General features: G+C 40.2%; 2 protein-coding genes across 6 annotated transcripts; both read right to left on the reverse strand.

The window, feature by feature from the left end:
- Positions 1–13,136: 13,136 nt before the first annotated feature.
- Positions 13,137–28,083, reverse strand: LOC128832025 (protein-glutamine gamma-glutamyltransferase 5-like). Its single transcript, XM_054019040.1, has 13 exons — positions 27,995–28,083; positions 26,559–26,738; positions 26,028–26,270; positions 24,709–24,827; positions 23,484–23,612; positions 23,049–23,226; positions 21,929–22,061; positions 21,240–21,343; positions 20,885–21,127; positions 19,607–19,933; positions 18,420–18,580; positions 17,359–17,492; positions 13,137–16,237 (listed from the first exon to the last, which is right to left on the reverse strand). The coding sequence occupies exons 1-13, from the start codon at positions 27,999–28,001 to the stop codon at positions 14,731–14,733; spliced, it is 3,465 nt and encodes a 1,154-aa protein (XP_053875015.1). The 5' UTR covers positions 28,002–28,083; the 3' UTR covers positions 13,137–14,730.
- A 26,829-nt stretch (positions 28,084–54,912) lies between these two features.
- On the reverse strand, positions 54,913–121,015 carry TMX3 (thioredoxin related transmembrane protein 3). Of its 5 annotated transcripts, none has more exons than XM_054018020.1 (16): positions 120,503–120,637; positions 119,416–119,470; positions 113,910–113,949; positions 111,945–112,068; positions 107,801–107,846; positions 103,939–104,019; positions 101,250–101,349; positions 98,329–98,406; positions 95,947–96,013; positions 88,693–88,791; positions 86,069–86,126; positions 84,916–84,969; positions 83,304–83,360; positions 78,085–78,214; positions 76,759–76,827; positions 54,913–55,320 (listed from the first exon to the last, which is right to left on the reverse strand). In XM_054018020.1, exons 1-16 carry the CDS (start codon positions 120,558–120,560, stop codon positions 55,303–55,305), a joined length of 1,134 nt encoding a protein of 377 aa, XP_053873995.1. In that variant the 5' UTR covers positions 120,561–120,637; the 3' UTR covers positions 54,913–55,302. The 5 variants fall into 5 exon arrangements, with proteins under 5 accessions (XP_053873995.1, XP_053873994.1, XP_053873993.1 ...); XM_054018019.1 differs by lacking the exons at positions 54,913–55,320; positions 120,503–120,637 and adding exons at positions 66,411–73,700; positions 120,899–121,015; XM_054018018.1 differs by lacking the exon at positions 54,913–55,320 and adding an exon at positions 66,411–73,700 and having other exon boundaries at positions 120,503–120,633.
- Positions 121,016–133,010: the final 11,995 nt, after the last annotated feature.

The raw sequence follows: 133,010 nt of genomic DNA on the forward strand, positions 1-133,010 counted from the left end.
CAACTTAATGTGCTTGTGAAGACCCTGACACAGAATCCCATGTTCATACTCTTCTCTGTAGGGACTGATTGTCCAGATATACAACATCTAGAAAAGAAGAAGAGACAGAGCTATCAAACCTTAGATTTCCAGTGTTTCTCTCTTGCTAGAAGATTAGAAAATCCCAATTTCAGGGATCTGTTTCCAATATACTAAAATTATAAGGTATACAATTAGGACTGCTCACTACAACAAACTACTTAAACTAGCTGCTACACAATATACCTCTACCCAAATATAACGCAACCCACTATAACAAGAATTCGGATATAACGCTGTAAAGCAGCGCTCGGAGGGGGGCGGGGCGGGGTTGCGCACTCCGGTGGATCAAAGCAAGTTCGATATAACGCGGTTTCATCTATAATGCGGTAAGATTTTTTGGCTCCTGAGGACAGCGTTATATCGAGGTAGAGGTGTATAGTTAAAACAGCTAAATATGCTAACTTTCAAAATCTCATATGCACTTATATAAACCAACAGATAAAATAAACACATTCCATATAATCAAACGGATTAACCATTTCAATTCCATTCTTAAATATATTCTTCCACGCCAATGCATCACACTAATAGAAATCTTGAAAAACTATCACACAACTTTACATACATGTTCTTTAGGAATCTTTAATGCACCATGAAGAAACAAAGGAACAGATTTTCTTGTGTATTACAGACCTTTTGCACCAGCCTGGAATCACAGCAGAGACAGAAATCAGTTCAACTAGCCAGCTGTGAATTCCCCTAATATGTGGGAGATCTCTGGCAGCACTCACATATCCAACCTCCTCACTACCCCTGGAGCCATGGGGGTATGTGGGAAGCGTCTCAGGGAAAAGGCTCAAGAGCACTGCATTCCAGCCAGACCTAGGTACATGTTTTGGATGAATATTTGCTGAAATATGCAGTTTTGGGTCCACCAAAACTATTCACAAATTTGGGTCAAATTCAGGGAATAGTTCTGGCTGGAAATTGTGTTTTTAAGTCAAAACGTTTCATTTTGACATTATCAAAAATAAAATGTTTCAATGTTTCATTATGAAATGACATTGTTTTGCAATTTTACTACATTTATTAACAAAAACAAAAATAAAAAAACACCTTAAGAACAAAACAAAAGGTTTGCTCAACCTGAAATAATTATTATTATTGTTTGCTTTTTCATGCCAGCAAGAAAACTCCCCAAAAATCCATGTCAGGTTGACAAAAAATGGTTGTTTTCCCCCTGATTTTTCAGTTCAGCCACCAGACTCTAAAGAATCCATTATTTGCTCAGCTCCAATTCTGGCTATTCCTACCTGGTATATTGTTCCTTGCAGACACTGTCAGCTGATATAGGTTCCAGCAGTCACCAGGCTGTTCTAAACTATGCTGGGGCTGAGTCAGATCTGCCTGAACAATCAGGAAGGTATCACAGATTTCCTGATGGCATCTACTTTTTCCATTAAACATCCAAAAAAAGAGGGAAATTTTACAGTTTGATGAGTGAATAGTCTCATGACAGTGAGCTCTATGTCTTTGTGTTTGCCCTCTATCCTGATCTCTGGCAGCACAACTCAATGGGAGCATCACTACCAAAGACTCCCCATGGACACAGTTGCCACCAGCACCTAGAAGGTATGTTAGCATTGCGAGCTAAGCTCTGTGAGGCCAGAAGGTGAATGTGGGTCCTTCATAGCTCCACCCTGCCCATTCCTTGGCCCAGCCCACCCCTGTTTTTCCTAAACCCTGGACCTACCAGAATGTTCTCCAAAAGTATCCAGAGGAAGGGTGAAGGGGACATGGGCTGTGAGATCAACTGGCCCCTCTCCTTCCTCAGAGGGAGGAGAGATTCAGAGACAGATTTGAGGAGGGAGGTTGGGAATATTCATAATTCGGAGGTGTATATTGCCATTCTGCAATTTAAGGGCACTTGTCATTTACACACCCAGAAAAACCTCTTTGATCTCAGCCAGTAAAGTTGTATAAACGTATGTTAATGTCAGATTTACACACATCTTTATTAACAAGTAAACTGACAAATTTAATTTGGTGTGTATGTTTCATGAAACTACTTTAGAATCTTGGTTTATACATGTTTAGATTAAACTGATTTATGCATGCAAATCATCCACGATTTAGTATATAAACTTAATTTTTCATGCACTGTGAGAACCAAGCTAATTCCAGAACTCCCAGCTGGGTCCCAGAGCCCCTCAAGCTACCTTGTTAGCAGCCTTCTTGTTGATTCAGTCCCTCACTCTGCATAAGGAGTCTCCGGTCCCTCTATCTCATTACTAAACATTGAGTATTCAAAGAAAACACCTCTTGCCCATTAGGTGGAAACATGGAACACCCTGTATAAATTCTATGCTTTAAATACATCGTTTATTTTATTATTTTCTTCCCCTTCCTGCCCAAGCTGTTTTGTCATCTTTTCTCCATTCTTCCCTGGAGCTTTGGGTTTCATTGTCTCATATCACCCACTCCATGCTTCTCTAATCACTTTGGCTCCAAGGAGTTTACTTCACTCCCACTGTTGCATTAGGTTTAATGACTGTTATGCCACTCCTTGTCCACAATCTCAGTGTATTGGGATTAATCACTATTTTTCAGCCCCCTCTCAATCCATCCCCTGTTGCTCTTTATAATTCTGATTTTTTTAATGAAAAAGATAATTTCAAATATCGGATATATATATTACCGGTATATGCCAGATACTCTCTGTACACCTGTGCCTGTGTAAAGGGGCCTCATAGTGGGTTTAAATCAGGGGTTCTCAACCTTTTCCTTTCTGAGGAACCCCCCCTCCCCCAACATGATATTAAAAACTCTACATCCTACCTGTGCCACAACAACTGGTTTTCTGCATATAAAGACAGGGCCGGCGTTATCAGGTAGCAAAGCAAGGCAATATACCCCTATACCTCAAGACCCCCGCAAAGTTAAGTTGCCCAGGCTTTGGCTTCAACGCCAGGTGGCAGGGCACAGGGCCCTGGGCTTCAGCCTCATGCAGCGGGGCTTTGGCTTTCTGCCCTGGGCCCCAGCGAGTCTAACGCTGGCCCTGCTTGGAGGACCCCCAGAAACCTGCTTGCACCAGACTCCAGGTTGAGAACCACTGATTTAAATTATACTTAAACACACTTTTAGGTCCATTTAAATAGTTTTAACTTAGTGTCTGTGAGAATGAGGCCCTATGCTTTTCTTATGACAAAATATATACAAAATAATGCACAAAAATATATACAAAAAGAAATGCAAGCCTGAAAAATATACATTTTGCCTTGTATAGTAACGCCTCACTTAAAGTCGTCCCAGTTAATGTTGTTTAGTTGTTAGGTTGCTGATCAATTAGGGAACATGCTCGTTTAAAGTTGTGGAATGCTAACGTCGTTTGACAGCCGCCTGCTTTGTCCACTGCTTGCAGGAAGAGCAGCCCGTTGCAGCTAGCTGGTGGGGGCTTGTAACCAGGATGGACCAGCAGCCCCCCATCAGTTCCCCTTATCAGCTCCTCATTCCACTAAGTTCCCTGTGCTGCAGCCTCCCAGCAGGCTAACAATGGCAGTTCAGCTGTCCCTCCCCCCACTGCCATGTGCTCCTCCTGCCCTCTGCCTTGGAGCTGCTCCCAGAGACTCCTGCTTGCTGTGCAGGGGGGAAGGGAGGAGCATAATGTCAGGGTGTCCCCCTCCCCCTTGCTCCTGTACCCCGCTTACCCCTTCTCCATATAGAGTAGGGAGGGGACATGGACGGAGAGAGACACAGAGAGCTTGGGGCAGCGGCTGCTGTCTCAACTTCCTGATCCACTTAAAAAGACAATGCACTTAAGAGTGGGTCAGCTTACTTAAAGGGGCAGTGTGCATCTCTCTCTCTCTCCCACACAAGGTGTGTGTCTGTCTCTGTCTGCTATGCTGTCTCCCCTCCCTCATGTTCGTGCTGCCTTGTGTGAGAGGCTACATTAACAACAATGTATTAACCCTTGAGGGCTCAGCTGAGTGCTAGTTCATCATTTAGCAGCAAGGCATTCCCTGGGAAATATCCCTCCCTCTTCCATCCTCTAACTTCACCACCTCAACCAAGCTTCACAATCATCATCATAGCTGTGAACAGTATTATATTGTTTGTTTAAAATGTATACTGTGTGTATATCTATATAATATATAGTTTTTTGTCTGGTGAAAAAAAATTCCCTGGAACCTAACCCCCCCATTTACATTAATTCTTATGGGGAAATTGGATTCGCTTAACATCGTTTTGCTTAAAGTCACATTTTTCAGGAACATAACTACAACGTTAAGCGAGGAGTTACTGTATTCAGGCAGCAATGTGCATAGATTTTGCTCATATTTTTGACAGATGTTTGACTTTTTTTCCCCCACCTTCCTCTCTCTCCCACCTTCCCATCTTCTGCTTCTAATTCTGTCACATCATCAAATTTCCCAACCATTCACCTTTCATTTGCAGTGCATAGCAGCTCAAAAGTGGATTTGCAACAGGTTCAAGCTGTTTTGTCAGTGAGGATAATGATCTCCCCCCAGGTTTGTTTGATGTCTTCTGAGTCAGCCAAATCTTCTCCTCTTCATAGTATTTATACTTCAAAATAAAAGGCTCTCAAAGCGTATCCTATCCATAAAATGGAAATATTTAGGGTAAGACTTCACCCTAAACACTGATGCTCAGAAATAAGTCAGAGAGAGTAATTTTAATTTCAAACATACCTGGGAGAGTCTTCATGCTGACAAATATCTGATTATTTCACAGGACATTTTGACCTAGTGTGTTTCTTGACTGAATTCTGTAAAAATGGAATGATGGCTGTACTAAAATATAGATCAGATGGTTTTATAGGTTAGCAGCAATCACAGTGTTAAGAGTCTTATGGTCCTGAAATGTTGCACTTATTTCAGATTCTTTCAATTAGCCAATGTCCAGAGTAAGGAATTAACCTGATAAAACCCCCGGAAGTCAGCTGTTCATCTGGCTCATGCAGTGTTCCCAAGCTGTGAGTGCAGGCACAGAGCTTCCTCATGTGGTGTTCCTTAATAGAATGTGGGTTCATAGTATGCAATATGCAGTATTCTAAGCTGGAGAGTGAGTAAATTTGCTGCAATCCATCGTGGTATGCAGACAGAGAATGGTTCATGGATTGCTCTCCAGTGGAAAGCAGACAAAAAGAAAAGCACAGCTAATGTGGGCTTTGTAACAGCAAGTGGGCATAAAGTTGCTCATGTATCCAGAGGAGAGTATCGTGTCTAGAGTATGGCCCAATTTGATATTCTCCAATGGAATGTAGGTAGGTACATGCAGTGTTCCTCAGTAGTGCGTGGACAATGCACTACTCATGCAGTAATGTGTTAGGCACAAAGCATGGTCCACAGGGCATTCTCACCATGAAGACAATGAGCACAATATGTGGCCTGTGCAAATAGTCCTCAGTGAAATGTTCACAAGTACAGAGCCTGTACAAGGTATACACTCTCTTGGGGAGCTGATAGGCATTCAGCATTCCCCAGGTGCTCATTACCCAGTGGAGGACCAGAGAATTGTCTATTTAGAAATGCATGAAACTTTTTCACCCATATATTTCATTCCAAGCGTCATTTCCAAGCTAATCATATGACTATTCATTATTTACAGTGCATGCTGGTCACCTTAATCATACAGTGGTGTTTTTTTTTCTTTCTGAATGGATAATTGAAACTTTTATGAGGGAAAAGAGAGATATTCCAAGATGGCTTTGCAAATGTGTCTGGAGCAAACCCCTACCTGTGTGAATAATCATAAAACTTTCTCTCCCTACAAATGTTACGGTAAACAAAAATATTACTTGTATGATTTTTTACAGAAAAAATGGCTTGTGAATACTATCAAAGTGACTTCACACTTACTATCCAAATAAATATTCACCAATACTTCCCGCTGCCCCCACACCAGTAGTCCCATACCTCTTGTCACAGTAGAGAATGGATTTGGGTTATGCCAACTATTTACCTGTACATTTCAAATCTGAGCATTTCTCAGGCAGATTCTTTAATGTTGCTATATATTTTTCACAATAAAACAAGCAAATGGCTAATTATATGCTCGCATACCCAATGAAAAGTTTTTCTAGTACACCCTTGAAGGAGGGTATAGCTTTCTCCTTGTGATTTAGGTTGCGAAATTCCATAATATCCCAAACTATTCAACTGACAGCTCAGAAAGTGGATCAATCCAAATGGAATGATTAAGGTGTTACAATGGTGAACACACTCATTAAACTTCTCCACAGCACAGAGTAGGACACCATGGAATTTAAGAGCTTTTTAAATAGGGAAAGTTTATAATTCCATATAGATTCTGTTGCAAAGATTAAAGCTCTAACTCTGAATGAAGAGGAATTTTATTGAAGTTCCAGATACAACAGGACAGCTGAAAAATGCAATTTGTGTTAGTCTATTGAGCATTTTATCACACATGTATACACTAATTTACATCTACATATTTATAGAAATATACATGCACACAAACATAAATTTGCTGATAATGACAGCTACAGTTAAGGTTGCATTAAAAATTTCCAAAAAACCTCTGTTTGCACATACTCATACTGTAGGTTTCTGCAAAAATCACAGGACCAGATTCTGATAACCAGATTTAAGCTGAGTAACTCATTAGTCTACAATTATTCCCTTTAAATTCAGTGGGACTATGTAAGGGACTCCATATATAAATAAAAGTATCAGAATCTGGCCCAAAATCTGAGGATATCACAATAAAGTGATAAAAAGAAGTTGATCATATGGGTTATAGGCATTCAGAACACACAAATACAGTTAAATACAATTGTAAAATATACATCTTAGATTAAAAAATGTAAGTCAAACAAGGCAGCTGGAAATCTATAAAATGTTTATATGGGGAAAAGTTAATTAAAGTTGTTGGTAGATAACTCAGCTTCTATTTTCAGCATAAGAAAGAGAGAGAGAGACAAGTATCCAAATCTCTGTCAGATGAGTTATTCTTGAGACTGGTCATTTTTCCTGTGTCTAATTCTTTCCAGATTTTTATATGCCATCTGTCCAGTGCATCAGAACTATCCTTTCTCCAATAAGCAGGAATGGTGACCCAAACTGGCAGTAAAAAAGTAATAGCCTGTTCTGAATAAAGCTAAAATTCTGATCACCACCAAATAATAAAGCCATTGTGGGAGATAATACAAAATGTTAACTGAAGATCAGGTTACTCTGCCTTTCAACCAGAAGCCAAAATCTTTTTATTTTTGAACAGTTGTGCCATCATAAAACCAGATTGTACACAATCTCTACAGTGTAAGTCATTTTCAGAGAAACACTTACTACATATAGGTTACTCTGGATTAGGTTAGTGCCAATATTATATGAATGAGTCTATGGTTAACTGCAAATGAAATTTATTTCATATAGCAATATATCAAGGATCCAATTTATTATAACTATGAATGCTGATGTCTCTGCCAGCCCTCCATGTAATCCCAATTTTCAAGGACTTTGGTCAGCAATTAGAATAATTTTGTGCCCATAAACCTTTTTCATGTCTCAGAGAGACATTGGATTAAAAACTTATGCTGCATGATATATAACTAAAGCAAAAGATACAGAAATGTAGTGAATTAATATCCTACTTTGCATATGCTTTTTCAAGTTTTAACATCTTACAATTATGGATAAGCATCTGCTTCCTACCACATTTAGTCCAATTGCTTAAAAAAAACCAAAAAAAACAGGGACTTCATCATATCCTAATAAACTGAAGGGGAGTTTGGCCATAGACTTCAGTGGGAGCAGGATTGAGCCCTAAATTAGGCAGTGGGGGACAGGATGTATCATGAAAGCCATCCAACATGACTAAACATGTTAGCAATTTGTTCCATACAGTTCCAAGTGTGAAATGTATTGACAAAGAAATATTTTTTTATATCACATTGAGAAGCAAATAGTAGAAATTTTAGATCTTTATTAGAGATTGTTCCTTTCCCCTTTGATTTTTATGTTGGTCCCACATAAACAATAAACGAATAGAACGTACGTGCAAGACCAAATATTCAGCTAACGAAAAAGGTTCCACCAAAGAGGAAAACATATACATTATATAAAATGAATGGATTCTTGAGAAATGTAGGCATGTTTTCAGATCTCTATTGTATAAATCACATTTAAGGTTAGACATTATTTTCAATGGCTAAAACTTCCAGATTATTTTAAGTCACCTGTCAAGTGAAGATGTATTGCTTTTTGCCCCTCCACCCAATCTACATTGACAGTAATGGTCTTATGATGTGCAGTCAGGAGCTTAATGACTCACAGTGTTTTATAATAGACAAACTGCTCAAAGGAAAGAATCAAGGAGTATATAAAGGCCTGGATATTCTCTCCACCATATAATCTTTATGCGTACGCTTTCCTTATTACAGGCTCCAAGATGCCCAGGGAAAGCTGCTGTAGTAACTTTGATGATATTTACATATGAAAAGCTTCCAGCTAATTATATTCTAACTGTTCCACCTGCATAATAAGAGGATCGAGACCAAAAAATAATAATAATAATAATAATAAGGCTTCTAAAGAAAATTAGAAGCTGTGCAAAACATTAAAGAAAGGACCAGATCAAGCTATGCTCAGCAGAGAATCAAGATTGGAATAGCAGTGGCTGGTGCAGGTAAGGGATAAGACACTTTGTTAGAACTATGTCAAGTTCCAGAACCAGCTGCAGATAATGAGTAAGATGTATTAGCAAAAGCTAAATATACTCTAGGTCCCTGAATATACTGTGGGGGAATCTTCATTGGTATATAGAATATAAACATGTCACTATCCATAACAGATTTAGAGACACTCTATGGAATTTTGGACTTTTCTAAAGCCTGATGACTTGGAATTCAGACGAAAAGAAACAATGAAAAGTGACTGGAACACTAAATAACCTCATAAATGAGGAAAGAAAGAAAGAAATTCCAAATAGGATGAAGTAATTTAACATCATTAAGATAGTTAAATTCTTTTCCACATATCATGATGAGAAATTGTTCCTAAATATTATTTCATGATAATAATTCAAGTGCGTGACTAATTCAACATTTTTTGAACAGATGTACATTGTTCAGATTGATTATAGGTGATGGGCCCTGTAGGCATAGCTAAAACAGACAGGCACCTATTAATGGCTACTTCACTCATTATCAGAGAGTCTAAAGACATCCAAACCCAATTTATATAATATTATGGAGGAAATATCTGACTCTGCAGATTTTATGTACAAAAGCCTCGAGGCAGGAATGCAGTAGATCTGCCCCAGTTCTGCTATATGGTGGGAGGAAGTAAATGTGCAGATTATTATACATGGGCAGCACTGCACGCATAATAATTCCACTGAGTTGTCATCAGTCCTCGGGAGTGCAAAGCAGGGAGAGCTGGTGTGTGGTTGGGAAGTTAGTGAGGTGTGGCCAGTTCATTCATGGACTCTATGAATCCAGTGCTTACAAAGTCCAAATGGAGATCACCGTGGATCCTGGTTGCTACAATACTTAATTGGCTGTCGCAGTAGCCCCGATCCAGCTGTGCTTGTGCACCATGCCCAATCTTTGGCTTGGGTGGGGATTATTCATCAGCCATGCACAAAACTTTCACTCTGGCTTTATGCAAAGGATCTGCATGTTACCCTATATGCAAATATTTATTTGTACTATGACAATCTATAACAAGCAACAGAGGGTCCTGTGGCACCTTTAAGACTAACAGATGTATTGGAGCATAAGCTTTCATGGGTGAATATGACAATCTAGTTTGCTGGCAGTTAAAAAGTCTTAGTACTTAACACTGTCATTCAGGATACACATACAAAAATATGTCCGTAGATATGGAATTAATTCCTTATAGCTAAAATAGTGGAAGAAATCAGTGAAGTGGAAAGGACCTGAAACACATGTCTACATTAGAACCTACTATCTAGTTAAAGTATTTTTCTCAAAGCAGGAGTGTCAATATAGTGTTGTTTATTTGGACTCTATAAGATAATCACAAATGCAATTAGAATTAAAATAGTTATCTAGGTAAAGTGGTGTTGAATTATATGAAGAATAATATACAATAAATAACACAGAATTAAGCATAGTAAAAAAAACAGAAATGCAAATAGTATTTTACAATCTGAATATTTTCTGCATCTTTTCCTAGGGTCAGTGTATTTTCATTTAATTTGTTATACACTTCTGTTTCATAGTATGTGGTCCAAAATATTTTTAACCACATTAAATAAAACATACAGTGTTTGGGTAATTTAATCTTCCCACCTAACACAACATATTGCATTTTATTTGACTCTATAACTAATAATCAGTAGGATATTGGTTCATCAAATTACAAAATTCAATATTTTTTCTGGGTAATGGATATATAAAAATAAATGATATTTCACTTAGACACATTGCTTTTTATGGTGTGTCACTTATAAGTGTCATAGGAAGTCCAAAGCCCAAAGCATTTAAGTTGTGAAACAGTCAACCTGCTGTTCGATTTTTATATACTCTCCCTTTCTTTAAAAAAATGGCTTAATTCACAAATGTGCTGTGCGCAGCTAAACATAGTTAAGAACTGAATCAGAAGTATCAGACATAATAATTCATTCTCTCTACTGTAAAATAAATTGCAGCCCTATTTTAATTTTATACTGGGGGAAGCTCAGATATTACTATTTGTTCTGACAAGAAATATAAAAAAATATAGCAAAAATTTGTTAACTAAAAATTGCATGGGAAAATTATCTTTATTTCCCACCTTCACATACCCCAGAAACAAGTAAATATGCTTAAACTAGAAAAAAAAATGAAAAAGCATCTGAGTTGCAGTTGAGTGGAAACAAACTCCTGAAGGACTAAAACTTATTTGTACATGACTGATTTTTCTTGTCTGATTTCTGACAAATAAAACTGTTGTCATGCTCAGGTGACCCTTACGCCTCCAGACTGGAGTCCTTATACCCATCATGGTTGGCTCACAGAAGAGATTAATGTTAATTTTGTAAATAGTTGTTCCACAAGATGCAGTAGAGCTGACTGGAAAAAAATCAAAATGGGAAAAGTCATGACATTTTTTTCTTCTAAATTTCGACCAAAAAAAAGGTGTGTGTGAAATATTATGGGTGTTTTGAACCAGCTCTCACCTGGCATGTCACCAAGACAGAAGATATCTGATCAACACAGTGGGGGACCTTAGGCAGATATATGATTGAAAGGTGACATTTCAAATTCTGGACTTTTCCCTGCACATGGTGGCCCATACTTAGAACCCAGTGAAATTCTTTTATATTATAGATAGATATAGATATAGATATAGATATAGATATAGATATAGAGAGAGGAATTTTGTTTTATTTTATCCTCCCTGGAGGGTGGGAAGCCCTGGGGTTTCCTGCCTGTAGGAGTGGGAGACCACAAGGGGAGGAAGTGGAAAGCAAGCTTTCCCTGTATTCAGCCACCACCAGCCACTCATAGAGGGTTGAATGTGGGCTGGGCCAGGCTCCTCACTGTGTGCATTGCAACTTTGAGTATGCAGGGGCGTCGCAGCTCTATTCACTCAAATTTGGCCCAGCCACCCCTCCATCATCATGATGGAAGGGTGGCCAGGCAAAATCTGAGTGGCATTGTGCCAGAGATTTTTGTTTTGTTTTATTTCATAGTATAGATTGGTTCTCATATTATCTGCCTAAGGTCCCCCACTGTGTTGATCAGATATCTTCTGTCTTGGTGACATTTGAGGTGGAGAGCCAACCAGAGAGAGTGAGGTGTGGTGAAAGGGAAGTCAAGGGGGAATATTTGGGAAGAATTATTGATGCAAATGAAGTGATGCAAATTAAATTATGAAAAGGAGGGCATTGTCTTATTTTCATAAATGCTCCAGATTTCTGGGCCTGCCTCCTCAGCAGGCACAGTGTACCAAACTGGAAATTCTAGTGCAACAGGAACACAGCAGTTAACAGTGTCAACCAGCTGGCTACTGACCAGTTACGTCTGTATTATATTAGATTTCCTTACAACTCATTTCAAGTGGGGACTGGGTAAAGCTTGGAATAAAATATTATGTAATTAAACTGTGATGAAAAATAATGTTTCTAGATATCCTAATGGACAGTGAGGATTGAGGTGGACAGTGCTTAATCAGAAACATCTGTTCAGCAGGTGGCTGTTCAAATCAGAATAACCATGGCGATTGCAGAGGGTAAGTATATTCATAAATATACTTGCATGAATTTGCAAATTGGAGAGTTTTACATACCCTAATATGACTATGTGAGTAGAGGCATGCAAAGGTGATTGTGTTTACCAAGCAGCTTTTATAGATATCTCAAAGCTTACTATTTTACCACTACTTAATAGTTTAATGTTTCTCCTTTTTCTTACATATTGTCACCGTGTTGAAACCTTTTAAATACATAATTAGAACATTAAAATAAACAGCTTTTTTAATTGTATTACTTTACCTTTATTGGTATGGACGTCACGGAAAGAGCAACTTTGTTTCCTAAAGAGATTTCACTTCATGGTACTTATCCCTCATTTGAAGTCCAAATCATCTATTCACAGGATCATAACTGGATGTTATGGAAGTCATGTCAGATAATGATGTAGCTGTCACATCTTTTTAATTAAGAATTGCTCCACCTTAAGTACACAGTGCTGGTATCCTTTAAATCCCTCTTCCTGTTTTTCAGTCAGGCTTTGTTCCAGTAGTGATGTGTTCCATTGATCATGGCACTTGAAGACCATGGAGGCAGAAAAGAATTAGTGTAGTGGCTGAGTGGAGAGATTTACTGTGAAGATAGGATTTGGTTTAATTGCCCATGTAAGAAGCTATCCATTTGATACTGAGGCCAGATTGGGTAATTCAGGGATGGTGGGGGCTGGAGCCTCCAGTGATAGGAAATTAGGATCTTTTATTCAGGAGACATGAGTTCAAATTGGGAGAGAAGATTAGGGGAAAAAATGGAATAAAGGATTGTGGCAGGTGCTGTGAGGGATTAAAAAAAGAATCCACAGTCCAAAGTCTCTGCAGAGTTTTTCCTCCCCCCTTTGAAAAGCTCTGAAAAGAAAGACAATTACTAGTTGTTGGTTTTTAACTTGTATTTTTATAGTCCGTCATGCGAAGAAAATTCCAGTAAAAAAGCCAATGGAGACAATGGAAACTGCATTGGAGACAGTGAATCATGCCTACCACAATACAATATCCAGGCAATGATCTCTTTTTTCCTGGCAAACACAAAATAACCTTTTCCACTCAGTACCATATCCCTGACATTGAAATACTTTACCCTGTTCATACATAGGGGTTGATGGTACAACTTCTCAGATTCCCGTAGTATGACTGAAATCTCAGCATAACACATGAAGAGGTGGGCTATATAGCATAATATTGCAACTAATAGGTGCTCTAGCATCCATGGCACCAGCAACATTGTTTGAGCCCAAATCCCTAGCAAATATTCCATGCTGTACCATCAAGGAGGAAAAGAGGGAAGGTGGGAGGTGTCTCAGCTAATTCAATGATTTGCTAAGAGGAAAATAAATAGAGATGCCACAGTAGCCCTTAGAGGAGTTTTCATCTTAATAATGATAAGCCTTAGATTCCCAAAAGCTGTGGGAAGAGATCCGTGTTGAAATGAGAGATTTAGGTAGTAGTGCTATAAGATTTCCTCAGTTTTTCGGTGGCTGTTTTCTTTCCCCAATTCAAACACTGTGTCAGAAATGTCTTAGCAATAATGTTTTACTCTGTTCTCATGAAATCCATGATGTGGGCCTAGAACGAAGGCCTGAACACCCAAAATATATACAGAAAGGACCATACCGGAATATACTGTACAACAACTATATGGTCACTTGCAAAGACCAAAGCAGTTAAAGTTGCTCACTAAATTTTGCAGCCTCTATAATTGGACTCACTGGATTTTTGACACTGGGAATGGAATCTGGCCAGACCTATGAATCCAAATATATCCCTAGAGTAACTCTTTTAACCCGAGTTTATTTGAAGCAGGGGCAAATTTGGCAAAGAGGGTTTGGGCGTGACCTCCACAATTCTAATTGCCTGATGGCAGCATTTAAAGCTGACCTGTAACATACTAATATCAGCAGCTAAGGGTCCAAAGCCTCTTAAGCAAGACTTAAAAGAGGTGGCAGTCTCTGTTACTGATATACTACCAGAGTTACATTTACTTAAATAATCCTGAGGTTGATATGGAGATGGAGAGATTTAAATCTGGTGTGAGCAGTGAAGCTCAGCAGGACTCACAACTAGGTGAGCAGTGCATACTGCTGAGAAATCAATGGGAGAGAGGATGTCATTTATAAAGTCATTAGGCTGAGAAAGCAACCTGATTGGCCGATGAGGATTCTGAGCTGTGTGATTATGAGACCGAGCGGTCCTGACTGGGAGCATGCTCATTTGTTATAAAGAAAGTATCATATTCCAGGTGGTTCTAACACAGTATTAATTGCACTTCTCTGTTGCTGGGTGCATGCTTAATCCTGGCACTCCTCAGAAGTGTATATAAATGGCCAGAACCACAAATCCTATTCTTTATTATCTTGTCTATTCCTCTCGCCGTAAGAATACAATTACTACTTCAAAATATCTTCCTGTATAACTACATTTAGTTGCTTCAATCTCCATTTGTCTATTTTTGATTATAGATATTTGCATTCAGAACAGCTTAGCGTGCCCTTGTCAGAGCCCAGGCAGAACGGGGCAGAGTGTTATATTTAGAGCGGGGCGCTGAGTGGGACAGGGTGTCATATGTAGAGTGGGGGGCAGGGCGAGAGAGTGTGCCATAGGTAGATGTGGTGGCAGGGCGGGAGAGGGGGCCATATGTAGAGTAAGCATCAGAACGGCACAGAGAGCCATAGGCAGAGAGGGGCACAGAGCGGGACAGAGTGCCATATGCAGCCTGAGGTTCAGTATGAGGCAGAGTACCATATGCAGAGCGCAATGTGGAGCTCCGTGCCGAGTAGGATGCAGGGACCCATGTGGAGTTCCACATAGTATGGGAGGCCAAGCCCCTTGCAGAGCGGGACACTGTGTTGCATGAAGGGCCCCACTTGGAGCCACACACAGAGCGGGCCGTTGGGACACTCACAGAGCGAGCCGCGGGGCGAGACACTGGGGCACACACGGAGCGGGCCGCAAAGCGAGACACTGGGGTGCACACCGAGCGGGCCACTGGGGGGCTCAAAGATTGGGATGCAAAGCGAGACACTGGGGCGCACACAGCGCCAGACACAGATTGAGACACTGGTCCACATGTGGGGTGGGACACTGGAGCGGGCATGGAGCCACACGCAGCTTCAGTCATTGGGACACTCGTGGAGTAGGACGATGGAGTGGGCCCAGAGCTACACACAGCTGAAGGCATTTGGAGACTCATGGCATAAGATGGTGGGGTGGGCACAGAGACACCCATAGCTGAAGGCATTTGGAGACTCATGGCGTAGGATGGGGGAGTGGGCATAGTGCCACACATGCCTTGAACCACTGGGGCACACATGGGGTAGGATGCTGGAGTGGGAAGAGAGCCACACATACCTTGAACCACTTGGGCAGACATGGGATGGGATGCTGGAGCGGACCTGGGATCACTCATAGAGAAAGAAACCGGGACTCCCAAGAGGCGGGACACATTGTCACACACAGAGCGGGACACACTATCACTCATGGAGTAGGGGGCATTGGCAGCCGCAGCACGGTACACAGACTCGCACATGGGGTGGCCAACAGGGAGGCACACATAATCATATACGAGGGGGCCACCAGAGTCACCCGCAGGGCCATACCCAGAGTTGCACACAGGGATGCACACATAGTCGCATGCAGACTGGGGGTTGGAGTCGCACACGACCTGTGGGGCAGAGCCACACTCAATCTGGGGGGCAGAGCCACACACAGTCTGTGGGGCAGAGCCGCACACGACTTGGGGGGCAGAGCCGGACACGACTTGGGGGGCAGAGCCGGACACGACTTGGGGGGCAGAGCCGCACACAACCTGGGGGGCAGAGCCGCACACAACCTGGGGGGCAGAGCCGCACACAACAGCATTGGCATATCCTTTGCAGTAGCCAAACTTGTGGCATCTGAAGTTGGCCAGGAGCTGGTGACAGCCTTCCCTGTAAGGTGTAAACTCCACTATGGTTCGTGCCTGATGATTAGCAGCCAGTGTTCCCAAACTGAATGAAGAGATAGAAAGGAAAGTGTTCTTTGTCACATACATAGCTTATACTTATGCAGCAGTAGAAACTGGCTATATGCCTGTTATGTTTGATCTGTTTTTGTGATAACTCTGCCATATGCCATCTCTATCCTAGACTATAAAATTTTGTGACAGAGGAGGGAGGCAAAAAAAAAAAAATCATATAATGAAATAACATGACTTTTCCTTCTTATTCAGGGGAAGGTTATTACCAGAATTTACCAGTGCCCTTTTATTAATCCCACAGAGTCATCCAAAATTTGTTTCAACAATGCTTTATACTTTTTCACTTCAGCACCATAATTGGAAGCCAATTCCACCTATTCTGAGAAATACCAGCCCCTTGAATTCTTTGTAAAGATAGCATATTCCATTCTAACTTCACTTTAGGTCTTTATCTCTGGTCTGTCTGACTACCTCAAGTTCATTGAGCTTTATTAGATGAGTTGTACATACTTCAATGAGAATGAACCTTAATAGTTTTCTTTCAAGACTAAATAGTCCCAAACTTTGTCAATTTTTCCTCACAACCAGAAATAGCAACAGATACTAACCAGTTGCTAAACTCCTTTTGGGGTAGAATGGCAAACACAGCAGGTACTAGGTGCCATCCTTCCCCAGTGGAGAAACTATGGGCTTGTAAGGTATCCTGGTGACTGACACTGCCTTTTTCTAATTTTGAATGAATTGTAGGTTAAAGAAAAGAATGTTGGGTATAGTGACTGTTTAGCAATGTATATTTAGGGAGATCCTCTTCACAGATTCAAAGGGATTATTGTACTCTCCCCACTAATAGAGGCTCTGCCTAACATATGGGTACCCAATTAGCATTTCTCTCAAAGGAAATAATGTGTTTCCTCCAATGGACAGTAGCTCTTAACTATTTTTAATTTATTTCTTTAAAAAATGAAAGAATATGCATATTCTCCCAGCACTAAATGCTCTATTATTTGCAAGGGCAACTAGACTCTCAATGCAGTCTCACAGCAAAGGCATGGACTGGTGGAGAGACAAAGTCCTATTCAGCAATAGAGCAATTGAAACCTTCCAATGTCATATTCAACCGATGAATTCTGTTTAAATAGTTGTTGAACTTACTCAATAGTTGTTGGCTCTTTGAACAGTCCACAACCTTCCAGGTTCAGTACACAGTTCCTCAGGTTCTCCTGGAGGGGATTGCAGAAGGAGATCTCTGCAGTGCACGTAGCATGCACCCTGGGTTTACCTAGGAGCTGATGAAAGACACAGGAACTCTCTTATGAATCAGCTTCCATACGAGGAGAGCTAAAAAGATTAGGGCTGCTCAGCTTAGAAAAGGGACGAGTAAGGGGGTATGTGATAGAGGTCTATAAAATCATGAATGGTGTGGAAAATGTGAATAGAGAAGTGTAATTCACTCTGACAATACAAAACCCAGAGGTCACCCAATGAAATTAACAGGCAGCAGGATTAAGAGAAATAAGAAGTACTTTTTCACACAACATACAATTAACCTGTGGAACTCATTGACATAAGATGTTGTGAAGTCCAAAAATATAACTGGGTTAAAAAAAAAACAAAAAAAGCCTAGATGAGTTCATGGATGATAGGTCCATCAATGGCTATTAGCCAGTATGATCATGGATGCAACCTCATGCTTGGGGCAACCCTAAAGCTCTGACTACCAGAAGCTGGAAGGGGAAAACAGGAGTGGTTCTCTCCAGAATTGCCCTGTAATGTATCCTGAAGCTCTGGTACTGGCCACTGTCAGAGACAGGATACTGGGATAGATGGATCATCGGTCTGATCCAGAATGGCTGTTCTTACGTTCTTGCATCCCTCCAAAAAATAGCATTTAGACTAAACTAGGATTTTAACAAAGCTGAAATATCAATAAGGAAATAAATGGAGATTTAAAAAGGGAGAGTTATTCACCTAAAAATCCCTCCCTGGTAAAGTTGGCAGACATCTCTCCTATGAGATGAGGTCAATTGTTATTAGATTCAAAATCAAATTCTCTGGTAAAATGAAAAATAAAGGAAGTTCTGTTGCTTCCGATTTTTTCAGCACTGCAATCACGCATGGTGATCTAGGAATAGCCATGTGTGTGTGTGAAAAAGAGTTTCTTAGACCAATGGGTGTCCCATGTGTATGTGGAGCAACTAAGGAATGTGTTTTACCTTAATATCAACAGGAGGCTTGTCAATCACAATATCTCTGTTCACCATCAGGACTTCACCACCACATTCTGATTCTGAGATAGCTACCACTCTCATAATGTTGTAGTCCGAGAGATGAGACCTATACTGGTCAAATGGTATGTGTAGTGGAATTGTTTTCACTGCAAAGTAAAATTATTTTAATCACTAATCTGTTTCTCTCATCTGATATTTCCTGCCATTTCCATCCTGTAATTTGACTGGCACTAAACAGTACGGGTTATACAGTAGCTTGTTGAATGTTATGGTATCCCATTGTCTTTGAGTGCAGACATGACATCTGCACTCAAAGACAATGCAGTTGTCTTGGTTAAAGGAGATGCACTACTATCCTCAGCACTGTGGCCAGTTTCAAGGATCTTTAAGTATATCATTGCATTCCCCAGGAAGTTCCTCCTTAATTAAAACTTTAAAGCAGAACATTTTATTGTGCTGTGTTTCCTAATCCTCAGTGATATCCCAATCTCGAGAATTTAAAGTTAGTATAAATGAATCCAAACACTAAGGAGGTGATGGTTTGATATTCATAGAGTATATGGAGAGAGCTTGTTGTCTCCGGAAAGCAAAATGATATTAATCACAAGCTAAGTGTTTGTGATGTGACATCCCTTCTGTCTTCTTTATTCCATGGCTTATCTAGTAGTAATGCTTGGAATGTTCAAGGCATCCCATTTCCCTTGAGACATATCATAATCTCCTCTAGTCAAAGATATACACACCTTTCCTCAAACCTTTGGCTGCTATCATAGCTTTCGGAGAACTGTAGCTACATCAGTGTATTTAACATAAAACTGTTCCTTAGTTAAAACCCGGACCTGAAGATTTAATGGTAATGAACTTCTGAATGCTCACCAATATCCCTAACCTTTGGAATTTAGCTCTGGTAGAAATTAAACCAAATACCAAGCAGGGCCTACAAGCCACCCAGAAGTATACAAGCCGCGCAGTGAATTTGCTGATCTTTGGAGGATCAGACCAAAAGCAAGCCAACTATCAATATTAAAGGAAAGAGATCCCCATTAATTTAATCTCCTGGGGCTGTTAATAGGCCTCTGACTAATCCTGATCACAAGTATTGACCTATCTCCTGAGGATAGTGTTGACTTTGGACCAACAAGAGTGAATTATACAGCTCCAATGTTTCTTACCTTCCCTTGGACCCAGAATGACATTCATATTGTCCTTCCAGAACTGATCCAATGGACATCCATTGCATGTCATCACCTGAGCACACAAGTTGAAATTCAGGTTCTTGGGCTCCTTACGTAAATTTTCAAGCACCCATTGCAGACAGACATCTTGGCCATATACAGGGCAATTAGCCATCTTAAGCCTCATAGCAATACCAGCATCACTTAGGAATGGGCTTCGGAGAGATGCTAACTCTCTGTCTATATCTGAATTGGGAGCATTACAGTATCCAGAATGGATTTTTCTATAAGCTCTGTAAAATGCTTCTTTGTCTTTCAGAGAACCTGTTGAAGAAGATATGGGACATTTAACCTGTTGGAGATGCAAGAGATCATAATAACTCCCTCAGTCCCAAAAGTGATTAAATTCCTTCTTCTTCTCTCCCCTCCTTAGAGCTTAATCTGGCACATTCAAGTGTAGAACGTAAAGAAAATGCACCTCCTCTCCAAGACATGGCAGTTCAAGGAGACGGGAATGCTGAAAGAAAATCACTTGGAAAACATGCTTAGTTGCAGTTTGTTACCTTATTTTATATCTGTAGAGTAAATAAATAATAAAATAGGCATTCAGTGTAAGTCTCAGAACCAGCTTTACAAGGACCAGAATGTGTACAATAGACCACATTACATATATCTGTCTAAACACTAGAAATATCCATATGAAGACACTCTCGTAAATGTCCAGCTTCTTAACTTTGCGCCTGTTGTCCTTCAGACAGTCAGCCGGGGTTTCATTTTTACAGTTAGCGCCTACCCATTTCACACTCCTGTAAGTGTTGTGCTGTATAATCCCTTAAATACTGTTGGATGGAGAATATATCCCAGTAATAACTTATACTGACAAAAAAATGAATATGAGGGTATACTAGATATGTCAGGTAGCTAACTAATGAGCATGTGAGAATGAAGCGGTTAACTCTTGCTTGAAGAATGATTTAGGGCCTTTCAGAGGTCCTAAGAAACCTAATCCTGATCTCTATTACCCAATTAAGGAACAGGCAGGGCCAGAATATGAATGGAAATAGTGGGAGTGAATGACTTTAAGCACAATCTTTAAAAAAATCAATTATATTTAGAAGCCTTTGGAATAAGGTTACTTTCCAAAAACTAGATCAGTCTGGAGAAGTTTTACTTTAAAACTGGGAACTTTCACAATGAACAGAATGTGTTTGTTTATATTTCTTATGATCAGCATTTCAAACTCCTGTGAATCCAAGTAAAGTCTTTGGTCCATACCTAATTCATACTTGTAAGCTCTGGTGATATCCTCACGTAGGTCACTACCAATGCACTTGGTGCTGATGTATTGCCCACAAGGCCAAGTGTCACAGTATAGTTTTGTCTTTGAGACAGAGCCTTGGGAAAGCCAGCCGACACAGCTTGCATTCAGCCGAGAGAATATATGATGGCCGTCATAGTCCAAGTCCAGATCTCCATCTTTGATGCTTCTGACCCAAGTAGGACCACAGCATATTGAACCTAACACAGATCAAGTCAACCATATTACTACATTATGTAACATAGCATGCCTACTATACAACCTGTGGAATAGGACAGTAATGACATTTACAGAAACATAAGGTTCATTTACCTCTACCAGTCTCCAGGGGTGTTGGATCCAGACACTGCCAATCACCACAACATTGATTTAGATCTCTGCGGGCCATCCAAGATTCATTCCAGCAGTGGTAGCTCCTGTAGCATGTAAAAGTTCAGAGACTTTGTAAAGAACTCTCAGGGGCCAGTCTTTGGTACAAGTCAAAATTCTAGACCAATCAGACTAGGAACGGGGTAGGGTGGGAATATGAAAACTACCATTGGTGTGTGATAGTGATCTAGCTGCGTGAATGCTGTATTGGGACCAGACACTATAACTATAGTGCTCTACACCAATGAAAAGGAGCCTCAAGAAGTCAGCTATCAAAGAAACAATTATCAACTAGGTGATCATGATGGAAGATGATGGTCCTGATCCCTGATGGATTTGTTTCACATGATCCAGTCAGTATTTTTGGAGCCACTCCAAGACAGATGGCCTCATTTGCAGGTAGTATTAAGTACTTACAAATCTGGTGAATGTTTTATAAGTATCTGATTCTCATGTAGATTCAGCAGTCAAGCAAGTACTACTAGTGTATAATTATATCTTCTTGCAATGTGTCATCATGAAACTGAATGATTGCAACAGTCTTGCAACACTAAAGAAATGGTCCATGATCAGCTTATGTGAGTTCTTGTACATCAGTAATAGCATTCACTCATTGTTGATTTCACACTTACCAAAGACTGTCTTTGCCACGCAGGGTTTTGCCAGTACAGTCAAAAAGTTCATTGACAACAAGAGGGTTCTCAGCACGTTGAGGAGAATAGAAGTTTGTGACAACACGGCTTGGGATTCCCAAACACCTCATCACTGTAAGGGAAAAAGTGCTCCAGAGTCCAGAACACTTATTCAAAAGTCCCTATAAAGAATGCTTTCCTGGAATAAGTTAGCCAACTCCTTTCCTTCCTATTTTTCAAGTAATTTCTCCTATAATTGACACATAGCATGTAAATAGTTTGAGCTAAAATCTCCAACAACAAACACTGAGTGCACATAACACTAATGGTGCAAAGTCAGCTTCTCTAGGGGACTTCATTTCGGTGTTGGGAAAGTAGCAAAGGGGGACCTAGTAGTATGAAATAGAATGTTAGGCTTTCTTCCTGGGTCCTTTAGTAGGCTCAACAATAATGGTCTCTGACTAACATCAAACATCTTGAAAATGTCAAGAGTCCTCTATTATATTAATTGCAAATGAAGCACAGATTCAATTTCACTATGTTACAAAACATCCCCATCAACCAACTTAGAAACGGATTTACCTCAGTAAGTAATCACTTATAACCATGGCAATGGATATTTAGCTCACTAAAATATCCTCTCTTTCCAGAGGAAAGGATAGTACTGTAGTTTGCAGCTCATTGCTTTGCCTCCCAGATTTTAGGAAGAGATACAGACAAGCATTTTATTGCAATTGTCACTGCTTGTTCTTCTGATTCATCATCCAACCTTGTGCTAGAAGGCTATACTACCACATACCGAACACTGTTCTTACTCTGCCTTTTATCACTGGAGAAAAATGCTCAGCAAGTGCTGGAGCATATAGTACTGACTGGAGTCAGGGCCAGAAGGGCGAGTACTGCTTTTCTTCCTGCTCTGATCACTGCTGAGACAAAGCTGGATCTCACCCTAGTCAGCCACTTTATAGTGAATTTATTTTGGTAACAAAAAATAGATCCACTTTTTTTCTGGTGATATGCAGATCAGTTGAGCTGCTTGCTATAGGCTTTTGGGGGAGGGTTGTTTTCCTTGACAGGTGTGGATATATTATTCCCCACCAACTTGGGGGGGCTAGCTTACCTGTGCACATTACTGATGCAAGAGATGCAGAGTCTCCATATCTGACTGGCCTGCATCTCCCTTTATACCACTGCTGAAGGATGGGAACACTTCCATTCCATGACAGTGGTTTAGCCCCCTGCAGGTAATCATTGTTCTGTGGGAGCTTCATGATGCTGTTACTGCTATGGCCACAGATCTGGAAAACAGACAAGAATAAATCTAAATACCTGATCACTTCTCTACATCCTAAGACTTTTCCAAGATAGAAATTCTGCACTGAGCTATTGAAACTGTGGAAATTCTGATTTACATGGTTAGTTAAATTCCTCCCTGTTTAACTCCATACGCGGTATATGTGTGTGTGTGGTTCCTGTGTGTTTCACTCTTCTCCTACAACATAGCTCACTGCTGCTGATGCATTCAGAGGTCATATGTGATTAACCATTCACTTACCATGTGGTTTACCACCATGCTGACATGCACAGGATCATTGCGCCAACTACTTTCTCGGTCAGAGTCATGATGGTAATTTGCACCCATATCCAGGAGTTTCAGGCAGATATCCAAAATGCCATCTTCAAACTATGTGCACAAGGAAAGAAGGCTGTTACAGACACTATGGAATGCTGGCTTTGATAAGTTTCCTTTTGTTTTCCTTTTATTGCTGTGATCTCTTCATGCAAGTGAGCAGACCCCTTTTTCTAAAGGCCAGTGCCCATGGCTTTGCATTGTATCTCATATCTACTGGCAGAAAGGAAAGGATTCCTGTTAGAACGTGTAAGGGTAACTCCTTGCTTGGCCAATGGAATCATTTCCACCTTTCATTCAGAGGCTTAATATGAGGTACTTCCCCCCCACTTCTTCCAGGGAAGTCTCTACAACCTTCCCAACCCCTGTAGGGTGAAAGTGAAGTTAAGTCACCTTTTCCCCAGAGTTGAGTGTCTATCCTGTAGTCCTCGCTAGGGCTGGGTGGGAAGTGGTTTTCCCATCCTGTGAAAACTTTTGAGATTTCAAAAGGTTTCTTGTTCTGTAGCTATTTCCTTTTAAATTTGTTTTGTGAAAATCAGAGAGAGAAAGAGACACCCACCCAGAGTAGCCAGATGGTTAGGGCTCGCACCTGGGATGTGAAAGGTTCAAATTCTTGATCTGAATGAGGCAAAGCAGTGACTTTAACTTGGATCTCCCACATACTAGATAAGTGTGCTAACCTCCAGGCCTTGGAGTCATTTTCTCTCCCTGACCCAATGAATATTGATATAAAGTGTAACAGGTCCAATAGGAGAGATTGACAGATTGACTGTATAGCCCAGTGGTTAGGACACTCCCTGTGATGTGGGGGAGACAGATTCTGAATCAGGCAGAGTCTGGGTTTTCTAGGTGAACGCCTGGCCCCTCACCACTGGGCTATCAGGTCTCTCTGCTCTAGTGGTTTCATGGTGGATTTATTTATTTATTTATTTATTACTTGTATGTTAAAGTATTGAGACTGGAGCATGGTCTGGATTGGCACAAGAAAAACTCATGAAATTCTGTAATATACCAGATATTTATGTAAATCTTGGATTGCACCTGTGCTATAGAAAGGCAAGATCAGTCTGGCTAGGCTCTGTCAACATCATCTTTTGAATTATTGTTGGGTTCTACAAGTTCTGAACAAGTCTCACCGTGTGACATTTACCTGTCCAAAGTGCCACGGTCTAGAAGTAATGTGCTTGTGAACTCCCTGGTACAGCATTCCTTGTTCATTCAGGACATATTCTTTTCTGTGGGCCTCATTGTACATATACACAGCATCATCTGGAAAAGAAGCAGAGACAGAACTATCACTCTAATTTCTCTACCACTCACTTTCTCTTTCCCTTCTCTCTTCCTTTACAAATCTGCTGCTTTTTCTGTCTTTTTTAACTTAAACTTAAGCAACATTTTTAAGTGTGTCATCTTCTTGGAAATATTGTTAGAGTTTTGGATAAATTGTTTAATAACTCACTGTATATTTAGAAGCTTGATTTTTGTCAAATCGTTTTTCCTTTAACAGGTCTCACCCAACTTTAAATATTTACAACCTGAATTTCAGAGATCCTGAGAACCTCTGACTTCCACTGACATTGCAGTTACTAAGCACATCTGAAATTCAAACAGTGTGTGTTTAAATTTGGCACCTAAAAACCAAGGTACGCAAAATTACAGACTGTTTTTGAATACTTGGCACTTACTGACTCACTTAAGGTCATACAGGGTACGTCTACACAGCCTAGCTGTGACTGGTCTGTGTCAACTGACTCAGGTTCATGGGGCTCAGGTTGTGGGGTTAAAAATTGCTGTGTTGACATTCGGGCTCAGGTTGGACCCCAGGATCTAGGACCCTCCCCCCATCATGGGGTCCCAGGGCTTGGGATCCAGTCTGAGCCTGAAAGTCTACACTGCAATTTTACAGCCCTGCAAAGCCAAGCCCCATGAGCCCAAGTCAATTGATATGGGCTAGCCATGGGTGTTTAATTGTTGTGCAGGTGTACCCACAGAGTCAGTAGTAACAGCCAGGAACATTACCCAAACCTACTGACTCCTGTCCTGTGCTCTATCCACAGGATAGTGGCCTCCCAGCTCAGACTAATTTATTTCACAGTGGTATCATGAGGCGCTTTAATATTCTGATGAAAAGTGCTGTAGAAGTGGCGGGGGGGAAACATCATATTTTAAAACTAATGGCATTAAGTGACCAAATGAAAAAATGAGCTCCTAACTTCTCTGGATTTTGTAGTCTTCAATATCTAGATTGGGAGATCCCAGCACTTGCAGGAGAGAAAATGAACATGCACAATCTGAACCTGAATTGTGCATCTCAAGTCCATCTCTTCTGAGAATATTTTTTACTATCCCAAACACCCTCTCCCTTGAGGCAACTGTTCCTTATAATTTTATTAATTTCAAACTCCTATAAGCAAAATAATAAATATCTCCAGCATTTCTCTTACCACAGATTTCCTATGGGTTTCTTACCAGCACACCAAGGATTAAAGAGGATGTAAAAGTCTCCTAGGCACCGGTCATATGTGCGATTACAAGATGTGACGTGCATGTTGAGAATATGGCGGCCAATACAGGCATTGGTTGGTGGAAACAGGGTGATGTTCATGCACCTTTTTTGATGAGGTTTGTAGCAAGCACTCCAGCAGCTGTGATCTATACATTTGCCTAAAGAGAAGTTGCACTTCGTCCCATTTGACTCACAGGGTCTGAGGCCTTTTCAGGAAAGGAAAAATACAAGTCTGAATAAAAATGGACAAATCATATTCAACAGACACATACTTTGTCGAAATGACATTTGCAATGTAAAGCTTCTAAGATATAAGGTCTCTTATTTATGTGAATAATGCACAGCATGGTTGGGGGGAAATTAAAACTCCACATGAAATGCAAGGGGGCTTGGAGAAGGTATCTATCGGCACAGGTGGTGAATGGGGAAAGATTATTTATTAGTAGAGGACTGGGAGAAGACCACACATCTTCATGCAGTTTGGAAGTGATTACCTGTCTCCACAGTGAAGGAAATGGTGTCCCTGGAGTCATCCCATTCCCGATTTTGGAAGTTCACATAAAAGTTGAAGGCCTGGCCTCTCCTCACTATTTGTTTGTCAGTGCCAAAGAAATGAGTGTTATGGTTGTTGCAGTTGTGAGGACAGTTCAGGTCTACATCTCCCGTTGCAATAGCTGCAGGAAAAGAGAGGAATGAACCCAATGAGGAAAAAAAAATATATCATTGAGGACTCATTATTTAACAGCTGTTGCCAAGGCTTCCTGCGGGAGGGGGAAAAGAGGACAGACAAATAGAGAGCATAGCAATTAATCAAAGCAATATATTTTAATTCTGAAGAACTAGTTAAGGAACAAGAAATATTTCAAATCTTCAAAAGCATTGAGGAACTGGTCAGTAGAAGGAGATAGGGCATATGCCCATATGAAGTTAGTTCCCTTTGTGGGATATACAGAGCCCACCTCTGCTCCTAAAAGCATCACATGTTGAACTTAAGAAGATGACAGAATTGAACTCTATGGAAAGCTTTACAGCTATTGTCAACCCTAACCAAAAGCATCTCTCATTGAGAAAAGACTAGAGCCATGTAAACCCCTCCTAGGGGTTGTAGATGAATCTATAACTCATAGTCAGCAGTATCAAAGTCAACTAATAGATCTTCATCTATCAACTGGAGGAGACTGACAACCCACACGCAACCAGCACATCTACACGACGTTGAGACATAAACCCAATTTAATTGGGGACACAGAAACCAGGATAATCCAGATGCCATTTAAGCTGCCTTGCCAAAACCTTCTCGGTGAACTCCCTAAAAGTAGGAGATTCTAAACAGGGCAATAACTGGAGTTAATCAGCATAGCCAGATAACATTTTTGGAGCAATGATCTAACAATTGTTTCTTTAAAGGAAGCTAGTATCTTGCTGTCAGCTAAGAGAGCCACTGATAATCAACTCTAATACCTCCCATTGGTTTTCTCCAGCCAATGGGAATTTAGCTCTAAATCATGGGAACACAGAACATTAATTATTTTTACTTTATGCTTTACATTTAGTTTATTTTGTAATTTGCCTTTTCATTCCTCTCAGAAATGGCCTTCACACCATCTCCTCATCATATTCCCCATCATTCTCAAGGTTTAAAATCACTTTTGATATCTGTAGGGGGTGGGCTGTTTTTTGTTACTGTTTTTTAAAGGGGAAAAACTGAGTTCAAATATAAAGTAATTATCACAGAAAATATTATCGTCTTATGACAATATTCACAACAAAGAGTATCTAAACCACAAAAATGATCTCTTGGCTTGAATTTACGCAGTAGTTTACACAGATTTTGTCCATGTTTCTGGCAGGTTCATTAGTCTGCTTGCCTTGTCTGCCACCTCTACTTTCAGATGTTAGTCACCTGATAACAAAGCTCCAAGGCACTCACCTTCCATTTTCCTTGCACACAGACCAGTTTCTTAAGCAGACTAGCGCCCAGTCCAATTGCTCCTTAGCGAGTTCGATGCTATACACCAAGATCTGGTTGAGTTCATCTGTGACTGTAAACCTCCTCTCCTGTCAGTAGTATTTATACTCAGAACTACAATACGCGTATGCATATTGCAGCAACAAAATGCCAATTAACTAGAACATGTTTAGGGTGAGGCCTCACCCACATATTCACTGATGCTCATAAACATCTCAGAGTAATATTCACTTCAAGCATTACCAGAGTGAGTCCTGCTGAAGGCAGGGAGGAATTTTGGTTCTTTGCCAATAGCATAGATGTCTCCAGTGGCCCAGGTCTCTGGGATACTTCAGTGCAATGATGAATCTGAAAACCTGAGCGTAGAAAATCATGTGGTGATCTAAGTCACACAAGTTGAGAACACTTTGTGCCCACCTTTACTTATAACAAAGAATTTACTTGACAGAAATTGGAATGAATCAGCATAGCCAGATAACATCAAGAATTTCCTGTGGAATGTAGGCACACAGTATAGCCTACTATGTGGCATTACTTGCCAGAGTGGAGGCTCAGAGTGCAATATACCCCAGTGGAAACTTTCTTATCATAAACCATAATATAACTGCTTTTGGAAATGAGAGTAAATTTCTACCTGGAAACTACACTGTTCCTTCAAAGATGGCTGTGTGTGTGTGCATATATTTAAATTGTGCAGGTATAATTTAAAGAACTCAACCCTTCACTATTCAAATACAGGGAGCAAAAATTGAGAATATGTTAATACTAGGGCTTCACTTTGATATAGCTATATTTGAGCCCAATAGAATATTTAGAGGTTCACAAAGTTCCAGAAGCGGTCTGGATTCACGTATGTGACACTGAACGCTTACATATATTTGTGATAAAATACATATATTCAACACTGAATATACGTATCTGAGCTGCTAGTGCCAAAGCTCCACCCTCCAACCTGGACATATTAGGGCTTTTGTCACATAGCAATAGGTGGAGGGTAAGGAAGTTAGGTAAGCACAAGTATTGATCATCTTCATCAGATACTTTGCAATTGATGCATAGACTTGTATTTGTTTGCATTCTATACTAGTCAAATATCTTCAAACACTTAATAGATACACTATTAAGGAAGCTGGTTTGTGAATGCTTCACAAATCTCCTGCCTGTCCACCCACGATATGTTGCATTTAGTAGTTATGCAATCTGACTCAACTAGGTCTAACAGATATTCTAGTGGAACTATTTAAAATAAAATGATTCCATATATCACTTTTTTGTACAAGCTTATCTTAACAGAATAGTCGCAATAAACCACATCGGTCTTGAAGTAACTAAACTTTCTAATTAAATAAAACGCTTTGATTTTTTTCCTCTTTGGACTATATCCTTAATTACATTTAAATTGTAAGTTACATGCTGATTTTTTGACAAAATATCTTTAGTAACCATTCGCTGAGAGCAAAAGAAAGCTTATAAAAACTGTTAATGAGACAAAAATCAAATCTGGTGTAATCTACAGCAATCATCCACTGACACCAACTTACACCCGTTTTTAATTTTAAGGCCTATATATTTTTTTCTTTTCATCTAGTGAATCATTTAAGCAACATGATTCTTCAATTCATCTAACTTCATGATGTGACTTTAGAGCATTATGTTTTAATTTTTCAGAAAAGGAAGGAAGAAAGCCAATGAAGATTAGCGCTGCCTATTCCTGCCATGTTCTGTAGGCAATTCAACACCACCTCATGGTCAATGATATAAATGGCTGATTACTCATTTAATGCAAATTGAACATGCACTCCTAAGTTTTGCAGATAGTTTGGACCTTGTTGGATATATCCATATGGTTTCTGTGCTATAACAGGATCTGGAAACAGACTGATAGAAGCTAAAAAATCCTATATATAGTCCTGCATTTAGCCCACCAGAATCTATTGTAGAGCCTTCAGAAAAGAGGGATGCAGTCATTGTTTCAACAAAGGCCCAACTACTGTTTGTCCTGCCATAGAGAGCGACAATTGTCATCTAAATTTGGTACAAGGATTCCCTGCTAGCTCTCACCAATGCAAAGATTTAGCCTCAGGTCCCCAGCAAATTTGTAGAACTTCAGTAAGGCCAAATCCAAGGCCCATTGAAATCACTGGAAAGACTCCAATTGACTTCAGTGGGATTTGAATTAGATGCTAAGACTATTTCTATACTGCACAGAAAAACCCACAACACCAAGTCTCAGAGCCTAATGAACTGACTCGGGCTCACAGGGCTTGGGCTGCGAGGCTAAAAATTAGCAGTGTGTAGCTGTTGAGGCTTAGACTGGAGCCTGAGCTCCGAACCCTGGCAAGGGGGCAGGGTCTTGGACTCCGGGCTCCAGCCCAAGCTGGAACATCTATGCTATTATTTTTAGCACCACAGCTCAAGCCCAAGACAATTGACCCAGACTCTTGAGACTCCATGCTGTGAATATTTCTTTGCAGTATTAGCATACCCTAAGAGACTGAAGAAAACTCAGCCCTCAGTGGCTAATCCTGCTCTGACACCCTTCCCGGTCAAACCGATCTAAATCTGATCAATCTTATCAGTGAACAATAAGTTCAACATAAAGAGAAATACTCTGAGGAGTGTTGCCCTTGTTGTTGATGATACTGAATGGAAGCAGCTTGTATTTAGCAGGCTGCTCAGAACAGCTCTGCTGGTCCAGTTTTCATAGATTTCATGACAAAGCAAAAGAAAGATTTCTTCATCTGCACCACAACTATGATTTAGCACCAGTGTGTGTCAATAAGAACAGAGAAATTGACAATTTCACAGGTAGAAGTGGATCTTATTTGTGGGGTAATATTTATTGTTCACAAGCATTTGGATGGCCACTGGGCATTTGTGAAAATGTATGTGAATCCCAAATGTTTCATTAATTGTAGCATGAATAATCAGTCATCTGAAGACTCAGACGAATTTTGCAATGTAAGCTGTCTTCTATTTATTATTCGTTATTCTTCTATTTAAAAACTTGTAGTCATTTAACCAGAGGGCAGAAATAATATCATGTGAATTAGGTGGCCATTCAAACACCACAAACAAGTGGCAATTAGTAAAGCGTCCAAGTGTACAATTCACAGACAATCCAGAGGCTAATATCCCAGGTAGCTGACAAGCCATTTTTTTCTCTGCCAAAAAAAAAATTCAGTGAAAATGTTGTTTGATATTTTTTCTACTTTTGGAAATGAAACTAAATTGGAAATTTTAATCTCAATTTGATTTGAATATTTTTTTCATTTCTATTCAACTTTTCATTACAGTTTTGAAAATGAAATATTTTTTGAAAACTTCAAATTTTTGTTTTTCCCCCTTCCTTTTTTTGCAACAGAACAAAAACCATTTACATTTCACCCTCCAACTTTCCCCTTTCTTTTTTTTCATTTCCCTTGTACTACTCTGTGATAGTTTGGGAAGTCTGTAATTTGTTTTCATTTTTCCTTTTGCCACTCCATAACCTTTCCAAATTTTGAGAACTTTGAAAAGTTATAAGAAAAAAAATGTAGATAGCCTTCATTATGTTGAATTCAGCAGCAAAAAGGAACAATGGAAAGAGGAAGAGAGGAAAACAACAAAAATCTAAAATCTGACATTCTGAATGTATAAAAATTGGTTTTCAAAAAACACACCAGAACTAAAATTCGTATTCATAACAAATTTTGAAATTTCCTTTAAAAATCAAAAATTCTTTATAATCTACATTTTCCCACATAAGGTCTTGTTTCTGATGAAGTCCCATTTTTTGGTAGGAAAATATCTTGACCAAAAATATTTCAACCACCTCTAGCTAATGTGATTTCATATAAATGATTAAATTAGTACTTAAAAATGATTTAAGTCACCAAAATGAGAACTGATTTAAAACCATTCAGTGAACAGGGGAAAAGAGGGCTACATTTGCAATGGATGACCAGACCAATTTAGGAACATTAAAATTGACTATCGGTGGCATACTCAGATTCAAAGTAGCATGATTGACACTGGCCTTCTACCAGCAAATCTGGCATTGGTGGGATTCCCCAGCAATGAAGTGATAGCCAGAGTCTTGTAAATAGATGGAAATATTCTGATTTGCAACAAAGTTTTGTTTTTTGTCACCACAAAATTAACGACTGAAGAGCACTATAAAAAAAATCATACAGCTGCGTGCAGTCCTAAAGAACAGACTAATTAAAGTCCCCACAATACCTCTACTCACTTGCCTAAATAAAATAAAAATAAATACATAAATACATAAAAGAAAGCTTTGACAAATAGAAGAAAATAAATAAGCAGCAGGAAATGGCTGGACTGCTCAGGTTCAAAGAGTGTTAGTTATAACTGAAGAACGGCAGCGGATTATCAGTCTGATCCTGTCAGGTGCAGAGCATCTCCAGCATGGATGTGAGTCACTGACTTCTGCTGGAACTGAGACCACTGGAATCTATGTCACAAAATAGTGAAGAGGCTTTATGGCTCGCTATCATGGCCTTGCTATTAAAAATATTGTTGCCTAGGCAAAAAGACACATCCAGTCTACCTTTGCCCATTAAAAGATATTTGTATAACAATTATTTTTGGAAACTCCCAGGATTTTGATAATGTGGCATTTTAGACTGACTGATACATACTGAGCTTTGGGTAAGTCAAGTAGTGTTCCTGCTAGAGTCCAGAAAACTTTCATAGCTCTCAATTGCCCGTTACAACATTAAGATCGGCCAAGGATTGAAGAATAGGACAGTGCAATCACAGCAAGAATACCTGTGGAGTGCATTTAGGCAATTCCATAGTATCTCTAAGGTATTCAGGAACAATAGAAAAGTCAGAGTAATCAAGAATCCAACGAAGCCTTTCAAGAGAAATACAAAATGACAGCTCAACGTGGGATATTAAAGGAGGCGTCGGACTATACCTGGGTTGTGATTTTAATGTGTTTCGTTGAAAGTGTCATCTAGTGGCTTGTTTCAGTAAATGCAACTGTTTTGCACTATGCCTTGCATTCTAGAAGCTGCAAGTTGTGTAGAGTGGTGCAGCATGGCTGTGACTGGCAACAAAACATTTCACTTCCTTTAACTGACAACTACATAAATTCCATATCAAGAAGATATATTGGAAGAAGTTGTCAGCTGGCATCCCCATCCACTCCAATAGCCCAGTAGGATTCATGTGTAGCCATTAAAGGTTATAGAGCAAATATGAAAAGCTACAAGGAAATCTAAGATTAGTGCAACTCTGCAGAGAGTTACTTGATCTGAAACTCCAAATATGCTGGGATGAGTATTCATCCAATATGTCAGCAGGGCCGGCTCCAGGGTTTTGGCCGCCCCAAGCAGCCAAAACAAACAAACAAGAAAAGCCGCAACGCGATCTGCGGCAGCAATTTGGTGGAAGGTCCTTCGCTCCCAGGCAGAGTGAGGGACCGTCCACCGAATTGCTGCCGAATAGCTAGACGTGCCGCCCTCTCTGGAGCGGCCACCCCAAGCACCTGCTTGACAAGCTGGTGCCTGGAGCCGGCCCTGCATGTCAGACATTCAGCATTCCCAAATTACAGCAGTGAGTCACTGTGGACTGACTTACTTGAAAAACTGCTGCAGAACACACCCAAAAGTTTCTAATTAAAAAAAATGAATTTGTATTGACAGCATCTTTCATCTGAGGAGCTGAAAGCACTGAGGACTATTACATTGGGAGTGGGCAATTATTAAACCCAATTTACAAATAAACCAAGGCAAAGAAACAGGTATGCTCAAATGAGGGCTTAAACATGAAACAAAATCAAATATATGTGTTAAATAAGGGTGTGGGTAGATGGCTCTTACAGCCTGAGTGAAAACCTGTCTTTCCAGAAGCTGGAGAGAAACAGTAGAAAACTTGGAATAGGATCATTCTGTGAAGCTCCTCTTATGTTCTTTCTTTAGAGGCCCTTTCCTCCCTGTACCAAGCCTGTTAGACAGTCCTGATTCAGGGTGCCATGTTAACCTCTCTTGTTCCTGGCCATTGTTTGAAATCTCTACCTCTTGGCAATATGTGCCTTTAAGTGTCATAGAGAAAAAGCACTTAGACATGTTCTGGGACTCAACGGCCTTAGGACCTGATGCACTGGAGAGGCGTGGTCTGATTTTTAACAAGAGTGTTTCCCATAGGCACCGACTTCACCAGCAGCCAAGCTCCCTCCCTCTCCCAGCACCTCTCGCCCACCGGCAGCCCCGCTGATCAATTCCTCCCCCTCCCTCCCAGAGCCTCCTGGAGTGGAGGACAGGGCGTGCTCAGGGGAAGAGGCAGAAAGAGCCAGGGAAGGAGTAGGGCAGGAGTGGGGGTTTGGGGAAAAGGATGGAGTGGGGATGAGGCCTGGGGCGGGGGGTGGGGGTCAACCACCCCCCGGTAGAGAGGAAGACGGCGCCTATACTGTTTTCTAGCATTCCCTCCCCCCCCCCCAAATTATTTCTGGTTTATGGGCTACATTTTATTATATTATACACCTCCTAAAAAAGACTTTATAAAAGCTGCTTAAGAGTTATTATCTCCATAATAACCAGATTGGTGACAGTAATGGGGTTCAGGTGCCTAAGTAGGCCTATTAACTCCACAGGTTACACCTGGAGATAGAGTCAGGTTCAGCTGTGCAGGAGTAGGTGGGGCCAGGAAGCTGGCAACAGACAAGGGCTGCTGCTGGGAAAGAGCAGTCATTCCCTGGAAAGAGGGAGGAGGATTTGGAGCTTGTACACCCAGAGTAAGGAGGAGAACCAGAAGAGTAGGAAGTAGGCCAGGGAAGGAGCAGTGAGGCCTTGGAGAGGAAAGCTCAGAACTGCTAGTTATAGGGTTCCCTGGACTGGAACCCGGAGTAAAGGGCGGGCCCAGGTTCCCCTACCAGTCACTGAAGGAGTGGCACCTCAGGCAGTGAAAGGGAAGACTGGCTAGTATTACTGAAGAAAAGGCTGTGATATACCCCAGAAGGGGGAAAACGCTGAGTGACCTAACCAGAAGGCTGAGTCATTAAGAGGATGCTGCCATTCCTGGGATGAGAGAGGAGCTGCAGACCTGAGAGAGAGACAGAGTACAATTATGGGAAGGGGCATCAGCCTTGAGAGCTAATCCCCAGAGTGACCAGGAGGCAGCACCAGACAAGTGATGAATGGTGCATCCGTCCCAGTGACCAATAAGACAGAAAAAGCACTACCTCTGTTTAACTCTAAGTAGAGTTTTTATCTGATATAAATAGTATAACTCAGTTTTGGTTTAGCAATGGGATTTAAATTAGCTTGGAGAGGTTATTTCTGAATCAACATTGACTTTAGACAGAAGGCTTATAGAGCACTGGGATGACTATCATGCTGACCAATATTGTCTCACTGTTTCCTTGTACTCCTTGTCTGTCTGTATCCACCTATTGTCTCTTGTCTTGTACTTGGATTGTCAGCCCTTTGGGGCAGGGACTCTTTTTTGTTCTGTCTTTGTACAGAATTTAGCACAATAGGGTCCTGATCCATGTCTGGGGCTTCTAAGCACTGCAGTGATAGCCAATATTATCGGCTAACCTGCAAAACCCTACTCCACAAGTTCTCCCATTGAAGTCCAGTGGGACTGCTTGTCATGTAAGGTACTATTCAGTCTGAGTAAAGGTATTACAACCTGGTCCTATATGTGTAAAGTTCAGTCCTACTTGAAAAGTGATTCTAAAAATGGTATCATGGGTTTATTGATGCTCAAGAAGGAATAACATCTAACTCACATACCTCCTATTAGCACTTCAGAGCCAGTACAGTGCCTAAAATGCAATGGAAACTTTATTTTGTCATTAAATAAGCAGGAAACAATCTACATATACACAAAGAGCACATCTTCGATATGTGTAGGTTCCAGTTTCTCCAGACACTTTTCTGACTAGAGCTACATTTTAAGACCACATAAAAGTGGCCCATTTTTGTTTTCACTCTGACTGTATAAAAGCTTGGGTGCTTTTTTTAAAAAGGAACATTGTTAAATTACATTATGTATAATCTTGGTTCTCTCTCTCAAAAAGTTATTTTAAATTGCATAACCTACTAATATTGACTTTATTCAGATTTTAACTTGATCCTACTTTTGGATCAATTTAATTTTAAAACTGATTGTGGTGTCATCTTTACAAAGCATGGCAGTTACACACAATGTCTTGTAGACTTATAGAGGAATCATTTGAACTCATTGGTGACCAAAGGGAAAACATCAAAAAGAGAGCTGCAAACAGTGTGAACCCATCAGCCCCGTGCACGACATTGAAATTTTTCTAGCTTCCTTGGAGGAAAAAAACCCAAGATAACTTAGCTGCAATTTTTCCTCACCAGTGGTGATATTTGTATTAGAGCCACATCCCCCACCACCTGCTCTCCCTTGATTGAGCTGGGAAATCATTGTGTTCTTCATATTGGATTACCACAGTATTTCTTAAGGTGGGGACCAAGGAAGTCAGACAACAATTTACATGAGTGGTGGCCAAGAGGCTACAACAGTGATACTCACAGCAAGGTTTGGGAGCCGCAAGTGGCTCTTTAATGTGGCTCCTGTGGCTCTTTGCAGCCCATATTAAAACAGTGTGATTGAATTATTACCAATCAGGATGCTTTTACTATGTTATCAAGTATTCTACAATTGGTTAGTCAGTCATTTTGCTGTGAGAATAACATATACAAATAGTAAATGAAATAATGAATTCACACTACTGTGGCTCTTTTGGGTTATTGTGATCACTAATTTGGCTCCTGAACCACTGAGGTCTGCGTATCACTGGACTACAATTTTATTTCAATAACTTAAGACAACAGCAAAAGGAAACACGACTTTGTACAGTAGAATCATCCCCAAACTTCTCGCTCTCCATCCCAGACCACCACCTTTCCATATTCAAATATTAGTGTATACCAACTGGCCACAGACATAAATAAGACCATTTGCATCTCATTAGCATTCAGTGGTAGTGGAACAGCAGAAGCAGCCCTCTTGGCTGTCGTGTTACCTACAGCTGTTTGAATGCAGCAAGGTCTTAAAGAACAAGCAACAAAAGCACGAGTTACTTTATCTTTAATGCCCTGTTACCACAAAGGTGCCTGACTAGAGCTGTTGTCAGTGGCATTTTATTTGGAACACATCCCCACACTCTGATATATACTCACATACAGGCACATGCCAAATTCTGCAAGCACATGTGCTTAACTTTATGTGGGATTACTGGGACTACTCACATGTGTAAAGTTAAGCACGACATGGTGGGTTTATATATAATCTCTAGTCACATCAAATATGCTGGCAAATTTCCAAGGTCAGTTTATGAGATTTTTTTTATGTGAAGAACATGCAAGAATCATGCCTAGTTAAGGACAACGTTATATATTCCATGCTGGATCTCTGAATCACTCTTGTATGATCGCTGTAGGATTATGGTAAACATAGATGATGCAAGTATTTTCTAGAGCTGATTGGAACATTTTATATTGAAACAACATTAATACAGAAAGGGAGAAAAAACTGAAAACATGTTTGTGAAAACCTTTTCCTCTTTTCCAGCTAGCTCGGTTATTTTCTCCTGCAGGTAATATTTGATAACTGTATGAGACTTAACCTTTCAAACTGGGTTTCTTTTTAATCCAAATACTTCTTTTTTTTCATGCAACAAAACACTTGAGTTTTTGCATTTGACAGCCAGTCTACAACATACACACTAGGGGCATGTTAAGACACAAAGCTGCACATCTTACCTCACCACACGCATAGTGATGAGGCTGAACACACGCCCGTGGAGCATATTGTTGCTTACTTATAAAACTGACTGGAGACATTTCATTAGTGTGACTGGCTGCTTCCCAAGCTGACAGGGTAAAAAGAGTTTTAATTTAAACAGATAGTACCCCAAAGCAAGCACTGAGAATCTGTGTTTACAAGTCATTTTTAGCTCTGCTATATTTTATTTTATACAAAATCTTATCATCATGAAACATTACACAAGACTAAAATTACAACATGACAAGGCATGTATACAAGTTTTAGCAACACCTTAGAGTCATAATCAGTTCCAAGTACAACAAACAGGTTAATAAAAGTGAGTTAACACTCAGAATATTTTGTGCCAGGAAAGTATGTGATGTTTGAAATGCAAGAAATATGTAATTATAGAGGAATTCCTATCTAGCAGGGCTGTCACCAGGGCAGGGCAAGCAGGGCAGCTGCCCAAGATGCAAAGCCGCTCTGTCGGGCCAGCCCTGCACGATGGCGATCAGGAAAGAAGCACCACCACCTCCACCCCTAACTCACCTCAGCCAGTCACCCAGCTTATCTGGGTTGGTGGGGCACAACCAAAAAATCCGGACAAGGGGGAGGCACGTTATCCAGGGTGCCAGACCATGTCTCCTCTGGGTGGAAAAATGATGAAAAAATGATAGAGGGTGCAAATATGCTTGCTCGCCCTAAGGTGCTAAATGTCTATTTACAGCTCTGCTATTTAGTTAGGTTTAAAGCAAGAGAGAACACATTATAAAAAACACAGGAAGAGGGCACTCTATCTGTAGAGATATGCCTATGAAATATTATGATTTAGAGATGCTCCCTTATAAGGAACAGTGTTATGCCTGTGGGAATTTGGAGATGTGCCCTGGAGGCCCGGGTTGGAAACACTGCCTGGGTGTGTGCAGCATCTCACTACAGAAGCTCTCCCATTTGTTTTATTACAGTTTTATTCCTTTCTCATTCACTGGTTTGTTATTTAGTGAACCCTAAGATCGTTACACTATCAAGCACCTCAAAGGGCACACCTAATTATCATTTGCTATTTGCTGTAATCGACACATTAACCTTGCAAAACAGGTTTCTGACAAAATTTCATTGCTTTCATGGTAGTATCAATGGAGTTTGCCACTTACTTAAGTAAAGCAATCTGGGAAAACATTTTTAATATGACTTGCCAAGGAAAATCTAAATCTTAAAATTGGTTGACCATCATGACAATATGTTTGAACCAATTTATTTTTCTTCCTTGTGTCCAAAGTGATGATATAAATTGTGTGGTGTATGTTCTAATCAGATAGATACACACAAATAGTTAATCTATTCTGATACTGATTATATACATTTCTTTGTCCAATGTCTATTTATATGGGGGGAGGAGGCATTGCTACAGAGAATGTTTTTCCAATAAGTTTTCTTTGATGTCTGTTCCACCATGATTTCTTTTTCTTTTCTTTTTTTTAATTCAAAGATCCAGTGAGAAATAAGTCAAATCACATCCATAAACTTTTGCCTTTTCCTCCTGACCAAAATGTTGTGATCTTTCTACAATTCCAAATCACATGCATAAAACCAAAGTTCCCTATATTACATTTAGTAAACAGCTGCAAAACAGAATTCTGCATCATGTTCTTAAATTTTATAATTTATAGTTTATAAAGCAATTTATAATCTCTACTGAAAATTAAATAATATGCTCTGGTGTTTTAGTATTTATTCATACGCATTTAACCTGCGTATATATCAATCACTGATTATCCTCTGAATAATTTGTATTTAATTCTGCATTCCACCATTTTAATGACCTTTGAAAATATCCCTCGTAACTACCAATCAAAAAACAATATAAATTAGAAATGTTTAGATCTTGTTGGCATATTAATCATTTCACTTTCCAAAACACTCAGTTGAAGCTCTTTCAGTTCAGGTCTAAAAATTCATTCAGATATTCTCAAACTAATGAGAGTCAGTAAAATAGGACTAGCTGGAATGTGACAGAAAAATAATATGCCCTTACCAGACATATTATTTACCTAATTGTGACTTTTTTTGGTCACACAGTTTATAAAAAGCTAAGCAATCTAGTTTATACCAGGACACGAAGCCTTCAGCCATTAAGAAACACCAACTAGTACAGAACACTGCTGTGCATCTCCACAGCAACACAGGCTACCACGAGCATATCAAACCTGTCTTCCTCTCTCTATGTTGGCTTCCCATAGACTGTTAAGTCAAATTCCATGGCTCAGTCCTTATCTTCAAAGCACCCTGGGCTGAAGCTACAGCGCTTCTACGGGCTTATCTACGCTATCTGCCAGATCGGCGGGCAGTGATCGATCCAACAGGGGTCAATTTATCACATCTAGTCTAGATGCAATAAATCAACTGCCGAGCGCTCTCCCATCGACTCCGGTACTCCACCAGGGCGAGAGGCGCAGGAGGAGTCGACAGGAGAGCGTCAGCCGTCGACTTACCACAGTGAAGACACCACGGTAAGTAGATCTAAGTACGTCGACTTCAGCTACGTTATTCACGTAGATGAAGTTGCATAACTTAGATCAATCCCCCACCCCACTGTAGACCAGGCCTAAGAGACCATCTAAAGCTCTGGGATGAGGTCGTGGTCAGCAATTATGCTCCTCAGGCACAATGGAACTATATAGAGTAACAGTAAAGCTCGTCTGTGTGGCGGAAGAACTTTCTCAGTGGCCGGTCTGAGCATCACCAACCTCACTGACTTTCACTCCAAGTCCAAGGTACATTTTTTGACCTGCCTTCTTTAACATAATGTGTATATTTAAAATCAAAGCATACAAACAAAAAAACATAACAAAACACTGGGATGAGAAGGAGAGAACAGACAACATATGGAGAAGTTAGTAACTTTAGTAACATTAGTACTGGAAGGTGCTCAGTGACAATCATGTATAGTAAAGTAGTTATATCAAATATACATAAGGAAGATCTATTTTGATTTATTTCTACATTACACTGATGTGAAATGAGAGCAATATCATGTAAATGCTACTGAAACTTCAACCCTAATATGGCCCTAAACTATTTTGTTCCTCATTTATATTAAGGCCCCTTTACACTCCTCTGGCTTTAAAGTTGACATAAATATACTTCCAGAGTAATATGGCCTTAGTGTGAACCAGAATCAGGCCACTTGTATTTAGGAAAGGGGATTGCCAAACCCAAAGGTGCTGCCAGAGCCAGACAAAAGTACCCATTATACTCAAAATGTGCAGAAATAAGTTTTTTTGTGATGGCTTTGATCTTCTAGTGACTGGTGTATCCAGCTTGCTTGTTCTTCAGATACTGACTTCAAAAGACAGTGGCACTAATTTGGAATAGTAATGATACCACTGCAGTGCTCCATCCAAGCCTTGGTTTCAAACATTAGTGCAAATCCTGAAATAATAAGGCTTCTCTCTGGAAACAGTCATCATAAACAGAAAAGTTAACAAATGCGAAAGAAAAATTACTCAAGAGATTTTCATGGTACGTGGCTACCTTTTTACCAGTTCACAGAAAAAAAATCATAACCAGCTTGTGGTCAGACCGTAGAAGTATATAATCTTTATATGTTATAAGCATGACACTTCTATATAAAAGATAAGCACTGAAGCATAAGGTATGACCACCTGAACAATTCAGATTTTTGGCTATCTTGATGTGTGACCTTCCTTTTTTGTAATGAATCTTTAGCTCAAACCCATCCTATGATGGATGTGTTGTACTGAATCCTGTGAAAAGGAAATATTAAAGCTACTGTTAGAAAAGGGGGCAAAATATCACAAGTGAAACATTCTCTTTAAGAATGTACATGTCAATTATAATAGAAAGATTTCATCCCAGATACCATTTTAGTACAAAAAAACCTGAGTAATGACTGAGTTTACAAAAGTCTCAAATCATCAAGTGAAAATCATTTGACAGATCACATTTCTATGTTGCCTGTTTTTAACTTGTAAATAACTCATTTTTTCTAGTTAATAAATCCTTAATTAGTGCACTATTTCAGTGTTTCCCAAACTTGGGACTCCGCTTGTGTAGAGAAAGCCCCTGGCGGGCCGGGTCAGTTTGTTTACCTGCTGTGTCCGCAGGTCTGGCCGATCGCAGCTCCCACTGGCCGCGGTTCGCTGCCCAGGCCAATGGGAGCTGCTGGAAGCGGCGCAGGCTGAGGGACGTACTGGCCGCCGCTTCCCGCAGTTCCCATTGGTCTGGAGCAGCAAACCGCGGCCACTGGGAGCCGCGATCGGCCAAACCTGCGGACGCGGCAGGTAAACAAACTGGCCCGACCTGCCAGGGGCTTTCCCTACAGAAGTGGCGTCCCAAGTTTGGGAAACACTGCACTATTTGATTAGTTACCAGTGTTGTCTTTGGTGTGAAATCTAAGGCGCAAATTGATCTGGAGTAAGTGACTGGTCTCTTGGGACTGGGAGAAAACTGAATATTTTGTAATTTTTGGTGTAAGTGTACATTTATCACTAACTCCAGCTCGCCTGGGTGGCAAGATAGACTGCAGTGCCCAAGGGGACTGTCTGTGATTCCATGGTCAGACTGTTACAGTGATCCAGGAGTTCACATTTGTTACTGGGTTGGTGAAATTTAATTAAAGAACAAACCACCAGTTTGGGGTGTCTGTCCTGCTTATGACAGTCTGCTTCGAGGTTGGCACGCATGGTCATAAACCACTCCAGATAGCGATATAGTCAGTTTTTGATTATTCTGAAAAAATATCAATGTTCCTTCTCCAGGGGCTCATTTCTAAATAAGTAATTCTGTTATACAACCCCTCTAGACAAGGCCCTTAAGACAGGCTAACCCTAACACTACAGGTTCAGAAACTTCAGAATTTAACGTCAGTGTTATCTGTAGAGCTATACTAGTTTAGGCTCGAAAAAACTGGTTAAACTCCATAGATAGCCTCAACCAGGAAATTTCCAGGAAGATTTTAGTTCCCATTTTAACATGCACATAGTTGCTTCCCAGTGCATTTTTATTTTCTTGTGGGTCTATAGAGTATTACATTTTCAATAAAATAAAAGCAGACTCCACTGTATTAGGAGCATTGTATGAGAGGTGGGGAGGGAAATCAATAGACCACCTGTGGTATTGTAATTCTATTTCCCAGTCTGTAAAATGAATCTACATTTTCCCTATCCTGTTCCCAAGAACTGAGTCACAGACCTGTCAAAAATCTACTTGCTTATTTTGTAGGAGAAATAGGTCAAATTAAACTATTTTGAATGGATCTTAAAGAATGAAGCAAACAATGAAAAATCATTTTTAACTTGTATTTTCTCTTTAATTACCATCTGTCAAGATTACTATTTTTATCTCTTATCAGATGACTTAAAGAAAGGGTAGATGGCAAACCTTTTAAATGAATATTAATAGCTTTTCAGTTTCATACATTCATGCATTGAAGACAATGTTAAGGAAGCATACTTAGCATAGCAGTTTAATAGGAAAACTTATGTTTTATTCATGTGATCTAGACATGAAATTTTCCATTATTAACTACAAGAAATTATTTTAACTTTTAGCCCTGGCATCTCATCAGGCTTCTCAATCACAGAAACAGTTCAGTAGGTTCTATATTTACACACTTTACATTTAAAGAACTCGGCGCTGCCTGTGAAGCTGATGAGTAGCATCTATAAAATTAGATGTAGATTGATTACTATCACTAAGGGCTTGTTCCTGCAAGCTGCAGAGCAATAATGGAAAGGTGCTGAACAGCCTCAATTAACACTGATACTGGAGTCGTGGCAGCTCAGCATCTCCCAGGAGAATTTAACATCTAGCAGGAGTGAGCCCAAGGAGAAATAAAGTTACCTGAGATTTCTGTGTTGATTAGAGCTCACTTTTATGCTGCAAACCTTTATAATAGAGGCTTTATAATAGAGGTTATTTTGATTTGAACACGGCTCTTGCTGAATTGAAGCCTATTATAGAGAGATGGCTCAGTAGGTTATTACATTAACTTTTCATCTCTGGAGACCAGAGTCCAAATATTCAAATTCACCATAATCAGGAAAATCTGTACTACAGAAGCCCAGGACTAGGAGACCATGTATTTTTCCCCATCAAAACTAAAATTCATTGTCAGAGCTCCATGATGAAGCTTTCACAGCATCTATTCATCAGCAAATGTGAAATTAATAGATGATCTCCATCCACTTCCTAGTGGTCACTGGTATTCACTACAAAAAATCCCCACCAGAACTGGTACTCAGGCAAGTAGTCTCAGTGCAAATGCTAAGGCTTGTATAATCAGGACTAAACTACCTTCTCACTCCTAAAAAATGTCCCTCTATGCTGGGATTGAATCAAATGATCATGGGCAGCTGGGGAAGCTTGCAAAGGTATCAACTTTTCTGTTCCATTGTTATACCAATAGAATAAAAACCAGCAGGATCTTATTAAGAGGGATAAGGCAAAGATGCCACATTTATTGTAAATATACTGATAAAGCAAAAGATAAAAGTAAACAATGTTGTTTGACTACTTATTTTTTATACATACACACATACATATATATATAGAGAGAGAGAGATTCATTCACACAATCATTCATTCAAGTTCTGTATAGGTGTTATAGTTACCAGCCTAGAAGTTGCTCATGCCAAGTTACTGGCCAGGTATCTTGGTCATGAGGATGGAGCCGAGTCTGTGTCAGGTGCACCTGATGCTCCTGGAGGTTGGCAGCAGAACCAGAGACTCCAAGTCATCAGTCTTTAGAGTCCATTCTTATAGGAATTGGTTCCTATGTTAGTCTATGGGAGCTGTTTCATCCTGCTGTTGCTGACTCAATCAGCAGATGGCACATTCCTGTCCAAAGTGGCACATTCCTGGTGGCTCCACACTGTCCAAAGTTTGTGTTTCTCATCCTTCCAGGTGATGGGGTGGATCCCAGTTTACCCTCCGGGGGTTTCTGGTCATCCACTTGACACATTCTTCGGCCGATGGATACTCCTCTTCTAGGCTGGCACCTCCCTAACCATCCATGTATATCACGCATTCATCAGCATACATTCCATCCCTTAACCATATTTTAATTTACTATCTCCACCACTTTCAGAGTGTGTGCTAATTCATTTGAGACTCCCGGCCCTTTAATCACAGAGGGTGGGGGTCTGTCCTAGGAGCAGCTGAATGAAGTGAAAGTCACTTAACAGCTTATAGTGTTTGTTTACATTGTATCAATTACTTCAAGAACAAAGTCAGTTAACTTGTTTGTAAGTTTTACATAGTAGTAAAATATCTTTCACAGGATAGATATAATCAATGGTTTCTACAGACAGTAGCTTACAAGTTTTAACAGAAGACCCAAGAGATTTTTGTACTTGGTGAAACTGTTGGATTTTAAAGTGTGGGGGCCAAATTATGAGGGGGTCACTGTCTCTTGGGGGAATCACTGTTAGTACCTTCTTTAATATCAGCATACATAGGGGAAGCAAAAGTGGATGGGAACCTGGGAGGCAGTGACCATGAGATGGTCGAGTTCAGGATCCTGACACAAGGAAGAAAGGAGAGCAGCAGAATACGGACCCTGGACTTCAGAAAAGCAGACTTTGACTCCCTCAGGGAACAGATGGGCAGGATCCCCTGGAAGAATAACATGAAGGGCAAAGGGGTCCAGGAGAGCTGGCTGTATTTTAAAGAATCCTTATTGAGGTTGCAGGAACAAACCATCCCGATGTGTAGAAAGAATAGTAAATATGGCAGGCGACCAGCTTGGCTAAACAGTGAAATCCTTGCTGATCTTAAACGCAAAAAAGAAGCTTACTAGAAGTGGAAGATTGGACAAATGACCAGGGAGGAGTATAAAAATATTGCTCAGGCGTGCAGGAGTGAAATCAGGAAGGACAAATCACACTTGGAGTTGCAGTTAGCAAGAGATGTTAAGAGTAACAAGAAGGGTTTCTTCAGGTATGTTAGCAACAAGAAGAAAATCAAGGAAAGTGTGGGCCCCTTACTGAATAAGGGAGGCAACCTAGTGACCGAGGATGTGGAAAAAGCTAATGTACTCAATGATTTTTTTGCCTCTGTCTTCACGCACAAGGTCAGCTCCCAGATTGCTGCACTGGGCAGTACAGCATGGGGAGAAGGTGACCAACCCTCTGTGGAGAAAGAAGTGGTTCGGGACTATTTAGAAAAACTGGATGTGCACAAGTCCATGGGGCCAGATGCGCTGCATCCAAGGGTGCTAAAGGAATTGGCGGGTGAGATTGCAGAGCCATTAGCCATTATTTTTGAAAACTCATGGCGATTGGGGGAGGTCCCAGATGACTGGAAAAAGGCTAATGTAGTGCCCATCTTTAAAAAAGGGAAGAAGGAGGATCCGGGGAACTACAGGCCAGTCAGCCTCACCTCAGTCCCTGGAAAAATCATGGAGCAGGTCCTCAAGGAATCAATTATGAAACATTTAGAGGAGAGGAAAGTGATCAGGAACAGTCAGCATGGATTCACGAAGGGGACGCCGTTCCTGACTAACCTAATTGCCTTCTATGATGAGATAACTGGCTCTGTGGATGAGAGGAAAGCAGTGGATGTGTTATTCCTTGACTTTAGCAAAGCTTTTGATACAGTCTCCCACAGTATTCTTGCCACCACGTTAAAGAAGTATGGGCTGGATGAATGGACTGTAAGGTGGATAGAAAGCTGGCTAGATCGTCGGGCTCAACTGGTAGTGATCAATGGCTCCATGTCTAGTTGGCAGCCGGTTTCAAGCGGAGTGCCCCAAGGGTCGGTCCTGGGGCCAGTTTTGTTTAATATCTTTATTAATGATCTGGAGGATGGTGTGGACTGCACTCTCAGCAAGTTTGCAGATGACACTAAACTAGGAGGCGTGGTAGATACACTAGAGGGTAGGGATCGGATACAGAGGGACCTAGACAAATTAGAGGATTGGGCCAAAAAAAACCTGATGAGGTTCAGCAAGGACAAGTGCAGAGTCCTGCACTTAGGACGGAAGAATCCCATGCACTGCTACAGACTAGGGACCGAATGGCTAGGTAGCAGTTCTGCAGAAAAGGACCTAGGGGTCACAGTGGACGAGAAGCTGGATATGAGTCAACAGTGTGCTCTTGTTGCCAAGAAGGCTAATGGCATTTTGGGCTGTATAAGTAGGGGCATTGCCAGCAGATCGAGGAATGTGATCGTTCCCCTTTATTTGACATTGGTGAGGCCTCATCTGGAATACTGTGTCCAGTTTTGGGCCCCACACTACAAGAAGGATGTGGAAAAATTGGAAAGAGTCCAGCGGAGGGCAACAAAAATGATTAGGGGTCTGGAGCACATGACTTATGAGGAGAGGCTGAGGGAACTGGGATTGTTTAGTCTCCAGAAGAGAAGAATGAGGAGGGATTTGATAGCAGCCTTCAACTACCTGAAGGGGGGTTCCAAAGAGGATGGAGCTCGGCTATTCTCAGTGGTGGCAGATGACAGAACAAGGAGCAATGGTCTAAAGTTGCAGTGGGGGAGGTCCAGGTTGGATATCAGGAAAAACTATTTCACTAGGAGGGTGGTGAAACACTGGAATGCGTTACCTAGGGAGGTGGTGGAGTCTCCTTCCTTAGCGGTTTTTAAGGCCCGGCTTGACAAAGCCCTGGCTGGGATGATTTAGCTGGGAATTGGTCCTGCTTTGAGCAGGGGGTTGGACTAGATGACCTCTTGAGGTCCCTTCCAACTCTGATATTCTATGATTCTATGATCCCTATACCATGAATAATAGGATTTCAGAACTGCCACAACTGGAAGGTTGTCAATCTGGTGGCATTCACAAGCAGGCAATTCACAGAAAAAATTAAGTGGTAAGGCTGCTTAGAACATGTGGAATAGTGTCAAGACTTTTGCTGCATCATTGTCAAGCATTAGTGTCTTAGGTCAATGTTTATTTTTTGTTTGATTATATTTTCACATCACATTTCTAACCTGGGATTATCACTTGTCCATATTACACAAACATCTTTAACACTAAATGGGTTTTTTTTGTTTACACCTGAAACTACAAAATGAAATATTTTCATAATATAAATTGTCCAGATTGCGTTATCTTTGCACAAGGGCTCTCCTAGCTAATATTTTCTGTTGATATTGTTATTGACACTGGTCAGAGGAAGAGAGAGGATTTTTTCCCTAAGAATAAATTTTAGCAGATAGACAAGTATACAGCAAATTGGCATTTGGGGTAAGTGTTGGGAAGTAACAAGAGCATTGGTTGTATTCAGTTAAAAGAATTTTGCCAAAGGCAAGAATATAAACTGCACATTGCATGGGACTACTACGTTTTCTACTCACAATTGAGTCAAGTAGTATCCCGTGCTACCACTACAACAAAGTGACTTGCTTCTATATCTTATTAACATTTGCTGTCTCTAGACTTCACCCAAAACTAAAGAAGGAAACCAGTTTAAGAGGGGAGGTCAAAAAAGGAAAAGAATAAAGAAAAACACCCTAAAAGAATCACTGCTTTACCTCTCTGAAAACTATATGCTTTGCATATATGTTCTAATCAACTAAACAACAACTGAAGATCTAAAGATTGTATATATGATCAGCATGAGTGGCAAATGATAAATCTGTCTACAATATTTTAATCAGAGAAATTAACAATTGGCTAGAGGGAAAGAAGTAATTTGCTAGATGTGTTTATCACCTAAGGTCAAGACAAAATTAATCAGCAATTGCTTATCAGCATGGTCTGCATCAAAAGGAGGTCTTAATTCATTCTTCATTAACTGGAGCACAGATTCTAAAAGGCAAATCTATAATTCCTCTGTCAACTCAGGTTTTTTCAATATGAAAGAGTGGCATATCACACCACCGCAGAGTAAGGCTCAAAAAACCAGCCATTACAAGTACTGCATATAAATATTTTTAATCCTTCAGCTGATCATTTAAATAGCCTTGAATAACCTCCCATCCTTCCTCTTTTAATATGAAAATATCCTATCAGTTTCATTTCAGTCATCCAGATAATAAACAAACCTCTGAAGGACAGTAGAGGAGTCAGTGCATCCGTCAGCAGATTGCGTCACTAAGGAAACAGTACCATTAAGTGAAGCCTGATATATAGGGCAGACTGTAGCCTGAATGCAGCGTTTTTGAAGGTGATGATCTTTCACTATCCTCACATATTTCTGTGCATTTTAAGACTAAGATGACTAATTCTGATCAAAATACATTTTGGTTAACAAAATGTATGCTCCCTTTACTAGAGGGGCCTCTGAATTTTATTGGGAGTGTTCCAGTTGGGAAGATCCTGTGTGCTGCAATCAAGCCTTAGTGATCACAACTCCCATGATGCCTTGGGAAAAGAGTGAGAGACTTCCTCTCCCAGGGAGTGGGGAGAGAGCAGGCGGTGGGCTCCATTTCGGGTGAGGAGCTGAGCTTGCTTGTGTGGCTCTCTGTCCGTACCAGGAGCTGCTGCTGCTGGGAGCCTCAGAGGTGGTTGGTGGCTTCACTGGGCCAGGGAAGAGACTATTGTTGTGCCTAGAGCTGACTGAGGTGGGCCTGCATTGAAGAAACTGAGAGTAACCCCTACCCCTATTTGGGAAAGTATTTGCAAGGGAAGAGGCATAGCAAAAAAAACGCTAAAAGGTTGTCTGAGGAGAGGCAAAGTGGTCTTCCCATCAAACCAGAACCCAGGGTTGTTGACATTTGGTTCAATCTTCAGCAGGGTTATGCAGCTTGTTGACTGACACACAGAACCAGCAGAGTGCTCCCTCCAGCTTCAGATCTTCAAGTGCACCCATGCAAGTGCCTAGGTCTATGAAATCCCAAGGAGTGTACACTATGGGGTGGGATAAACGGTGGCAGTGTAAAGACAATTAGATAAGTTTAACTTATTACTGTATACTATATTTGTTAATTGATTTTATTCAACTGTCCCCTGTGGATTTAAATTAGTAGTGACATTTAATTGTAGTCTGTTATACTCAGTTTCCTTAAGTTGTTAAGTAAAGGTGTGTTAACTCTAATTTAAGTATATTGGATGTATATTATTTATAATTATATATAATGTATATTAAAATTTATAATTTTGAGTTAGACCCGTGTCACAGATGATGATGATTGGAATAGGTTTATTCCTGGAGGGTCCCAAGGCACACCACTGAGTGTGTACAGGGGCTAGCCAGGTGGAAGAACCGCCAATTTTAAATTCCTTTAGGAGTAAAGGGACTGCAGCAGGGGTGGATAGAAGATTCCCACCTATCCAACGTCACCACTGGGATACTCAGGATCTCCTTTGCTGTGAGAGACATCAGGTGTCCAGGCACACAGGTAAGTGTTGCCTGCTCTCAAGTAGCCCAGGGAGGAAAGGATGTGGCGGAGGGGGACGGGGAGTTTACAAAAATATTCCTGTAATTCATTTTGGTACACACAAGAACATGGAAATTACCATATCACATTGAGCATTGATCCATCTAGTCCACTATTCTGATGGCAGCAAGCACCAGATGCTTCAGAGGAAGGTTCAAAAAATTCTGCAGCAGGCATATTTTGGTCTCCTGTTTATATTACCAACTAGTTTCACACCAATATTAGTGCAGCAATGATACAATGAATTATGTTCACATTTATATGCAATCATGTTTCTTTCTGAGGCCACCATAGTTGCATAGATCGGTGGTTTTCAACCTTTTTTTTTTTCCCCCATTTGCGGGCCCCTAAAATATTTTGACTGGAGACACGGTCCCCTTTGAAAATCTTAGACACAGACATTCGTAAATCTTATATTGCCTTTGTAAACTAACCTCAGCTTCTGATGTCCGAGAACCAAATAGATATGATAGGAGCTGGGGAAGTGGGGGAAATTATTCACTTTCCCACGTTTAGCCTTTCCTTTAGCCTAAGTTTAAACTTAAGTTTCCCCAGTGCTCCAGGTTACTTCCCAGTTCATCCAGAAGCAGTTCCCACAAGAATGTGCTGCAGAGATTTGTCTGAAATACAGTCCCCATATTTCCACAGATTGCAACTTCGGGTTCTCTTCAAGTCTCTCTCACTTGATTATCATGCAAATGAAAATGATTGCTCAGCTTTGACTCAGATGTCAAGGATTTTGAGGTTGTCAGTACACCTTAGAAAACTATAAAGCAGAACTTATCTAGAAATGTGTAGCACACTGACTCATCCTATCAACATGACAAGGACTGCTTATAGTTCCATCCTAAGTAGTGTAACCATCCCATCCTTATCTAGCTATGTTCTGTGCAGCAATATAAAAACTTTATTTTGTTTAACATTTCAAGGTTCACAGATTACTCCTCATCCATTTTAATGTATATATTAACATGGAGAGGTTAAGAGCTGTTACTACTGCAGTACTGCATTACAAAAAAGGAAAAATAAATAAATAAATAGCAGCTACAGATAAAGCTTATTTAGCCCAGAATCTCAAAAGCATTTTACTAATATTTTTTTTAAGCGTCACAACTCCCATGATGAGTATGTAAATACTAGTCGTATTTTAGAGGTGGGTAAACTGATGCCCAAAGGATCTAAGTGACTTGCCTAAAGTCACAATGCAAGTCAGAAGTAGAGCTGGGAACAAAACCCAGGAGTCTCAGGTCAATGTATTCTATTCTAACCACTAGCTTCCATTGCCTTGGAAATAACATCCATATTTGACTTGATTCATAGCTTCCTTTGTATGGCACTCAGGCCAGATTCTGTGATTAGACACTGATGACAGAGAGCCGTGTGTGCATCTGGGGACAGAATTTGTTCTGTAAGGAGAGTGAAGAAAAATGGCACAAAACGCAGTTTCACTCAGTTATCTAGGTTAGCTTAAACTATATTTCCCAACTTTTCTAACGTCAAATCTCACAGGTCATTAAAGTACTGAAGTTGTTGGTAACAGAGATACACAACTGGATTGTCAAAGGAAGTTTCTATTAAGGTATGCCGACATAATTGATTTGCTAGGCTATTTTGAAGAGAAGAGGAATGAGAGAAAATCATAAAGAACATGACTTGATCAATATTGGGACGGGTTGCTCTCTAGCTCTGCCAATAAAGCACCTGTGGGTTGTCATACACCAAGGTTATCTTGAGGTAGATAGTTGCTCTGTAATCATTCTCTTAGGTGTATTTTCTGTTTGCTGAGCAAGGGTGGCACTTTATTTGGAAGGTTCTTAAGAAAACTGTGTTTTTCTGTCCACACGAATAGATCAGTTCTCAATTTTTTTCCACATGGTGATCCTGTGTCTGAACAGAAAAAGTTTCTGGTCCCCCCTTAGCCATAAAGTGGTCATGACTCTCTAAAACATGTTTGCCACCGCCAGGGGAGGACCCATGGAATACATGCATGACCTGATGTAGCCTTAGTCCCCTAAATATTCAATTGACAAGACTAGCAAAACAGATAACAATGGATTAACCTGGCATTAACCTGTAACCTGATTGTTACAGCCTTCCTTACCATAAGCTCTACAACCAGAGCTTCCCCCACATACTTCTGAATATTAATTCATTACAAGGAGTGTCACTAAGTTTAGAACCCAGTTTCTCTCAGTCTGACCTATGTGATATCTATACAATTGTTGTAACAAGCTAGGTGCAAACAGTTACACAGTTTGTGTTTTTTCCTAGGTGGTTCCTGCAGCCTTGGGTCCAGAAACTACAATTCCAAGGATGTACCACATAGTCAAGGGGCAGGCACGAAGAAGAGATGGAGAAAAAGGAATAAGAAAGGGAACTCTCAGAAGGAGCGAGGGGAATAAGCCTTACCTTTGCTGTTATCTAGCTTCCAACTCTTCCTCACAGGGGTTCAGGTATAAAAAACTATGAATTAATGACATCAGATATGGAAAATCTCAAAATGAGATTGTAGAACATTTTGTGCACATGGGAAAATAAATCCTCTCTCATTTCAAGCTGCCACCTTTGTTTATTTTATTTGTTGTTGTGAACCTCATCCTTAAATGAGGCCTGCCACATATTAATAGGCCAGGGTCACACTTTCTGGGTTTGGAGAGCTGTGAATTTTCCTGAGAGATGGAGCAATGGGGTTATCAAACTGCAGTGGGGTGACAGATGGCACACACATCTAGGGTGACCAGATGTCCTGATTTTATAGGCACAGTCCTGATTTTTGGGTCTTTTTCTTATACAGGCTCCTATGACCTCCCACCCTCGTCTTGGTTTTTCACATTTGCTGTCTGGTCACCTTACACATATCCCTATTTTGGCACCAAGCCACCTTGCCACAGAATACATCAACAGAAAGGGTTACTCTCCTATAGCATTACAAGCACTGGTGAATCACCGGGGACACTTTACCGACAGCAGTGTGGGCTGGTCAAAGAAGGTGCATTGTGACAGATTTTCGTTACCAATCTGCCTGAGGCCACAGTTGATCAGGCTGGGGCCACAGGATCTTTTTTTGGGGAGATGGCGAGGCACACCAAGTGTCTAAATTTTAAAGCTTTATTGATAAAATAATAAAACAGCAGCAGAGAGTGTGCTGGGAACGTTCCCACGTCACTCAGGGGAAGAAAGAAAGCGTTAATGCCCCAAGCCCTAACCCACTTTCATACTCAGACACGCACGACCCAGACTGGCCAAGTCTGGGTGTAACGTCAGAAGAAGAGGGGTGGGGACGGAAGGTGGACGGGAGTGCTGTCCTGGGCCCAGGCTGTCCAGGTCTGCTGTTCCTCTCCAAATTGCTCCAGCTCTCAGGAGGGTTTTAAGTCCTGGCTCCTCGAGGTGGGGGGGGAAGGGAAGGGTGCGCCGTTCAGGGACCTCTGCTCTTGGTGCCCTCTGTGCCAGTCCACACCGTCTTTCTGTGGTCTCTTCAACATTCCCAAAACACCCCGGTTCCAGGGACACGAGGCTCAGCTCCTCCTTTCGCTATCTCGTCTGTGTTTTCCATCTCTGCAGCCCCTAGACTTTGTTTTCCTTCCTGCTGGCCTTGCTGTTTTGCAGGTCTGTGCAGCTGGAGTTCTCTCTCTCATGGCCACTCGGGCACATTCAAGCCCGTCTTTCTCGGCTGTCAGCCAAGTCTCGGCTGTGAGCAGTGTCCTTGGGTGGGAGCCAGCATCTTATCTTCGCACTGAGCTAGCTCCAGGGTTGAGTTAACTCGGTCTCTGCTCTTTTCTTCTTCTTCCCACCTTCCTCCCCCCACTCCTCACTCACACCTTTAACCCTTCCCAGCATGCTTTGCGATGCTTGCAACAGTGTTAGCCACATACAATGCTGATTTGCCCTCCCCGGGGACCTACAGGAGGGAGGGGATTGTTGAGATGTGACAGAACGACGCTACATCTTAAAGAACACAAAGCTGTTCGGAAAGCTGCAAGCAGGGACTCTCTTTGCAGAGCAACAGATTACCATTCTGGATATTGAAATGCCAGTAGTGATCCTGGGAGACCAAGTCTACCCCCCACCCCCCAAGGCTCCTGAAGCTGTACACCGTTCACCTCGACAGCAACAAGGAGCACTTCAACTACAGGCTTAGCAGGTGCAGAACGACAATTGAAAGTGCTTTTAGCCATTTGAAAGGTCACTGGCATGGTCTACTCACAAGATTGGACCTCAGTGAAAAACACATCTCAATGGTTATTGCTGCCTCCTGTGTCCTGTGTAATATCTGTGAAGCAAAGGAGGAAAAGTTTCTGCCAGGGTGCAGGGGAGAGTTGGAACGTCTGTCTGCTGATTTTGAGCAACTGCATACCAGGGCTATAAGAAGGAGCTCAATGTGCAGCAATTCCGCTCAGAGAGGCTTTGAAAGACCATTTCAATAGTGAGCCATAGTAACGTTTGTTGCTGTAGTGTGCTCTACCTGGCATTGCTCTTTTGCACACTGGTCTGAACCTTGCAATGAGTGCTGTGTGTGTGGTAATATAACATTGAAAATTCATCTATTACTATTATGGATCTGTGAAGGATGTCAGTCCCAGCCAGCATACTTTGTGAACTAATAAAGATGAATTAAGTTTTCAGAAATAGACTTTTATTCCATACCCAGGCGAACAGACATTTATAACAGTTAAAAAAAACCTTAATAAAGGGATAAACTTTTGAAAGGGAAAGAACAGTCATTTCCATTTCACAAACACATACACCAACCGTGTCTTTCACAGGTCACTGTATGTGCAGCTGTGATTGCCTGTATTCTGCCTCAGGGTCGAGTGGTAGGGGTAGTGCAGTGCAGAATGTGGTGAGGGGAGGTGTGGAAAGGCGCCGAAATTCAATTCTCTACAGGCTGCCAAGGGAGGTGAGCACAGGACTGTTCAACCTGAAGATCAGCAAGAGTCTACAGCATATCTGTTTGCTGCTTGAGAAGTGCTAGCATCTCCTGCTGCACGTCTCTTTCCTTTTCTTGCGCCTTTCTACCCTCCGCTCTATCGCTGGCCATGCTGTCTGCGAGGGTGATCCTCCAAGCAGCAGAGGCTTGAAGGATCTCTTGAACAGGTTATCCCACATCCTCTTCCTTCACCTCCTTATCTGACTGAGCCACTCCGCTAGTGTGGATGGAGAGACCCTTAAGGCCACATTTCCAGCTGCAAAAGATACAATGCATAGAGGCACTATTGCAAGTATATTCATGAGAGAAATGGAAGCTTGGTATACTAAACTCCCTTTGATCCACAAACCGTGCAAGCACTGCATTCTCATTCCTCCCTGGGAAAGTGGAAACTAGGTCAAATTACGAAGGATGAATATAAACAAACAACACAAGCATGTAGGGACAAAATTAGAAAGGCCAAGGCACAAAATGATATTAAACTAGCTAGAGACATAAAGAGTAACAAGAAAACATTCTATAAATACATTAGAAGCAAGAGGAAAACCCAGGACAAGGCAGGCCCATTACTCAATGAGGGGAGAAAGAATAAAAGAAAGTATGGAAGTGGCAGAAGTGATAAATGACTTTTTTGTTAGGTTTTCACCAAAAAGTTTAGTAGCAATTCGACATCTCACAAAGTAAAGGTGAAAATGAGGTAGGATCTGAGCTTAAAATAGGGAAAGAACAAGTTAAAAATTACTTAGACAAGTTAGATGTTTTCAAGTCACCAGGGCCTGATGAAATATATCCTAGAATACTCACGCAGCTGACTGAGGAGATATCTGAGCCATTAGTAGTTATCTTTGAAATCTCATGGAAGAAGGGAGAGATCCCAAAGGGCTGAAAAAGGGAAATATACCACCAATCTATAAAAAATGGGAATAAGGACAACCCGGGGAATTACAGACTAGTCAGCTTAATTTCAGTATCTGGAAAGCTAATGGAGCAAATAATCAAGCAATCCATTTGCAAACACTTAGAAGATAATAAGGTGATAAGTAACAGTCAACATGGATTTCTCAAGAACAAATCATGTCAAAGCAACCTAATAGCTTTCTTTGACAAGGTAAAAAGCCTTGTGGATATGGAGGAAGTGGTAGATGAGATGTATCTTGACTTCAGTAATGCTTTTGGTATGGTCTTGCATGACCTTCTCATAAACAAACTAGGGAAATACAACGTAAATGGAGCTACTATAAAGTGGATGCATAACTGGTTGGAAAACCATTCCCAGAGTGTAGTTATCAGTGGTTCATAGACTAGCTGGAAGGGCATATCGAGTGCAGTCCTACAGGGATTGGTCCTGGTTCTGTTCAATATCTTCACCAATGATTTAGATAATGGCACAGAGAGTACACTTATAAAGTTTATGTACGATACCAAGCTGGGAGGGATTGCAAGTGCTAGGATTAAAATTCAAAATGATCTGGACAAACTGGAGAAATGGTCTTGTTAGGTCCAAGGAAAATGGAGTATAGAACAGGTTGTTTGGCCAGCTTAGCCAAAGTTAGGCTAACTGTAGTTGCTGGGCCATTCCTGTCTCTCTGTGAAACATGAGGACATGCTTGCTTGGGCTTCAAAGAATGAGATAAAGGGGGGGGGGCGTATTCTTGTACCAAATGTACTAGAAACGGTTTGTTTGGACATATGGAGACTTGCAGTCTTCACTCCCTGTTTCTGTTCTTAACTCCCTCCTTTCTCCTAGTTTCTGGTGCATGACGAAAAAGCTGATAAAAAGCTGCTGAGGCATCATGAACTGTTTGTACTGTCAAAGAACATAGATATGCATGAATATTAGAAGCTTTTAACTAGTAAAGAGGGGATTTAACTATGACGCGACGGAACTGTCTATATAATCTCACTAGTTATTGTAATCGTGGCTGGTTCTCTCTGGAGACGGGCCGCTCTCTATTGTTTTGTGCACTCTTCAATAAAGAGCTTGTGTTTGGACCTTGCTGGTGTTGCCTGTCTCTCTGCGGTCAGACAACGAACCGTGCCATCTGGGTTCGAGTCCCCGACAGTCTGATGTAAATAAGATGATATTCAATAAGGACAAATGCAAAGTACTCCACTTAGGAAGGAACAATCAGTTGCACACATACAAAATGGGAAATGACTGTGTAGGAAGGAGTACTGAGGAAAGGGATCCAGGGGTCATAGTGGATCACAAACTAAATATGAGTCAACAGTGTAACACTGTTGCAAAAAAAGCAAACATCATTCTGGGATGAATTAGCAGGAGTGTTATAAGTTACAAGTAATCCTTCTATTCTGCTCTGCACTTATAAGCCCTCAGCTGGAGTATTTTATCCAGTTTTGGGTGCCACATTGCAAGAAAATTGTGGTCAAATTAGAGAATGTCCAGAGAAGAGCAACAAAAATGATTAAAGGTCTAGAAAACATGACCTATTAGGAAAAACTGAAGAAAATTGGATTTGTTTAGTCTGCAGAAGATGAGGGAGGACATAACAGTTTTCAAGCACATAAAAGGTTTTTACAAGGAGGAGAGTGAAAAATTGTGCTTATTAACCTCCGAGGAGAGGACAAGAAGCCATATGCTTAAATTGCAGCAAGGGATGTTTAGGATGGACATTAGGAAAAAAATTCTGTCAGGCTAGTTAAACACCGGAACAAATTGCCTAGGGAGATTGTGGAATCTCCATCATTGGAGGTTTTTCAGAACAGGTTAAACAAACATCTGCCAAGAATGATCTAGTTATTACGTAGTCCTGCCTTGAGTGCAGGGAACTGGACTAGGGTTGGATTGCACAGAAGTCAAAAATAGGTCCTGGCTTACTGCGCAGCAGAATCCCTCTCCTGGTTGCCTTCCCCCATACTCTGCCTCCTCGCTGTTTGTGGTGGGGACCTATGACTCATGCTTCCCCAAAGTATCCACTGGGCTCTGGGGGGTGGTAGTGAGGTCTCATCTGAGGATGGCATGCAACTCTTTGTAAAAGTGGCACGTCTGCGGCTCCACACCTGAGCGATTCTTGGCCTCCCTCAGCTTCTGGTACGCCTGCTGCAGCTCCTTGGCTTCCACATGGCACTGCAGCTGGTCCCTCTTCTAGCCCTTCTCCTCCATGCCCCAAGTCATCTGCTCATAGATGTCCATGTTTCTACAGCTGGATCAGAGCTGTGCCTTCACAGCCTCTTCTCTCCACAGATCCAGGAGATCCAACACTTCCTGAGTAATCCAGGCAAGAGCACATCTGCAATGTGTAGCCAGCATGGTCAGCTGGGCAGTTGTTAGGTGTGCTCTCCAAGCTGGGCAACCTGAAAATTGAATTTCAAAAATTCACGGGGCTTTAAAGGGGAGGGGCGTGTGTCTGTGTACCTGGCCGCTAGGCAGCAGAGTTCAAAACGGTGACAGAGCAGTCAAGATGGGGCATTGTGGGACACCCTCTGGAGGTCACTAAAGTCAAGCTAAGTAATGCAGTGTCTACACTGGTGCTGTGTCGGCCTAAATGCTACACCTCTCATGGAGGTGGAATTATTAAATCAGCATAGCAGGTGAGTTACGTTGGTGGGAGTGAAGATTTAGTGTAGACACTTACAGAGTTAGGTTGACATAAGCTGCCTTGTTTCAGCCTAACTCTGTAGTGTAGACCAGGCCCAAGACTATACCCACTTATTCAGCTTGAAACTGGAGGTACAATATGTAATTGTCCACCTCCATTTTACAGCACAAGCCAATTCAAACCAATCAAAACCCTCTCATCTCCGGGACTAACTATATATTGTGATAGACTCAGACCAGTTGGGTACAGCAAAGTAGTAGACGGCAGATATACTGGCCACTGGATAAGCAGTTTTCTGTTCCCTGACTGACGAGAGTGGGGGCTGCTCCATGCTAGAGTGGACACATGACTCCAATTAGCCTGCAAAGAGTCAGGTGAGGCTGTTAAGCTAATGTGAACACCTGACTAATTAAGGCCCCTCTGATACTGTAAAAGGGCTCACTCTGGTCAGACCAGGGAGAGCCAAAGAGCCTGAGGAGAGGAAGTGCAGCTGAAGGGCTGGGTAATGAAGACACCCTCAAGCCACTGGAGAGGGAGCCCCAAGGTAAGGGTGAAGAAGGCGTTAAGAGAGAGAAGCGGGAGTGCTGTGGGGAAGTGGCCCAGGAAAGTGTAGCAGTTCTGGTGGTGCCAACAGCTGCTGCCACTAGGGTCCCTGGGCTGGAACCTGGAGTAGAGGGCGGAAGAGTAGAGTAGTGGAACCCGCCACTACAGAAACACGTCCTGGGAGGGGAAGACAGGCATCTGTCAGGACAGGAGGCTAAACTGTTCTTGAATAAGACTATAGGGACAGAGTCCGTGGGAGTTCTCTCACCAACCTCCTTGCTGGCTTATGATGAAAAGGGCTCAATAGACTGTAACCCTGGCCCTAGAGAGAGAAGGGCTACATGGAGGATCGCAATGAGCATAAACCGCCTGGAAGCGTGGGACCCACAGGGACAAGGTCGGAGCTCTGCCACAATATATATAATAAAACAGTGAAGTAAATAAACTCAGCTAGATGTAAACTACTTACTTGTTTAGAAAGCTAAAAGTCTAGGTGAACAATTTGAGGTCTTGCATCTGAGGTGTCCTAACATTGACCTTTCTGACAACTGTTGTGCTAACAGGTTTGCTCTCCGCTGGTTGGGGCTGACACATAATTATGGTTCACTGAAAGAATACTATGTTTCTGCACAGTACCTGGACTTCTGGGTGCTCAGTGGGAAGTTACAAAAAACATGGTTCTACTCAATAGCACTGATAGCTTTCCTCTTGATTATAATCACTTAAAATAGATAAAAACAAAAGCATGCTGTGTAGTGTAAAATCTAAAACCTACACTATTGCTGGAGTAGATCTATATTTAAGACAGGGTTATTTTTTTTTCTCTATTAAATGTTACCCATTCACCCTCTGCTGGAAATTTGCATTCTTTTAAAGTCTAAGATGGAATTATCTAAGAGCTTTCCAGCCACTTAGAGATAAGTTGAAAAAATTAAACACGCAAACAAAAATTGGTTAAGCAAAGATTTCAGTGCCAAATCTCTCAACTCAGCACCAAAATACTTTCCATCTTTGGTACTTATATAGCTCCAATCACCATAGTACCTGAGACCTCACTATCTTTAATAGTGTTTAACCCCAGAACAGCCCCGAGAGATAGGGAAGTAAGATTATCCATATTTTACAGATGGGGAACTGAAGCACAGGAAGGTTAAACAACTTTCCTAAGGTCACACAGGATGTTTGTGGCAGAACAGGGACTTAAACCCAGATCTCCCAAGTCCTAGGCTAGTGCCCTAATCCTTGGTCCATTCTTAAATACTTCTGCTGCTTTCCCAACCCATCATGAAATCCTCTTGGTATTTCTTAGTTCACAAAATATTTCAGAATAAGACAAAAATGATAACCTCACAAGCCATTACATTATACAACTTGTGGTAGCTGGGATGCAAATTAATGTTATTTCAGTCTAATGAGTGGTGATATTTGTCATATTACATATGGGTTAAACGCTACTCTCATTTTTGCTTTGCAGTTACCTTTTCATGCATAACTTAATTTATAAATTATTTTCTATTGAAGTATAACTCGGACATTTATGATAAACTTATTTTTGAATTATTTTTTTAAAAGTAAATATATCCATTTTGTTGACAAAAACAAAAAAAAATTTTGACTACTCCAAAGCTAAAATATCAGAGAGATTTTAATTTCATGCATTCTAAATATTATTTTGCATTTATATACAATCGTTATGGCAGATTTCAATATGTTTTTCAAAAAAATTGATGTGTACCACGAGGAGTCACTTCAAACCCCGCTGCAGTGCAGCCACCTCTAGTATGAAGTGTTGCAATGACGAAACAGTATACAGCAATACCACACAACTGTTTAGGAGCAAAACGAAGGAGGATACCATATTTATTTTAAATTGCAGGGACCATATAGATAGACAAAATGTAATTATACAGCTGTAATTTAGACAGGATATTGGGTTTAATATTCTGCCCTTAAATTTTAAAAAATATTGTGGGATATTTAATGGACCCCAGTTTTATGTTTCAATCAAAAGACAACACATGCAACATCATAGTACTCCTCTAGCACTATGTTAGAACTGACTCAGCACTGACTTGAAGGAAAGAAACCCCTTTCCGCACCATGATAGAATGATCCATGCTGAGATCCCCAGAGAGTTTTCTCACAAGCTCCTTCCCATGGATAATTCAGGAAGAGGGAGTAATCCAGGCCTTTTAATTCTTTTCCCGTAAGTCTAAAATCCATCAGATATTCATGTTTTTTTAAGGCAGAAGGGACTATTATGACCATTTAGTCTGTCCTCCTGCATAATATAAGCCACAGAATTTCACTATGTGATTCTTGCAATAACCCGTTAACTTCTGATTGAGATATAGAACATCTCTTTTAGGAAGACATCCTAACTTGATTTAAAGACTTCAAGTGATGGAGAATCCCCCTCATCCCGTAGTAAGTTGTACTTATGGGTAGATGTTACAGCCATACCAGCATCTTTACTAGCCTATATAGATACAGCATGTCTTCTCAATCAGTAGAAATCAAAACCATTTACATGATTGTCTCCTTGCACACTAGTGAGTCCCTGCTACGTATGATGGCATTTGGGTTTTTACAACATTGATTTTAATTAACTTACATGACAGAGCCATGTCCTGAAAGCACACTCTGGCATTAAAAGGCTGGCACACTCCAAATGGCCACTCAGAGAGAAAAAGTGGGTGAGGTACTTTCTTTTACTGGAACAACTTCTGTTGGTGAAAGAAAAGCTTTCAAGCTTACAGAGAGCTCTTTTTCATGTCAAACAGAGGCATGGATTCACTGTTCCTGATGAGCTGTGCTCCGCACAGGAAGGAGGCTGTCTTTACCATTATTTGTATTATGATAGCGCCTAGGAACCCCAATCAAGAATCAAGCCCCCATTTCACCTATGGTAAGCCAGCTTTCCTCTTCCCCTGTGATGGGAGCTGCTTGGGCCCGGCATCCAGTCTAAGAAAGCAGCCTCAAGGCTGCTGCTGCAACTCACAGTTGGCGGTGTATGATCCCAAAGAGCTTTTTGAGAAAGCTGTAGTGCAGTCACCCTCCAAGCACTTTCTGCCCTTCGCCCACGCATGATGTGTCAGAGGATGATGGCAAAAAGCCATTATATCAGCTCTTTGTTGCAAGGGGGATCCGTATATTCCCTGGCAGCCAGATCCACGGCCTTCACATTGCTGGAGAATCTACCCCAGAACACTGCATGCATGTCAGCATCCCCCAAAGGATTCACACCCTGCAAAATATCATCTAAATGCATTAAACACAGCCCTGGATTCTAGATGATAGTACAGGAAAGTTCTGCCCAGAGCCATTGCAGGCATAGTGAAAGCAAGCAGCACAGAATGTCATTTGGATGTGTGGAGAGGGGAAGAAAGGAACAGGCAACTGAAGAAAACAGCAAGCTGAGATGGGGCAGAAGGTGAACAGAATTAGCCAATAGTGAGGCACATCATAGACTACATTATAATTTTGAGCTACGGTATTCTGCCATATTCTACAATTCAATTATCATAGGCATCAAAGACAGACATGGGTAGTTGTGCCCAGTGGTTGGAGCCAAGGGTCAGAGCCAGAGTCAAATGCCAGAGCCAAGGGTCAGAGCCTAAATCAGAAATATGAGGCAAATGTCAGTGTAGGGTTACCTGCAATCAGGCAAGGCAGGGGCAAGGCTGGAATAAGGTAAGAGCCAGGCTAGAAACTATCTCAGCTGTGGGCGAATGCTTTGAGCAGCCTCTGAACTGCTGCTGGGCCCAAGAGATGGTCTGCTGAGCCTTTCCACAAATCAGGCAGTGTAGCCAATCAGGCAGAGCCTATTACAGACCAGCTGTGCTTGTTAGGTTGCCTGGAGACTGGCTCTGCTGTTTGACAATAAAGAATTTTTAGATCAGAGTCCTTCCACCACATCCCTCCCCCCCCCCCCCCCCCAAAAAAAAAAACCCCAGTCATTCAAGTTCTGTTACTGGAGGGCAGAGGGTACAGGCAGATCTTATTTTTGTTGACCAACTCATATATGAATCCTTCCTAAACCAATTTATTTTTCTTCTACCTCTCTTTATAGTTTATTAGTCTTATGATTTGCCTGCTCAAATTTAAGATCTAATTCACCATCTAGATAATAACTGTTGACACTGGTATCATCCCTCAAAACAGAAGGAAAATATTTCTTCCAGCTTTAGGTGGATATTGTAAAGCCCAGAGTTCATTTTAAGATTGGTAATTTTGTCAGACAACTTACTATATTACCTAACACCTATCTTTGGTTGAATGCATGTTGCGTGTCAAACACTCAAAACACTCAAAATTGTCATTAATTTAAACATTAACCATTCGGCATGAGTACATTTTATTTGTTAAATATGGTAACCCTAATACAGAGTATGTTGAAAACATTGCAAATATACTAACTAGGTTGTAAGATTGGGGCAGAGACTGTCATTGTTTTGCATTTGTACAGAGCCTAGCACAATGGGATCTTAGGTCATGATTGCGGGTGCTAGGTGTCACAGTAATACAAATAAATAATTATAATATTTATATAACTGGAAGGATTTTACTACTCATTGGTAAACAGCAGCCACAATCAATCTGCTTTTAAGTACTCCATCATGCTTTGAATATACTGGTATGTAAAAGTGGTATTCAGGAGGAAAAATGAATAGTTTTGCTTAGAGATGGGCATAGTACAGTACAGGTGTTTGCTTTCACATCCAAGCTTGCTAAAAAGTAGCACAAGTGGATCACTCCCACACCATGTGCTGAAGCTGGCAGTGGAGAAATTTGTAGGCAACAGGAAACCTGGGAGCTAGAACCAAATAGGTGCTCCAGAACACCAACGGTATCAAAATAAAGAAAAGTAGCAGTAAAACTAAACTTAAAAAGTGTGTGTGTGGAGGGAAACCCAAAGAATAAGAACCTGGGGGTGGAACAGAGAAGAGATAAATAACAGAAAGGGGGACAAAAGTGGAGACACACAAGTGACTTTTTGTTACAGAAACAGAAAGAACAAGAATAATGATTGTGCTCTGCTGGAACACATCACCCCTCCCCACCATGGGAATTTCATTGGTTTCAATACAAGGAGGGACGATCATGAATTCAACATTTTGATAAGCTGCTAGCCTATCATGCAATAAATTGCTTCACCTCAAATAGCCAAAGAAATGTTTTGACATGAAGGCAGCAAAATGTTTTCAACAAAGGGAAATTCATAAAGTTAGTGCCTGAGTCATAGATGGAAGGTGCTAGAGAAGAGCAAAAGATGATTCTCTTTTACTCAGTGTACTTTGTGCTTGGAAAACCCAAACCCTAGCTGTTTGGTATGTTTACACTGGCCAACAGACCATATTATGAACCATAGGATTTGGAAAACACTTAAGAATTTAACAAAGTTCCACAGCCCGGGCAAAAGCCCACTCTAGACAAGGTTTTGGATTTCAGTCAGTATTTACAACCACATTTTAAAAGATTATCCAATAGATATAGGCTGTCAATTAATCGCAGTTAACTCATGCAATTAACTCAAAAAATTAATCATGATTAAAAAAATTAATCGCGATTAATCACAATTTTAATCACATTGTTCAACAATACAATACCAATTGAAATTTATGAAATATTTTGGATTTTTTTTTACATTTTCAAATATATTGATTTTAATTACAACACTGAATACAAAGGCTGCCCACTTCTTATTTAGTGTGTCACCAGAAAGTGAGAAAAGGTGTTTGCATGGGACTTTTATAGACGGCATTGCAAGATATTTATGTGCCAGATATGCTAAACATTCTTATTCCCCTTCATTCTTTGGCCACCATTCCAGAGGCCATGCTTCCATGTTGATTACATTTGTTAAAAAAATAATGTGTTATTTAAATTTGTGACTGAACTCCTGGGAGGGGGGTGGGGGGTAAAATTGTATGTCTCTGGCTACATTTTACCCACATTCTGCTATATATTTCATGTTATAATAGTTTCGGATAATGACTCAGTACATGTTCATTTAAAAAAAAACACTTTTGCTGCCCATTTGACAAAATGCAAAGAAGGAACCAACGTGAGATTTCTAAAGATAGCTACAGCACTTGACCCAAAGTTTAAGAATCTGAAGTGCCTGCCAAAATTTGAGAAGGATCAGCATGGATGCATGTCATCTGGAATGATGGTTGAAGCATGAAGGGACATACGAATCCTTAGCGCACCTGGCATCTAAATATGTTGCAATGCCGGCTACAACAGTACCATGAGAACACCTGTTCTCACTTTCAGGTGACATTGTGAACAAGAAGCAGGCAGCATTATCTCCTGCAAATGTAAACCAACTTGTTTGTGTGAGCAATTGGCTGAACAAAAAATAGGACTGAGTGGACTTGTAGGCTCTAAAATTTTACATTGTTTTATTTTTGAATGCAGGTTTTTTTTTGTACATAATTCTACATTTGTAAGTTCAACTTTCATGATAAAGAGATTTCACTACAGTACTTGTATTAGGTGAATTGAAAAATACTCGTTTTTTACAGTGCAAAAATTTGTAATAAAAATATAAAGTGAGCACTGTACACTTTGTATTCTGTGTTATAATTGAAATCAATATATTTGAAAATGTAGAAAACATCCAAATGGTATATTACTGTTTAACAGTGTGATTTATCACAATTAGTTGTTTAATTGCTTGATAGCTCTATAATAGATATACAAAAGATAGTTAATGCCTGATGTGCTTTAAAATGTTGGGAGAAGCTGTGTTTTTTTGTGTAAGAGTTGTTAGATAATAATTAGCACTCCAAAAACATGGGATGTATAACTTCTTTCAGAACTGGTTTTAGAAAAAAAAGTTTCAAAATGTTATTTTAAAAGAGGATTAAATTAAAGCACTTCTGCTTCCTTTGGCTGAAGAAACACCTGTATGAGTTTGAGGAAAGCCGCGGACCATAAATTTAATATTTCATTTCCTAAGTGCATTTTTATACTGTTAGTTATATTGAATAACTCAAGAAGAGAAATAAGGAAGATGTCAATGGAAATAATTTAACGAGGAAGTTCAAAATGCAGGAGTAAGGTATCAGATTGGATCAAGCCAGTGTTCTCTTTGAGAGCAACCATGTAGATTTTCACAACAAGATAAGCACATTAGACACAGAATAAGGAATTTTATAGGAAATGCTGGCCCTTCAAAAATAATTTGTCCAACCATATACAATGCAGCATGACCAAAGAATAAAAGCCAGCAAAATCTTTTCAATTTCTTTATTGTAGGAAAACAAAGGCTTACACTTGACCTCAAAGGCAGCATTATTTCATTAATTCAAGAAGTTAGTACATTAAGTTATCTTCAGAAACCTTTAGAGAATGCATTCATTCAAGATAAAATAGCAAACCCTCTCCCCCTCTGAGTTTACTAAGTTCTTTACATGATCAAACGAAAATCCTTTCATTTTACACCACAAGCCTGTCTTTACCCATGTTTCAAGCTAAAAAGGGAATTTTAAATAGAAGAAGATTGTGTGTGGTTTTCCACATCCTAGGCGGACACAGCTGGGAGCACAGCCTGATGAAAATAGCAGTGCATTTAAAGCTTGGATTTCTGTAGGTTAGTACACATCTGGTTATCCTGACAATTCATAAAGTGACTGACAGACACATGCCCTTCTATTAACTCCAACTGATCAAACCACCAGAAATTTGGCAGTTTAATGTTACTTCCATACCAGGCACTAGTGAGTCCTATCCCTCATGGTGCATGTAGGTATCATCCCCAGGTTCCATCTCTCACTGGACCATTTCTCAACAAAGTGTTTGGCTACTATTGTAGCAACAGAAACTATTGATAAAAGACGACTATGGAAAATTAAGTCATATGGGGGTGGTGGTTAAAACTGAATTCTATGTAACAGCATTCTGGGGGAAGGGAGGGAGATTTTAAAAAATTCTAGATTTTTCTAAACACAACACAATGACCAGTGAAGTCCCAAAAAAGCCACTTTAATTTTTGACCTTGTACAAAATTATACATTCAGGCTCAAATAACTAACTGAAAAGACTGATATCTTAACTGAAACCTCCACAGCGGAATAAAAAGGCAGAATCACAAATAATGGATAAAGCAGCAAGATATTCCTCACTGCTCAGACTCATTCTGATTATTTAGCACTGAGTTGTGCCGGCATTGAAAGTTACTGGAAGCTCAAGTGGCCTGCTATTAAGTGAAATGTTTTGTAACATAACACAACTGCACCTGCACTATGTTTAAAGAAGTTTTGAAACAAAATATAAAGTAACTACAAGCATCTCACTCTTCAAATATAAGACAACTAAGACTAAAAGGTCTGGAAAGTCTTCCACAGCTTAAAAAAAAAGTGTTTAGAAAGATAACTCAATTTTCTATTTACAACCAAACTACCCAAATTTAAAATATATTTATTCTATTATAAATAGAAAGAGGAAATTCACATGGGGCAGGCCAAAAAAGCCATACTACACGCCTGCAATTTTTATATTTGATAAGTAAAAGTACTCATGTTTCTCTGTTCTACAGGAAGATATTCATTTCAAGCACGGACAGTAGGAGAATCTCTTTCCTAAAGAAAATGAAAATGCAGGATTCTAAATTTGTCAATTAGCACAGCTCAACGAAAACCAATGAGCTTTCTGAAAATAAGTTATTAATCTCCATGATGTACTCATCTTCCACTGCAAAGTCTCTCAAGTCAGGCATTTAGTTTGTTGTGTTCTGCACTGCAGCTTATGTACAAAGCCAGGTGTTACTAAACTATTTTAAAAGAAGAACCAACTTTCTTTTACAACAGAGAAAAGAATGCAGCAGTTGCTATCTCAAATTCAATTTACCTGCAGACTAATTCCAACACAAAATCTTCTATTTAAGATTATTCATATTTATATTTAGAAATATTTCTCTTAATTCAGTGTTATAGCATATAATATATTAAGTGATTAAATTGCCTTATACAGAAAACATTACTATATGTATTATATTATAATATGTCCTTTAAAAACATCAAAGCTAGAAAAGCTCATGGCTCACTATCCAACTGAATCTTATATAGCTTCAGTACTGAGAGAAAGAGCAGCATAAGTTTGGTGGCTATGGTAATCTCCATGGCATCAATGCCAACCAAAAAAACCAAAGGTTGTTCTGTGGCTTATCCCTTGAGATCTCAACTCTGGAGAAAATTTAGTCCCATTCGGTGTCATGGGGTTGTATTAAAAATGACTTTCATGGTTAAATAGCTCACGAAAATGCATTCCACTGACAAATATCCCTCTATCAGTGCTAACAATGGCTCCATTAACTTTCCTTCCACAGTCTACAACTTGTAGTCAAATGCTATTTCAAATGTAAGTATCAACACCAATCCGTGTTCAAAAATGTGTGTTTAAATAAAAATGTTTTTCTCTTTAAAAATAAGTCACAATCTACACTTAAGGCCTGGTCTACACTGGCAAGTTTTTTCACCAAAAGGCAGCTTTTGGCAACAAAACAGCAGAGGCGTACATACTGTAAAGCCACTTCTTGCCCCGAAACTCCTCAGTTGCAACGCTGATATAAAACCACCCCAATGAGAGTTTTAGGCCTTTTTGCGCTGAGACTTTAGCCCCTTCGTGCCAGTGTAGACACGGTGCTTGATTTTAGCGCTGTTACTGGCCTCCGGACGGTGTCCTACAATGCTCATCCTGACCACTCTGGTCGGCAGTTTCAACTCTGCTGCCCTGATGCCAGGTAAACAACATTCTGCTCCTCCCCCTTTAAAGCCCAGGGGATTTTGAAATTCCCCTTCCTGTTTGCTCGGCATGCAGAGCTCACATTGCATTTTCCCAGCTGACCATGGTGGCCCCACACAGAAAACCATCTCCTGCTTGGGCCACTGCAAAGCTACTGGATCTGATAAGTGTTTGGGGGGAGGAGGAGGCTGTCCAGTCCCAGCTGGGCCCCATCTGTAGCAATTTCGATACCTATGGTCAGATTGCACGCAGCTTGCATGAAAAGGGATATGACCAGGACACACTACAGGGTAGAGCAAAGGTGAAGGAGCGGAGGAACGCGTACCACAAGACAAGGGAGGCAAACTGTCGCTCCGTGCTGTGCTCCAGACCTGTCGTTTTTATAAGGTGTTGGACGTTATCCTAGGAGGCAAGCCCACCTCCACCACAAAAAACACCGTGGATACTTTGGCGGGTCTTGAGCCAGTGGGAAATGGACCTAACCCAGAGGAGGAGGTCATTGATGAAGTGGTGAAGGCTGAAGATGTGGAGCCAAATGATACGTCCAGTCAGGAGTTGTCCTCCACTCCAGTTGCTCTCTGGTGAGCCAGAAGTGGGAGAGAAGACCCCTGGTAAGTGGTTTTGCTTTGTGAAGTTCTGAAGTGGGTTGAGAGCAGAAAACTGGCTTTGCTTCTGTGTGCCGGGCATTTCCCCGCACAGTTAGGCAGTACGGTGGAACAGGGAGTTGATGCATGCCAAGATTTCATGGGAAACCTCCAGAGAGATCTCTAGGAAACTTTCCTGGAGGTACTCAGCAATCCTCTGCCGGAGGTTCCTTGGCAGAGCTGCTTTGTTCCTTCTCCCATTGAGAGAGACTTTCCCTCGCCACTCTGCAATTACTTGGACAGGAAGCGCCCAGGCAAGCAACACAGGGAACAGGGCGGAATCCGCATGCATGTAGCAGATCCACCCTTGCTTCCCTGCTTCCCCTCAGGAGTGAGATATCCATAGTGACCACCGCCTACGGAAAATGGTGGGAAAGTTTAGAGTGTTGCCCCCTATAAGTGCCCACGACATTTTCAGATTGCTTTTCTGCAATAAAAAAGGCCCCTGCCCCTGGGTTCACTCACCATTCATGGGGTCTTCTGCCTCATGTGTGCTTCCTAGGATCACTGAGAAAGTGATAGGTATGTTACCTGCAGTGTATTAATATTACTGTTTCAATGCTTTGTGTGTAGTTGACAATAGTGCTTCTGTTTATTGTTAATTATGCCTATCCAGACTTGACCTTGAGAACCAACCCCCCCTGCCCGCCCTCCCCCAACAGCAGCAGAGCATCTGCGCAAGATAAGGAAATGGCCGAGACGGACTAAGGAAGATATGTTCGAGGTGGTGCTGCAGCAGTCAGAGGCAGAAAACACTGAACGCAAGAAGTGGAGGGAAAGCGAAAAGCAGGAAAGACAAGAGAGGGATTCTTACAATAGGGATGCCACAGAGAGGCTGGAGTTCTGGACCGTCAAACGAACATGCTCCAGACTCTTGTAACACTGCAGACTGAGCAGATGCGTGGCCGCCTTCCCCTTTATCACATTCAGAACTCTTTCTCACGCACTCCCCAAACTATCTCTACACATTCCTTTGCACTTTCCTCAACACGCCACCCTCGCACACAGCTTTTCAAATGAAAGCTGGACCTATACTCAGCTATGAAAATCAGCCCCCTTCCTCTCCCCCCCTTGCCCAACAGCGTGCCTGTGTATGTGTGTCCATATGGTGTTGTGGTTTATTTGGCAATAAAAGCAAAGGTTTTGAATTATGAGCACTCTTTATTTGTTTCCATGCCAGGTATGATACCTCATGGCACCTGCAAGTCAACAAGCACTTTTATTAGTTCCTTACTAACTACAGGGGATTGGTCCTGCTTTGAGCAGGGGGTTGGACTAGATGACCTCCTGAGGTCCCTTCCAACCCTGATATTCTATGATTCTTACATTGAATCCTAGGTCTTAATCACAACTGCTTGCTAGCATATGAAATGTAATTAATCATTGCAGTCCCAAGCATAGCAACAAAATTACTGTTTTTCATCTTCGAAGTGTTGCCTCAAGGCATCCCTGATTCTTGTTACACCCCATAACAGCGCTGGTATCTGGCTGCTCAAAATCAGCAGTCAGGCATTCTGCCTTGGCAGTTCACCCCTGAGTAAACCATTCGCCCTTCCCAAATATTATGCAGCGAACAACAAGCAGCAATAACCATGGGAATATTTTCCTCATTCAAGTCTAACCTGCCATATAGGCATCACCAGTGCGTCTTTAATCGGCCAAACACACATTTAACAGTCATTCTGCCCCTACTCAGCCTGTTGAACTGCTCCTCACTGCTATCTAGGTTTCCCGTGTATGGCTTCATAAGCCATGGCATTAAGGGGTACGCTGGGTCTTCCAGGATCACTAAGGGCATTCTGACTTCCCCTACGGTGATATTCTGGTCTGGAAAGTAAGTCCCTGCTTGCAGCTTTTTGTACAGGCCAGTGTTCTTAAATATACATGCGCCGGGCATCTTTCTGGATCACTCCACGTTAATGTCAGTGAAACGCCAACAGTGATCCACAAGTGCCTGAAAAACCATGGAGAAGTATCCCTTCTGATTGATCACAAAGTGGTCTGGTGCCCGAATTGGAATATGCGTGCCATCTATCTTCCCTCAACGGTTAGAGAAACCCATTTCTGCAACACCATCCACAATTTCACACACACTGCCAAGAGTCACGGTCTTTCACAGCAGGATGCAATTAATGGCCTTGCACACTTGCATTAACACAGGCACAACAGTCGAGTTCCCCATTCCAAACTGGTTTCCGAGTCACCAGTTTCCACACTGCGATTGCCACGCGCTTCTCCACTGAGAGGGCAGCTCTCACTCGGGAGTCCTTGCGCGGCAGGGCTGGGGCGAGCTCAGCCCACAGTTCCAGGGCATCTGAAAGTTCTGCAGCCACTGTGCGTAATCTCAGACTTGCATAACGATGCAATCCCACCACTCTGTGCTAGTTGCCCGAGCCCAAAAGTGATGTTCCACTGTGTTCAGTTCCTCTGTGAATGTCAGAAACAATCTAATGTTGCTGCTTTGCATGTCGGACACCACGTCAGGCAATTGTGACTGCCACTGCCGTTATAACGCCACTGCCACTCGCGACGTGCTAATGAGAGCTAGCAGAGCAGTGGAGAGCAGTGCAGAATCCATTCCTGCAGATAGATGTGGCGGGGAAAGCAGAAAACAAGGGACATTGAAAAATGCCATGAACTGAAGACCGAATCACATGGAATACTGGGACAGAAAGCAGTACATCACGAGGCATTGAACCCTGACCCATATTGCGCCACGATCCCCTCCGCCTTCCCACAAGACCTAGCGGCAGAAGGGGGAGAGCTGCACTGTGGGATAGCTACCAACACTGCACTGCTCTCACTGGCGATGCAAGTGCCGCAAGAGTGAGCATGCTATCCCACCAGTGGAAGACAAGGTGAACACACAACAGCGGTTTTCTTTAAGGTCTTGGTGAAAAAATTCTTCCAGCGTAGACATAGCCTAAGATTATTGTGAATCATAAACCATTCAAAAAAAGTTTTGAAAAGGTATTTGGGTTAAAGACTGTCATTACAGATCTGTATGAGAGGATTAGCTGTCTGAGGATGCTTATATTTATTCTTCCACCATCAAGCTTCACCCAGATTTTTCAGAATCTGTAGATAATTTACACTAGGAAAAAAATAGTAAGTTTTACTTGTAAAGCCCAATCAGGACTGACTTTCCCATGACAAAACTTCTTTATAATGCAGTCCCCAAACAATATTTTCTTGTTTAAAATATTAGTTAGTAAGGAACTATTATAATAAATAACTCTCTCTTAGGTCTTGCATTTAACACAAGTTCTGTGGAAAACTGCCAGTAATTGATTTTAGTACTGCCATATAACAAAGCATTTCTGTAATTAATAACAAATTATCTTTAACTTTAAAACATAAAAAAGGTATTTCTTTCAAAATAATGTGCAGAAGCTAATATAAAAGTGTCTTTATGGAAAGCCCAAGCCATCTTTAGCCATCATAATTTCAAAGGGTCTGTAAGATTTACCTATTTCATTCTAAGCTTTCCTGCAATTTTTCCACTTCTGGAAAAGATGATCATATAAAAAGATGATCCTGATATATGTCAGCCACAACATTACTAGATCATCATGTGTAGCAAGGCCTATAGCATATTTTACCTGATTGTTGCCTGTGAACAAACAGTTTAGGAGCATTAATCTTCAGAGACAACACTCAGAATAATAAAATGTTAATCAAAAATAATTAAGAAAGCGTTCAGGTCCCCACCCTCCCCCCGACCGTATTTGATAAGAAGATTTGAATACATGCAAGTCAAAACTAGCAAAATACAGACAAAAGGTCCTCTTCTGTGAAGATCATCATTAAATGACTGACTTCAATAAATAAGGCTATTTTGAAATTCTACAGAATCCTTTAAACTAGGCAACTTAGTCTTGTTTCTTATCAAATATATGTTTCTGTCCATGTTCTCCATCTGAAATTTCTGCAGATTTTTCTTTGTTTTCCTGCTCTTGTTCTTCCTCACTGCCTTCATCTGTAAGTTCCCTATCTCCAGTTTCTTTTTTAGATGTCTCATTTTCCTCTACACCTCCAAAGCTGTCAACTGTGCAGATTCCATAACACATGATGCTGATGACACCCAGTGGCAGACCAAAGAGAAAGCAGCCCAGAAGTGGAGAACTCTTGAATACAGACTGTTGAAATATAATTTGAAGTCAAAAGCACTTTAGGGGATATTTAAGATACCTTACAGCATTTCTTACAAGTTTCACTGTATTTATTTCTAAAAACCCTAATAGATGAAATCAGTTTTCTTGGAAAAGGTGTAAGAGCCATTATGCCAATGCTGTTTTTAACTTGTGAAAATCTTTGAACCTGAAGAGAAACGGTTTCGCTGGGAAGCTGAAAAGTAGTATAAGAACTATGTATTTTGTAATTTGAAAAGAGGCATGAGAAATTGCTGAGTTAAATATTGAGACCTTAAAAACACACTGAAGTTTGAAACGTACCAGTAGTAGCACCTAATACTAAAGTTGCCTGACACTTCCCATTAAATGACCCTGTCTTTATTTACTTTGCCAAACTTTAATTGTTTGGGGCTGAAATTTTCAAAGCCAGGTGTATGCTGATTTTTATATATTACTTTTACACACACACACACACACACACACACACACACACACAATCAGCCTGAGACAGACACTTGGCATTGAAAATATATACATTATATATAAAGAGATATAGATATATAAATTTTATCCAAAACAGTTCAGATATTTCTGAGAATGAGGCTAGGGAAAGTAACATTTTTATGTGTTAAAAGAATTCTGGCAATCTTTTCTTTGGAAAGCTCTAGTGCCCCAGGCTTTAGAGCAGGGACTAGATACTTGGCAAGAAGGTGGCCTTTGTGCAGAGATGGTCTTTTAACATAGCCAGGAAAATCTGTCCACATTTGGCCAAGTTGTAAGCCTACCTCAGTTAGTACAAGCTCAGTAGAGACTTGCTAGAGTTTACCAACTAAAATCTCAAAGATTCCATCCTCACTAAGCATGCTCGAGCATGCTCCCAGTTAGTTTTTTTCCCAACGTTGGAAGTTATGCAGTAAATGAAGCAGGGGAGAGGAAGAAAAAGGATGGTCTCATGGTTTAGGCCATTGAATGTTGCTTTTGAGAACTGGATTCTATCCCTGCCTCTGACACAGACTTCCTATTTTATGCTAGGCAAGTCATTTAAACCAACTTTTCATGGGTGGGCACTAATTGAGTGTTTCTAATTTTAGAGATATCGGACTTGAAATGTTTGGTATGATTTGAAAAAGTGCGGAGCACTCTCAGCTGCAACTGAACTTAGAGAAGGCTGTGTTTGGAACATATGAAGTGCTACATAATTTTAAATACTCTGGAAATCAGGTCCCAGGTGTCTTAAATCAGGCACTCTAAACTAGTGGATAGCTTTGACCTTAATCTCTCTGTGCCATCTGTAAAACGGTGAGAGGAGTTATTTAAGTTAAGAGCCAATGTGGGCACAAGAACAAATGGATATAAAATGGCTATCAACAAGTTTAGGCTTGAAATTAGATGAAGGTTTCAAAACATCAGAGGAGTGAAGATCTGGAACAGCAATCAAAGAGCAGGGGAGGAAGCAAAAAACCTAACTGGCTTCAAGACTGAGCTTGATAAGTTTATGGACAGATTCGTATGATGAGACTGCCTACGATAACAAGTGACCCATCTCAGGCTGTTAGTAAATATGTCCAACTGCCAGAGATGGGACACTAAAGGAGGGCTCTGAATTATTACCGTGAATTCTTTCACAGGTGTCTGGGTGGTGGATCTCGCTGACATGCTCAGGGTTTAACTGATCACCATATTTGGGGTCGGGAAGGAATCCTCCCCTCCCCGCACCCACAGGTCAGATTGGCAGAGACCCTTTGGGGTTTTTGCTTTCCTCTGCAGCATGGGGCACAGGTCAATAGAGTAAATGGTGGATTCTCCGTAACTTGAAGTCTTTAAATAGTGATTTAAAGACATCAATAACTCAGCGGTTATGGTCTATTACAGCAGTGGGTGGCTGAGTCAGATGACGTGCAAGAAGTCAGACGATGATCATGATCTTCCCTTCTTATCTTAAAGTCTGAGAGTATCTCACAGGGGAGTTGGGAAGACAGAGTAATTAAAGTTTGTGAAACACGCAAAAACTGTAGTGATGAGCACCATATAAAAGCCTATGCAAAAATTAATAATTTGTCTTCAGAGCAGGGAGCAAATAATATGCAGTAAATATGGTCGGGGGGGAGGGGGAGGAAGGGGAGACACTGAACAGGAAAAAAAACAAACAAAATACTGAATAGCTGCTAATTAAGTGAGCGCAGTCCATGCTGTGAACTGAATCAGGGTTCCTCTGGGGAAAAAAAATAGTTTGTGATTATGTAATTAAAGACAGTATCCTGAGGTGTACGCATAAGGGGGATAAATTAAAGTCTCTCAGAGGCAACTTTAATACTGATATTTCCTAACTTTTAAGTGCTTAACTTTGCAACCTTAATATGTTCTTTTAATGTAGTTTTTTGTGTTTAATTTATTATAAGATATTCTTGCTTGTCTGTAGTGGGGGGAAAATGGTTTTAGCCAATTTTTTCCACCAAGGTCTGTTAACCTTAATTGACCTATAAAAAGAAGGGAAACCTCTCCCAACATGCATACATTTACACAACAGATATTCAGTACCTCAACTGGACCTTTTCTAAGCAAAAAATAAGACTAGTAACCTAAAATACACCTTTAAAACGTCACTAAGTATAGTATTTTCTCCCATTATGCCTTAACTGAATGGACTGACAGTAACATTTTTCAGTGTAGGTAGGTTCCATAACTGTCAGTAAATGGGTTCCAGAAGTGTCAGAAACAAAGCTTTTGAACAGCTTTTGAATCCTCCAGTGCTATGCCTTTTAACTTGACCTTATTCATTTTAATTAACAAAAAGGAAACTGTCCATCATATTTCTGATACCAAATATTCAACATTTCAGTACTCTGTAAAATATATTTCAAAACCATTTATAGAATTTTCTTTTATCGTTTGAAGGTATTTTTTTTTTAAATCCAGAATGTGTATAATTACTGGGAATATATTCAGTGACTTAAGTACAGGTATTTTTGACTCTCTTTTTTTAAAAGGCACACAAGTCTTTTTGAACTTGAAAATATGATGCTATTCTACTTTGTATTCCAACTGCATGTGAGGTTTTACTTACCATTACAGTAGACTTGGCATCATAAATTATTCTCTTGATTCGTTGCAGAAACCCATCACCACCTTGTGCCTAAAATTTCGAAGGAAACAGGTATCAAAATAATCAGTGCTGTTCAGTAAAATTTTATAATAAGTTCACATTTTATGTTTCATTTGCCTCCCTAATTTATGCAGCCTTTAGTCACTCCAAAAGGCTTTCGCAGTACCTGTTTTTCCTCGGGAAAAGAACAGATATTAGGGGTTGACATTCTTGTACCTCATGATGCTCAGTCATTTTTCAAATTCTTCCAAAAGTAGATGTTTCAATAATCTCTTGAAAGACTGACATTCTCACTTCACTCAAAGATCATTTTGCTTTAACTTAACGGGGTCAACTGCTGCAGCAGTACTGGTATTCTTCACCATCTCCTCTACCACATACTGATATTGATTACTTACCAGTTCAACTAACTTATCAATACAGAGCCACTCACTTTTCATTCCCCCTCTGGAAGATTGATCATCGTTCATGCTTATGGGCCATATGCATGCTTCCTCAAGGATTTAAACCTTGAGGATAACGTTATAAGAAGTTGAGATGCCCAGACTTCACTCCCTGGTTCCTTCCACTAAATCAATTTGCAAAAGAAACTCTGAAGAAGTGGAAAGGAAGGTAGAAAGCATGAATCTATGTGTAGCAGTCTAAGAAGTAACCTCTTCTTCCTCTGAGTATTTTCAGTGAATTTCACAAGAGTGGAAACTAACATTAACAACTATTGAACAAGCTGGGTCTGATGACAGCTATTTAAATAGAGATTGGCAGTCTGCTCTCCTGAACTCAGCATCTGATAGCCACCAAGATAGGGCCTGTAATTAGAGCTGGTCAGAAATTTTCTGTTGGAATGATTTTCTGATGGAAAATACAGTTTCCACAAAATTGAAATTTTCCATGGGAGTGGAGTCTAAGAATTACATATTTCGAATTAGAAAACATTAAACTACAATTCTAAGTAAACATGACACAGGAAAGTAAGGATGACCTAGAGAGAAGTAGTGGCCACAGCTTATTAAATAAACATACGCCTAAAGTTCAGATCTGGGAGAGAATATATGTAAATCCAACAGTAACTGCTTTTTCAGGGGTATACAAAGCAGTGCCAAGGACACATGCACAATTTAGGAATGTGGATATATAATGAGAATACACTAAGGAGAACCAAACAGGTAATGCACACTTATCTGCATTACAATTAAAAGTGGCCAAATGAATTTTTCTGCTTTTAACTGTACAGGGAATAAAAGCTAACAGTTGATTAAAAAAAAAAACAGATCAAAGTGGGAGACTTACTTCGACTGTACCATCTAAGATGTTATTAATGAACTGAACCAGGTCTTCGGTACTCTCAATGCGTCTATCTGGTAGAAAATACTGTTGGTTGGAAGTGTTCAATACGACAACAGTGGGGATTGTCAAGTCACTGAAAATGTTAAGTCAAACAGATAAACTCAAAGAAACAATATAAACTAAGAATTTTCAGAGCATTTAACAGGAAGTGCAATATTAAATGTTCTGCTAAAGAACTATACAGACAAAAGGAAAGTAAATTTTATGTGCCCATCTTGAGATATCCACCTCAAGTCATTCAGACAAAACCACCACTATCTTTATGGTACAGGTGAAAGAGTTGTTTCACTGACCCAATTTAAAAATAATGTACTCCTTAGCATCAATATTTTGATGAGGCTATTGAAGTCTATGCTATTCTATATGTGTTCTTATACTGCATGCATGACCTGACTCCATGAATGCCGTACTGGAAAAAATCAGATTTTTGAACCAAATACATACAATATAAACAAAAAGGGGAAAAGCTTACTTTTAATTCCACAGATCTGATGTGTGTTTCAATACTTGTATACCTCATGAGTTTAGGACATTCTTGTGTTAAGCAGTTAAGCAGTAGCTATTCTGCAAAATGCTATAGCAGACATAACCAATTAGTTGAGCTCTGATATAGTAGACAGCCTTGTGTTTCAAAAGCATATGGCCCCAATTCAAAAAAGCACTTAACTATATGCATGACTAAGTGTTCTTTAACTGGGGGCACACAATTTAAACCCATATACATGAGCTTTTGCTTGACCAGGAGAGTAGGAGCTCTGTTAAACTTCTTAAAAGTCACATATCAACAATGTAATTATATTTATCCTAGACACAAGAGGTGAGCTACAGATGCCTGTTAAAGGCTTCAAACTATTCATGTTACTTTGTCATTATGATTTAACAAATACACAGAACCTTTAATTAGAGACATTTATTGTTACACCAAAACACACCTCAACTCAAAACTTGAAAAGCAAAAAAATAGTAAGTTAAGGAAAAAGTCTCCTACTTCCTTGCCTCTCTTATATTGACTATAAACACTGTCAATAACACTCATGTTATAAGGCTTTCACTCCAATCTCCAAAAGACTCTGAAAAGCAATACATATTCCGATTTCATCAAACTCATACTGTAGCACAAAATCTTAACGGCAACCTCAGATGCTCCTTGTATCAACAGGTTGGCATAGCTGACACATTCCACACATTTGGGACATATTCTACTTTAACACTGATGAGGTCAACCTTCACTATGGAGTTGTAATTAGTGATTCTACAATAAGACTAAAAAATTAGTTAAAAGAGCAAATGCTAATTCAATACTTTCCTTTAAAAAAACTAGGAAGGAAGCAATTATAAATTCTCTCCAATATAAAGAGATTCCCTGAATATTATAAATTTACATTTTGACATATGAGTGTTTTGGGCATGACAGTAGAATAATTATAAAATTTTGGAGGTTAATCAAAAATGTTAACTAGAAGTTTAAAAGTTCAACCCTAAAACAGTGGAATTTTCTGGACGGCCAGCAAACTGAATTCCACAGAAGGCATATGGTATGTGTCCATGCTCTTCCAACTTTCAAGTGTAAAGCATGGTGATATGCTAAAAAGCTAAAACCTGTTACAAAAATGCCAATGAAGAAGACATATATAGCAGGAATTTGAAGTATTTCAACTCTTGGAGAACTCTCCTGCTTGCAGCATGTGATAATTTCTAAATATGGCTTTCCCCAGAGATTCCTTTTCTCCACTGGGTACTCTTTTTGTTTGTTAAGTGCATCAAGAGGTGTACGCAACAGGAGCCCAGCAACAAAATATAATGTAGTTAGTTGTGTAGAGTGCCAAGTTGCAAATTATCCCCACACAAAGAATTGTGAAGGAAAAAACAAAAACAGAATTAAAAAAAAAAAAAAGAAAGTCTGCTTTCTACCCACACAACAGTGACAACTCTTGCTACTGTTACACTGAAGCTTAAAATTGTACTTTAGACTAGGAACATCTAATTTTCTCTTTAACTGATTTATTTATTTATTTTACCGGTACTCCTTTTTATACTGTCTTTTGAAAAAAAAAATCTACAAAAGTCTGTCCCCGTCAGGAAAAAAAGCTGGAGGAAAGACCTAATATACCCACCACTCCCCCACCTCTTTTTTCGGGGGGGGGTTGGGGGGGGGGAAGAATAATTTTTTAAGAGTGATCTATTGCTCCCCTGCTCCATCAGGTTTTTAAGGCCTCCCAACAAACCCTTTCCAATTTTTCCTTGTTTTAGTACTTCTCTATTCCAAAACCTGATGTGTCAAACAACATGTTGGCAGAAGAACTGGATTACACTCCCTTTAAATCATGACATTGTGGTTAGCCAGCCAGGGTGTGGGGAAGCAATTAACATTAAGCAATTTAAGTGTAGTACTACAGGACTGATTGAGATACTTATACAGCATATAAGCCATCCAGGGACTAAAAATATCTTGTCCAAAAAAACTCAATTGTATGTACTGCAGTAAAAAGCCACCTTTTACATATAAAAATATACAAATATATAAATAACCAGATAGACTCTCATTTTGCCAAAAGCTGAGCACTTAAAAAAAAAGGGTACTCTAAAAGATGTTTTGACTTTCAGTGTTGTTGAGCACTTAGAGCACCCACTGAAGTCAATGGAAACTCTCAGAGGTGTTGAACACCCACAATCAGCACACTAAGTAGTATTCTTCCTACTCAAAAAAAAAAAAAAAAAAAAAAAAAAAAAAAATGATATCGTCCCAAGTTGGTAACATTCTGACAAAAATCAATCCAGCCATCTTTTAAAGGAGACAGACTGCTAACCAGTATAACTCCCTAACGATCATAGTGCAATTCAAGTTGATACACCTATCCTAACATAAAGCATAAAAATACTATAACAATCTCCCACCCCTGGAAAAAAAGTGATTTTTCAAGCATTATACAAATATGCTATCCTTTATGAAGGATGTAAAGATGTTTCTAAATGTTTCCACAGTAGTATAAAACAGCAGGTTACGTGGACCGGAAAGTAGTATCTTACAGTTTTACATTGTTCTACTGACTTTCAGTTGCTGCCATCTGGTGGAAAACAGATGGAACTAAAAGTACAGTGTCCTGGTGCCAGTTCTTAAAGTGTCATAAATATTCTATCTTTATTACTTATATAATGCAGAAAAACATTGTAGTTTATGAGATTCACAACTTTGAAATATATACATATTTCAGTGTAAAAAAGTCTCAAACATAGTTTGGTCATAAAAACTTTCCATACTGGAACTTATAAAGATAGGGCACTTTTACAGGACAGTTGCAATTAACTTTCCCCATCCTCGACTACAAAAGTGAGGGCCTTAATAATTACCCATTATTAGAGTAACTAAAAAAGTGCTGGTTATTTTTAGTGTTATGGGGGCAGAGGGAGGGAAAGGTGCAGTAAAGGTCATAGTGGGGGAGGGGGATCCACAAACAGAGTAAACTGTGAAGGAGAGCCTGCAGGACACACAATAGACAGCAACAAAAGGTGGGCAGCAGAAGTTAGTGTGGTGACTACCACTGTAGGGTGAGGGAGCCCTGCCATCGTTTCCCACAGCTAGTGGAAGTCAGAGGGCATGCCTAAATTCTGCATTAACATGGGTCATGCTACTCCATCCCTTGGAAATACTTAGGAAGGAAGAAGGATCAGATGTCCCTAGAGATTGGCAGGCACAATTACACATGAACCTGTCTCAGGACAGCACTGGGCACTAACACTCAACCAAATAATACAGATACTTGAAAAGAACATTCAGGGGAGCAGAGAAAGGTTGATAGGGCTCTTGATCTCTTTCTTCCCTCTTGCTGCAGCTGACTGACCTTACTTCCCTCCCAAGTGCATGAAAAACACTCCAGGAAGAAATGTGCACTGTAGTCAGTTATGTTTGCCCAGCACAACAGCCCCTCCTGCCCCAGACACCCCATGTTGATCCCTCCCGCCTTAATATTCTTTTACCCCCCAATAATCAATCAATCAATCAATCAATTAATCTATCAATCGGTACCACAGTAAGGAGAGTTGTAAGGGTGGACATCAGAAAAACTGCATTAATTTTAATTCCTGAATTCAAATAGTGAACAATATTTATTATATCCCAGTAACTGAAGCCTGCTATGTAATATTTCATTTTATCTCAATCCCTAACTCCTATAATGCTGGTTGTTATTTAAACTCAGCTTTATGTCTCCTGGCCCACACCACAGACATACTTTAAAATTAAAAAAAAAAAAGCTGTAGCCTGAATTATGTAAAAGGCACTATTTATCAGAACTGTGCCAAATTCACCAAAGGTCTACCTTGGCTGAGGTTCTTGAGGTTGATGGAATCTTCACCAGGGTACCAACATGCCTTGATGCAAAGCAGCTATAATCTCCATCGGGGCTCCACTGAGAATTAAGGGTGCTCCCACTCTATAATCCTAAATTAACATTAAGTCTAAAAATGAGAGCATGGAGAGCCTTGGCTAACCATATGCCTCACATTTCAGGCAATGATGTACAATCATTTTATTTTGCTAGTCACTTCTTTTCCAGAAGAGAGACAAACATGAAATTCAAGTCACCCAAAGAAAGCAACAACCATAAAAAGTGCATCAGTACAGAGAAAAAAAAAATCATAAATTCGCACTCATACATATACCTTCTAATGAAATGACCAATGGACATAAATAGATCATGTCAATTCAGCTATCTTTCTTGTCAATGACTTGAATTATTTCTATTATTTCACTGTTTCTTTTGAACTGCATAACATTTGGGAAATATATTAACTTCTAATAAAATTTGTAGTAGTACAACAAAATGATTTTTAAAAAGTAAGCCTCACCAGGCAGCACTGTGCTTATGGTATATTTGCTACTTAAAGATATACATAAGGTTTTAATTTACTGTAGTTGTAGTAAAATAGGCAGAAGAGGACTTGGAATTCAAGACTAGAAGTTGGCTAAGAGAAAAATGTTGATGCTTCTCTTCTAGTAAGTTATAAATACATGAGAGAAAATAAATCTCTTCAAATCTTTTTAGTCTGATAGCTTGAGTGACTGAGGAGTGCAGAAGTGGCATCAGCAGAGGGCTTCTTCAAACCAGTACCATAACTAGTACAAGCACAGAGAATGGAGAATATTAAAGTCAGAATTTACTTACTCCATTAGTAAGCTATTAATATAGTCGTTACCATCCATATGGCCAAACTGGAAGTTCCTACGGAAGATACAAAGAAACAAGTAGTAAAGCCAATCAATTGTACATTAAAGAAATGAAAATTATAGACTACATCAGTCAAAAATATTCTTCATAAAATATTTCTCTAATAAATATTGAAAAACTACGTAGGGGAGCAGCAACTGCTACAGTCTTCACATTCATGTATTACTATAAAGATGTAAAAGTATGGAATGGCTGCCATATGAGGAGAGATTAATAAGACTGGGACTTTTCAGCTTGGAAAAAAGACAACTGGGGGGGGGGGATATGATAGAGGTCTATAAAATCATGACTGGTGTGACAAAAGTAAATAAGGAAGTGTTATGTACTCCTTCTCAAAACACAAGAACCTAGGGGTCACCAAATGAAATTAATAGGCAGCAGGTTTAAAACAAACAAAAGGAAGCATTTTTTTCACACAACACACAGTCAACCTGTGGAACTCCTTGCCAGAGGATGTTGTGAAGGCCAAGACTGTAATAGGGTTCAAAAAAGAACTAGATAAATTCATGGAGGATAAGTCTATCAATGGCTATTAGCCAGGATGGGCAAGGATGGTGTCCCTAGCCTCTGTTTGCCAGACAGGGGATGGATCGTTTGACGATTACCTGTTCTGTTCATTCCCTCTGGGGCACTTGGCATTGGCCACTGTCGGAAGACAGGATACTGGGCTAGATGAACCTCTGGTCTGATCCAGTATGGTCGTTCTTATGACTAACTTCCTAACTTACAAAAGAGCCCACACACATCATGATCCTCAGTCACTACTCTTTGTACCTTATTTTTTTGTCTGATACACTCACTACATGTTCACTTGGCTTAAAAAAAATTTAAGTCTGCCAATGGGAGAAAAGAACAGAATAGAAGTGAACAAGCACATTCTTTGTTTCTGGATTACATAGGCTATGGTTTCACATAGACACCCGTGGAACCATCATGGCAGCAGGAAGATCAGATAGGGAGAAAAAGTGGTGCAATCAAATTTAGTAACTAAAAAATAATTTATTTATAAATAAATGCTTGCAAGGAGGTCTCTTTTTCCCTTAAGGCTTTCAAAAAAATCTCAAACTAAGTTTCAGTTGACTGACAACAAGAATCATACTTGATTTTGGCAAACTAATAGGTTAATTATGGTGAAAGTATTGCCAGGAAAACATTGCAGTTCATAACATTTATGTTGCATAGTTTGCACTCCTGAGATGAGAATGCAATGATTAACGATCCATTAAATCAGTATTTCTCAATTAGGGGGTGACAAAACGCAATTAGGGCAATTACAATCTAAAGCAAAGAAAATCTTGCTCCCCTACCCCTCACACACCTTTACTCTTCAAGGTGAAGTATTCTGTCAACCTCTCAAAAGACAAACAAATAAATTATACAGGCTTATCCCTGTTATAGTTAATATTTTTATTGTAAATGTAAGATGATAAAATTTTTGACTTCAATATAAGGGACTGCCAACCTCAAAAGGTGAGAAACACGACATTAAATGAAGGGCATACAGGGCAGGGAATAAAAGCTATGCTACCATAGTACCGTATACACATACCTGTGAAAATGGTCTCTGTAATCTTTAGCGACTTCTTGAATAACAGACTTTAGCCTATTAAAAAAAAAAAAACTGTTACAACTATAATAGAGTAAACTTTGCATTTACAAGGTTCAAATAAATAATCATTTCGCTCTTTGAATAAGGAGTGAATGCTCTCTACACAGCAAAGGAAAAGAGTGACTCTCCTTTCTCACTAAGAAAATTCACCTTCCTCACAAACTGAATAAAGTACCTGTTAAAACGCTATCTTCATTGGACAAGACAAAATTAAATTATCTCTACTGCCACCAGCAAATGTACCATAACAACCTCCAAGAAAATCCCAATAAATGTTACAATTTAGCACAAAAAGAATGTAAGAACATAATCATTTTTAATAAATGAGTGACTCCTGAAAAAGTCATGGTTGCCTAAAGGGTGACGAGTCCTCAATTTCCTTAGCAAATTATTACCCAGCTGGATAAAAGGCATTGTCTCAAATGGATCACCAACACTTTATTTTGATGGTACAAATGACTAAACTTACTGATCTCTTTTTAAATATGTGACTATCAGTACAGAGTTGAAGATCAATCTTTAAAAACATTTTTAAAAATCCAAATCAACATCATAATTGAGTGACCTCTAGCTTTCTTTTCTAACTTTTAGATATTTAAAATTTAATTTAATACAATCTTAACATCTTATTTGCATGAAGATCACAGGATCCTGGACTCTGTACTGCCAAGATACTTCTTATAAAAGGCCCAATTTTCACCTGCAGTTGAACCTGCAAAATCCTATATTTGCATTTCAAATCTACATAAATGAATGCACAATTCACCTTTTTTAATTGCCTGTGCACAATTGGGGAGGATTATGGTATTTCCTGTAGCTCTTAATGAATCAAGTAGTCATATATGCCTCAGTGGGGCCACTCATTGAGTAAGATCTACAGAATCAGGTCTTCGGTTAGTCTAGCACTTTCAGAAAATGTGCAAATATCAGAGCAGTTCAACTCTCATTTTGTGAACATTTAAAACAGCTTCAAGAATTTGAATATTCCTTTCCAATATGAGATAAACTAGTAAAGATAAAGCTTGTTGCCATTCTAATATCCAAACCAGCACAAATTCTTTACTTTTCACAGTGAGTGTCAATAATACTGTACCTGGTATGCTCAGCTGAAGAGTTTTTGTCATCAATAATCGCAATAGCCACAAGTTTTCCTAAAATACGGAATAAGATATCTAAATTCATCATATTGCTCTTGCAAGGGAATCTTCTTATTTTGTTTTATTATTATTACCACCTCACATTCTCCAACTCTCAGATCATAGAGCCATTCAGTTTTGAAAACAATTACCCAAATTTGGGGGTGTACAAAGATCCCTTCTCAACTGTCCCAAAGAAGCTATACAAACATCTGATTACATACATCAGTTTGTACTAATCTATTGAAAATAAATTAAATGTGTCTAAATGCCAGATTAACATGACTATGGGAAAAAATAAAGAGGGGAAATTAAGTTTGTTCCAGTTTGTCTGTTCACAACTCACAAAGTTAGTATACATGGGTATTGCAATCACCAGAGCTCTGCCATTTTAAAAGTTCAAAACGTTATTTGTATCAATTCATTAACCACTGTTGTGACTTGATTTGTTTAATTAAAAACTTTGAGTATTATTCTTTACAACTTACATGAAGAAATGTTAGAATTTTATTTGAATTCTTGGCTGTGCCACCAGGTCAGAAAAATAGCTTCTTATATGGTTCGTAGTCCACTGTCAGAAGAACTTCACTTTCAAATGACCCTGCGCACAGATTTATTCAATAATCATGTAGAATGTAATGGAGACCAAATATCTGAATGTACCGGTCTTTGCTCGGATTAGTTCGTGTAAGTTTTGAAGCACCATTGGATTGTTTATATTTAGGTCAAATTATCTGCTATGTTGGGCAAACTCAGCAAACGGAGTAAGAAATGCCTCAAATTTTGACTGAATTTTCTTCAAATCACTCCTCCCCCTGTGTTAGGAAAGTAGAGTTTTCCCACAGTGGAATGAGCAGTGGATTGGCCACCTAAAATCTCAAGATCTAGGCAAACAACATAGTGCTGCTTATCAACCCCAGCCTCCAAAGGTCCAATACGTCCCTACTGATTGCTGCTGCCCCTGAACTGCACCCCAGGCAAGGAGATTCATGTAGAGGGAGAACCCACATAAGATGGATAATATTGACAATGTCAATATTCTCTTGTTCAGGGAATCCTTGAAGGGTTCTGAGAATGAGGAAAGAGATAATGCAACTTTCACAGCTCCTCCCCATTCCATTTCTCCATGGTGCAGTTGAAGAGGGATTTCTCTGAGGTTGGGAGAAGGACTAAAAATGTGATGGGAGTCGGGACTATCTCCCATCACCTTCCATGCTCCCACCCCAAACCCGCTTGCCCTTGTTCCCTTTAGACCTTAACATATTAACATCTCAAAGCCTCTTTATTAGAGAACACTTCTCTCAAGTGCTTTTGAGGTTTCTAGAGAAGTGTGGATGAATTCACAAGTCTCATTGTGGGCAAGATATTCCTTCATAAAAATATTGGACACAACTTGTAGATATGTATTCTTTATTGCATTGACAAAGTCAACTAATGTCTTTTACTATTTCCCAAAATAATCACTGTTATAACCAATAGCATTTGCTAATACTGATGATGGAACTGAAACTATACTTAAAAGATGTGCCGGCACTTTTATACATTTCTATTTATATACAGAAACTGCTATACACATTCATAATGATCTAAATTAGTGGACATTTTACCTTCTTGAATTTGAAAAAAGTCAGTGTTTTGGTGTATAAAGGAGATGCCTAAATTTTCAGAGGAAGATAGTGATTTTGGATGTTCAACTTGAGAGATCTTAAAAGGGGGTTGATTTTCACTTTCTGAAAATCAGGCTCCTTCAAGCCATCTTAAGTTTGGTATCTACAGTTACCACTGAAAATGTACACTGTAGATGTTAAACTACACTCATGTATCTATTTTAAACACTAGCTGTAATCCTGCACCTCTCAGATGTATAGGATAACAGATTATTCTTCTCAACTGAAATTTCACAAACCAAATACATTTTTATTTGAAAAAAGTACCTCCATGAATACCCATTATTTTTTCTCCTATCTGACCCCCACACAATTCAACGCAATTGAGCTAATCTAGGTTTGTAATGCTCCTTAAATATACATCACAAAACTCTCATACATACATTACATACATGTTCACAAGGCTCTTGAAGGGTAATCTACACAACACTAATGAAACAGTTTAGTCTAATCTCAACCTTGTAGTCTACTCAGTTTCGCTGAACAGTACAGAATTGGCAACACTGTACTGTGTGTATTTTGGAGCTAAAAATAAGCGCTTCATCCAAAGTCCATTGAAGACAAAGGAAAGACTTACACTTTATTCAATGGGTTTGGATTAGTTCCTAAATGCAGTTTTCCCTAAAATAAAGAGCAAATCCAGATTTCCTGCAGAGTTTAGTCAGGAATCATGCATGCTTTCTATGATCTTTCTAGAGGGATGAAATTTGATTTAACTCAGTCCAAATGTGATTAGATATTACAGTATATGTACTGAGGTCCACATGAAATTTTTAGTATACTAAATCAACTGGGAAGTATGAGCCTTAAATCTGAATGTAACTTCTTTTGGAGGCTTAAAAATCATTTTTTATTCCATTTTGTTTGTGGCTTCAGTAAATATTGTAAATAACTTGAAGGTGGGAGCATCTTACCTGTATCTCCAAGTTCATAGAGTGTAAACCCATCTACATTAAGATACCCTTGGAATCTCTCTCGGTTTATCCAAGATGATAGATCACCATCTTCATATTCTACAAAGTGAGAGAATTGAGAAAAACGGAGAACATTAACACCAACAATGCAGTAAGAAAATTGCTAAATGGTTAGGATGGACAGTAAGAGCAGAAATATATGGCTGTATAAGGTAATACTCTACCTTCCACTTCTGGAGATATGGGTTAAAATCTTAAGTGGAAAAAAAAGTTTGGTGATTTCATACATTCCTCAAATGTTTAGAAAGGGCATGACTGACAGCATATTCTTCAGAAAAGCCCAGAGGGAGAGTAAAAGGAAAGCAACACAGTTCTAGCAAAAGGCAGACCACTGATTGTGTATATTAAATTGTAAGTATGGAATTTCCTTCACTCCAATGTTTTGAGTACTTTAGCTGCAAATAAAACTGGCAATTTTTGGTGACTTTTAAAGACTTTGTTTTCTCAAATCACAAAATCTATTTTTTATATATCCACAATACTGTTGATTTCAAAAGACAATTATGATGCAACAAGTTGGCAAAAAAGAATGGTTAACATCCTCTAAAATTTAGAAATGAAATTACAGAATAAAGCAGTAAGGACACAAAAGGAAACAAAGCTGTTAACCTAATATGGACTTAAAATACAATAAAATATGTCCTGTATGCTGGCAGATGCAACCACCACCACACATTGAGCTGATAGACAGATGTTTGGATACAATCACATAGAATGAGTCATATTGGGAAATTCTAATGTCAACTATTAAGAGGTTAATGCTTCCAGATATGACTAATCAAATATTTGTTATAGCGTGAAAGGTACACCTAACTTGAAATTTTAAAAATAGTCCGTTCTTGAGTTAATGAAGCACCCTTCATTTCCTATATCAACTCTCAAAAGTTCTTTATGCTGAAACATGCTTCCCTCCTTTCTCGTTTGTTCAGATAACAAAACAGAACAATGGCATAACAGTATTATAACAAACTTTTAAAGTGAATTTATTATGGAAAATGAATTTCTTTACTAGCAAATAGTTGCTCTTGAGACTTTGAATTTTTTTTTAAGCTTAAATAGTATTAATGTAAGGGTTTTAAACATTGAAACAGGTTTTAATTCATAAAACAATAGCAAGTAAACATTAGCCCTTCTAGGACTGTCATTTTCCAGAGGACCCAATAAATGAATAGCTATGAGGATATATGATACTTTTATGCCCACTATCTCACTCAAATGGGTTTAAAGCAGAAGTACAAATTCATTGAGGGGGTAGTGTGGTCTAGTGATCAGGATGCTAAACTAGGACTTAGGAGGTATGGGTTTATTCCTGGCCCAGACATTAACCCATTATGTCACCCTGGACAATTCACTTTACTACAGTAGAACCCCGTTTATCCAACCCTTCGTTATCCAGCTCTCTGTATTAACTAAAAACCAGCGCACACAGGTCCAGAAGCAGGCAATATCTCTGTTGGCTTTATTCCATTTATTCCATCTAGATAGAGCTGCTGCCTTGCACTTTTCCATTCTCTGGATTATCTGAATTTTTGATGATCTGATCTGGCCCTGGTCCCAGTTAGATTGGATAAATAGGTTTCTGCTGTACTTTGTGAGTGTTTCCCCTCTCATCCTTTATCACCTCTATTTAGATTATGAGCTCTTTGGGGCAAGGACTATTTCTTAATGTTTGTATAACACCTAGCACAATGGTACCCTGATCTCATCTGAGGTCTATAGGTGTAAATGTAATACAAATAAATCATAATCATTAATTATTTAGGCACATTTATCAATCAATAAATCAGATTTAAATGAAGTGATAGTCCTATTGCACAACTTTCTGGCCTCTATATTAAAACTGCTTTTATTATATCAATGTATTTTCTTTAAGAAACATGAGACGACATGGCTTGAGTAAAATTTACTAAGACCGTCAAGTGTGACAGAAGTTCCATGCAGATGGACCCTAGCACCTATGCAGAGACCCACTGATGTTTGGCACAAATATCTGCATGAAACTCCTTGAACAGTTGGGTTTAACTGTAGACATTAAGTAACTAGTACTTTTTAGCTTTGCTTTTATTTCTGTTCTTGTGATTCTAAAGTTTTTCTTTTGCTTTGTGGCAAAAGGCACACCAGAGTCTATTTTTAACTAAATGGGACAAGGAACAAAAATCATTTTATGAATAGGCCCCTACAACAAATGATATTTTATTTACACTAGATTAAGGTAAAATATAGCCTAATAGGGAGGGCATTTTAGGAGTATTTTGTTTGTTTTCCTATCTTGTTATTCTATGAAGTAGGAGGACTCAAAGAATTGCATAAGGAATTGAAGAAAATCTACCCCCTGATACTTATTGTTTAGATTTTTTTTGAGAATACCTACTGGATAATGAAAAATGACACTTTAAAGCAGATACAAAATGCGTATGTTGCTAACCTATCTAGAATTCAATAATGAGAATGTATTGTAAAGTAATTAAAAGTAAACCTGTCACAAGACAGAAATCTATTTTTTAAAGAAGTTGATTTTGGATTTCTTTAACCATTCACACTTTTGTCTAAACATTCTTTTTATCCAAATCAAAAGTTGTTTTTGAAAATACTTCACTGCTATATTTCCACGTGGCCATTCATCTGGTCTACACTGTGTTCTGGTGCTTTATCAACACACATTGAAAAAAGGCATCTTAGTACTAAAATTATATGTTTCAACAATTTTTTATTTCTGTTCTGACAGCAGCAAATGATAAGATTAACCCAGTGCAGTTTAAACTTGTAAAGTTTCGGTTTTGGTTTCCATTCTCAAGCAGGTTTCTGGGGAAATCCAACCTCCAAGTCTAAGACAAAACAAGAATACATAGACAGACTATTTCATTTGGGAGAAAGAACAAAGAGGCAAAGCATCGAGGCAAGCAAAAGATTTTCATTATCCTCATCAGAAATGTCTCATTTCAGTCTACTATTAATCTTATGGTAAGTGAATATTTAAATTTTTACTTTGCCAGTATGAGATAGTGAAATAAAAAAAAAAAAAAAAAAAAGATAAAATTTTATGTTTCTGATTAAAATGAAAAAAGATAAGTGTGCTCCTTTCTATGTGTCAGTCTAGGTATCTAACTTTAAAAAAACTGTAGGTAATATTTTTCCATTTAAAATTTCAAAATTAAGTTGACAGTTGTCAAGACCATCTGCTAAAAACAATTAACACATTTTAAGCAACCGAGTAAGGAAAAATGTTTTCTGATTTTTGTTTGTTTGATTTAAATAAACCCGAGCGCTATTAGGAAAAATGTCAGGTTAAGTGGATGCACAAATGTCATACAATCCACTTGTTTTATTCATAATTTTATGATTTTTTAGGCTAACTTCTCAAATGCCTAACAGAAAAAGCATGGATATAACTATTAAATTCAAGCTGCAAAGTCAAATAATGGAAATACAGCTCAAGAGTGAAGATCAACAATTAATAAACACTTTGAAGAGGATTCACTTTAGTCTTCCTTGTGGTATCCAACAAAGGGAGACCACAGTCACTGATAGAAGACTGCTGTCATATATATTTTTAATCAACAGAGTGACTAGAGTGGATATATGGACATCTGCTCATTTAGTCAAAATAATTTTCCTGCAGATATCAGAGGCATTACGGTCTTCCACCACTCGAAACAAGTCTATGAAACAAACCATTATTAACCACCACACTAGGCCATGCACTTTTCAAAAAGTGATAAAATACACTGGCACAGTGGCAAGAAAAGCAGTGAAATAAAAACAGGATACAGGAAACAGGGCAAGTATGCAAATTAAGTTTTAGGAGTTGGGACTTGAACTAGTTATCACATACCCTTTCCAAAATTCAGACAACCATAGTTAATACCATTGAGGATGGCAACAACTTTATCTAGAACAATCTGGAGGAAACGTTCATGGAAACTAGCAGTGGCAATGTCTCTTGAATAAAAGCCTAAAGAATTCTGAATAAAATCTGTGTGCAGACACCCTCAAATTATTTAATGTATATTATAAAACACTTTCCATTTCATAGAATTTCTGCTCCTTCCTATTGTTTTTATGTAAATAACTGACATTATTTTGTAATGTGAAATTTCTAACTTTTTTCTAATGTTTACAAAAATAAATGTTTTTAAAAATATAGCTAAAAAGTGTAAATCTGTTCTCTTTCCTGTATATTTTTTTTAATTTATTAAAGAAATGTTACCATACTAGTTGTTTTGCAACACAAGTTGGTCTCACATATGAAAACTATTTACTTTTCACAACCCCCCACAATTGTAGAATATGTCATTAAGTCTAGTGGCTTGTCACAGAAAGTTATAGATGTCAGTCTGGCCATGGTGGGGGAGCAGGGGGACTAACATATTTTACAGAAAGACATTCCAAGTCACTGTTTAACACCATTTACGTGTACAGAAAGACATTAATATTGATATAAATAGAAATATAATTGATTCTTCTAATTATAGGTTATTACAATCATTTGACTTTGCTGAATTTACAAAGATTCATATATGTGAAAATAATTGTTACTAGTAGAATATGATTGCTCACATGCTTTCTTTTGATTACTTAATTAAATGAAAATTTCAAGCTAATTAAGGAAAATCCTAAAACTCTTTCTGTGAACCAGTGACAGGCACCAAGTGTCGAATAGGATGACACTTCCTTAGCCATAAAACCATATTTATTACCTCCAAGCATGTTTATACAGAGTACATGATGCAGCTTGAAAACTCCTATTTTGCTTTAACATTCTAAAGTATTTTCTTAAATACATCTTTAAAAACATAGTAAATAAGTGTCAGTTATTTCAGCTAGTTCTTTGTATAGAATATTTGATAGGAGTCTTAAATTACAAACATATACAAATGGAAGGTGGTAAATCTAGAAACCATGTCATCTCAAAGAACAGAACACCTCCACCTTGTGCAAGACATCAATGTAGTACAGACATGATTGTTATCTCAAGAAAACAAACTTTGTAAGATGTTTACATTTTAGAGAGATACCTAATTGTGTAAAAGAACGTGGGGATGTTCTTTATTTAGGATATTCAAAAGATGAGAGATCCTTAGGATGTGTTTTCAGAGCTATAACCTACCCCCCTCACCCCTTGCAAAGAAAAATCTTTAGTTTAAACCCACACGAAGAATTCTAGAAATATCCTTGTTGAAACTGATTTATTTAATAAACACTCTGAAGTCTTCATTCTTCAAAAGTTAAGGAAAACATTTATTGATTGGAAGTATTTTGCAGAATATATTGGTTCCTTCAACGGAGATTAAAGCCTTTGTTTTCCCTCAAATGATTCAGATGGCAAAAGCTTCATCTGAGATGTATATCTGTGAATATTTTGTATCTACAGTAGAATCTCAGATTTACGAACATGAGAGTTATGAACTGACCAGTCAACCATACACCTCATTTGGAGCCGGAGGTATGCAATCAGGCAGCAGAGCCGAAAAAGAAAAGAAAAAGAAAAAAGCAAATACTGTACAGTACAGTACTATGTTAAATGTAAACTACTAAAAAAAAATAAAGGGAAAGTTTAAAAAAAGATTTGACAAAATAAGGAAATCATTTATGTACTTGTTTCGTTTAAATTAAGATGTTAAAAATCAGCATTTTCTTCTGCATAGTAAAATTTCAAAGCTGTATTAAGTATTAAGTCAATGTTCAGTTGCAAACTTTTGAAAGAACAACCATAACGTTTGTTCTTAGTTATAAACATTTCAGAGTTATGAACAACCTCCATTCCTGAGGTTCTACTGCAAATGCAAGGGGAGAGCGGTGGGGGGAGGGGGTCCACGCCCCCCTGCCCCACACAGCCCCCCCGCCCACTGCTCTCCCCTGCGGGGACAGGAAGCAGAAGCTTGGTCCTGTGGCAGCCAAGCTTCCCCCCTTCCCCCACTTCTTCCCCCAGCATGGTGCATTCCGGCCCCTCCTCCTCCCTTTCCCTCTCCCTGCCAGCAATGGCTCTTGCGAGAGGGAGGGGGAGCGGAGCAGAGCCGAGCGTGCTCCCTGCTCCGTAGAGGAGGCAGAGAGAGGTAGGGACGGGCCTTGGGGAAGGGGGTGGAACAGGGCATATCCCTCCCAGTCCCCTGCCATGAGCCGCTCAGGGAAGGGGGCTGGGAGCACCCCCACAAGCCGAGCACCCCAGCCTTCTGCCCTGCACCTCCACACCACCCCCAGCCCTCTGCCCTGACCTTGAGTCACCCCCAACACCCAGCTTTCTGCCCTGCACCCCCACCCTCCTAGCCCTCTGCCCTGACCTTCCCCCAACACCCAGCCTTCTGCCCTGCACCTCCACACACTCCCCAGACTTATAGAGAGAGACCTTCTAAAAAACGTTAACATGTATTACCGGCACGTGAAACCTTAAATTAAAGTGAATAAATGAAAACTCGGCACACCACTTCTGAAAGGTTGCCTACCCCTGCTGTAACCTTTGGCATAGATAGATGTTCTAACAGTTATCCTCAGAGTTTGGGGAACTCAGACTAGCTTACTCAATGGTAAAAGTTGGAGCTTAACAGTAAATACCTGCAGAAACATAGAAACAATAACCGTAAACCAGCTTAAGCAAGAAGTGATGGGTATGATAATGAGTTAAAGTGGTATTGATATGTATTAATAGGTTAACCTCAGGATAAGTACACCTCAATATTATGTAAGTGAAAAGAATAAATTTGGGCATGGAGGAATGAGCAATAGTATAAAATATTCAATATGGTACTCAGGCCCTATAATAGGGCCTACCACCATGTGGAGAGGAGTCTTTTAGCTTTTGGCTGCTTTCCATCATTCAACCCTTCAGCTCTACTATTAATCTTGGGTAGTGAGTAACCGGAATCATTGGCATGCCAGTAATCTACCTGTAACATGCAAGAGTACATTCAAGCAAAAAATGCAAAGCCAAATTTCAGTTGCTTCCATCTTTACTTCATTTATTGCAGCTAAACAATATTCTCACTCTTGTTCCATAAAAAAAAAAAAAAAGAAAAAATCAGAGAGAACTAACAACAGCAATTCTCCCTTTCTCTCCTTCACAAAAGAAAAGATTATCCAATATAAACCTGGTCAATCTTTTTAAAAATTTTCCTTCAAAAAGAATGCCTGTGTTTTGATTTCCCTCAAATATACTTTGAGTATTTTGCCTGTAGGTGAACAGAGCACACTTGTACTTACCATCATATACAAAGTAAGTCCCATCTTTGAAGACCACAACAGCAGGCAATTCAGGAAGTGTCACATACTAAAAGAGTGAGAGATGACTTTTAATCATCCCATAGATGATTAAGACAAGCATTTTAACTGCACAAACCTTAAACTCACCAGTCTGAAGTAAAAAAAACCTCAAATAATTAAACAGGACACTTAAATATTCTCTCAGCTTTGTTTCTAACACAGAAGCTTAGAAACATACTCCTTCACTTCCTCTTTTAACAATTTTATCTTTTTTCAATTCCAACTTTAAAAAAAAAAAACACTAATTTTATGTGGATATTACATTTTTGTTTAGATTTCCAATCTCCTAATTTATATTAGTAGTTTCTCCAGCACTAGGAACTATATTTCTTACCCAAAAGCTGATGCATTCAGTGAAGAGAAAACAAAAGGCTTTTGTATATCACATTAAAAAAAAGTTTTAGGAGGACGAGGTTAGTTTCTTGACAACTAAAGTTGTGGATTTTTAACAAGACAAGTATTTTAAATCTCTATCTCCCCCACACACAGGTGGCAATTTTAAAACAAGAAACATTTTCAGAATAAAAATGATGATATTCTTCTATCATACCTGAGAATGTTAGAAACCTGATTCTTTTTTGGTTTGTTTTACACTTCTTGGCTCCATTCTCTGCCCCCCAGGAAGCTCCACAAAGGGTAGAGGTGACTAAGGCTGTCTGGGGGCTGGTTTGGTCTCTGGCATAAATTACATCAGACTCATAAATCAGAGCGACCAGCTTTAACTCTACCTTCACTACCCTGCTCTAGAGCAGAGGTGGGAGTTGTGAAATAAAATAACGTACAATAATGAATTAGTGCCAGTGGGCAGGGTTAAAGTTTGTGTGAGCACTTTAAGTGAGAATTACATAAAATTTACACTGACTTGTTTTACAATTTGCTTATTTTCCTGTAGGATATTTTAAAAATACTATAGCTACTTAACTCTTCTGCAGTATACTCGTGATCAAAATATCTCATAGGGCTTGGCTTTGCAAATGTTAAACCTCGAAGCACTTGTGACTATACTGTGAAGTACGTACAACTACAGCAAAAGAAGGTTAGGCTCCTAACTAAACCTAATTTTCGGAAGTGCCATCCACCAATAAATTCTACTGAGGCTGATAAAAACTGCAGATGCTCAGCACCTCCAAAATTCAAGCAATAGGTAAATATATATAGATTTAGAAACCTAACTTTAAAGAACATTTTTTGAAAATCTTGGACAAATGACTTATCAAAGTTGTTACAGCGAGTCAGTGAAAGAACCGATAATATATACACAGTCTCCGGACTCTAGCCTCTAGAGGACGCCACCCTTATAACGTTAGGAAAATAGTGATGTAATGTGTTTTTTCTAGCTACAATAATTGTAAAAACAAGATGCAATAGGCTCAGTAGGCTTTAAATAGCTGTTTTATGAAAAATAATGCATTTATTAAAGTTACAGGATATTTCAAGTCATGAATCTCAAGTCATTTAGCATTGCAGACATAACCCCTTGACAAAACCACACCATTAAACAGATATGTTTTTTATACACTTCTCTATGCTAGTAAAGTAGTATAACATTCAAACCCCATTCCCTAGTATCAAGGGCATAAAACTGTCCTTTCCCAGCTACAAATGCATGAGACTTCCCATGTCTCAACTCCACCTTGGGAAATCTGATTAGCACATTTTGGCTTCCTTGAAGATTCTGGGGTTTGTCACTGGGACTAAGACAGCTCAGTTAATGAGGGACAACTGGGTATGAGAATTGGGCTTTTGCACCTGTTTCTTGGAAAAGTCTGGAAAAGTTCAGTTTTGGGTCCAAAATCAGTTTTGATAAATTAGATGATCTTGAAACTAGGATTATAACAAACTGTGTCCTGCAATCCTACTTATTCTATTTAAGTTCCTATTGCACGTCAATGCCCTCTCTGAAAAAATCATGTGGTCAATGCAAAACAGGACTGCCTAATCAACCTAACAAATATTGAAATAACAAAAAAAGTTAGTGAAACTTTTCAACTGAATTTCAAGCTATTATAAATGAATAACTTTATAGGATTTTTTCCCTCTTTTAAAGACAAGAGGTTTTAATATTGCTGGTGATCAATATGCTAACACGTAAATAGAAGGTAACAGAGTATTTTGTAACTGTAACTCAATTCCAAATCCATGTTTTCTCTATTAGATTCTTTATGTAGAAATAGTTATTCATTAGAGTGATTATTATTACTGACCAGTTTCCTGTAGTGTTTGATGTCAGAAACTGCAAGAATTAAAAGGCTATGGTTGTGCTAAATACAATTTAAATAAGAAGAGGAAGTAGAGTTGAAGTATCTGATAAAGTGAATTTACCTCAGGTAGCACCTCTTCTGAGGCAGAAAAAAAGTATGTATAGACAATTAGTTCTGAAGCAACTTCTATGTATTTCTCCTGCAAAAATAGAAACAAAGACATTTTTAAAAATTTCTTAAATCTTGGTACACACATTAACAGAAAAAAAGTATATCAAAACACAAACATTTTCCGTCTACTTTTTAAAAGTAAACTATAAAAAGACAATGTAACAAAATTAGAACAGAAAGCTTACCTGGGGCCCATCTGAATTGCATGTCTAAACATGCCAGTGTAAAATGATGTAGTTATGTTAGGGGCATCCCTTTTATAAAATACCTCCCCAGTGGGGACAGAACAAAAACTAGACGAGTAATACTGTTCCGTACCGTGATTCGGTGCCCGCATTGCTCTATTCAAACAAAGGAAAAAAACTTGACAGACCTCAGCATATCTAACTGGCTTATTTGGACTTGTATTACAGGAATAGTCTTAGACAAAGACAGTTTGAATTTTTCTGTATTATGTTCATTTTATTTTAAAACACCAAATTCAATTTTATTTTGGCAGTACGTAGATCTTAAACCACAAATGTCTACTAATAAGTAGGGCTGTCGATTAATTGCAGTTAATTCACGCAATTAACTGAAAAAAAAATTAACCGTGATTAAAAGAATTTATCGTGATTAATTGCACTGTTAAACAGAATACCAATTGAAATTTAATAAATATTTTGGATGTTTTTCTACATTTTCAAATATATTGATTTCTATTACAACACAGAATACAAAGTGTGCCCTGCTCATTTTATATTATTTTTATTACAAATATTTGCACGGTAAAAATGATAAAAAAATAGGATTTTTCAATTCACTTCATAAAAGTACTGTAGTGCAATCTCTTTATCGTGAATGTGTAACTTACAAATGTAGATTTTTTTGTTACATAACTGCACTCAAAAACAAAACAGTGTAAAACTTTAGAGCCTACAAGTCCACTCAGTCCTACTTCTTGCTCAGCCAATCGTTAAGACAAACAAGTTTGTTTACATTTACGGGAGATACTGCTGACTGCTTCTTATTTTACGTCACCTGAAAATGAGAATAGGCATTTGCACGGCACTTTTGTAGCTGGCGTTGCAAGATATTTACGTGCCAGACACATTCATATGCCCCTTCATGCTTCGGCCACCATTCCAGAGGACATGCTTCCATGCTGATGATGCTCATTAAAAAAATACGTTAATTAAATTTGTGACTGAACTCCTTGGGGGGAGAATTGTATGTCTCCTGTTCTGTTTTACCCACATTCTGCCATAGCAGCGTCGGATGATGACCCAGCACATGTTTGTTTTAAGAACACTTTCACAGCAGATTTGACAAAACACAAAGAAGGTAACAATGTGAGATGTCTAAGGATAGATACGGCACTCGACCCAAGGTTTAAGAATCTGAAGTGCTTTCCAAAATCTGAGAGGGATGAGGTGTGGAGCATGCTTTCAGATGTCTTCAGAGAGCAACACTCCGATGCAGAAACTACAGAACTTGAATCACCAAAAAAGAAAATCAACCTTCTGCTGGTGGCATCTGACTCACATGATGAAAATGAACATGCGTCGGTCCGTTCTGCTTTGGATCGTTATCGAGATGAACCCGTCATCAGCATTGACGCATGTTTTCTGGAATGGTGGTTGAAGCATGAAGAGACATATGAATCTTTAGGGCATCTGGCACGTAATTATCTTGCAATGCCGACTACAACAGTGCCATGAGAACACCTGTTCTCATTTTCAGGTGACATTGTGAACAAGAAGCAGGCAGCATTATCTCCTGCAATGTAAAATAACTTGTTTGTCTGAGAAATTGGCTGAACAAGCAATAGGACTGAGTGGACTTGTAGGCTCTAAAGTTTTACATTGTTTTATTTTTGAATGCAGTTATTTTTTGTATATAATTCTATGCTGGTAAGTGCAACTTTCATGATAAAGAGATTGCACTTCAGTACTTGTATTAGGTGAATTGAAATATACTATTTCTTTTGTCTTTTACCGTGCAAATATTTGTAATAAAAAATAAATATAAAGTGAGCATTGTACACTTTGTATTCTGTGATGAAATTGAAATCAATATATTTGAAAATACAGAAAACATCCAAAAATATTTAAATAAATGGTATTCTATTACTGTTTAACAGTGCATTTAATTGCACGATTAATTTTTTTTAATCGCGCAATTTATTTTTTTTTAATAACTTGACGGCCCTACTACTAAGTATTAGAGCAAAAAGGACACACACCATAAAGGTACACATGCACATTATGTTAGCATAATGGAAGTGATACAGTCAACAACAGTAAGAGTTTTAGAAATTTTCTGAGGATTTTGTTAAAATGAAGACCAAACACACAGTTTCTTTCCACCTAACTAAAGTGAAACTTATTAAGATGTAGCACAGAGCTTCAGTATTTAAAAAAAAATAAAAATGAAAAAAAAACCATAAAACCTATCCAATTAACAAAAAAATTCTCCCTTCAGTATAACTGTGCCCCACAGTAAATGCTACATTAAATAACTTTTAAGTTTAACTATTTTGAATGCATGGATTAAGTATGATTTTAAAATAATGTTTTACATTATTAGGACTGCAGAGTCCCACTACATAATGATTACAAGATGAGAGAGAGCACTCAGACCCCAGAGATTACCAGCATGTTTGGTAAACGTCCATAAATACATACATTAAGATAAAAAAAAGTGTGTATATTATGCCATTATCAAAGTAGTTCTAAAATTAGAACATATTCAGCTTCTTACTTACAATTACAATCTCTTTAAAATATACAATTACTTTTTTGCTTTTTTAGAAGAAATATGTACAAGTCACTTTAGACTACCTCTATAAAGATAAAGATAAAAAAAAATGAATTTAATGAAGTTTCAAACCTTTAAAGGAGATTCCCCACCAACATACAAAAAAAGTACACGATGCCTCTTGTGCACATGTTCAAACATTTGCTGGCTAGGAAGTGGCCGGATAAGAGGCCTGGGGAAAAAGGGAAAGGTGAAGAAACATTCGTTTTTTTTGAAAATTTAAAGAAAATATATAAGCTCATCTAAATTGTACAATTCTGACCACCCATTCCACAAGTCTAAATTTGAAAATGCTAGAACTCTGTATTTAAGAATAGCATATAGTGACCAGTGCTACAGTGCGATGGAATTTACCAATTATACCAACTCTTAGTAAGAAGTATTAAACAGTAATCCTGACACTATATGCAAGCCATCTGACATATGGTGTAATTATTTCTGAAAAAGGCAGATAAACGTGGGCATAGCAACTCGGGAATAGGGGTTTTGTAAGTGATTCTAGTTTGGAGATTACCAGTATTCATAGACTACTGGAAAGTACGGAAAAGTAGTTTAGGTCCTTGTCCCTATTTTTATGCTCTAAACCCCAGGTAAGTGAGAAGAGAGGAAATTTGAATAGTCCCAAGCAGAAACTTCTCTAGAAGATTCTGAGCTTGTGTGCCAAGGTTGCAATTATCCCTATGGGGGGAAATTCTTGTTGGCAATTTTGAAAAAAAAGAAAAAAAACCAACAACAACAACAACTATTTCCTTTGCTAGACTGCTAATAGTCCCAATAAAACTTCATATAAAATCCCCCTCACCTCCACTTTTTTTTTTTTTTTTTTGGGGGGGGGGGGGGGGGGGAATTGTGAAATCCTTGTTAATGCTGTATTTAAAATTTTACAATACAGGCTGTGCATTAGTTAATAATTTATACAACCCACAGAATTCATTTGCTGCTATTTCTCCATCTTCCTGTAAGTAATAGAACAGATAAATACTGCATCATCCCAGGAGAGCTGACGTGTGACAGTTAAAGAGAAAAAATAATTTTCTCAATAGCTCAGTTTAATACCAGTGACTCTTACACTATTCAAAAACATTTCATTTTATAATTAAAAAATAAAACTGAGTGGCAGAATATGAGCTTCTACCTGGCATAGCCCATATGATTAGATTTAGTGAAAGACCACTAACATCCTAACTAAACATACTTTTTTCAGAACTGCAGACGTAAATCTGCAAACTGTATGTGGTGGGGCATTTTTAAGTCTCTCTCTGACACCTTAAGTAATGTCCATTTCAAAAAACAAGTGCAGTCTCAAGGATCTATTAACAGGCATTGCATCATTCTGTTCAGTGTAACTTGTTCAGTAATTAACTGCTAATGTTGCATCATTACTGAAATCAATGTCGAAACACTTTACAAAATGTAACTACGGAGTTTAAGAGCAATTGCATCAGAAAAACTCATGTTACATTATTATCACCCTATAAAATCTCTTACAACCAGGTCAGTATGGCCAAAATATAAATGAAAATAACTACAAATGTATTCCTGTCTTATCACACTTAATTGTTTGAGAAATAATCACCCCAAGTTCACCTGAACTCTTTCAAGCCTTTACTAATGGAGTGATTTACAGTAACTCCTTGCTTTAAGTGGCTACTGAGAAAAGATAACGTCAGCAAAGATATGAACAAATGAAGGAATCCTAGGAATTTGCTATGGTGTTCATCACCATCCTATCTATTCCAGGGGTCGGCAACCTCTGGCACGCGGCTGGCCAGGGTAAGCACCCTGGCGGGCCGGGCCAGTTTATTTACCTGCTGATGCGGCAGGTTCGGCCGATCACGGCTCCTACTGGCCGCGGTTTGCCGTCCCAGGACAATGGGGGTGGCAGGAAGGCACGGCCAGCACATCCCTCACCTGTGCTGCTTCCTGACGCCCCCATTGGCCTGGGACTGCAAACCACGGCCAGTAGGAGCCGCGATCGGCCGAACCTGCTGACGCGGCAGGTAAACAAACTGGCCCAGCCCGCCAGGATGCTTACCCTGGCGAGCCGCGTGCCAGAGGTTGCCGACCCCTGGGTTAACACATTTTTGTTAATATACCTTCACACTCTACAAGGCAGCACAAATGGAGGGAGGAGACACAACAAAAAAGAACTAGATAAATTCATGGAGGATAGGTCCATCAATGGCTATTAACCAGGATGGGCAGGGATGGTGTCCCTAGCCTCTGTTTGGAAAAAGTTGGGAATGGGTGACAGGGGATGATTTCCTGTTCTGTTCATTCCCTCTGGGGCACCTGGTATTGGCCACTGTTGGAACTATTAAATCAGATGGGGTAAAGATTAGGTCTCCACTAACTGGGTCGTAGGAGCCAGCCAATACAAAAGAGTTTTGCAGAAATACATGCAGAAAGATTGGCTTACTACAGTCTTTACTGAGGAGTCCACTCACTGTTTAATACGTATTCCATTACTGAATGACCCCCAACTCACCTCCACTGGTTAGTGGAGGTATTTAATCTATTTCTGGGCTTAACTCAATTTTCTTTACAGTTCACATCTAATTCAAACTATAATAAATGAACAAGATTGATGCCACTGATTCTAGCAAAGTAATTGTAAGAATAAAAGACTACATTAATAGGTCTAGCATCTTTCTATCAAAGAAGCCCATCTTTTGGCTCTCCTTTGAAAAAATCAAATGGGGCAAACTCAACAAAACTATGTAAGTCACTGGTATCTTCAAAGAAGATTATAAATACTTACCCTGCTACTCTGTTAGCAAATTCAATTATATCCTCTTTGGTTCTAGGTCCTCTATAGTTGTATGCCAAATCACCTTTTAAGCTGGAGGGGGAAAAAACCCAAAATCCTGAGGCATTGCCATTTGTTTCATCATCTTTGTTCATAACTAAAATAAATCAGTTAGCTGCGTATGCAAAATCATAGCATCCCCATATTTCTAATATTCAATCATTAGTAAGTAAGTGCTGAGCAACTTTATTTTTCAATGCATTAGCCAAAAGAATCAAATCTTTAAATAGAAAAAGTATAGTTCAGTGGCACAGTAAAATATAATTAGAATGAGGGAGGAAAAAAAAAAAAATCACTCCGCACTGTTTGCCATCTGAAAATAAGTTCTGCTGTATATGTTGGCTACCAGGTGCTTTCTAATGACAATATATTAGAAATACAAAAACTAGAGAAGATTTGCTCTCAGACTATGAAAAAGAACTCAGCATTTAGACCCCATTATTAAATATTAAAAATTTCCATTTATTACTCCTTATCAAAAAAGCCTTAGGATATCCTTTTACTATTTGAAAAAAGCAAAATAGAAAGGCCAAATGGATAATCTGCAAAGGTTTTTTAAACCTGAACGCTCAGTTAATCCTCCCTCCAGTGAGGCAGACAAGAAACAAATATGTTACTGTATGTAACTGATGGGGGAGGATCTAACTTGCTTTTATTATCAGAAAAAATATTCAAGTAAGATTTAAGACAGTGAAGAATAATAGGATTTCCTTTAAAAAAAGAATCCATCTGGGTCAGTTACATTATTTTTTGGTGTCCTTAAGATCAATTTTCTGAGCCTGAATATGTCATGACGACAAAGTTTTTCACCTGCAGCCTGTAGCAAGCTACAATATTTCAATGGCACAACCCTTGGGAAATATAACTAAAGAAAACCAAAAAGCAACAATGGGATCTTTATGACAACCAAACATCCTTTGATAAGTCCAACACACATGGGGAAACAAAGAATTGTAAGTCCGACCATTTCCCAAATTTTCATTTTTAATAACTGCACTTGAAAAATTAGAGAAAAATACAGTTTTCTGTTTTTACTTTATACCTTTAATAGCACTGTGTGTACAGTCACTTTCACAGCAGTTCGTTTCCCTGGCTGTATGGGTCTTTTCACACATAGCTAGGGCCCTACCAAATTCATGGTCCATTTTGGTCAATTTCACGATCATAGGATTTTAAAAATTGTAAATGTCATGATTTCAGCTATTTAAATCCGAAATTTTACAGTGTTGTAATTGTAGGGGTCCTGACCCAAAAAAATGAGTTGTGGGGGAATTGCAAGGTTATTGTAGGGGGGTTGCAGTACTGCTACCCTTACTTCTGTGCTGCTGCTGGTAGCAGTGCTGCCTTCAGAGCTGGGCCGCTGGAGAGTGGGGACTGCTGGCTGGAAGCCCAGCTCTGAAGGGAGAGCCGCTGTCAGCAGCAGCGGAGAAGTAATGATGGCACGGTATGGTACTGCCATCCTTACTTCTGTGCTGCTGCAGGTGGGGCACTGCCATCAGAGCTGGGCATCTGGCCAGCAGCCCCTGCTCTCCAGCTGCCCAGCTCTGAAGACAGCGCAGAAGGGTGGCAATATTGTGACCCCCATAAAATAACCATGCGACCCCCTGAAACTCCCTTTTGGTCAGGACCCCCACATTGAGAAACGCTGGTCTGCCCTGTGAAATCTATATAGTATAGGGTAAAAGCACACAAAAGACCAGATTTCACGGGGGGAGACCAGATTTCACGGTCCGTGACACATTTTTCAGTCCCTACACAGCAATATGGGACTGAAAAGTCATTAAAAATGGGGAAATGCAATCAGAAAGTCAAACACTGGCAGGGTGACTCATATATAGGTTTCATACCTGAAACTGTGTTTAATTTGTCAATGGGAATTTACTGGATTTCAAGTTCATGATGTCCCTTTAAACAATATTTTATGAGACTATGGATTATTTATACTATTATACAAGCTTGTTTCAGCTTAATTAATACTCAACTTACTTATACCACCACTTTGTTTAACAGCTTAGTATTACAGAGAACCTTAAATGTAAATGAAAAATAATTAAAAAAAAATATTATCCAGTTCAGCATTGACTGATTCAAAACTGGCTCCAAAGTGAATTGTCATTTTCTTTTCCTGCTTCTTACTGGTATCAGCTGTTAAGATTTTTTTTGTATGTTTGTTTGTTTTCCTTTACAAAGGAAAGTGAGTGGTAGTGAGGATTGATATATAAAAATAAAATACAGGAAAGGTCAACATACAGCTTAATTGTTGGATAACCTCGAACTCTTTTGTGACGTTGCACTCCATAACGTTTTATGGAAACATGCTTATGAATGTGAATATGACTTAACTGGAATATGCTTTATGCAAAAGGTCTCTTTTAAGGTATTACTGCAAAGCTTATAATCTACTGCAGGGGTCGGCAACGTTCGGCATGTGGCTTGCCAGGGTAAGCACCCTGGCAGGCCGGGCCAGTTTTATTTACCTGCTGACGTGGCAGGTTCGGCCGATCGCGGCCCCCACTGGCCGCAGTTCGCTGTTCCGGGCCAATGGGGGCGGCAAGAAGCCGCGGCCAGCACATCGCTCGCCTGCGCCGCTTCTTGCCAGTGGGGGCCGCGATCGGCCGAAACTGCCGCGTCAGCAGGTAAATAAAACTGGCCCGGCCCGCCAGGGTGCTTACCCTGGCGAGCCACGTGCCGAACGTTGCCGACCCCTGATCTACTGAGTATGGTCATCCTATTTGTATGCATGTATCATTCCTGTATCTGAAGCTAAAAATATGAAGTATAACTCTGAGGTTCTATTGTAATTATGCAAAGCGTGGGCCATTATTGGTGGGTTAGAATCTTGATGGCTCCCACTGACTAGGACAACTGGTTGTGGAAGGTTTATTTACCTGCAAGTCTTCCTGTGTGCGTGTGGGCCAACCCATGGGTAATGAAGAACGAGGTCTTACAGTGACATGTGACCACGTCACCTGATAAGAAGATCCATCTCAAATCTGGTACTTTTCTATTTAGAAGGAGGGGTGGGGACCCAGAGACACACAAGATTCCTGCCTTGTGCCAAAGCTATGAAAGGGGGTGGAAGAGAACAAAGGAGGCTTCCAGTTATGAGAAAACCCCTAGTTTCCACCTAAGATGTTTGCTAGAATTAACAAGAACTGTATCGGGGAAAGGATTGGGCCCAGACTAGGAAGAAGTCTAATCTGTGAAAGAAGCTTATTGGAACATCTCTGAGGGTGAGATTTTACCTGTAAACAGTTTCTTAATGTATTAGGCTTAGACTTGCGTGTTTTTGTTTTATTTCGTTTGGTGACTTATTTTTTTCTGTCTGTTATCACTTGAAACCACTTAAATCCTACTTTTTGTACTTAATAAAATCACTTTTGTTTATTAGTAAAATCAGAGTAAGAGATTAATACCTGGGGGGAGCAAACAGCTGTGCATCTCTCTCTATCGGTGTTATAGAAGGCGGACAATTTATGAGTTTACCCTGTAAAAGCTTTATACAGTGTAAAACAGATTTATTTGGGGTTTGGATCCCATTGGGAACTGGGTGTCTGGGTGCTGGAGATAGGTGACCTGCTGAGCAGTTTTTGGTTAAAGTCTGCAGCATTGGGGGCGTGGACCAGACCTGGATCTGTGTTGCAGCAGGCTAGCGTGTCTGGCTCAACAAGGTAGGGTTCTGGAGTCCTAAACTGGCAGGGAAAACGGACTCAGAGGTAATCTCAGCACGCCAGGTAACAGTCCCAAAGGGGTCTCTGTGACCAAACCCGTCACAGTGATATATAAAAATATAATACAGGAAAGGTCAACTTACAGCTTAATTGTTGGATAACCTCGAACTCCGAATTCAGAGGCAATGCCTGAAAGACACATTTGGTTATGTTTCTGTTTTCCTCTCATATATGCAAAAGAGGAATTACATGGTTTGTATAATAAATGCTGTTTAAACAAAAAGCGGATTGTTTATTTTAAACATGCATATGTTATTTTTCTAACCTCAAAATCAGTTCCAATGATTATTCAAAATTAATTGAATTAGTCATTTTATTCATTAAGTAGAAACATGTTAGAGACTCCATGTCATGAAAATGTAGCATACATGCATACTAGTAGTACGTATACATGTCAGCTAACACACAAAATACTAAAAAAAGTAGTAGTGAGACTAATATTTCCTCTGTAATCTCTATAAACCAACAGCAACTAGTTAGTGATACACAGTCCGACACAACTGTTGGGACTCAATGAACTAGAGTCCTGATTTGGATTTCAGGCAGACTGAGAAAGTGGTAGATTTTTTTAGGAAGGGGAAGGTCTGATGTCCTCTGGGCATCCTGTGGAGACAGATTTAAGGCTGTGTATTTGTTTTGTGAAGCACGTGTCACCTTAACTCAGCATTTCCTGTTTTTTTGTACTGCCAGTGTCATTTTTGTCACAAATGAGATAAGTCAAATTCACAGCTACATACATGTGGCTAAATTTATGTATACAATGTACAGGACAATTGAGTAGCAGTACTACTACTACTACTACTACGAGTAGTGGTTCAAGTCCCCAAAACTGATGTGGTCATTGCACATAATCTTATTTGGGACAGTGTCAGCTACAGCAAAAGACAGAAAACAGACAAGTTTTTCTTGACCCTGAGAGAGGCTCTGGGTGGTATCCACCAACATCAACACATCTGGACCACGGCTGTCCAGAATGTATGACACTCTGCAACACGTTTTGGCATGTGCTCAACTGGGTTTCCTCTTCCCCCCCAAGCATATGGTATTGCTAATGTCATGCATTCAAAAATCATGAATTTTGCATAAACCATAAATCATGAGATTTTTAAAAACATGTATATTTCCATTCTTTTTATTTGCTTATTTGGTTCTAAGCCTTTAGAGTTCACATTTTTAAGCTTCTCTCTTCAAGTCTGGAAGCTAGAAACTTATTTCTTTTTAAATGAAAGCTAGGATTCTCCCATAATTACAGGACTCCACAAACCAGAGCTTAATTTAAAATACACCAAATAAACTGGCAACACTAGCATTGTACTTGCTTTTTGCTCCAGTGTCCATACTTCAGTGGCTTTTTTGTACTATATTTTATGGGATTGGTTAAAGCCTAGGGGAAGAGGGTACCACTGAATGTGACCTATTAAGGAAGCCAGATCTCCACGTCCACCCCCACCTCCAACCCTTCATCTCACCATTTTAAATTAGGACTAATTCAATAGTTGTGAGATTTAGGGATGTAAATACAATTTAAAAAATTAACCGTTTAAATGATTAAAAATATGTTGTTTAAACTGTTAACTAATTAAGCAGCTGGGGCCAATCCCACTAGCTGGCGGGGCTGGGGCCAATCCAGCTGGTGCAGGGCCACTGGGATCAGCCGGTCAGCCTGGGGGTAAGAGTTAAGGTGGGTTAACCAGTAAGACTAATGTTTACCAGTTAATCAGTTGACCGGTTAACCTTTTACATCCCTAGTGAGATTTACTGCTACCTATGTTTTTTGTGCATCTTTCAGGACATGCAAGTTTGCAATACTACTCTGCCATTAGAAGGTAGTTAAAATGCCATTTTTCCAGGCCTACTTTACTGTCAACATGGCCACTATGTATTAATAAAAATGTCTTGCTGTCAACAATACGCTGGTACACTTATTTCTGAAGCTCTTAGCTTAACCTCAAGCAATCTGGGCTGCTTCATGTACTTCTAAATAGCTTGTTGAGTTTTAGTGAATGCCATATCCGTCACTACCACCTAATTCCAGGATATTTCCCCAAAACTAAATGGCCATACCTCCAGTCTGCTCATTTTGTGTGGGATTTTACTCTAAAGGATGCTTGCCACAGCCTATCATGCTAACCAATAGTGTGTTATTGTTTCCTTGTACTCCCCCCATATGTCTGCACCTGTTGGGTCCTGTCTTATACTTTAAACTCTTTGGAGTAGGGACTGTTCTGTGTTTGTACATTTAACACAATGGGGTCCTGACTGATGACGGAGGCTTCTAGAAGCTACGATAATGCAAATATCTGCTGACTCACACGGGACAGTCGGGGCACCACAATTTTCCATACAAACAATGTTACCTCAAGAAATTAGCAAATCAGCAGCAAAAACAACATTATCAAAAGTGCTGGTGTTAACTCGGCTCCTAAGTCCCATCTTCAAAAGAGACTTAGGCCCCAAGGAACAGAATTGCCATGGTATCTAGACACCTAAAGATGCAGGTAGGGTCTGGGTGGGACCTATAAAAGCACCCAAGACCAAGTAAACAGGAGTTAGGCATGTGCAGTCATGAAGTTTAAGGCCAGAAGGAACCACCAGATCATCTAGTCTGACCTCCTGTGTATCACAGACCACCAACACCCCCAGCACCCACGCCTTAAACCCAACAACAAAAATTAGGCAAATTATAACAGCCTGCAGGAGACTAGACTATTATGTGCCAGAGGGAGAGAACAGGAGGGACCAATGTGCCACAAAGGCCGAGGCCTCTGCAATGGCAGGGAAATGATTGAGATATACCCACATAAAACAACACATGCTACAGAGGAAGGGACCTATCTGAGCTGGTAGGAAATTCCTTCCCAAGCTCACATAGGGCAATAAGTTAGACCTTGAGCATGTGAGCAAGTCAGCCAAGCACCTAAGGGATTAAATGCTCAGTGCCACTTCAGAGCCCTGGCCCTCTCACCCTCAACATCCCATCTAAATTGCTTAGGCATACTTGAAAAATCTAGGCTTTTGCTTGGCGCCTATCTGCATTTTCAGGCACCTAAATATCTTGGTAAATCCTGACATTTCAGCCTAAATTTCCTTTGAAAACAGGACTTAGGAGCTCAAGGCACATAGGCACTCTTGAAAATGTTACCCCAAATCCCTATTCATGTGTGAAAATATTGCAGCTGGCAAACCCAGAAGTCTTTCAGAATCTAAACAGAGGTTTACTTCAATCTGGGACAGTCAGAGATGATTCCTGCAAAGTATCTGCTTGTGGCAGGGCTGTTATTTCAAGACCTCTTTCACCATAAGGATAATGAGTTGTTGAGAGGTGAAACTGAACATTGTAGTCCTCTGTCCCGTTACCCAAACTGTAAAAACTGCAAAATGAATTGTGGTTCTACAAGCAAGGTAGGATAGTCATCGCAAAGTCAAAGTTTTTGAGATACTGGTTGTAAGGAGTGTTTTGTTTAAGTGTGCATAGCAGTTAATTTGTGTAACACTTTATGCTGTTGGCGTGCTTACCAAAACTGCATTAATTGATCAAGAGCAATATACTTGTAAAATGAATGAATAAAGCCAGAAGCTCTTGACTAAGAGGTTTCTCACTAGTTTTCCGCTGATCCCCAATCCCCCTCTTCCCGCAAGATTGATTTTCAATTTCTACACACAACGGTGGAGACATACAGCAATGAGAAGGTGGACAGAAATCTGCTGTCTAGTGAGGCAAGGATTTCAACAAGATGTGTATAATAGCTTAAGGATTGACCATGCGAAAGCACTTTACAGTTCTGAAAGTGCAAGTAGATCTACCTGGCCTAGTAGTAATCAAGTAAGGAACCTAAAACAGACAAGTTGTACCTTATTATGGTGGGCTCCGTAAATCAGATCAAGCACCTTATAAAGAAATTAAAGAAACTTATACCAAAGATAGCACTTTTCAGGGTCCTACCTTCTATGAGGTTACTCCTCTTTTCTTATTTGTTTTAAGTGTATAAGGATCTGAGGCTTTGGTTGAAGGGGGTAAACCACAGCAGCATGAGTTGAAAAGTCACTAACAGTGGGATATGATACATTCACGTCTTGGTTACTTACTGCTATACTTAGCCAGCAGATCCTTCAAGACAAGTGCATTTGTTTATACGATACAGTCTTTTTTTTAATAGTAATTCTTCTGGTTGTTTCATTTTCAAAACTAGTTGACAACAAAACTATGCCTACACAACACATACTTACTAGAATAGGAAGTCGCATCCATCTTCCCAACTTTTACTGGAGAACCACTGCTTCTCATCTCTATACCAACTTCATTCCACACAGGCTCCAATTTCTTGCAATGGCCACACCAAGGTGCATAGAACTGAGAACAAGTCAGAAGTGTGGCATTAAACAGAATCAGTGAACTCTGTATAAAAATGGAACTCTCAAGCCACACATTTGGAAAACCAATAAATGTTGCCAAACAGATAATCCTCTCTTGGTTTATAAGGACTTCTTCAAATTCAAGTTTTTCACTCCAGTTTTATGAGCAAACTGAACTTTCATGATTTAACAGTGCAGAACCAAAATGAGTACTTCTAGATGCTATATTAATGTAGCAATTCCTGTCCTGAAGGATATGTAGGAAGATTTTCTAAAAAAGAGACCTACTAATAATTTATATTTCCCTTCAATGCAGTGCTCCTGTCTATGAAAAGTCACAGGACAGAAGCAGACTATGTAATCTTATCTTCTAAAAAAGTGTACCTGGAGGGGGGGAAAAAAGCATCACCTGGATATAGTGTCTGATGGGTGACTAGATTGATATCTGTATAAAGGAATTTGAGCTTATAATATCTCTATTGCCTGCCAGAAAAGCCTATCTGTTTGGTGGAAGTCTCAAAACAAGAAGCAGATTACCATGACTTCAGATTTCCAAAGGAAGCAGAGTATTGAACACAAGGAGCAAATATCTTGTAACCATAAACATTTATGTCATAATATTTGTATTTAGTAATGTGTAGTAGATGGGGATTTGGCAGAGCACCTGCCCTTTGAAAGCACAGTCCAGTCCTTCTGTGTTCCTGCCCCAAGGGTTTCCAGTCCTTCCCTTTAGCACAGAAACTTCGTTGTGGTTGGGTCTTTGAATAGGTAAGGTCTTTTCCAGAAGGTGTCTCATCCAGGTGAAGACTCCTGGGATGGTAATGTCCTTTCAACGTGGGTAGAAGAGCCCAGGTCCATCTCTCCACTGGGCTGTTCCAGGGCACAGTGGTGGGCAGCTACACTTGACACCTTGGAGTGCTAAGCCACTGCCCTCCCCTGGACCACTTCCTACCAAGTCTCCTTTTGTTTCCTGAATAACTCACTATAATCAAGTCTCTGGCCTGCAAACTCAGTCGCTTTCCTCTCCTCCGTGAGTTTGCACAGGCCTGTGTTGCCAGATTCCAGGGAATGAGCTCCTGGGCATTATTTTCCTTTCAGAGCAGCCCTCTGCTCCCTCTGAACTGCTCTGCTCTCCTTTTTAGAGCACTGCCTCCAGCTTGTACAAGCTTAGCAGGTGTAGCCTGGGCCCAGAGCTGTTCCTTAACCCCGTGTTCTCTAGTGTGGGGTTTGTATATCCCATCACATAGTGTGAACCAACTCCTATTTCCTTCAGAGCCAGGATGCAGCTGGGAGAATTCCTTCCATCCTTCTATCTACCAAGGACTTAATCCTACACTCACTGAAGTCAGTGTTGAAGGATCACGGGCCCAGGAAATCGATTTCCCAGTTGAGAAGGGGGTTGGTTTTGCCTTTGTGGAAATTACTGATTCAGAAGATACTATATATAATTTGCCACTTATTTCTCAACAAATATGGTTAATATGAGCTATTTGGCAACTGTATTCAGCTTGTATAAACCTTACTTTGAATTCAACTTTTGGTTCTACACCTAGTCTTATGTTCAGTATTCTCTAGTTCTAACACTTTCCAAGTATATTAGACAGTAAAATAAATGATTTTGAACAATGAACATGATACAAGAGCTAAAATCTGAAGTACACGCATTAGCACGTACAGCTATGGGATAGTGGTTTTTTGTTTTGTTTTTTAAAGAGGAAAATGAGTTCTTCCAATATCAATTGTGTAGTATATTGTGGTTCTTTTATTTTTTAAACAAAATTAATGGAAAGCTGTTAAGTTTCAACAAAGTGTGAATCTTAATACTTCTCACATACTCACATCTACAAGCCAAATGTCATCTTTACGATTGTCTTTAAATCTAGAAAAGAAAAGCACAGATTGTAACACGTATATACACAAGCACACAAATACACTATTTGTTTCTGAAGGAGGGGGACAAAGGGACCTGGTTTAAAAAAAAAAAAAGAAAAAGGAAGAGACGATCAAAGCAAAATATGGCAGGCATATTAAGCCCATCAGTTTTTTTACTATTAAAATTCCTTGTGTATTTCACACTGCAGTGTATAGTATAGTATTAGTCCATCAACACCCTTTGCCACCAATGAAAAAGAAAAAAAAAAAAAAATCCCAGAACTACTGAAGTAAGGGTAAATGACTATAGGAAGAAATGGTTTGCCAATATGCAGATTTACACTATATAACAGGTTCAATGGTACAGTGGACTGGAGTCTGTTTTCAATCACTATAACATAACTTTTTACTGCACACACTACATTTAGCCTAATGCATTTCCCCAAAATACTACTTCAAATTAAACTGTAATTCAGCTCTTCCTCTTTTCCGGAGAGCTATACATGCTAAGTAACATACACAACCAACAATAATGTATACACTAAAATATCCTAGATTAACTTTCTAACTAGTTTTCAAACTCAGAGTGACCTTTATATTTGTTTGCTCAATACTGTAAAAATCTTGCAGCTAGCCTAGTTCCATGTTGAAGTTATCAGTCATTTTAACATAACCTCAACATTTACTTTACCAAGACTTTAACATCAAAGAACACAAAGTTAAGATAGTGAACAATACTAATCTATATTTTCTGGCCTTTATTTAATGTTAGAGTAATGACTGACAAGATAACAAATTGACTAGTTTTAACAGTATTGTAGAGTTTGCATTAAGTTGAATGTGAACTGGAAGTCTATTACATGGCTACCAGGGAAGTCCTTATGAAATACACATTTTAATGATAATTGTAATCATTATAATAGGTTTAAAGTAGTACCTAACAAGATGAATTTTGTATGTATTTATGAGTCTATTTTTCTTGTCATTACAATTAGATGACAATGAGAGCACTTACTCAAAAGTTATTTGTGAACTGAACTACAGTTTATGATAGTGAGGACCTAACAGCATTCAGATCCAAAGGTAACACATTCATGCATTGCATAGTTTCCTTATTGAAGTCTGCCAACACATCTCAGTTTTGGTTGGCAATGCCCTTGCTACCACAGCTCCAAGCTTCTCCCAAGGAAAGATCACTAAATGCATCTAGTTGTGTAAAACACATTTGTTCTATGGCTTGTGTTAGGCAGAAGGTCAGACCAGATGACTGTAAAATCTGAGTCATAATGGTCTAGGGGACAGATCACAAGTCTGGAAGCTACAAATTTAGGACCAAACTAGTGCAAGAAGAAAACCAGGGATGAACTTGGTCTGTGAAATGCAAGTAAGTTGAGATTTTGTGATGGCTGTAGGCAAGCAATATGAGACCACCATAGTCACATACGACCTAGAACATGGTTTCATCTCATACACCTACGGAGAAGGAGGCTGAGTTACCTAACTCACTATACCACCTAGTTTTCCCTCCTTTCACCTTTTAATTTTAAATAATCAAAAGAAACCTTAAAAGCAAGTTTTAAGAAGCTGACTAAATGCTTGGGGAGGGAAAGAAAAGATTCACCATTTGCTTGCTGAAGTGCTATCTTTTAACTATATTTATCACAGCCATAATGTTATGGCTGAAACACTTTATTTAGCCCACTGCTCTGAGGTATTGAAGCAAATGCATGTTCAAATGTCTGGAGGAGGCTGGGGGAATTTAGTACAACCTGATCAGACAGTTTATTGAAAGAATCAAACATGAAACAAAGATGCTGACTGAGGATTTGAAATATCTGATTATGTTAAAGAAGCTATATAAAATGTGTGCAGTTTTTTTTTAGCCACACATGCCTCATTTACTCATTTTACTGAAAATCAATTTTACTATTGTTTGCACTGTAGAGCTAATGAAAGATATACGGTAGGTGGATTCTATTGTCCCTTGTGCATTAAAAATATGTTGGCAACCTCTAATTATGAAATCTGAAACATTGGTGATGATGCAAGAAGCAGAAAGCAACAGTTTGATTTTCAGAGCCCAGGTTCTGTTTGCAATTAGAATACATCTTCTACAACTTGTAATCTGAGAATTTGATATAGAACCCACTCCTGCCCCCTCCAAAGCAGCTACAGACATTTTTCATATATATTTTACTTCATGCAACCAAAGCATATGGTTCTATTCTACTCATATGGAATATTAAGGCACATGGTCAAAGATGTGAATAAAAAACAGCGGATGGCAGGCCACAAAAATCAAGCAAGTGAACAGGAAGAGGATGCAATGCAATAAGCAAGTTTAATTTCCCATTCAGACCTTGGACTGCTACCCTCACACACTTTTTTTTTCTTTTTTAAGTACTGAATAACATCTTCACAAGAGGCTAAAGAGACAAGAAATTTCAAAAATATATTATAGATCATTTTAACCTATGTTACGAGTAGCACTATTTATGCCATATTACTTTTTTCATTTCTCTCAGGTTGACCTGAAAAGAGCTCTGTGTAAGCTCAAAACCTTGTCTCTCTCTCACCAACAGAAGAAGCTGGTCCAAAAAAGGTATTGCCTTACCCACCTCCTCACTCTAAAGAAAGTCAAGTCAGTTTCTCATTCAAGCCCTTAATTCTACACTATCTGAAGGGAAGTGTTTGTTGAGAAACAATTGATACCAATGGAATCTAAACAACTATGTCAAATCAAGTTCTACAAAGCTTGTTTGCACAAAATTTAAGTTTTGAACCATATTTAAGTGTCCTTTTTACAAAGAGATGGACTGGCAAAAATATAAGAGCTGAAGTCTTATATTTTGATATTCTTATCTTTGTCAGTTTTACATTATTTAAACTTAATTTAGTTTAAATTTCTAAGAAAGAATCACATTATATAAACTCCCCCTTGCCAAAAATACCTTTCATAAATGTGTATGAAATTTGAAAATGCATTTTATAGAGTCCTTGGTAGAAATTACGGTAGATATTTAAAATTCATATTGTTACTTGTGTTAGACTAAATTCCTGTGAGATCGTGCACATTCTCTATAGCAGGTAGCAACTTTTCAACATTAGTATTATTGACTGTTACTTCCAACACTAAACTTTATAAATCCCTAGTAAATACTATTACAAGCAGTGAGTGCTTGAATTAGGCAAAAGCAAAATATTATTTTAACCCAATGTAAAAAGTGTTTCAAACTTTTTTAAAAGCCTTAATTATGAAGCATCTACATAGTTGTTCCTGACCTGACACATAATAAACCAAATTTCAGCCCAGAGAGAATTTTTACAACTAAATTATAATACTGTATTTTCAGGACCATGTAAATATCAACATAGCATTATATAGTCATGAATAACTCCATAATACCCAATTACAGTTGTCATAGGACAGACAGTAAATCAAGCAGCAAGAGTAGCATGTGCTACAGCCTGGTAATTTATTAATCTACAGCGGGGCGGAGAAACTTTTTGGCCTGAGGGCCACATCTGGGTATGGAAATTGTATGACGGGCAATGAATGCTCATGAAATTAGGGGCTGGGGGGGGGGGGGGGGTGTGAAGGATTGGGGGGAGGGCGTCTGGGGTGGGGCTGGGGATGAGGAGTTTGGGGTGTAGAAAGGCACTCTGGGCTGGGACTGAGGGGTTCAGAGGGGGATCACAGGTTTGGGGTGCAGGAAGGGGCGCATGCTCCGGCTCAGGGTGCGGGCTCTAGGGTGGGGCTGGAGATGAGGGGTTTGGGGTGCAGGAGGGTGCTCCAGGCTGGGACCGAGGGGTTCGGAGGGCAGGAGGGGGATGGGGCACGGGAGAAGATAAGGAGTGCAGGCTCCAAGCAGCTCTTATCTCAAGCAGCTCCTGGAAGCAGTGGCATGTCCCCCCTCCGGCTCCTATGCACAGGTGCAGCCAGGTGGCTCTACGCACTACCCCATCCACAGGCACCGCCTCTGCCGCTCCCATTGGCCGCGTTTCCTGGCCAATGGGAGCTGCAGAACCAGCATTTGAGATAGGGGCAGCGTGCGGAACCCCCTGACTGCCCCTAAGCATAGGAGCTGGAGGGGAGACATGCCGCTGCTTCCGGGAGCCATGGCACGTGCGGAGAGGGGCAAGCCTCCAACCCCGCTCACCAGCGGGAGCTCAAGAGCCCGATTAAAAGGCCTGACAGGCAGGATGCAACCCCCGGGCCATAGTTTGCCCACCCTGATCTACAACCATTCGATAAATGTGTATGATAGAGAATCTAATATAGATAACAGGGATTGGGGAAATGGAGGTTACTGACACACACATTCAGAGAACTTCCTACAGATGCTGTTTTTAGGCCACACGTACCAATTTTTTAATACAAAATTCTTCTTTTTTCAGCTAAGTAGTTTATCAGCAGATACCCCTTTTTAAAGAAACTAGTACACTGAAGCAAAGTGATCTAATAGACTGGGAGTCTAGAGACCTAGTTTCTATTCCCATGTGTGCCACTGGCCTGCTGTGTCATTTCACCTGTTACCCCTACCATCCTTTTTCTCTCTCACATAATGAGGATGTAAGCTCTTTGGGATAAGGACCATTTATTACCAATGTCTTTGTATACTACCTAGCTACCACAATGGGACCGCTATGAAGTACTATAATTCAAATAAATAAAAACAATGCAAAGCTTTCACCAATATTCTACTTTCGTAAACCTTTGCTGTATATGCACTAGTACCTGCGGTTGGACTTTTGACAGAAACTAAAAATGTTTACCCTTCATACCTTCCAGTTATTTATAAGAAGATATGGCACAGATTTGTGGCCCTATACCAGCACTTGTTTGATAAAGAGCCATAACATACACATTTGGACAACTCATGGCTTATTAAAATAAGTTTCCCCAGGCTCTGAACTAGAAGTTGTCAACACTTTCAAATACAGATATTTGCACAATCCACTAAAGGCTAGCAGATACTGTAGGAAACTTCTACTAAAAACATAGAAATCAAGCAGTGCTTTCTTTTAGGAGCTGTTTCACAAAAATTCTCTAGCTATGAAAATGTGCTTCTTCCTCACTCCAACCCTTGACCAGATTTGAACGTACTACCATAGTTAGAAACATGGGAGGAAAAAAGCATGTTTATTACTGTGTCTGTTTATTCTTATTCTTCAGTCTTCCAAACTGATGATCCCTATTCACAGCCTCTGAAAACAACACGCAGCCTTTGCAAACTAAGCCATGCTCACTGTGCTTCAACTTACTAGTTATGAGGTGATATTTATACAAACCACATCCTTTTCTTTCATGCATTTCATGGTTGCTACTAGAGAAAGAAACAAGACTTATTTAGCATTTTCGGCTGAGTAATACCACAGAGCACCAAAGCAACAAAGGAGCAGCACCTCCATGAAAACAAACAAAGAAATACCTAGACAACATTTCATGTGACAATAAAATAGGAGTACTTACGAGTCATCCAAGTCTTCCACAAAAGCTGCATCTAAAGTCAAGACAAGTGCAGCAGCTGTCAGGAAAAGGGGAGGGGGGAGGAAAGGTAGTAAGTAGGTTGCAGGACAAGGTAATGGCATTTACCCTGATTAATTCATTGCCACTACTGTCCCCTCCAATCGCTCCCCTCACCCATTACCCTCTATCATAGGGACGCGCTGCAGGCACCTCTAATATGCCCCATACTTATGAAAATAATCTAGTGCCGTTTTTTTCAAAGTTCAGGTCATGACCCAGTAATGGGTCGCGACATTTAAGGCACTGGGTCGCCTTGCTCGATACTCAGGGATCCATGCGGTTCTGGTCTCCATCGTCAACCAGGACATTAAAAGTACTGTCGGCAGTGCTGCCCAGTTAAGGGAGGCTAGTGCCTTCCTGTTCCGACACCGTGCTGTGCCCTGCAGCGGGTCCAGCTTCTAGGTAGGGGGGCCACGGGGCTCTGCATGCTGCCCCTGCCCCGATCACCGACTCCGTGTTCCCACTGATCGGGAACCAGCCAATGGGAGCTGGAGGGTTGCCTGCGGGCAAGAGCCTAGGAGCCGAACCTGCTGCTGGCCGCTTCAAGGGCTCAGTGCGGTCCCCAGTGCCAGGACACGCGGAAAGCCTGCCTCTATATCCCTACTGTGCCATTGACCAGGAGCCGCCGCAACCCCCTGCCCCAGCCCTGTGACCCACCCCCAACCCAGAACCCCTTCCTGCACCCCAAACTCCTCATCCCTGCCCCATCCCAGAGTCTGCACCCCTATCCCAGAGCTCTGACCCCCTACCCCAGCCCTAAAGCCCCCCAAAACCCAGAGCTCCTCCTGCACCGCAACCCCCTGCCCCACCCCTGAACTCCCCCAAACCCAGAGCCCTTCCTGCACCCCAAACCCCTCATCCCCAGCCCAGAGCCCCCACACACTCTGAACCCCTCATTCCTGATCCCACGCCGCAGTCCTCACGCCCACACCCCAACCCTCTGCCCCAGTCCTGAGCCCTCCCACACCCCAAACCCCTCATCCCCAGCTCCATTGGGTCGCAGGCATCAACAATTTTCTTCAGTCCTCACCCCAAACAAGTTTGAAATCCACTGCTCTAGTGAATTTAGCCAGTCTGCTTTGCATCATGCTTGGTCCGACCACTTTTATTTGGAGGGTCTTTGCCCCGTCTCCTCCGCAACCCGATTCTCTTCCCTTTCATCCCTCAGCCTTCCCGCCTGCAAGAAGCTTTGGGGCAATGACTCCTCCCCCCAAACAATCCTCCCTCCCCCCCCTTTCCTAACATCCGCTCCCGCAAAGACCCCTCCCCTACATTTCCTTCCCCCATCACTCTCTCGACTCCCCATCTCGCCCCCCCAGGCCCAGCCACGAGCTCTCCCCACCCCCCCACCCCGCGCGCACGCGCCCCCTGTCCCTCCCCCCGCTGGGGGGTCGCGGAGTGGGGAATGACGCGCCCCCGGGTTTACCTGCTGCCCACATGAGCCGGCACCGCCCGCTCGCCGAAGCCATGTTGACAGGAGGACTCGGGAAAGCAACACAACTTCCGGCCGGCGGGGGAAACCAAACCGCACGCGGCGCCCCGCAAGACGCCCCGCGCGCAAGCGCAGAGAGGACGGGGGGCGGGCGCCGCTGGAGGGTTAGGCCACGCCCCCTCAGAGCCTGTTCCACTCCGAACGCCCGGCGCGAGCTGGACCTGCTGGCGGCTGCGCCTTCCTTCCCGTCCCCGTTCTCAGTGCGCGGGCTCCCCGCCAGCCCCCCCGGGGAGCAGAGCGGAGAATCCCCCCTCCCCCCAGGCGTTGGTACCGCCTAATGGCAGTGGGCGTTAGTCCCCAAAATCACACGCACGCCGCTAACGTGAGGACCGCCTGCGGCAAAGCATGCAGCCGAGAGCTGACTCCTCGGCCCCTGCATACCCGCGCTCCAGATCAGAAAGAACCAAACCATCCCTTCCCCGTATTGCTGCTCTTGAGCTCTCCCCTTTCTGCATTGCGATCAGAGTCACACACGCTCTGGGTTCTCACTGCATTCACCTGTGCAAATTGTTCCAAAGGCAGCATTGTTCTCTGCTGTGATGGTTTGGTTTCAGACACCACAGTGGAGTTTGTCTTAATTAAAAAAAAAAAAAACTTTTCACTGAGACTTCTTTAAAAAGAAAAGTCAGAACCCATGATGGGTAGGCCAGTTGGAGAAAGGAGATTAAACATTTCTGTCCGAGAGAGCAAGGGTGCCCAACTTTACAGGGCAAAGTAGGCTCCAGCAAAAAGGGGACGCTGCAGCAGTTCTCAAACTGTGGATGTTGTGACCCCGTTTTAATTGGGTCACCAGGGCCAGTGTTAGATTCACTGGGGCCCAGGGCTGAAGCCACCCCAAGTGACATAAGTTACACTGACCTAAGCACTGATGTGGAGGGCTTCTCCCACCAACAGCTGTAGCTGCTTCTTGGGGGTGGTTAATTAAGTAAAGGAGAGAGCTCTCTCCCATCAGCTTAGAGTGGCTACAGTAGATAGTTTACAGCAGAGCAGCTACATCCGTGTACCTGTAAGCTCTCTAGTCCACCTTAGAGGGTGGACTTACTGTGGTAAGTATCTATGCTACAGCTGCAGGGCTGCAGCTGTACTGCTGTAGCATGAACATAAGAATGGCTCAACTGGATCAGACCAAAGGTCCATCTAGCCCAGAATCCCATCTTCCAACAGTGGCCAATGCCAGATGCCCAAGAGGGAATGAACAGAACAGGTAATCATCAAGTGATCCATCTCCTGTTGCCCATTCCCAGCTTCTGGCAAACAGCCTAAGACTTTGTTGTTCTTGGCCTTGTTTAACTATTCTAATGACAATTCACAAACCAGAGAAAAATATATCTCACTCTTTTATTTATGTTTATCCTGGAATATTAACAGGAGTAAAAAGCAGGAAACTTACTGTCATTACACAGAGAATAGCATATGCTGTGCTAGATATAAATTCGGCTCAGGTTACTTCCTCTCTGGACTGTCTCCAGGGTTCCTGTGGGACAGCACAACAACACACTGTCCCTTGTTCAGGGCAGATATAATCATGATCTAGTGCTAATGTGCTTGAGGATCAGAGCATGGATAAACCATTGGTGATCTGCTTATTATGCTAATCATAATCTCATTACTAATTTGTACTCTTCCCCTCACCAACCCTGGTTGTTGTAACCAGCTGTTGTGTCATCTTTAGGGAGTTTGTAAGCTTTTTGAGTCAGGGACCATCTTTTCACTGTGTATATGTTTAGAGTTCCTATCACAATGTGGTCCTCTTTGATTGCGGCTTCTAGGTGATAAATAATAAATCATATTTTCTTACAGAATCACTTTTTGCCCCTAACTCTGTTTTACAGTTAGTCTCCTTCTGAACACAAGTAATAAGTTCTGTTCCTGTTTTCTTTGTAAAATGTAAACTTTAGCTTATTATTACTCATGAAAGTTCCCCATAAATTGTTCAATCACACCACATCAACTGTGTTCATTTCTAATTTAAGGATTATTAGTTATTATTATTATTACCAGCCTTACAAATTTAAACTGAGATTTGAGCTGGGTTCTTTCCTTTTCATGCATCATCACCAGTAATACAGGGACAAATAAACCATCAGTGACACTTGTTCAACCCTCATTGTCTTTAATGGATTTCCACAGATATAACCAAATGGAACTTAATAAACAGGTTCTGCAGACCCTTATTCCAGAGGCCTAATTTAATAACCACTGTCCAGCTCCCTGAAAAGCACCTTTTGTCCTCTCCCCTTAGGTTCAGAGTGCCACAGTCTGTGACGGTGTGGTTCAATTCCTAGGTTCACCGGCCCGCAACATCTCTCCTGAAGTCTAGGGTTTCACAGCCCAGCAGGGAATTGCATCCTGGCAGACTCCTTCTCAGGGAGTTCTCAAAAGTAGATATGTAACTTGGAACACATGGGCATACAATATATACGATGTGGCTTCCTTCATCCTAATGAGTCAAGCTTAAATCCAAACTGTAATTCAAACAGAGGGGGGAGTTGTTTGTTTATGTCTTTATTTATTAGTTAAACAAACAGATCTTATGCAACAAAAAGATTTGTAAAATCCTTACAAATGATTTACAGACAACAGACAGAATTCAAGTGTGGCATAGTTTTGGGTAAAATATTTAACTCAGATCTAGGAGACCGGTTAAGACCTAACATTTCAAAGCACTAATTACACTGCTCTACAGCCAAAATGCTTCTGAAATAAATGTAGTCAAACTTTACTAATTCTGGGTCACTGAGAACGAAAATGATGCTTAAATTTGTTGACTGGCTCTAGTTTTCAAGATATGCTATTGGGTCAGTATATACGACCCTTGACTTGGGAATGGCGGAGGATAAGTGAGTTATAAAGGGAAGGGAATCTCAATTTAAACCAGAAATGACTAAAATACATCTTTGACTGGATCTATGAATAAATCTATGACTGGGTTTGGACAGTACTTGCTTTTTAGGCAAAACAATGAATGATGCAATCTGAAGCTGACATTGCGTCATACATGATATGAATTGCATCATGTTATTCCTAGAAGTCATGGATGATGCAATCATAACGAAGCTTACATCACTCTGCTGAACAAATTGCCCTATATCAGCTCTAGAAATCATACAGTGTCGTGCTCTCTTATTTGTCAGTGTTTGATTTTTCAAAGGGACACATTTCTGTTTAGCCAAAGTGAGCAGAGATGCCATGTACTTGTGTGAACAGTACAGATAACTTCTGCTATGTATGTGGTGAAGTGACTTTTGCATCACAAAAGCGCAGTATAACCACTATGGTTAAGAAAGCCTATCACCTTTATTTTGGCTGCAAAATTGGAGATCAGGACAAGAGGTGGGCCCCACACATATGCTGCAACACTTGTGCAACAAATCTTTGCCAGTGGTTGAACAGGAAAAGGAAATCTATGCCTTTTGCAGTGCCAATGATTTGGAGAGAGCCAACAGATCACACCAGCAATTGTTACTTCTGCATGGTGCCTCCAGTTGGGAAAGGTGTGTCAAAGAAGAAAAAGTGGACTGTGCACTATCCAAACATTCCATCAGCTATACGCCCAGTACCCCACGGAGAAGGACTGCCGGTTCCTGATGCACCAGAATCATTCTGACTTGAGTCAGACGAGGAAGAGGAAGAGGATGAAACTTCTGGTCCTGAACCATCAATGTCACAGGACCCACATTTTCTCCCATCCTCCTCCTCTGAACCACACCTCATAACACAAGGTGAACTGAATGACCTTGTCAGGGATTTAGAACTACCCAAGAGTAAGGCAGAGCTGTTGGGCTCCAGACTACAGCAGTGGAATCTCCTGGCAGGTGATGTTAGGGTTTCCATGTTCTGTGACCGTCAAAAGGATCTTGTCCCATTCTTCTTCATGGAAGGTGATCTTGTAGCCTGCAACAACATCGATGGTGCAGTGGCAACCCTCAACATCGTTCACGATCCAGATGAGTGGAGACTGTTCATTGATTCATCGAAGACGAGTCTTAAATCTGTTTTACTGCATAATGGCAATGTTTTGCCATCAATTCTAGTTGGTCATGCAGTCCATATGAAGGAAACCTATGACAACATGAGACAACTTTTGAGGTGCATAAACTATGACCAACATCAGTGGCAGCTCTGTGGCGATTTGAAGGTTGTTGCTCTCTTGCTTGGCCTGCAGACTGGATACACAAAGTACTGCTGTTTTCTCTGCGAATGGGATAGTCGTGCAAGAGATTCCCACTACATCAAGAAAGATTGGCCACTCTGACAGTCATTGGAGCCTGGGAGGAAAAGTGTTCAGCATCCACCACTTGTTGAATGAAGGAAGATTTTGTTACCACCCTTACATGTCAAGCTGGGTCTGATGAAGAACTTTGTCAAGGCCATTGACAAAACACAAGCAGCCTTTCAAGTACCTCCGTGGAAAATTTCCAAGGTTAAGTGAAGCTAAGATAAAGGAAGGTGTCTTTGTTGGTCCTCAGATTCGTGAACTTCTTCGAGATGATGCATTTGACCATGCACTGTGTGGCAAGGAAAAGATGGCATGGAAAACCTTCCAGTGAGTGGCAATAAATTTTCTCGGAAACAACAAGGCAGACAACTACAGGTTGTTGGTGGAAAACCTCCTCAAGGCATACAAAACCCTTGGTTGCAACTTGTCAATAAAGATACATTTTTTGCACTCTCATCTAGATTTTTTTCCACCGAACTGCGGAGCAGTGAGCGACGAGCACGGCGAGCGATTTCACCAGGACATTGCAACAATGGAGAAACGCTATCAGGGCAAATGGAGCCCATCAATGCTTGCAGACTATTGCTGGACAGTGACAAGAGATGCTCCATTTAATGAATACAAGAGACAACCCAAGAAGCGCCGAGTAGACACCGAATAGGACTAAACTATGTACATAATAGTTTTTTTTCCCTTTGTTTCATAATAAATTTTATTTATATAACCATTTTGCTGATTTTTAAAGTGTTACATAAACAGGACAGGTGAAATATTATCATGTAAAGCAACCATAAACACATGAAAAGACCTAGGTTTACAATTTATGATTAAAACTCTACTATCTACACAATATACATAGACATAAAATGTAAAAACTTAAATATCTTAGAAACAGTAGCCGATCAGTTGTTTTAATTGCCATATTTTAATTCAGCACATCAAAATACATGATAAATAGCTCATTTTATCTCTGAAGTAGACGACTTCTCAAAAATTGTAGACCAGTGTTATGAATGCCTTGGTTTGGAGGGTCCAACTGGGGACATTTTGGGCCTGATTTTCAGGACACTGAGCATCTGAATCTCTTATTAACTTCAACTGGTGTTGTTGGGTGCTCATAACTTCTGAAGTGTGGCCAGTTGAGCACTCAAAATTAGGGTTACCAACTTTCTAATTGCAGACAACCAGACTGCCATGGACACAATACTACAGCTGAGGTCTCACCAGTGCCAAGTAGAGTGGGAAACTAGGTTCTGTGATGACAACCTTTCATAAACACAATTTTGTGTTTATCTTTTAAACATAAAACCAGCCAATTAATATTTACTAACCAGTGACTGTATGGGAGGACTTATTCATTAAATTTGCAGAACTCCTGTAGCCTTGAAAACACACAAGCCAGGATGGCAAAGCCTTTTGTGAATGGTTCGGTGAAACATGAATTATGAGGGGTTTTTTAAGACCTGTTAGTCACATTGCCATTTTCCAATGTGTGTATATAGGACAACACCTTCAAGCACAGCCTCTTTTGGTATGAGATAGCTTTGTAGGTCAGATGCCCTCTTTCTTTCCCGCTTGTGGTCTTGCAATGATTTACTCAGATCCAGGAACTGAGAATAGGGTCTCACTTATACTTTTTTGGAGCATATACAAAACTCTGCCTTGTAATCTCCTCGAGGCCAGTCCTTATTCTGGCCCTGAGTTAAAGCTGATAAGCATGCTTTCCCAAGTACAGGAGTCCCTAGTCCTCCTCCCAGAGATAGTTTTTTATTAAAATATTTCACTCTCCTTAAACCAGTAGCCTCCTAGATATCCTCTTGGAGCAGAGCTATTCAAAGAGTCTCACTCTCCTTAAGCTAGGAATCCCCTTACTTGCCTCCTGAAGCAGAGTTATGTTTTAGGCCAGCTCTGTCAGCCTTTCCCCTGTCATCTTGGAGAAGTTCACAGTCCTTCTTTCTAGAGTCTCAAAGGACTCCTAAATCTATGAATACCTTCCTGCAACTGACTCTTGGTGGCCTTTTATCAGGCCTATATCTGATGCTCATTATTCAGTTAACTGCCCTAGACGGGCTTGTTCCCTTTTAAATGTGCTCCACATAGTTGGCCTTAAAGGAGCTAGCAACCTAGTGACAATATATTTTTAAAGAATGCTGTAATTGACTGGTTACCATTGCTACTTTAAATATAAAACTGAAACATCATTTGAATTGTTTCTCTACAAGGAGACAGGGAGTGGAAAACATTATCCAAATTGAGGTATAAAGTTGATAAAAATTGTACCCAAATACTGAGAAAAAGTAACCTGGCACGTTCATGGCTTAAGTTAGGAATATGCATATTTAAATCTAGTATTAAGCAAAAGGTTAGATTGTTATTTAGGTTGACTATGTTCTAGATTAAGCAAATGAAGGGAATCAGAGCTATGTATTGGTACAGCCGACAAACTTTTTTCTGCAGTGTTAGCATCCAATGAAACATGACTCAAAATCAACATTGCATACTTCTATCAATTGAAATTACAACACTATCTAATAAATGGGAAAACTCCTAGGGGATTAACTTTCAAAACAATACTCTACAGTTGTGACAATTAAACTATCTGATATTGCTTAAGGTGTTTTTGAGTTTCTCTCCTGAGGAATGTTTAGACTGAAGTTACTATTCAGTGGAGCTGTCTTAATCGTATCAGTGGTAATTAAGTGGTGTAAGGGAGCATTTTTTATTTGTTCTAAGAATAAGGAATTTGTCTTTTTCTTTCTTTTGTGTAGCTTTCTGTCTGCTCATCTAGGATATCAGATTTAATAGCTCTCATGGAATCCAGTTCTGAAAATACTTAAGCATGTGTGTAACTTTACTCATATGATCAGTCCCATTGACTTCAATAGGACTATGCACATGAGTTAATTAACCTTTGCAGGATCAGGTGTATATATATATACCCTAAATTAGCTGTTCCTGCTCAAGAATGAGATCTTGGAATAGCTCCCTGAAAACATCTGCTCGATATATATATTTTAGATGGGTCAACCAGAACTGTGTGCAGTATTCAAACTGTAGGTGTACCATGGCATTATGATATTTTATGACTTATTATCTGTCCCTTTCCTAATGATTCCCAACATTCTTTTAGATTTTTTGACTGCTGCTGCACATCGAGCAGATGTTTTCAGGGAGCTATTCCAAGATCTCATTCTTGAGCAGGAACAGCTAATTTAGACCCCATCATTTGGTATATATAGTTGGGATTATGTTTTTCAATGTGCATTACTTTGCATTTATCAACATTGAATTTCATCTGTCATTTTGTTGCTCAGTCACCCAGTTTTGCGAGATCCCTTTGTAACTCTTTGCAGTCGGCTCTGGACTTAACTATCTTCAATAGTTTTGTACCATCTGAAAACTCTGCTACCTCACCATTTGCCCCTTTTTCCAGATCCTTTATAAATATGTTGAACAACGCTGGTCCCAGGTCAGATCCCTCAGGGGCCCTGCTATTTAGCTCTCTCTACTGTGAAAACTGACCATTTATTCCTATCCTTTGTTTCCTGTATTTTAACCAGTTACTGATCCATGAGAGGACCTTTCCTTTTACCCCATGACTGCTTATTTTGCTTAAGAGCCTTTGGTGAGGGACCTTATCAAAAGTTTTCTGAAAGTCCAAGTACACTGGATAACCTTTGTCCACACATTTGTTGACCTCCTGAAAGAATTCTAATAGATTGAGGCATGACTTCTCTTTACAAAAGCCAACAAAAGTGTTGATTCTTCCTTAACAAATCATGTTCATCTATGTGTCTGATCATTCTGTTCCTTACCGTAGTTTCAGCCAATTTGCCTGGTACTGAAGTTAGTGTTGTGACATGCTACCGGTGTGGTGCTTCTGCTTTCTCCTGTTGATATCTCTCGGCTGCGTGTGTTCCCTCTGTGTGCTGCCCCAGCTCTGCGCAGATAGCTGACACAGCAAACCTGATGAGAACCCCCAATAACCACAGAGTCTAGTAAGGTACGAAGACACCTCAGCCAGGTTTATTGTGATTTCGGACACAATTGCAGTTCTCCGTAGATTACTTAGTCTACCAGGCATACTACGAGAAAGTGCCTCTTGGCAAGGACCCGGCTCAGTGGCGGGACTTTCCACTGCCCCCGTGGCCGGACAAAGACACTACCCCCGGGATACATTTTTATACACAGGTACAAACAAGTTACACATCACTCCTGACGTATTGAGGTGCAACCCCTCTACGTACCAAGGTACAACCCCTCTACGTAGTAAGGTGCCGCCTCTGACCTTGTACATGTTAGTTCAATCAAAACAATTCTATCCATCATTTTACCCTTTTGCCCCTGTCATTGGGATGGGTCGGCCTGTTCCGTGTTATCTGTGGAATGTTCCAGTATAGTGTATGTTCTGATATCTGGTGTCCAGTACTTTTTAGGTATGTCTCTTTTTGCAGCATCAGCCCTTTCCTTGCTAGCTTCTGTGAGCAGGGCCTGCCTCTGGCTCACAGCTTAACTTTGCTTTATGTTAGCAAAGTCTTGACCATTACTTTAGTTCAGGCCTTAGGCCTCATACCAGGCCTCTGATACCAAGGTTTATATCTCAGGGCCTCCTCTTACTACAGTTAGACTTACTGGACTGTAATCAGGGCCACTGCTACCATTAAGGCCAACTAGGAGGTTGCCTAGGGTGCCAAGATTTGGGGGCGCCAAAAAGCGGTGCCCCCAATTTTTTTTTACAGCGTTCCCCTGGGCTGCCGGCGGCGCGCTGACATGGTGTGCGGCTCAGACTCCCTTTCCCTCCCAGCGCAGCGGCCGCTCCATCCCATGCGATCCTTGTCATTGCCGGCAGGGGCGCCGACAGCTGGGCAGAGCTCCGCAGCTCCGCTTAGTGCACGTGGCACGAGCCTGGCGACGGGGGCGACAGCAGGGCTTCTGGAGGAAACAGGCGGCTGCCTCCTGGCTCAGCCTCCACGGTCAGCCCCAGCAGGGGGCACGGAGAAGAAAAGAGCCTCGGGTGGCAGTCTGGTGGAGCGGAGGAAGAAAGAGGACCCTGACGCCCATGCCTTAGGCAAGGTAAGCGCTTCCCCACAGCTCGTCCTCAGGCGCCTGTGCTCCTGCCCCCTTGGTCCTTGGCTGGTCCCTGCTCCTGCTCCCCTTGTGTGTGGGCGGCTGCAGAGGACGGCAGCCTGCAGAGCTGAGCTGCCCCAGTGCCCCCCTCTCCCTGCCCCAGCCTCTGTCATGTCCGGTATCTGAGTTCAGGGCCGCCCGTGGGAGGTGTGGGGGGGCAAGTGGGGCAATTTGCCCCGGGTCCCGCAGGGGACCCACGAGTATGTCGGAGGCTCTCCCTGCCCCATGAGTATGTCAGAGGCACCTGGTAGAGGGGGTAAGCAGCATGGTAAGGGGCCGGGGCTGGGCACCCCCCCGACCCCATCCCCCCCACAGCCCTGACCCTCAGCTCCGAGCCCAGCCCCTATGAGCCGGGCACCCCCTGACCCCATCCTCCCCACAGCCCTGACCCCCAGCTCCAAGCCCAGCCCCTCTGAGCCGGACACCCCCCTGACCACATCCCGCCCACAGCCCTGACCCCCAGCTCCGAGCCCAGCCCCTCTGAGCCGGACACCCCCCGACCCCATCCTCTCCACACCCCTGAGCCCAGACGCTGTGAGCTGGGCACCTCCCAACCCAGAGCCCAGCTCCGCACCCAGTCCTGGGCAACAGCAGCAGCACCACCCCCTGGCAGTGACAGCCCATTGGTACCAACCATCACCATCACCCAGCAACAGCACATTATGTAATTGCAAATGTATATATACCATTAAAGCATTTAATGTTTTTAAATAATGTATTTCGTGTATTTTCAAATTATTACAAATTAATTTTTGAATGTATTTCACTGGTTATTTTTTACATTTCCAAATACATGTTATTATAGTATTGCAACTTTTTTTTATGGAAGGGGCCCCCAAAATTGCTTTGCCCCAGGCCCCCTGAATCCTCTGGGCGGCCCTGGAACATGACATTGCTCACAGCATTGACTTGGAGGAACTCGTTTCTAAATTTGCTAAACTTAAAGCGCGGAAACATAAATTCTAAATTATAACATGTTACTCTGTGACCGTGTATTGTGTATAATGTATGTGATTTATTTGGGGGGGGGGGAGGGCGCAAGGTGGAAGTTTCGCCTAGGGCACAAAATATCCTTGCACTGGCCCTGCCTGTAATTGCCTCTGGAGCCGTTTTTAAAAATTGACATAACATTAGCTATCCTCCAGTCATCTGGTGTAGAGGCTGATTTAAGTGATACATTATATACCACAGTTAGTGGTTCTTCCATTTCATATTTGAGTTCCTTCAGAACTCTTGAATGAATGCCATCTGGCCCTGGTGACTTATTATTTAAATTATCTATTTGTTCCAAAACCTCCTCTATCGACACCCAAATCTGGGAAAGTTCAAGTGTGGGAATCTCCCTCATACACTCTGCAGAGAAGATGGATGCAAAGAATTCATTTAGCTTCTCCACAATGGCCTTGTCTTCCTTGAGTGTTCTTTTAGTGCCTTGATCATCCAGTGGTACACTAATTGTTTGGCAGGGCTCCTGTTTCTAATGTACTTAAAAAAAAATTTGTCATTAGTTTTTGTGCCTTTAACTGGTTGCTCTTCAAATTTTCTTTTCGCTTACCTCATTATACCTTTGCACTTGACTTGTCAGAATTTATGCTCCTTTCTATTTTCCTCAGCAGGATTTGACTTCCAATTTTTAAAGGATCCCTTTTTGCCTCTAACTGCTTCTTTGTCTTTGTCGGTTAAACATGGTGGCATTTTTTTGGTCCTCTTGCTATCTTTTTTTTATTTGGGGTATACATTTAATTTGTGCCTCTAAGGTGTTTTAAAAAAGTTTCTATGCAGCTTTCAGGCTTTTACTCTTGTGACTGTTCCTTTTAATTTCTATTTAACTAGCTTCCTCATTTTGTATAGTTCCCCTTTTTGAAGTTTTGTGGTGGGCTTCTTTGGTATTTTCCCCTGCACAAGGATGTTAAATTTAATGACATTATAGATTCTGTGATTCAGCTATATTCATCATTTGGACCAGATACTGTGCACCACTTAGAACTTGTCATAACTATAAAGAGAAGGGTAACAGCTCTCCTGTGTACAGTACTATAAAATCCCTCCTGGCCAGAGACTCCAAAATCCTTTTACCTGTAAAGGGTTAAGAAGCTCGGGTAACCTGGCTGACACCTGATCCAAAGGACCAATAAGGGGACAAGATACTTTCAAATCTTGTGTGGGGGGGAAGGCTTTTGTTTGTGCTCTTTGTTTGGGAGTTCGTTCGCTCTTGGGACTGAGAGAGACCAGACATCAATCCAGGTTCTCCCCATCTTTCTAAACAAGTCTCTCATATTTCAAACTTGTAAGTAAAAAGCCAGGCAAGGCGTCTTAGTTTTACTTTGTTTTCTCAACTTGTAAATGTACCTTTTACTAGAGTGTTTATCTTTGTTTGCTATACTTTGAACCTGAGGCTAGAGGGAGGTCCTCTGAGCTCTTTAAGTTTAATTACCCTGTAAAGTTATTTTCCATACTGATTTTACAAAGATGATTTTTACCTTTTTCTTTAATTAAAAGCCTTCTTTTTAAGAACCTGATTGATTTTTTCCTTGTTTTAGATCCAAGGGGGTTGGATCTGTATTCACCAGGAGTTGGTGGGAGGAAGAAGGGGGGGGATGGTTAATTTCTCCTTGTTTTAAGATCCAAGGGGTTTGGATCTGTATTCACCAGGGAATTGGTGAAAGGTCTCTCAAGGCTATCCAGGGAAGGGAATTAGCT

The sequence above is a fragment of the Malaclemys terrapin genome, chromosome 2 (assembly GCF_027887155.1).
Source record: "Malaclemys terrapin pileata isolate rMalTer1 chromosome 2, rMalTer1.hap1, whole genome shotgun sequence".
Taxonomy (NCBI): Eukaryota; Metazoa; Chordata; order Testudines; family Emydidae; genus Malaclemys; species Malaclemys terrapin.

Bases quoted from the DNA above. Each gene is read 5' to 3' on its own strand.
- LOC128832025 (XM_054019040.1), bottom strand. The intron at 19,934-20,884 runs GTATGGACCAAA...CTTCTTCAACAG, and splicing joins AGCTTACAAGTATGAATTAG to GTTCTCTGAAAGACAAAGAA. The intron at 17,493-18,419 runs GTAAAACACATT...GTCTTTCATCAG, and splicing joins AGCCTCCTGTTGATATTAAG to CTCCTAGGTAAACCCAGGGT.
- TMX3 (XM_054018018.1), bottom strand. From the start codon at position 120,560: ATGATGCAAAGCAGACTGGCTAAATTCACTAGAGCAGTGGATTTCAAA. The intron at 86,127-88,692 runs GTAAGATGCTCC...TCCGTATTTTAG, and splicing joins CTATGAACTTGGAGATACAG to GAAAACTTGTGGCTATTGCG. The intron at 76,828-78,084 runs GTAAGTCTCCCA...TCGAAATTTTAG, and splicing joins TCTTAGATGGTACAGTCGAA to GCACAAGGTGGTGATGGGTT.